The following is a 118452-nucleotide window of genomic DNA, read 5'->3' as shown; positions in this document are numbered from 1 at the left end:
AGGAACACCATCCCCACAGTCAACCACACAGGTGGAAACATTAAACTTTGGGCTGTTTATCTGCTAAGGGTAGACACTTGTTATTAATCTCTGTCTTTCTTCCACAGCATGTCTTTTATCCTGTTTTCCTTCTCTCAGCCCAACCGGTCGCAGCAGATGGCCCCGCCCCTCCCTGAGCCTGGTTCTGCTGGAGGTTTCTTCCTGTTAAAAGGAAGTTTTTCCTTCCCACTGTCGCCAAAGTGCTTGCTCATAGGGGTCATATGATTGTTCGTTTTTTTTTCTCTGTGTGTATCCGGTTGTTCAGTCTGACGTCACTAGCCGTGTCTGGGTCTAAACTCCGCTGCAGGTCCATATATCAAACGATCACTATGGCATTACTGAGAGTTGAAAAACTGTCTAAATTATTTCGTCTGTAATAAAATGATCAGTGTGGCTGCTCTACCAGGTGTAACAATTAAGTTAAACATCCAGGCATCCATGAAAACGGAATTTATGACATTTAACGGAGTTAGAAGTTAGCAGGGAGTTAGCTCGCTAGCTTCTATCTAAATACAATATGCTGTGCTTGCCAACAAAGGTTTCTCAACCAAGTACTAAGTCGTGTTTTGCCTCGAGATCAAATACTCTGTCTCCCAAAACAATGAAAGTACCTTAAGAATAAGACTGTTCATTAAAACTTCAGCAGGGGATCAAAAAAGTGTTTCTTCCATTCTAAATGGGATGCATTGCAAAAGGCAAATTATCCTACTGCTTATTAAAAGTGTGATCTGAGTAAACAATTTTGTGATGTGTTTATGCGCTCAGTCCCTAGTTTCATACAGTTTGATACAGTTCGTAAGTAATGGTCCTATCCAGAGTAATAATAAAATAAATCATGGGTGTTATGTTGGATTTGGGGGTTTTATTTGCCATCCGGTCTTTAAGTCTGATGTCGTTAGCAATGTCTGGGCCCAAACTCTGCTGCAGGTCCCTAAGTCACACGATCACCGCGGGATCACTGAGAGTTGAAAAACTGTCTAAATTATTTCGTCTGTAATAAAATGATCAGTGTGGCTGCTCTACCAGGTGTAACAATTAAGTTAAACATCCAGGCATCCATGAAAACGGAATTTATTAAATTTAACGGAGTCAGAAGTTAGCAGGAAGTTAGCTCGCTAGTTTCCATCTAAATATAATATACCATGTTCTGACTGAGAGATTTCTGAAACAAATTCAAACATACAGCTCTGCTATCACTTCCAACATAAATGAAGACAAAGTAAACAGCAGTGACGTTTGTAGGGTTACTGAAGTTTGGCTAGCTGGTATATAACGATGTGCTACGTGATCGCTAGCAACACAGCTATGTTAGCATAATATAAACAGTGAAGCTGGAGGATGAACGCTAATTTTTTCCACTTGATAAAAGTTAACACGAGGGCTCCCAATGGTCAGGGACAAATGCAGTCGCATGGCAGGGTGGCAGGCTGTAAACGGACCAAACTTCAGCCAGGAGAACAACTGAGATAATCCATCCAGAATACGAGGTTAGTCATTCATATACTGCTGCATGGGCTGGGCTATAGTTACATCTAAGGTCTTAAAAACTGAGCTTTAAAATGATTAGCGGTAATAAAAACCGAGTGAAAAACAGTCACTGACTGTTTTTAGGGGCTTTTTGAGATTAAATAGAATAAGATACAAAGCATTAAAACATGTTAAAAACACAACAGTCTTATTAAACGCAGGGTAGTTTGGGCCCGGAAGCAGGATTCATCACGTCATCACTTAAAGACCGGATTGACAATTTGCTACTGTATGCTGAGTCAGCACTACCTTGCATGTCACTTCAATTTAAAACAAACCAACCAACAAACCAACAAACAAAAAGCAAAATTAGGACCTTTAATTCAGAAGACCTAAATAAAATGGTTGAAGTCCCCCCCTTGGCTGTGTGTGTTTTATATACACCCGTAGTCAAGCCCAAATGTGAATTAAAGAGCTAAAACATCTGTGATATTTGATTCTTGACATGCCACCCCCTCATTGTTGTGAGGCACCTCGGATGAAAAGCTCCAAATGGCTAAAAATGACCCTGCATCATTTTCCCTTTCATCTACAAAGAGTTACGTCTCTATTGCTGTCCTGTCTACAGCTCCCTTTAAACAAGTCATCCTCATCCTCCCCGTCTCTTCTATTATTCTCAAGGAAGCACACATGTCCACTTATTGATAACTAACACTTTTTTCATATCCACAAACAACAAATAGTAAATCTGTTATTTGTCTGTGATATGCAGAAACCTCAGTACAACTCCAGTGCTGTTTTCCACATGCTGGGCTATGCATTTGTGTATTCCTGTACCCTTTATGTGGGTGCCAGGGGAGGTGGGTGGGAAGGCACATGAGTCTGACCTTTGCTGGCATTAAAAGAAACAGATTAAGCCCAACTTTCATCTGCCTCTTTGTTATCCACACCAACGCTCCCATCCGTGTTCCCCCATGAAATCAATAAAAAATGCTTTGAAGGCCTTTTTTTAAACTGCTGTTGGAGGGGAAACCCCAGAATATTCTTTGGGAACCACTCTGTAAGGTGATCTTACTGTACATCATACAAGTAGCCTTCCACAGAAATGCTAAAGTTCTTCTTCACGTATAGTTAGCTGTAGTTGTAGTCCATATGGAGTACAGAGCGTGACCCTAATATATAACATAGAGCAGTTATCTAAGTGCTTAGATATCCATGTCCCCCTCTCTCTATAGATAACTGATAACTGATATTTATCAGGAGAGAGAGGGAAAACTTGAGAATAGCCCTCTTTCTACATGCAGCATTTAAAATAAGCAAAGTTATTCAAAAATACTACAGTATACACTGTAACCTATAGCCTTCATGTGGTGTGCCTGGGGGATTCCCAAGTGAGTTTTTGAGAGAGCACCCAGAGCCTTAGCACACATTAAAAACTCAGTATTCAGATAAACTACTTGGTCAGTCCCAAATTTCAGTATTTTGCCGTCTGGATAACTTTGCTCCCAGCAGAACATAGTGGTCAAACCTGGGCCAGCCTGGCACCAGTTACATCAACACGTAGAGGTAGCCTAAGAAAAATAGCGGTCTGGTGGTTTGCATGAACAGGGTGGCCTGGTATGGACTCAAAATTCCCAGCCTTAATTATTGTTTTTGTCTGCCCCTGTGTTTAAACCTGAAGCTTTCATTGTACATGCGCGGAAGCAGGGTATGGTTAGTGAAGGAAAAGTTTTGAAATGAAAAATTAGCATGACATTATTATTTATTTATTCTTTTTTTTTTTTTTGCATCTTCAAGCGCACCTTAAGGAGAAATCATTTATTTAGTTTTTCAACCTCAGTCAAAACAAATGTGAAATAAAGCAATTGTTCAAAATAAAACAACATTATAAAGCCAGAAAACCACATTAAAGGTTAAGTCACTGTCATTATCAGCAGCTATCATGACTTAACTATTTCAGAACACCAGCACAGCTGATGGGAAGCCTAACAGCCAAAGGTGGCATCACAAAACTTTTCCAGAGGACAGCTGATTTCTCCTTTTAGTAATAAGCTCGCCAGCTTTGCTTTGCAGTTTCTATTTTTAACTTTTAACTGATCCTTCAACTCTTTGTTTTGGCTGGCAGCGAACACTGAAACATGAAACATGAGAGGGGGAGAAAAAGGGCAGGTGAGGTGGGGGTGCTGCGATGACCTATGAGTAAAACTGAGCACATCAAGAACCACTGATTTATCCTACCAAACATCAAGGTCTTAAAAGCACATTGTCCTCCCCTCTTCAACACCGACACCCCATGTTCCTCTCTGATGACTGACACACACGTGACTGATGTTTGTTGGCTGGTCAGTGCTACTCCTGTTGAAGGTATAAAGTGTGTTTTTATGGATTCACCTCAGGTATCAACCATCTTGCTTCTTTGACCCTCTCTCTGTTTTGGCCTTCCTGTAGCAGACTTCAGTGACCTGTTTTAAAGCTGTTGCATGATTTAACAAATGCCTTACGGTTGGGTCAATGATTTGTTGGGCACATTGTTTAGAGGTTTGCCTTTTGGACACCACCACAGTAGATTTTAAACAATCTACTGTGCAGTCTTTCAGCATTAATTCAATTTTAATTAAAAGGAAATTCAACACCTTGAATCTACTTCAGATGTCTGCATCATTTTTATAACATAACAAGGAAATGCTTTATCTCATGGCATCAGTCCAGTTACTTTTGAGTTTCTAAAAGTTGGGGACTGTCTATCAAAATGTCTTTGATTCCTAAACGGTTATTCCAAAAACCGTTTAGGAATACATTTGGGCATTTATTTTCATTCATATTGTTCATCTTCTCTCCTTTTTCTTCTTCATCTTCCTCTCTTATAATTGCTACTTCATACGGAGCAACAAATTCAGGTAATGTATAGAGATACAGTGTTTTGTTTTGTTTTTTGGCTTGGGAAATCTTTTTGTAGCCTAAGCCTGCTTTAAATTTCTCAATAACTTTATCCCTGACCTGTCTGGTGTGTTCTTTGGACTTCATGGTGTTGTTGCTCCCAATATTCTCTTAGACAACCTCTGAGGCCGTCACAGAGCAGCTGTATTTGTACTGACATTAGATTACACACAGGTGCACTCTATTTAGTCATTAGCACTCATCAGGCAATGTCTATGGGCAACTGACTGCACTCAGACCAAAGGGGGCTGAATAATTACGCACACCCCACTTTGCAGTTATTTATTTGAAAAAAAAAATGTTTGGAATCATGTATGATTTTCGTTCCACTTCTCACTTTGTGTTGGTCTCTCACGTGGAAATCCAATAAAATTGATTCATGTTTGTGGCTGTAATGTGACAAAATGTGGAAAAGTTCAAGGGGGCCGAGTACTTTTGCAAACCACTGTACCTTTGTTCGACACCTAAGTGCTTTCTAACCAACATTCACACTATGATGGATGCATCAGACCTCCTGAGCTACAGCAACCCAAGATACAGTCAGGTATACATATGTGTGCATAGGTGTTTGTGTGGACCAAGCATCCCCATAGAGAACTTGGCTGTCAGGTGAGATGCAGATGAAGTGTGTATGTGTTTTATATGCCTTTACCTGCCCGCTATATTCATAACTTACAACCCCCTTAAATAACCCTTCTTGTTTACTGCACCCAGGACTTTTCACAGACTGTAAAATGTCCAAAATATGAATGTGTTTCAGGCTACTTCCCAAGAAGTGACTCAGAGCTGGCTTTAAGGTGACATAAAACACCTTCTGAACCCCTTTTGGAGGTCTCCAGCTCTATTGAAAGAGTATTTTTGTACAGGTAATTGAGTTTGAGAACCTCTAACATCACCCACAGTCATATCTGTTGAGTTCTGACCAAAAGAATAAGTTTACAGATATAAAGGTGAGGCTCTTTGTACTGCAAAATACTGTAGAAACAACCAGGATAAGTACTTACATCCCAACTATACGGAAAGGGGAACAAATGTTCAAGTTAGTAGAGCTGAAAAACATAATTTATAATGGTAGACGGCATATATGTAGGGATAGTAAGATGGATATTTAAGGCGAATATTCAGAAACTGTCTCTGTGCACAAAATCAAAGCAACTAAAAGCGACCAGTTTGAGCCTAGTAAACATCATTCTTTGCACAACAAGTAATTCCAACATGAATTTGGAGACTTTAATGTCTTGTTTCAACATGACATCACTCCTGTGTATAAAGCCAGATCCTCAAATAAAAGTTTTCCCAGTTCTGTGTGGATGAACCTGACTGGTTGGCCCTCAGCTTTAGGCAGAACTCAAACCTCATCACTCAACGTCTGTGTTAGACCTCACCAACTCTTTCTGAAATAAATGATGGCTGATGAACAAGTTCAGCACCTGGGGGAATGCTGCTTGGACGTCACCATATGTGATCACATTTTTCCAGGTTGTAAAATTGGTAATTTCCAAATCTAAAGAAGCCGAGCATAGAATTTCTCAAATAAGTTCAATGTGAGCTCTTATTTCCGGATTCACCCTGGTGTCTAGATGATGACTTCACTGTTTCTTCTCCTTCTCTGCATCCAAAAACATTTCCAATTTTATAAAAGATAACAGAAGAAAGTGCACACACAGCTGAAAAAAATCAAATGAAAAAACTGAAACCCGTACTGTCCATATCAGGGCATGCTGTGACTCCTTCATGCTACATTTTGCTGGCATGGTTTGGATCTACTTGAGGCAGTGGGTCACTCCAAATCAGCACTAATTCTGAGATTTTTGTTTGTTTTTATTCTAGGACGTGTTATACAGTGACTCGCGTTTTTTAATCAGGGCCAAAGCCCCAGCCAACACTTATCTCCAGTCTTAAATTTGACCTTTACCCTGCACCCAGTAGGAGTATCCTTTGTGAACTTTGCTTCACTTTTCATTATTCCTCCCATGAGTATCACATCCAGGAAAGTTCGTCATATTCTTGCCTGTTTTTCGCAATCAGGAAAAAATCAGGGATGCTGTCGCTGCCTAAATGTTGCTTCTGGTAGAGTGTAAATGCCTAAGCTGTGTAACACACTAAACGGGTTCAGTTCAGGCTCACATTACATTCATAACTGAAAAGAAAGCACAGTACACACCCCCACCCCAGTCAAAATAACCAGCATTTGTAGTAACCAGTATAGATGACATCATGGTTGCATAACAGTAGTCAGCACAAAGGGGAAGTTGGTTGTGTAACCATAAATGTTTGTCAGTCCTGCAGCGAATGCAAATATGCTGGTTTATTTCAATGGGATTTGCCCAACACCTAAAAGCTGCTGCGCCTGTTCAAATATCACCGTCACTCCTGTTTGTGGCCAATATGCTGAAAGAATGATTTTCTCTGCGCTTGGTCAATAGCAAATTGGTCTCAATCCCAAGTCGTTGCTCAATAATAATCGGGACCCTGGGTGTTGTAGAAACTGCTCTTTTAATGTGTGCTTATCACTGTAAAGCAGGGCTGTCTAATTTTCTGTCGTGGGCCACATACAGGCCGGACCAGTTTAATTCACTTTGTCGCAACCCACTAAACAGCAAAAAAATCTTATCTGGCACATCACACACAAAAACAATTAACCACCAGATAGTTAGTGTCAGTAGAAAACAAGTATTTATTTTACAGTTAAGGCAAACCAACCAATTACAGGACAAAAATAAACAACCACAGGGAAGCTTTAAGCTTCAGGGTCTCAAAATGTTTTTCAAAAGTGGTTTCATGAAAATCTGTATAACGGTTTTAACTGTGGACAAAACCTCCTGCATCCTCAAACACACTTTATAAGATGAGTCCCAAAGTGATGGAGCGCGAGAACAACTCTAACTACGTTTTATCATAGTGGGTATAAAAGAGAACTATTCCACACATCCTTTGTTTTAAGGTCACATTCATGAAGTAAAGAACTCAGGAAATTATCAACAGTGGACCGAACCACTGCAAGGCCTACAAGGGGGGAGTCCATTTACAAACCTTTGCTCTTTTAACCAGTATGAAAAGCAGTGCATGTTATTATTGTATTAGCATCCTCTCTCTTATCCAAATAACTTTGTTACCTTTCCACATAACTGAATGATTTAACCTAATCAAATGGAGACAGAAAAGTTAACTAAAGCACATTTTAAAAAACAAACAAACTTAAACTGACACTGAAAAAATGGTAAAAATCAAAATCTCCTTCCCAGTGTGTCAGAGGGGAGAGGGAATACCGATGTCTGATTTGTTTTTGTAGTTCTTCAGTATTTTTAATGGCAAAACAAAGGACTACAATTTAGTTTATTGCAATAACACGCTTATCTTACTGTCTAAACTGTCTAAACTTCTACCGTTTACATCATATAATGTGACAGTAATAGTTTTATTTATCAAAATGTCAGTCCATATCAGTATATTGATTTATTGCTTTCTTACAGCTCTCCCACATTAGACATCCATTCATACTGTATCTCAACAACAGTTACAGGACATCTTTAGCAGATGCCACAATAAGATGAACAGTTTTGAGTTTTCAGCAGCTCGTTAAATCCCTCAGAGGGATTTCGTTTTACAATATACAAAAAATAAAAACCATTCCAATCTGATTAATATCATCATCATTAAGTAAAAGGCTTTGGTCCAATTTGGTTTATATGACAAACTGAACAATAAGAGGAGGAAAACTAATATTCAGGCACATATCCATCACTGATGGGAGTATAATCTACCATGCTGACCCACTTTCTGGTTTTTGCTTTTCTATTGGCTCACAGCCCAGCAGTTGTCGGGGGAGACAGAGTTCACCAGCTATCATTCACCGGCCTGTTTGCTGGGACACAGTTCAGATTATCCGGTTTATCCCTCGCAATACTTATTTTGAAAGGACGTAAATCTGTCCTCGCAAAGTTTTAGTGTGAAGACTTTGTTTGAGGTTAGCTCCAGGTTAAGGCTGGGATAAAAGGTTAAGACAATTAATTTAAATAATGTAATGTCTACTTAATTTATGAATGCTGTGTGTGTGTGTCTAAAAGAGAGATTTCAAAGGCAGAGGTCCTGTAGGTCTACCACATTAACCCTGCGCTCCGTTTGGCTGTGCACATTCTTTTCCAAATATGTATTTTGAGACCAAAAAAGAATCTTGTTACAAAGTTATATTTAATTATATAATTGTAAAGTTTTGTAAATTTAAAGTCTTAATGCAATTTGCAGTTGATAACAGCAATGACAGCTACACAAACCTGAAGGTTTATCACTAAAGCACACAAAAAGAGTCACCATTCACCCCCTTTGACAGGTTTCTTTTGACATGGCTGCTTTTTCACTTGTTTTTAATCTAATCATAGTACCTATGAATGACTCAAGCAGAAAAAAGGTGCCAAACTCAAAGCATGAACCAGTGAGTTGCTAAAGCACATCATGTGTTTCCATTTCTTTTGCTGAAATGAAAAATGCCAAAGATAACACAATTTGACATAAAAGAGTATTTCTGCAACAACAAGATCATTCCCAAGGTGCTATTAGCTAAAAACCTGGCATGTCTCAGTATGCTTTTCATGTGTGTCCTTAAAAATTGTGAGGAAAGTGGACATGTGCAGGATAAAAGAAGAAGCAGACCTTAAATAATATCTACAGTAGATTAAGAGTGACTGAAAGTCATGTCCTTAAGAAATAGGGAACAGTCCAGTAAAGACCTGATGCAAGAACTGAGAAATGCATCTGGTGCTTCAGTTGATCCATCTACTGTTCGCCAAAGCCTCATCAGTCTCAGTCTCAGTGGATGGGTGGCTTTCAGAAAGCCATAGTTCAGAAAGAGAAAAGGGGAGAAAAGGCTGGGGTATGTTAAATTGCACAAGAACTGGACTGAAACTCAGTGGCAACAGGTCTGATGCAGTGGATGAAACAAAATTAGGAGTTTTTCATTCAAAACATTGTCAATATGGGATGACCACAGTTCAGGGGGATGGGAAGCTCATCTTGTAACCGGAAGGTTGCCGGTTCGATCCCCAGCCATGTCTGTCTTGGTCGTTGTGTTCTTGGGCAAGACACTTCACCTTCCGCCTACTGGTGATGGCCAGAGGGGGCGATGCCACGATATGGCAGCCTCGCTTCTGTCAATCTGCCCCAGGGCAGCTGTGGCTAGAACTGTAGCTTGCCTCCACTAGTGTGTGAATGTGAGAGTGAATGAATAATGGCGTTGTAAAGTGTTATATAAATGCAATCCATTATCATTATTATCAAACATATCATACATGAAGAAGGTCAGGGGAGAGGTACAACAATGAGTGTTTTCAGCCATCTGTAAAACACAGCAGAGGCTCTGTTAAATCAGTCTTGCCTGAGGCGTGTGCTTAAAAGACAATAGCAATGCAACATGAGCGTGCTGTTCTTCTCCTTCAAACATGCAGTGTGCAAGAATCTAAAAAGCAAACAGACAAACAGACAAGTGAGGGCACCTCTGCTATCTGTTGTAAGCCCCTCCCAACAAACCTCTCCTATGTACTACAACCATGCTGATTTCTCACAAAGACACATCTATCCCAGGTGAAAGTCCTCAGCAGACTGTGCAAAAGTCCTATGTGGACTGCTTTTTCTACCATTTTAGTCTCGTTGACCTGATCTGTGATTGCCCCCCCTGTGACTGGCTGATTTTCTAAAGCCTTAAAAAACAAGCTCACTGGAAAGCTTGAAGTACAAGTCTGCTGATGGTAAATGGTAAATGGCCTGTATTTATATAGCGCTTTACTAGTCCCTAAGGACCCCAAAGCGCTTTACATATCCAGTCATCCACCCATCCACACACACATTCACACACTGTGATATGTGACTGTGGGCTTTTTTCCTGAACTGGATAGGTGAACATGATGGATGAATGGATGGATGGATGGATGGATGGGTACAGCTGATGCCTTGAGGCAATTTGCACACAGTAATCAATATGAACAAATAAAAGGCAGAAGTAAAAAAAGAGACAGTTTAATTTGAGGCAAATTATCCCTTCAGATCTATTGATGTGTGTATTCTCTAATATCTTTTATTAGAATGTCAGTCATGTTAAAGTCTTATTTGACATGAGAATTACTTTTTCTCCCAAAATGAAACTTAAAGCAGTCAGTAGAGACAATGAAGATATGAATATTGTGCTTTGGCAGTGATGCTCTGTAGATTCATCGATTTTGAGGATTTGGACATAAGTGAAGATCGACTGATTGTAGATATTTTTGCGCTTAATGACAGGATTTAGTGGAGGCATCGCATGACAAGTTGTTTCCTAGTCTTGCAGCAGCCAGACACTTTGATAGGTCAGTGGCAAATATAAATATTTGATCCAGTTATGCAAATCATCTTGGCCCAGGACCAGAATGCAGCTCACATGACTTGTTTTATATCCAGCACACGGAAGGAGCCAAATGAGGCCCCATTCAACTGCAACCATCGCTGCTGAACATCTGCCATCTTGGATCTAATAGAAGCACAGGCCGTATGCATCACCTCCCACTTCGCTCTCTTGACAAAAAATTGGATGCCACGTTGTAAAAATGGAAAATAAGACAAAGCAGGTCAAGGCGAAAAAACAATTTCAGCGTTCTGTGAAATACATTCCTGATTAATCGGAGCACCTGTTGTGTTTGAGGAGAAGTCAGAATGGTAACTGAGGATAATTTCAAAGTAAGCAACACAAAATCAGAGCTAGAAGAGAAAGAGCAAGTGGAAAAGGGAAATCTGAGGTGTAAATGAAGACATAGAGCCAAAGAGCTGCCAAGATCAGAAAGTTCTACATTTACTTTGGTAAGAGCGTGATGAATTTGAGTCCTTTCATTGAGGTCTTAGGGTGAAATCACATCTTTGGAATGAAGTTAGAATTCTTTTTCCTTCTGGGGCAAAGTATCATCCTCCACTCTGAAAGTTATCCTCTCATAACACAACCACATTAAAATGAGAACATCATTATGGACTTCAGATGAAGATTCCTTTTCAAACTAGTGTTTTGATGTCAGCTCCTCAGCTGAAAGCGCTTCGTAATGAAGTGAAGGGGAAAGACAAAGGCAAACAGAGGGAACAGAGTAAACATGTAACAGGCTTAATCGTGATCCTGATTAGATTCTGTTTTAAGAACAGAGCCAGAGAGGGAATCAAACCATCTGAAAGCAAATGTTGTTTTTGGCAGACGGAACAATGGTTATAGGTTTCCAAAGAGCGGTGAGAGAGGGGACTGTTTATTTCACACAACTTAAAGGAAAAAAGCTCAGATTTTTGTTGTATAGAACCTGAAAAACTTCAGCATTTGTGTTTGCATTTTTGTACAAAGTGTGGTTCTTACTCTTGTAATATTTTGCAGTTATGCTTCATATATTTGCCCACATCATATTTCTGTTTTATGTGTTTTCATTGTGTAATGTTGCATGACTCAAAAGTGAAATATAAAGCAGAAACAACAAAGAAGCATCTGCTCCACTACCCCTGCTTTAAAGCACATGTCATGGTCTCTGAGTCTTGAGCCACTTGTTTACAGTTTCTGTTAGTGTTTGTTTTTGTTTAGTATGTTTGTGAAGTGAATAATGTTCATGTTTTGTTCCTTTTTCCATCCTTCTTGAAACGTAGTATTATATTTAACTCCTCTGAGGTTTTGTTTTTGGTAGCGCTTGTGTCATTCTGTTTGCAAACACGATAGCTCGGAAAATTTTGAATTAATTCTGATAAAACTTTTTAGGGGGTTAGAGTGGCGTCATGTTGACAATCAATTCGAACTTGGTTCATGTCCACCAAGGTCAGCTTAGTGATTTATTGGTCAAAAACTGAAACTATGGTTCTTACAAGTGTGTTGTGACATTTATTATGTTAATTTAACCTTTATTTAACCAGGTTAGTTCCACTGAGATCAAAGATCTCTTTGAAACATATGGGAAGTAGCATATAAAGATTTAAAATATCATGTCACCTCTGTGACCTCTGACCTCACCTTCAAGGGCAATAGATTGATCTAAAGGTCAAATTGATAATAATGCTATATAGAACTATTTAAAACTATGTTTTTTACTACCATTGTTTGTACTGATGACATGATAGGGACTAATATATGGGGATTCAAAATATCACCTTACTTTGTGCTCCTGACCTCTTGTTCAAAGTCAAATGAGTTCAAACTCTCATAAAATGTCTTTTATCTTTAAAACTTTGCTTAAAATTGTGCTGCCTTTGTTTTTATCGGTAGCATTTAGTACATGATACTGGTATATGGGGACTATATAAGAGTCACAATATAGTTTGCATCCAAATATCACTTTTACGTTTCACAGCTGTTGTCCCCAAAGTTGACCCCAAAATGCATTATTTTTTACTGCACTAAAGACATCCTAAAGTAGGTTTAAATAGATCAAAGAAAAGAAAACGAATATATACAAAAATAACGCTTTGTTCCCTTAAAAGTAAATACTGCCCTGAGATTGAGCTGGCTTGGCCGAGGTTTGTGCTCATCATCTTTCCTGGTATTGTTCATTATTACCTTCCCAGTGGCCTGTTTGTATTTTGGCTTACTTAAAGTCCGTCATTTTAGCTTTTCCTTGGATTGAGTTTCCATATTTCTTGGTTAGCTGATGTTTAGTATTAAGTTTCTGTTGCTAATCCACTCTGTATTTACAAGTTCTATTTATATCATATTTTGCATTTGGTTCTCAATGGCTAAATTCCTAGTATTATTTGTCTTATTTTCTTTGTTTTGTTACTCTCAGATCATCCTTTAGTTGGTCCCTTTTGAGTTTCCATTCAGTTCCTCCATCTGTTCCATCTTTGTATTTCTGTGTGTCCCTGTCTTGTGCTCCTCTCTTTCCTATGTGTCACATTAATTCTGTTTCCCCTCATTCTGCTGTTTCGCGCTTCCTGTTTGATTTTGGTCAGGGTTGTGCTCTGTTTAATTTTTTGTGCCTAATATTTCCAGTCACGCGTCCCACCTGTTATCCCCTCATTATCTTATGAGTGCATTCATTGTCTCTGCGTTTGTTATTGCATCATCCTCCATAACTGCATGAACCCCAGCTCTTGATTCTGTATTTCCTGGCGATTTCTTATGTTTTGGTTTCCCTAGCTCCATTCCTGTATTTTGATCTAATCACCAAACCCTGTTTTGTGTTGGACTTCTGCCTCGTGTGCCCTGCATATGAGTCCGCAATAAACAGGTCACACAGCCCACTTATGACAGCAGAAGTGGAGTTATTCATGAGGAACTCATAAAAACTCCAACAGAACCAAAAAGCAACACACTCTGTCATCCAAGTCTCTGTTAGCAATGATTTGGCAACTGATTTAATCTGCCTCATCATCCATCCATCATCACTTTACGCTTTTAGACATTTTGATTCATATAATGCTTGGGTTATGACCTAAAATATATATTGTGAAGTCACAGAATGCTGGAACATTAAGATTTACCACCTAGATTTAATAAGGTCATTTCAGGTTCAAGTGAATGTCTTTTGAAGAAAAACCTCAAGGCGTTCCTAATATATCACAGTCACAAGATCATAACGCCTCTACTTGTTGCTGCTGCAAGCATGGAGGCATAAAAAAGCCCTCTGTAAAGCTGGATCCACATATTATTCATCAGAGTTAGTGGAAACTGGGAACAACCCCAGATTTCTTTTTAACATTGTAGCCAGGCTGACAATGACTCAGAGCTCTGCTCAGCTTTTTATTCCCTACTAGCGATGACTTAATAACCTTTTCTACAAATAAACTTTAAGAGAAGACAAGTTTTGAGATGAGAGGCTGGCAGCATGCGTTTACTTGATCAACATGTCTTTTAGACTGGAGTGCTCAGTGTTGTTTTAACCTGGATAACCACTTTCACATTAAATCTGATTGATCACTTTCATTAACAGTCCTCTGATTATCTTGATGCCAGTAAGAAAATCACTTCCAATTCTCCCACTGAAAATGCTACGTCCACATGAACAGAATCAACTTCATGAGAATCCTCTGATTAACCTCTGATTCAAAATCTGCAGCACGTCCTCGTGCTTCAGCCTGGTGCCTGACTCTATTTGTAAAATGCATGAAAATGCTGTTGCAAACCAGCTGAGTTTGCTTTGTGATTTGTTTGAAAGGTTTCAGAGCAGAACATAGGCCAGAATCAGCCCTGCTTTAAGTCACCAGAGGTCTTTTGAAGGCCTCGCACAATTTGTCTCTTTATTTGTTCTGCTAGATCTCAGTGTTTCATTTGACAACATTTTATTACAGCAACTGGAGGTTATAATCAGGCTGAAAGGAATGACACTACGCTGCTCGAAGACTAGAGTAGAAGCACAATCATATACACCTTCCTTAAATTAACCCAGCCCAAGCAAAGTTACTGGCTCACAGCAATAGTGAAAATATGGAGGTGAGTTAAGTGCCTAAACCTAACAGGCGCAGATAGATTCCCTCCTGGTTCTCTATCATGGCTTAAAATTGGATTGCATGGGTTTTTGTTTTTTGTTTTTTTGCTTAAATGGAAAAATGACACAAAGTCTTTTTAAGGTAAATTGAGTGTTCATGATCATCATGTGTTCTTCCACAGCATGTCTTTATCCTGTCTTCCTTCTCTCACCCCAACCGGTCGCAGCAGATGGCCCCGCCCCTCCCTGAGCCTGTTCTGCTGGAGGTTACTTCCTGTTAAAAGGAAGTTTTTCCTTCCCACTGTCGCCAAAGTGCTTGCTCATAGGGGGTCATATGATTGTTGGGTTTTTCCTCTGTATGTATTATTGTAGGGTCAACCTTAAAATATGAAGTGCCTTGAGGTGACTGTTGTTGTGATTTGGCACTATATAAATAAAATTGAATTGAATTGAATAGTTTAGATACTTCTGTTTAACCAAACAGCCAATCACAGGGCTCCAACTTAATGTATTAAGCCTTATAGATACAGTGAAGAAAAACCTGATGGGGTTCCAACTGAGCACAAAACATGGATGAAGAAAAGTGAATACAGTAACTTTGAATGGCACAGTTGAGAGAGTGATCTAAGTGTTTCAGAAGCTACTACCTGGATTTCCCAACACAACCGGGGTTTACTGTGAATTATCCCAAAATATCATCACTGAACAACCCAGCGAGCAATAGCTCTCTGGGGGAAAATGCCTTGTTGATGTCAAAGGTCAGAGGAAAGTGGCCAGACTACGTGACAGCGAGTTCACTGTGCTCAGATGTTCTCCACAGTCAGCAGATCTCAGTTCCAGAGAGCACCTTTGGAATGCGGTGGGACGTGAGGTTCACCTGAGGGATGTGCAGCTGACAAACTGGATGATGTTGTCATGATATTTATTAAAAATCTCTTAAAAAATAAAATATTTCCAGCATCTTGAATCCATGCCATGAAGGATTAAGCCAGCTCTGAAGATGAAAGGTCTACCAAGAAACTCCCATGGTCTAACTAATGACGAATTTATCCCTGATTAATCATGGAACCTGCTGGATTTGAGGGAGAAGACGAACAACAACTGAGGAAAATTTCAAACAAAGTAAGCACAACAAAATCTGAGGAGGACGAATGACCGAGAGGAAAAAGAGGAAAAGAAAAAGGCACATGATGAATGGATGAAAGGAAAACTTATGCTCAACTCTGGCTCCTATAATTACTGTGGCAGCGACTGATGGTTTTAAATCACTGGAATTAAAATCAGGTTCTCTTTTTTTAGATCTATTTTTTTTAGTAGCGAATAGCTTTGGAAAAATACAAACAATGGCATGAAATCTGACCAGACTTTAGCAATCTCCACTCACAAATGCTCCCACAAAAAAAAATGCTATTTTAAAGCAACTCTAAACAAAAATACTGCTGTTTACATCTGCAGTCACAATTCTGAGGAGGTTTACCGGCAGTCTGAGCTCACAATCAAAGTGTTAAAGCGTGTGTTTACAAGAGTGAAATATCATCTTTCAAGCTGTGTATGGCTGTTTACATCTTAATACTGTGAGCATGAATATCCCTGTTCACAAAAGTCAACAAACACAATAATCGAATCAAAACGGGGGCACAACAGAGCTAAAACACGCTCATCGCCACTGACAACAGCATCATATCTACTCAGTTAAAATTTCCCTAGACAGCCACTAGTAATTTAACACATGATGTTATATATTTAACTTTAATAATTCCACATAGATGTTAAGAAGGTGAAAATTTTGCATTTGTCAGTTAACACTGGGTAAGAGACTGTATTCTAGACACTTTACTGACCTACATCAGGGCAGTATGACGACATGTTTCTGCCTCTATCTAATATGCATATACACAAACCCATTCACACTCATGGTTCAAGCAAAGTGCTGACTTTACTGGGAAACACACACACAGCCCCAACTCGTCTGAAGATTCCCAGAAGAGAAGACGCTAACACTGCAATACCAAAATAGGTCAGAGATTCGGGGCAGCGGGGATGAGTAAAGTGTGAGAGCACGACAAGCTGTCAAAAATCAAAAATGGGGACGTGTTTCATCTGGACTTTTTTCTTAGTTACAGGTCATTCTGGGAAAATTATATTTTGACTGTGACTGGATTGTAAAACAAACTGAATTCACTGTCGGGTCTTCAGAGGGTAACTTCAGACAGCCTGGGTGCTATTAGTAATGCACTAATGTTACACTAACCACAGACTGTATATAAAAGATAGACGTAGCCAATTGGGGTGTCCGACACTGGTCAGTGAACTCTTGTATTGATACCTCGGGCAGAGAGTGAAGATTTTGGTGTTTGGAAGTGAGTGACTGAGCACTGCATACTGACAAAGCAGCAGCTAATCAGTTACAATGCATACTCTTCTTTGTTGTCTCGCTTTGACAGGATAACAAAGTAAATAATATGGACAAATATTATGATCATCTGAGGCCATGGACCCATTAGGAACGTGTTTCGTGGGATAGCAGATCAATGGAGATGAAGGACTGTTTTCTCGCAGTTCTTTTTGTAATTGGAGGGGTCGCCCCCTAGTGTCCATTGGAAGAAATGTTTAGGGTACTTCCAGAACGTTACAACCTAGGAGGCCATGCATCTTTTGTATATGTTTCAGGATACCTACTGAGTGCATTCCTTAGGCCTGCAATTGTTACACTCTTACCAAGATAAACAGCAAAGCAGAAACTTCCAGGTTAGCCAAATTAAAATGAAGAGAAAACTGAGGCCACATGCAACAATAAAATATTGCCTGTAACTGTTTTCCTTTTTTTAAATTTTTTGTTACAGCGATCAAAGTTTGCTTGGTGATACATATGGGTATTACTGTTATCTACTGAAAGACAGGGTTTCCTCTCAACTTCTTCCTTAGTAGGGAAACTCTGAGTTACACCTCTCAAAAAGAGTCGTGTTGAATTGTTTCTCCTCTTCTTTACTTGCTTATCTCCGTGTCTATCTCACTCCGCTGCTATGTGTTTCTCTTCTCTCCTGCTTCTTGTCACTGTGAGTTTTTATTTTATCCTCACTTTATCTTCAGTCTCACAGCCCACTACTCAGCCCCCTCACTCCTCTTCCCAGTTTCTGGCATGCACTCTTTGATGTTCTCATTCCTCCATATAAAGCAATGGAAACACTGAGGGTCTCGGGCTGATGATGACACATGCCACTTGTCACTGTGACTGGCTGCATGGGAAAGTGCTCCTCCGGAGAAAACTGAGACACTAACGTTGCTATACCAATATGTTGGCTCCATAGTGTAACTCACAAAGTATACACTAGTAGTTTAAAACGTATGATGTTATCATTCTGCTGCAGAAACAGATCCACAATCCTGACAGCCTGCTGTAAAACAATGCCTTCATGGTTGGATTGCACTAATTTCATTCAGTTTGCAACATGCTGACTGCTGAGAAATACAGACCAAATATTTACTAAGTGAGTTTATGTCCTTATTGCACATTATAATCTGCATCTGTATGGGACAGTACTGAAGAGCAGCCACGTCAACGAGAACCAGCTCAGCACCTTTTGCTGCATTCAAAAAAAATAAAAGCTCTCATTAGCTTTCAGATATGGATCAGATCTCACAGTCCTGATTAAGAGAAGATGCTAAATTCACTCATTAGATACACTGGTTCAACTGCCTGTTAATGCAAATATCTAATCAGCCATTCACATATTAGCTACTCAATGGTCTGCTGGGATTTTCCTGCACAGCCGAGGGCAGCATTTCGCTGGATGTAAATGCCATCTTCACGCTTTTAACTGATAGGAAGGCAACAGAACTCAAACAACCCCCCAGCTACATGTAATGTTCAACATGTCGAACCTTGAAGCAGAAGCATCAGAAGCAGGAAAAACAGGAAAGATTAGACACTAGAACATCGGAAAAGTGTTGAGTCTGATGAGTCTGAATTTCTGCTTTAATAGTTGGGTCACAGGGCCAGAGTTAGTAAACATGAAATCATGCATCTATCCTGTCTTGTGTCAGTGCAGATGTAATGGTGTGGGGGGCATTTTCTTGGCACACTTTGGCCCCATTAGCACCAACTGAGCATTGTTTAAACCTAGTTTTGAGCCTAATCTTAAAAGTAGAGAGGGTGTCTTTCCAGACTGAGAGCTGGTACCACAGAAGAGCGTCCTGAAAGCTGAAGGCGCTGTCTCCTATTCTACTAAAGATTGATCGATCTAATAATCAATAGTATTAAAGGTGTAACATTTGTTCAGTTTAGCCTATTTTTCAGTGAAACTATAACATCTATTTTACAACTTTTCACAACGTTTAATGCAGGTTAAGAAGCTGAAAGAAGGTATGTGAGACATCTGTGTAGCAAATTTTTAAAAACCACTCTGTCTACAGGAAGGGCAGGGTCTACTTTAATACACTTCATTTCAGCCTTATTTACCTATTTATAATAATTTCTTATATTATTGCTCATTTTTCTGTTTATAGTATAAATAGGTGCTGGTGGAAACTATGCTACTGTTGGGCACAGGAGAGGAAAAAGGTGTGTTCACAGGCAGAAAGGGAGAAAGAAAGTAGCAAAGCGTATGCAAGATTGAAGAAAAGAGGAAGACCACATGTAAAGAAGATGAAGAACATGCAGAGGGTTGGTGTGACAGAAGATGATGCAAGGGATAAGATGAGATGGAGGCAGGTGGTCGACCTCATGGTCTTATTATCTTTTGCTGTCAGTGTTCCAACAGTGGGTTTGTTTCCCTGAAGAGACACAACTGTCTCCCTCTCTTTTGCCTTTCTCTTTGAGTTTTACTATGTTGCCAATTAAGGCAGTTAACCCACACTGACTGCTCTGTCATTTTTCGTAGTCCCGGTGTTTCAACTCAATGGTAAATTTGCTGTTACTAGGCAATTCAGTTTAGAAAACTACAGTAATTATTCTTATTGCAGTTAAGCCCACAATTTGATTAATCCACCACTTTTCCAGCCAGAATCCCATTATTCCACCTGCATAATATTGCTTTTGGCATTCATCTTTACACTGCTGAAAACACTGAGTCACCTTGCTGGCAAAGTCAAACTCTGTGTTTAGTATCCAAGTCTATGTCGCCCGAGCTCGACACCCCAGCTAACTTGAAGGTTGTGTATACCTGATGAGAGTGGAGGAAAAGTAAGAAAATACATTTATTTTCGTGGCCAGAACTTGAGTTATGTTTGAATCACAAATCGGGCTTCTTCTCGCAAATGCAAATTGGTCCTGTTGTGTTACTTAAATAAATCTAGTTAAATTGGTCAATTTTGTAAGACTAACATATTCTAATTCTTTGTCATAACTTCTTGAAGGCATGAATACTTCAGTGCAATTTTTGGCGGTAGAGCAGTGCTCCAACATGGTATCTCACCAGATGAGGAAATAAAAAACATTGGGTTTGGGAGGGGTTTCAGTGGCTAACTACCAGAACTCTTAGCTAGAGGTTTGCTTTTGTTGTAGGGCGTTTATTTACTTTCTCTTTTTGAAATTCTATTTTTTACTTTGTGATTGCTTAGATTTAAGATAAGAGGAGTGTAGGTTAAAATTCACCCTTTGACGACATTAAGCACATGTTGCAAAGTTATCTTGTTCCAATATTTAACAAACTTTTTCACTAGTGGTTTGTTATGGACACAATACCAAGTAAATACAGGGCCAGTGCTGATGCTGATACTTTTAACCTATAAAGGCAGCTGTAGGGAAGAGCAATGTGTCATGCTTTATGAGATGAATCATCATCAATTTGCAGATTTTTATGACCACTAATTGACTTTTTACTTTCCACAATACTGAGTTAGCATAATAAAAAGACACCTTTCAGTTTTTTTATGTATTTTGAAACCAGGAATTTAAACCTCCCTGTCTGTAAAGCACATAACACAAATGTGTTATCGAGTATAAATAAAACAGATGTGACGGTGAACACAAAAGGCTCAGACCTTTTTCATGTTGTGCGTTTGAGGTGTATTTTGTCATTTTCAAAAAAAATTATTATTGCACACAGTTCAGTGGGCTACAAACTGAACTTAGAGGAACAAAATACTGATGCTATGGCACTATATAGATCCAATATCAATTCCAGTGTTCATATTGATATTATTGATATTTAGATCGATCCGCACACATTTTCATTTTTTTCCCACAGTCTACTTTAAAGGATCAGTTGACAAAGAGCGAGCGAGTGAATTCGACAAAGTCGAAAGATGACGGCAGCTCGCGGCCCTTGCTGTCGAGGTGCGGCAATTGTGGCTCAAGAGTTGGGAGTTCGTCTTGTAATCGGAAGGTTGCCGGTTCGGTCCCGGCTCGGACAGTCTCGGTCGTTGTGTCCTTGGGCAAGACACTTCACCCGTTGCCTACTGGTGGTGGTCAGAGGGCCCGGTGGCGCCAGTGTCCGGCAGCCTCGCCTCTGTCAGTGCGCCCCAGGGTGGCTGTGGCTACAATGTAGCTGCCATCACCAGTGGGTGGATGACAGGTTGTGTAAAGCGCTTTGGGGTCCTTAGGGACTAGAAAAGCGCTATACAGACCATTTACCATTTTACTTTTTGGCCACTAAGATAAGTCCTGCAAAAGTGATGACAACAGCTGAGTGCATTTGTTTAGGGTCCTGATGCTGCCGAACTCAGATACTGCTACTGTCCATCGGACAACTCTTAAAGTCAAACAACAAAACAAGCATGACACCCAGCTCGTTCACTGGGACACTATGGCCCTGAACGAGTTGTGCTATTTGGAGAGTCCTGGCAAAGTAGCCACATGTTTCAAGGCAACAGTGTTCAAACATGAGTGCATTTTAAATTATTGTATTTTGTTTTGTGTATTTATTCAGTTTTCACTTTCTATCTTCAACATTTCTTCACTCATAATTGGTTACTTCTGCACACAAATTTAAATTAAATTCATATACAAGAGATAAATTCCAATTTGTTCAGGTAAAAAAATCACTCTTTCATGTACATACTGTAAAAACATTAATAATGGAGTTCCACAGGGTTCTGCACTAGTACCTATATACTTTTTACTTTAAACATGCATTCCCTGGGAGATATTATTAGGAAAAGAGCATAAATAATAAAAGATTCAAAAATACTTTGATTTTAGGTGGTAAACTGTAAGAAATGAGAAACATAAATGCCTGTATGATTAGAAATGTTCTACTCCTCAGTCCCCAGTAAAGAGAAAAATGGAAAATTAACATGAATTAGCCCTATAAACACTTTAGAAACACATTATATAATTTATTCACGGTGTTTTCGGTTTCTGTAAACTTTACCTGCTGCATAAATGCCAGAAAAATAAATCATGGTGAGAGCGCATTCAGTCCCATCAACTTACGAGGGCAAACCACCTCCATGTGTAAACACACTGGTTTGTTATACTGTACTCTTAGGTAACATAATGAGGACATGATGGAACTGTATGCTGTGTTGACTCTCATATCAAACAAGTCAAACCTGTGTTTGCTTTAAACTTCAAGGAATCAATAGTAAAGGAATGCCAAACGCAAACATAAAAAGTAAACTGCTCAGCACCATTTGTTTGATATTTCATAGGGCAAAAAGAGCCACACTAATACTGTATGTGACATCAGATGGTGATATGCTGCTCCCAAGTGGTCATGGGAAAATTCACTGGGCAGATTTCAAACCAGTGTTTCCTTCTGAAATGGCTGAAAGAAGAATGTTTTAATGCAAAAGCGCCTTATAGTGCTGTGAAAAAATATTCCTTATTTCTTGCTTTTTTACATCTATCATGCCATATGTGACAAATCTGAACTTGTTTAATGATCTAAAACTTTGCCTTTACTCAGGTATCTTTGCCTAATGTTAAAATTTGTTTGATGACCTGAAACAAATATGCAAAAGACTAAGAAATCAAGAAAGGACAAAGACTTTTTCACAGCACTGTGTGTAGTCCACTTTTACCGAGGTAATACATTTAATTTTCCAGCAAAATTAATATCCCAATAACTCTGGCCTGTGTTTAGTTCAAGAGTTTAAAATTAGGTCTCATTTGATAAGTCAGCTGTTGGAGACATTTGCCCTGACATTATTTTTTGTAATTTCTTTCATTTAGTATGTCAAACTCTATGAATATGCAAATTATCCACCTTCTCTCTTCTGATAATTGCTTTTGATTGCCAACCCCACAAAAGTTACCGTGCTTCATTAAGGGTCAATGTCAATCCACAGCCTTGAAGGAAACAACGGCAGGAGAGGAAGGGTTCATAGTTTGAAAACCACAAAATACAGAACATAGAGTGAAAATAGAGTTTGAAGAGAGGAGGCTCCAGCCTGCAAAATGCACAGTCACACAGTTGTGGTGCCAACAAAGCTTGCCCTTTAGTGAACATTTCACATAGACTGTATCGCTCAGAGGGACATTGGGAATGACACCAGCTAACTAATCTTCCAACAGATCAGTCAATGTGGGGATTTATGTTGTTAAAAAAGGGGTGCCCAAAAGCTGGAATGAGTGAGATGCAAATCAAGAAACTCCTAACTTGTATGAGTTACAGCAGGTAGGTATTTGAAGCAATTCAACACATGTGCTAGCTGGATAATTTGGATTAATGATGAGAATACTCATCTCCACTATGTCTCCAGTACTAACGAGGACGAGAGTTGATTATCAAATCAAGAGGATGCATGCATGCTAAGCTTGAGCTGCCTAAAGATAAAAGGGGTTAATCAACTAGCACTCCCTGCACTGCTCATAAGCTGTGTCTTTTGGCTGAATGGGACATAACTAAATTCCTATGTTCACCACAATGTATGCACCTACTAGCACTCGTTCCTAGCAGAGTTTTGGTGGGGAAAAGTGCATTGAGCACACCGGAAATTTGCACCAGTTCTTTCAGGAGTTAGAGAATGGTGAATGGACTGGTTCTTATATAAGGCCTTTCTGCTCTACCTGAGCACTCAAAGCACACGCCCATTCATACAAGCACTTTGTGATACAGTTAAGTGCTTTCTATTTAACATTCATGCTAATGGTGGTGTCAGAGACCATGGCATGCAGACTGGACTGAACCACCAACCTTTTGATCAGCTGATAACCTGCTCTACCTCCTGAGCCGCAACTGTTCCTGTACAGAAGAACTGCAAGAAATGGGCAAAGCATATAGGTAAGGACAGTGGCCGAAGTTTGTTTTAAGTCGACACTCTTCAGTAGTTTTTAAATGGGTTAGCTGTGAGAGGCTCCAATAGTTTAGGCTCATGTTCTTTCCTTACAAAGTCAGCAGTAAAGGTTCTGACCATGATGGAATATTCCAATACAGAAGGCTTTGCCTAAAGAAATGAGCTGCTTAGCTTGCTTTGAGTGGGATGGTCAGACACTTTCACACCTAGAAAAGCAGTAAAAGATGATAAGTGTCCTCGGCTGTTGCCCAGGAAAAAGTTTTGCTCCAACAAGAATTAAGGTAAAATGTTTTGGCTTGGTCTGAAGCATTATAGTCACTGATCAAGCAGTAGGGAATGCTGAGTGGTAAGTTTCTGGATCATAGGAATTGCATGTGGAGATAGCAGAGGAGCAGGCACTGACTGAGTGAGGAAACATGCTTAGTTTGGGTACGGACCCTCTGCGCTGTGACTCTCTGAATCCTTGCAATTAGAGTCTTTTCAAAACACAATAATACTTGGGGCAAAAAATTTAAATATTTGAAAGACACAGCTGATATTTTCTCCCTCATTGGGGTATTAAATGAACCAACAAAGACTGCTGGTGAGTGTGTAATCAGTGAAAGGCCTGTTCTAAAGTACACTGTACTTCAAACTTTGAAGCACATTTAACTTGTCTCTGAAGTGCTGATATGAATGATTGTGTTCTGTACGCGCAATCTTGTCTGTGTGATTGCATTTGAGTAAGACTGTAAGATCCTGCTATATTCTATAGTCTTCCAGCCTTGTTAATCAGTCATGCTTTAAAAAGCCTTTCATAATCTCAGCGAGAGTTAAATATTTGAGCAGAAGTTTTACTTTGTTCTTTTAGATTAACCTTATTGAGCAGAGAGGCTCATGAATGGATCAGCACCTATGGATCTTACTGGGGTTTTTTTTTCCCTGCAGGTAAATTTCCTGCACATCCTGCAGTAATCCTCACAAAGGAAAATTAGGCCCTTGAGTGAACCTCGTCTTGTAGGCTCAGTAATAAAAGTAAGAGGTTAATGCAGAAATGTAACACCACAGTTTTAACTCAGGATTTAAACGGGGTTACTAAGGAGGGAATTTATTAATTCATTTGATATTTTTGGGATTTTTTAGAGTTCGAGAGCGAAGAACACTTGGGTACATGAGGACAGCATTTTTGAAATTCCTGTCATTATATATTATTCTGTGTTTGCAAACACCTAAACATTTGTATTAATAAGAATGTAGTAAGTTCTTCACTGCAAATAATATAATGTATACTAACCAAGGTCTGCTTTCCATGTGTGAATTCAATGCACATTTTTCATTTATTACTAATTATTTTTTCTTGTCTTTGTTTTTCCACAAGTGAGGCCAGTGTCCTTTTCTCCACTACCCCCCACCCCACACACAAACACACACAAACACACACATGAATCTACAACTGACCTCTGAACTTCATGGTTAAGGTCATGGTTAAGGAAAGTGCCCACCTACACCCTCTAGTGGTTGCATCTTTACAGACTTTTTGCAAAAAATATGGGAAATTGTAGAACCTATAGGTTTACTCAAATTATTTAATTAATTTATTTATTTTTTTTCTCTTGGTCTACTGATGCAACTAGATTGTGGCTCTCCAGCTGAGCTTTATAAACAATCTTTATTTCTCTTCCACCTTTAATTGGAGATCCAGATTATATACATATAAACAAAGGTTTATGCTATATTAGCCTTCATCTGTTACCAAACACAGCAACAGGAGCACCCTTTAAAACAGATGTTTCCCTGGAGACTAACAACTTGTGCTCATAAACGTACGCAACCATCGGGTGTCAGTGTTGTACAATAAAAAAAATCTCAGTAGTCCCTTAAACTCTTGTCTCTTTAACAATTAAAACAAGAAAAGAACACTTAAATAACAATTGCACAATCAATGTGTTACATAAATGACATTTTAAATAATCAGTCAGGTAAATTATGTTTCCTGAAGTTGTGCGATTTATGTTAAATGCAGGCTGGGTGCTATATATGCATTAAATTTAAAACAAAACAAAAAAAGCAAAAAAGTAAAGGATTTCAAATTCTGAGTTAAAAACTGAACCATTCAGCCAACAAACTTTTAAACATGGCTAACAAAGAGATGAATCATAGACTGATTTTGAATAGAATAGAGCTGCATATTGCAGTTTTGGATCGAAAGGTTTGATTATCTGTGTTCCAGACTCATTAGTTCAGTTTGCAGAAGACCTTAATTCACATGTTACTGGAAGAGAATCACACTGTGTCATGGAGCGCACTCATGAGATTACTGTAATCCCATTTAATGTACTACATTACTTCCTAAAACTGCCGAGTGAACAAAACAAAACCGTGGTGAGTGAAAGCGAGAGGACACGGCCTTGAAGAGGTGAGAACAAAAAAGAGGAGCCATATGTGGGAGGAATGTGAGCGCCATCACAATGTTAAAAGTATTGAACCTCTAATGCAGAAGAACCAAAGACCATTTGTTCTTCTGTTCTCCCTTTATGACCACCCGTTTTTGACAGAGATGCTGAAATAGGCCAAAGATGCAAACTGATGAATCAGCCCCCCTAGAGATATGTAATTATAATCTGGCCTCCATATTCAAGCAGATTCTTTCACTTTCTCCTTGAGGCTGACATCTGACACGGCCGTGATAGCACACATACCTTTCAGTTGCCCTGCATGCTGTATGCTGATATTTGACACCTGGACAAACTTACACATACTTAATGGGTGGATTATTCCCAAACGTTGCGCGAGTAAAATGTTTGGAAGATAAATTATAAACTTAATGAGCAAATCCGTCAGATCAGAGGCTCCTAATAGCAAAAATGTACACCAGTTCCAGAAAGCCATTAGTCAGGCTCTAATTGGATGTAAACAGCAATTGATATCTGCTGATATTATCCTTGTGTGGGTTTTTTTTTTTCCTTTTCCTTATTACAACTTCAAGTTTAGGCAACTGAGAATGCCAGTGACTCACAGCTCAAAGATGACACATCTCTCCTCTTCATAACCACATGGACTGTTTCACAACACGGCTATTTTCATAAAGCTTTCATTTCCAGGCGGGGATGGATGAATGGTGAGCTTTTTCAGGAGATGCAGATGGGCGCTACCGCCTGCTGAGGTGGAAGGAAAACTCGACAGACAAGTGTCGACGATATTGTTCTACTTTCACTGAAGGCACGTATCTGTGAGGTCAAATGTTTCACGTATGTCTGTGATACCACTGCAGCTCTGGAGTGAATCTGCTACTTCATATGGGTAATATAGGGACTAAACAACTAAGGAGGCATATGTGTTGTAAAGCAGTCCCACCGCCTGCCTTGTGCCTTCAGTCTTACTCCAACACATTCAGCATGAATCCAGCACTTATTTTTGACACTAAGGTCCGCCAGCAGTGTCCTGTTTCGTGTTTGATGTAAATTAATGCGTGCCCCTTGGTCATCCTCAACAGACTCCTTTCATGACCACACCTTAAAAATACCGCCTTAAAAACCAACCTATTAGACTGATTTATGTAGAAGAATTACATGAAAATGTAAAATTGCTGATCATTGGCCAACTGATGTGCCTTAAAGTGAGTTTTTCATCACTTTAGCTCACCAGCAAGGGTCAGCAGGGCACGCTGCAAAAATAAATAAATAAATAAAAACACAGGTGATGTAAAGAACCAGAACCACTATGTGCTGAATGCATGATACACTAGCCATTTCACTTTGCCATTACTCTGCCACTGTCTCAATGTGAAGCTGATTTCTAACGGATCTGGAGCACTGTGAAGGAGTTAGAGCTGCATGCTCTTCTTCTTTTCATGTTTCTAATTTAATGGCCATGCCTGCAAGATTTACACAAACACTGAGGGTTCCCAGTGCAAACTGTTAGCACATTTAAAAAAATAAATAAATAAAAAACGAGTCTACATTCGTTAAAGCTTTGACTGCTTTGGTGCTTTTAGCTAAATGTCTATACAAACACTTTTACAGTCACACACTTGCCACATTACATAGCAGCAGGGGGGCACTTCTCAAAATAAAATGTGACCCAACACATTTACCAGAAGGGTCTGTGAGGTAATAAAACGTCTCCTTTTTTGGAGGGTGGGGTGATAAGCTCCTGAACCCCAGTCCTACACCCCACAGCTGGGCTGCTCTGCAGAGTTTCAGTCGCACGGTGTGAGGAGGAGGGGTGGGTGAATCTGCAGGACTCTGCTCACCACGCCTCGGTACGGTGAGTTTGTCAGCCATATTGACTACCTCTTCTCCGGTCGTGGGAGACTAGCGGAGGAGTCTCCCTCCAATGAAGCCTGTATCACTATAGCTACACTCTCAGTACGCACCGTGTCCGGGAACGTGAAACGGTCTATTTTTAATCGCTGTGGATATATAAAGTACTGCTGCCTGCTGGAGGGGGTGACAGTTGGGACACATCCTCGAGCGCAGCTAGGCGTTAGAGGTGAGTTTGACCGTCTTCATCTCTGCCTGTCGTCCTTCTTTTCCTTTAAGCCGTCCATTATGAGAAGGGATTTATTTTCTTCTCTGGGCTGCAGAGCGGCAGCTGTGTCTTTATTTGAACACTCTGGGCCGCTGACGAGCGGCACAACTTATTTTCTAGCGCACTTTGACTGGCAGGTTAAAGGCGGCGTGCCCCCGGTTTGGCTTCACCTCAGTTTCTAACCGGCTTCGTGCACGTTTTAGGACGGGAGGACGGGTGAGTAAGCCCGTGTCGCTTTCCTCTGAAGGGCTCAGTGTCAGTCGGTGTTAGGCAACAGAAGAGGGTAGTCATGGCAATTAGTTGTCATGTCTACTTCGAGATTCAAGCGGAATATATATGTGAGCTTTCACGAGCTCCTCTGAGCGCTTCGATAATGATTTCAACAGCTACCCGGGAGAGCTTGAACGTGCCCGCCTTTGCTGTTGAAATTCAGGCGAGGTCCTGTTCATGTGCTGGAAGGGACTGATGCTCTGGTGGGGAAGAGAAAAAAAAAGCTCGCAGCGGAAAGAATGTTTCTTGCGCCGTTTGCAACTTTTGTGGTGCTGACAACGCGCCTTTCTTTCTGTAACAATGTCGAAAACAGCCGCTGCTGAAACACGATTAGCACATCGTTCACACTGAACTGTTAGCAGGTGCAGATACGGCATTCGGGGACTCGTGTGTTGCGGTCACCGCACTTTGAGATACTTGCGGTCGATTTAAATTCCGCTTTTTTTTTAGCGCTGCCTCCAAGATTATACAGGCGATACTGTAACGTAAAAACAAATAACAACTTCGATTTAAGTCTGACTTTTTTTGTTTATCAGCAAGATGAGGATATGTTAACGTTGGCAACCTTGGCCTTAGTTTATCATTTTCAAGTTTAGGCGCTAAGCTTGAAGCACGCGGACCAGTATGGCTTTTGCACATAAATAACGGTTTTCAATTCAGTCACAGTAGCGCGCGCACACACATGCAGGACGCTAGCGGTCCATCTGGCACAAACAGATGCTCTGTCGGCGTCAGGCAAATTACGAGCTGCTGATAGGCACAGCGAGTGAATTTATTGGCCATTATTCCCATCGCTCAAATTCTCCTGTTGCTCTCGAGCCCGCCCACTCGTGGGACCGAATTACAACTCATTTGAGAAGGAGGCTCTCCGCACCATGACATCAGATACCCTTGACTGCTGGTTTTAGATTTCTCTCGGCTGCGCTATTTTTTTTTTGGTAACCTGTTGAATAATCCCACGGCACAAGGCCACAAAAAGAGAATGCTAATGCTTGTCCTGACCACACGTCCATATAGCTGTTAATTCCTGAGAAATGTTGCTGTAAGACCACTTAAATGCAGAAGAAGAAAGCTTTACAGCAGAAGTTATTAATGAAGGCTTGAAAGTACATGCTTACTCATTGGCTAATTAAAGAGACTTGTCATTACGATTAAACTTCGTATTTGTAAATAAACCCTCACTGTATCAAAAATGGTAACCGTGAGATAAATGTAAAGACACTAAAATGGCAATAACAGCAGTATCCCTCCGCTATTTTAAGAAAGAGAATAGGCCCTGGTTTTCTTTATTCTTAAAAAATTTAAACCAACTTGCACCAACCCTAAGAATGTTCATAATAAGACAATTTGCCAGCTGGAAGAATTTAGACAGAGTATTCACACACCAGCTGTCAATGTGAAACTCCTCTACTATGTTATGGCTATGGCTGTGTTCGTACTGAGTGCAGTTTTCCCTTATCAGCCTTGTTAATGAAAATTTAGACTTTTATGGTGTTTTGTTGCTATTTCCATTCTATCGTAGTCTATGTAAGCACTTTAAAAGTTTAGAGACAGTATTTACATTGTCTGTTTACATTTCTTCTGTTAATTATAGATGCCTGTCAAGTCTAGTTACATCTAAAACAAAGGAGAAATGTGCCAGAAACATCTATTATTGTCATTCGGTGCATTGTGAAGGTGCATTCATGCATGGGTAACAAGTTTAAATGGTCAGAGTTGAACCAGGAACATGCTTTGCATTGCAGCTGGAATTTAAGTTTAACACTAAGCAACAAAAGTAATGGTGAATCTTTAACTGTTCAAGTGGAAAAAGAGATCAAAAATATAAAACGCAGTGAGTTATTACTGTTGTTCTACTTTTTTCACAAACATAAGGCTGACAGCTTGCAACATCTTAAGTAATATGCCAGAAATATGCCTTTCTGTCTCATGTATGTTGGTGTAATTTATCACATCAGTTGTTACGTTGGAGCATATGTAGTAGTATCAGCTGGGAACAGGGAGCCAATACTTTAGCTCCAGAGGCCTGTCGCAGACTGATGCTATCTAGTTTCTCTCATTTCTCCCTTATTTATTGTGCCTCAATCTCATGTCCTCTCTTTCACTTTCTTTGCCTTTATCTGCTCTGTTTCCTGCACACTTTAAAGCTGGTTTAAGTAACTCAGTGCGTGAAGAATTCTGACACAGAGGTTACGGTTTTGGAGGGATAACAAATGCAAACGTCCTTCATGCACGTCTGTAAATAAAACGGGCTGGTTTCAAATTCAGCCATAGTCATTACACATGCATCTGGAGCTAGTCTTTGTTTTTGGCTGATTAGCGTGGTCTTCTGCGGTTGGCTGTTGAGATTCAGCGTTATACTCCATCCCGTCCCCCAATCCTACCCATTCTCTGCCTCCCATTTCCTCCAACTGAGAGGGGGAAAAAAGTCAGCATGTAAGCTTGGAGCGCTTGGAGGTGATTCCAAAAAAGCTGCTGTTTGTGCCATAAATTTTATTATATTTGAGAAACTCATGAAAATTCACACCTTTTCAGTGGCTTGAAAGGAGTTTGTGTTAGCTCAGTTAGTTTCAGAGGTCACACCTGGGACAAGCCATTTGCGTTTTATCACAAAGTCTCCCCTCCTGACATTCACAGAGGGGTCAATTGGCTCTTTGGTGGTTTAAGTAAAGCTTTGTTTTCTAAGCAGTTGGTGCCGATTCCTGCTGTTGTAACAGCTGCTCAAAGTTATGAGTGTGTCAGCCCTGGCACTTAACAGCAGGACATTTTGTGGCTTCTGCAAACACACATGTAATGACAGAGATTTACCGTTGCAAGTATTTCACAGCAACAGTCGCCCTTTGTTTTTTATGTTTAAGCTATCACTATGTAAATTAACAGAATAAAGGAAACCGGTGATGTTGTCAAGAACTGTTGAAAATGAACGAGATCCAGCTCCACATTTCTGAATGGGGTTTCATTACCTTCCCCCTCCCCCCACCACCACTTATTTTATTTTATTGCCATTTTTAAATGGCAAAGAAAGTCAGAACAGTATTTCCCAATATGAATCACAGCCCAACTTAACATGATTAAATGGCAAAGGAGGGACAAGTAACAGAGGTCTGTAAAGGCGACTGGAAAATCTATAAAAGTCTGTAAATTTTTTTGATATTAAGTTAGGGCTGTGCGATCTGACCAAAATCTCATATCCCAATATAAGAATTCTATCGTCCGATAACGATATAAATCACAAAAATGTAACATTTTCTGTAAATTATGTGAATCTCAGGCAGCTCGACTTGCGTGAAGTGTTTCCAGCTGGAGTCGTGTTTTAACCTATGCATGAAACTATACATTTTTAGACATAGTAACGGCCGCCGTTTTCTTTATTACACGGCGTGCTGCAGGGAAAAGCCTGTTCTAACGTTTGAGTCTAAGGTTTATTTTTTAGCACCTGGCGGCTCTTTTTTGCTTCTCATCCGTAAATAATCTGCTCTTTCACGTGATTCATGTGAAAAATCTCAACAGGATCTTGAGCTTTATTGTGAAAGGTTTATGTGGAACATAAACAAGCGGACACGCGATGCTGTTACCGTCGTTGTTGCTAACGACAACGCATAAAAACAGGCGCTTGTCCGTCCCTAGTGTGGTTATATTAAATATAAGAGAAAGAGAGAACTTTAAGAAATTAATAAAAACTACAGTGACCATCAAAACCATGAAAAAATAAATATTGCCGTAAACAGTTTATTTTGCGACACCACGAAACAAACGATAGCGTAATATGAAATGATAGACGTTTTATATCGTCATCCGATATATATCTTTATATCAAACAGCCCTATTAACAGTGTTGATATCAACTGGGAAAACGAGAGAGATGAAAGAAAGCAATGTTCACATTGAGAGAGGTTTCTTTTTGCATGAATGGGGACCTGAAAGCTATATCTTTTTTTAAGTGACCCTGTGGTTTCACTAAATATATTACATCACTTTTTTCTAAGCCTGTCTACACAGTGCAGACCTGTGTGTGCTGTGGGTTTTTTCTTTTTTGAACGACTGGCTTTATACTGTTTCACAGAACACAGACGTAAAACCACTTCAACTCTCTTAGCATTCAGTGTCTTCACCTATCTGCTGGCTGCAGGTATATGGGTCAAGTGAAGCTTTGAATTCTTACCGACTTTCTCTCTCTCTCTCTCTTTTTTTTTTTTTTTTTTTTTCTTCTTCCATCAATTCACTGTTGTAGTCCTTCCTCACTGTCTCTCACCCTCGATGTGAAATAGAAAGACACAGAGCAAGCAGAAGGTGTTACAGGGTTGGAAGAAAATTGCACAAGGTGACTCAGCTGATAAACTCATCCCAGGCTTTAGATTTTGCAGTCTACCTGCTTTAAATTTAAGTTTTCCAGCCAAGGGACTTATGCTGATAATGGTTCAGTTTCTTCTGGTTCAGTCTAGCTGTTATTAAATTGTGGATGAAGTTATTTTAGATCTATGAGACACTTTCTCATCTTTCCTACCTACAGCTGAAAATGGTTTCAACAATGAATTTGTTGCATTGATTGTAATAGGGCTTCCAGTGAAAAAGCTGTTAAGGCCAGCAGGAGCGATGGAACTGTCTGAGTTATTTATGCATTTGTGGTGCTGATACTGATATCTGTTTTTAGGGTGCTTAAAAAAATCCAACATCAATACAAATTGGTCAGTATTTATATATCAGTGCTTCCCACCACAAGTAGAGCTCTGTTGGATCTGGTTTGCACTGTATGTTAACAGCTGTCAGAGTTTGTTTGGTAGATAATTAATCTCACTGTTATTTAGAAAGTTCAGTTGCTGCTAGCCTGCTATCACCTGTACTTTCTATCTTGTGATTTCCATAGCTCTCTAGTTAAGTGGCTGTTCTGGTGTTAGTTTGTGCATATACACTACTTGCATATAGATAATTCATAGGTCCAATAAATATATAATTTCAGCATATCTGGTATGCTTAAGAACCAATATTGGAAGTAAGTAACATTTATTAAGAGCTTTACACAAAAAAAAGTAAAATTAAAAACATTAAGTGCCATAATAGCCAATAAAAAGATAAAATAAGACACAATTAAGAAAAAGATTTCTAAAAGACAAACAAATGAAGAATAATAATAATAATAATAATAATAATAATAATAATCCAATAAAATCAACACAAAGCCTGTTTTATTAAAAGTTTTTACTGCTTTTTAAAAGCACCCACAGAGTCAACTAGACGTAGTTGTGGCGGTAGACTCTTCCATTGCCTCGGTCCCACAGACTTAAAGGCTCATTCTCCCCAGTCTTTAGTTGTGTACAGCAAACAACTAACAGATTCTGAACCCGTGAAGATGGTGAGGAGCAGTGTATATAATCTGGACCTTGGCCGTGACTTATTTCGTATGTTATTACAAGGATTTTAAAATGAATTGTAAACCTGTTGGGAGCCAGTGTAAAGAGTATGAATGCTAGTGATGTGGACTTGCTTTCTAGAAGATGTTACTAGCCTGGCCGCAGCATTTTGTATTGCTTGGAAGTGTGAAAGTAAAACTTTGTCCAAGCTGGTAAGCAGGCCATTACAGTAATCTAAATGAAAAAACAAAAACGATAAACATTATTTTCCATTTCAACTAAGGAGAACATAAGTCACAGTTTAGAAATGTTCTTTAAATGAAAGAAACAGGAATCGAGACAAAGATTTTATATGCAAGTCGAACCCCAAAGAAGAATCAAATATTACACTAAGATTCTGAATGCTGGACTTAGCCGTTGAACAAAAAACGTACGAGTCTGACTCATTTTAGGTTATAGTTCACAAGGAGCTATAATTATGGTCTCAGCATTGTTGGTGTTCAAAGCAAGGTAATTGCTAGCAAGCTTATACTAATCTGGGTTAAATAAGATGGACTAGGGTGGATAAAGCTGAATGTCATTGGCATCGAAATGATACGAAACGTAATTAAAAGATTTTAGATTTCCACATAATGACTGCGAGCTACACTAGAGTTTCCTCTGACTCCACCCTGCCTAACCATAGTTCACCATCTTTCAGTTCCTATCCCAAAAGTGGTAGAGATATATCCCGGACAGGCAAGTGTACTCAGTTACATGTCCTATAGATAGTGCAGTATTGTAGATAATGGAGATCAACATTCTCTTCTGGAGAAATTATGAAATGACACAATTTCTTAATTACAAAAGATTTTTATCGGCACAAACTGGAAACCCTGATGTATCTTTGATGGGCAAATATCAGCTGATATTAAGAAACCAATGTACACTACCAGTCAAAAGTTTGGACACACCTTCTTATATAATGATTTTCCTTTATTTTATTTACATTGTAGATTCTCACTGAAGGCATCAAAACTATGAATGAACACGTACGGAATAATGCAGTAAACAAAAAAAGAGTGAAACAACTCAAAACATGTTTTATAATTTAGATTATTCAAAATAGCCACCCTTTGCTTTGATCACTGCTTTGCACATTTTTGGCATTCTCTTGATGACCTTCATGAGGTCGTCACCTGAAATAGTTTTCAACACTCTTGAAGGAGTTCGCAGGGATGCTGAGCACTGGTTGGACTTTTTGCCTTCACTCTGCGGTCCATCTCATCCCAAACCATCTTGACTGGGTTTAGGTCAGGTGACTGTGGAGGTCAGGATATCTGGTGCAGAAATCCATCACTCTCCTTCTTGATCAAATAACCCTTGCACAGCCTGGAGGTGTGTTTGACATCTTTGTCCTGTTGAAAAATAAATGTTGGTCCAACTAAATGCAAACTGGATGGGATTGCATGTCGCTGCTGGATGCTGGGGTAGCCATGCTGGTTCCATGTGATATCAATTGTGAATAAATCCCCAACAGTGTCACCAGTAATGCACCCTCACCATTACACCTCCTCCTCTATGCTTCACGGTGACTATCTAAAAGACACGGTGGGTCGAACCAAAACTCTCAAATTTGGACTCATCAGACCAAAGATTTTCATCAGATGTCCATTCCTTGGGTCTTTTGGTCCAAACAAACTCTTCTGATTGTTGCTTTTCCTTAGTAGTGGTTTCTTAGCAGCTATCTGACCATACAGTAAAGGTCTGATTCACACCAGTCTCCTCTGAACAGTTGATGTAGAGATGCTACTGGAACTCTGTGTGACATTTATCTGGGCTCTACTCTGAGGTGCTGGAAACTTGTGTTTTCTGAGTCTGGTGACTCGGATGGATTTATCCTCAGCAGCAGAGGTGACTCTTGGTCGTCCTTTCTTGGGGCAATCCTCATGTGAGCCAGTTTCGCCATAGTATTTGATGGTTTTTGCGACTGCACTTGGGGACACATTCAACGTTTTAGCAATTGTCTGGACTGACTGACCTTCAGTTCTTAAAGTCATGATGGACTGTTGTGTCTCTTTACTTATGAAATCTAAAATTTGTCAAACAGGGTTGTCAGCTGTGTACAAACCCGACTTCTGCACAATGCAATTGATGATCCCAACCCCATTAAGAAGGCAAGAAATTACGCAAATAAACTCTGACATGGCACACCTGTGAAGTGAAACCATTTCAGGCGACTACATCATGAAGCTCACTGAGAGCACATTCAGAGTTTACAGTGCTGTCATCATGGCAAAGGGTGGCTACTTTCAGGAATCTAAAATATAAGACAGAGTGATTTATCAGTTTTTTTCTTTGCTGCATAATTCCATATATCTTTCTTCATATATTTGATGTCTTCGGTATGTATCTACAATGTAGAAAGTAGTAAAAATAAAGAAAAACCATTAAATGGGAAGGTGTGTCCAAACGTTTGAGTGGCAATTTATCTGTGAGCCTCAGTTAGCCACACAGTCTTAGTGACTGACCAGCAAACCCACACATTGACCTCCTGTGACTAAAGATAAAATGTATATTTCCTGACCAGCTGGCGATTGATTGAATTTTATTTTATTTTAATGTTTTCAATGTTGAAATCTGTTGCAAAGATGGTGTCACTAGCAGACTTGTGCGGTCACTCCGTTTGTATCGATGACACCAACTTACAACTTACATGCAGACCATATCATCATCATTTGCTCTCTGACCTTTAATGAAACTTGAAAATGTGCAACGCAAACTGGAAATGGAACATTTGCCTTCAAAGTAAAAGTTGCAGTGGTAAGGTGCAACTTTTACTTTAAAGCTGGTAAGCAGATACAATTACCAGCTAGTTTCCATTTGGGATTTTGTGATACCGGGGGTCACCGACCTGTCTCTAGGCCTGCGTAATTGGGGTTTTAGGAGTCAATGTCAATGCTATCAATCACTTGCCAAACGTGGAATACTGAATTTTTCCTCAGGACTGAAAATGCCAGATTTTCACTTGGTGGCTTCTAGCATTGTGACTGAGCCTTTGTACTGGATGCTCTTTCAGTCTATTTACCTGCTAGAAGATGACCTCACTCAGCAGTATTGTGTGATAGAAACCTGAAACTGGTCCTGTCGGAATAGAGCTTTTTTGTGATATGAAACTTTGGCTTGGGGGTGCGTTCAGTTGCTGTCACAACTGTCAGTAATAGTATTGTCCTAGTTGTCAAAGGAGCTTGCAAAGAAAAGCGTCTGGACTTCTTTAAGTTGCTTGAAGAGTTTCACCTCTCATCCGAGAAGCTTCTTCAGTTCTAAGGTCAAATGGTGGAGAGTCCCAGATATAAACCTAGTGGGAGTGACCCCCCACAGAGGGACAAAAGGACCCCCTGATGATCCTCTAATCGCCTGAGCCAAGGTGGGAAACTGGGCGTGGGTCCCAATCAGCCAGAGTTTCGGGTGTGTTCATTGTGAAACCTGGCCCCACCTTATCATGCGAATTCCTGAGGTCAGATGGCCCAGGATGTGAGTGGGCGTTAAGGCGTCTGGGAAGGGATCTCAAAACTGGATTATAGATGGCAGAGAGTTGGTGTCGTAAACCCCCGCCTCTGTTCAAAGATGGTCGCTCACAGTGGACATAGATGGCTTCTTTCACTCCTCTTTCAAACCATCTGTCCTCTCTGTCCGCACGTTTTGAGTGCTTCCTTTACATGTGTGTCACACATGTAAAGGAAGCACTCAAAACGTGCGGCTATCCTAAATGGGCGTTCTTAAAGTCAGCAAAGAGGCACAGAAAAGAAGATCAGACACCAGCGAGGGAGGACAGACGCAACAACATTGTCATCCCCTATGTAGCCGGTGTATCAGAGAAACTCAGGAGAGTTTTCTCCAAGCATGACATCCCAGTGTATTTCAGACCCAGCAACACGCTCAGACAGAAACTGGTTCACCCGAAAGACAAAACGCCAAAACACAGACTTAACAATGTGGTGTATGCTGTACAGTGCAGCGAGGAATGCTCAGACCTCTACATCGGAGAGACCAAACAGCCACTTCACAAGCGCATGGCACAACACAGAAGAGCCACCTCCACAGGACAAGACTCAGCAGTCCATCTGCATCTTAAGGATAAAGGACACTCTTTCGAGGATGCCAATGTTCACATTTTGGACAGAGAGGACAGATGGTTTGAAAGAGGAGTGAAAGAAGCATCTATGTCCACTGTGAGCGACCATCTTTGAACAGAGGCGGGGGTTTACGACACCAACTCTCTGCCATCTATAATCCAGTTTTGAGATCCCTTCCCAGACGCCTTAACGCCCACTCACATCCTGGGCCATCTGACCTCAGGAATTCGCATGATAAGGTGGGGCCAGGTTTCACAATGAACACACCCGAAACTCTGGCTGATTGGGACCCACGCCCAGTTTCCCACCTTGGCTCAGGCGATTAGAGGATCATCAGGGGGTCCTTTTGTCCCTCTGTGGGGGGAAACTCCCACTAGGTTTATATCTGGGACTCTCCACCATTTGACCTTAGAACTGAAGAAGCTTCTCGGATGAGAGGTGAAACGTCTTCAAGCAACTTAAAGAAGTCCAGACGCTTTTCTTTGCAAGCTCCTTTGACTACGATGACCTGGATGACTGAGAACCTTCACAGACATATTGTCCTAGTTGATGTGGTCAAACTACAGCTGCTGCTACTGCTGACAGTACAATCAATCTTTAGTAGTCTTAAATATGTTCCTGCCCTCTGAAGGTGCCAGTGTTTCAAACAGTAATATTAGTTTTGCTCACTCTTCTTCTAGAATAATGATTTAAAACATGATTCTGTCCTACATCTTCCTATTTTAACAAGTACTATTTCAAGCGGTAGTCTAGAGGTCACTCGTATTACAATCTTGGCTTAGTTGAGATGCTTCTGCACCTGAAGAAAGAAGCTCATCTGGCTTCCAAAGCTCTCTTTGAACGAAAATGTATTCTGAGCCAGGTAGACCTTTAGGATTTGGGCCTCATAAGACGCTGATGTGATTATGGAAGGCTTGACTGAGACTGAGCAGTGCATTGATTTGCAGGTCATGTTGTACAGTTTTCTGACACATCAAAGGGACTTTTTAAAAGTGAGAATTTGTAAATTTACAATGCTCTCAGATGTGACTATAAAATTTCAGTTTGCCTCAAGACTATTCAAATATGTAGAAATCCTTCTGCCAGCCTTCTAATAGGATGGAAATATGTAGGGCAGTTATTGACCACATTAAATGGATCTGCAGTGACTTCTGTAAAGTATTTAACTGAGGTTAGTTAGCAGTTCAATGTAGTTGTCCAAGTTAATTATTCTTTAAATAATTTTTACTGTTTTTTCTGTTCAATAGCCTAATCCTTTAAATGTGATTATTGTAAAGAATGTTTTATGCAGAGACATGTAAATTCTTGGCTGAAGTCCTCAAAATAATTTTCTTTTAGTCTTGGAGGCGTAGGTTTGTTTAAATTCACTCACTAATAGTTAGACAAACAAAGCATAGCAGAGGCTGACTGCACTGATAAGTCAATTTGAGAACACACACTTTGAAACCAATTTCTTTTAGATCTAAACACCATCTTTATGACATACTGAATGTTTTATTTGTCCCAGTTTACAAACCAAACCTAGTTTCCATCATTATTTCGAAAATAAAAACAAAATGAAGAACTCTTCCATAATTCTTCTTGGATGGCTTCTTGTGGTCATATTAATTAGTGTAAACCTTTCCAGTAACTCTGAGATATTTAGAGAACCAAAATCTTTCACTTTGTTTTTCTTGTCAGACCGAGCCTAAGCCTGTGTCTGAGCCTGGTTTAATGCTATGTGCTGACACTTGTGGAAGGTCTATTTCTAGCCCCACACATCACAAAGATCTGGCACCTACGGGACACCTACTAACTGCTCTCCTTACATTCTAATCATTTTAGGTAACAAGATGTACTAGATAAACCCACACTGTCCAGAGAACATAACATTTCTCAGTAAGCAAGTTATGATTTGTCATAGAGATCATGCAAAGGGCTTTGTAAACCCCCACCACCCCCACCCGTTTTGTCCCCACTTACTGGTTTGTTTCGGTTTCTTCTTTCTTTCCCTGATTTTCTCTATAACTAACCACTGTCCTCTACCTACTCTATGGTTCTCATATGTTTTTTATGCTGAGTTTAGGACTGCTCCTCTGTTACAGCTTCATCTGAACACTGAGGAATTCTGCTGTAGTCAAAGGATCTCAGTAACATCTGTGTGTGTACAGTATGGTTGTTTGCTAAGTGTTGCTAGTTTAGTTTGTCCCTTTTTCATAACGTACTTGCAGTAAAACATGAAGTTAATAGTGGTTCAGTGATTTTTGTGACGTAATCTTATATCAAATGGCCAGTTTGTCCTGTTTTGACAGTGTGACCATGTCAGCAGTGTTCTGTTTGGAAAGGTTTGCATTTCCCCTTATTCCTTATTAACCTGCAGCAACTGATAAATCTGTTTTGTCAGGGCTATTTTCAGTCAGCGCACACATGGTTTAGAAAGAGATGTACGTAAAGGATTATTGAAGAGGCCTAATCCCACCTTTACAGGTAATATAACAGTTCAGTCACACAGTTATATTGTGTGACTGACTGCGGTGTAATGAAACATCACATAGTCAGACACACAAAGTAAATATGTTACAATAAAGAATTGTAACATCAGATTAAACAGTAACAGATTGTTTGATAAATGGTAAATGGCCTGCATTTGTATAGCGCTTTTCTAGTCCATAGGACCCCAAAGCGCTTTACACTACATTCAGTCATTCACCCATTCACACACACATTCACACACTGGCGATGGCAAGCTACGTTGTAGCCACAGCTGCCCTGGGGCGCACTGACAGAGGCGATAGATAGACTGTTAGACAACTATGTGCTATATAGTTGTCCAGATAACAGTTCAAATCAATATATAGGTCGTTAGGAAACTCCAGTGAAGACTGATCTGTACACAAGGTCTAAGTTTTAAAGTGGGGAAAAATAAATATGTGCAGTAGTGCATGCAGCACCGTAGCAGCAGAGATGGTAGTGAACTGACTACAGCTTGTTCGTCTGCAACGAAGTTTCCTAACCAGTAGGAATTCAGAGGAACACGGTGGTGTGGAAAGTAGCACTGATGCCTTACAGCAAGAAGGTTCTGGGTTTGAATCCAGAATTCAGTCTGGGCCTTTCTGTTGATACAGCCGTGCAGCACGTTACACTTAACTGATGACAGGATTTCTCATTCGGCAGCTTCCTCATAGCTCTCACACATCCTTGCTAAGAGGAGTTTACATGCCTGAGCATAATGAAAAGCACCTTGCGTACATCCAGGAAACTCACTTTTAGAGAGCAAAAAAATTCTTGAGTTGGAGAAAACCCCGTAGGAACAAGGAGCACATGCACACCCCACACAGAAAGGCCACCCTCAGAAGCCTGGGTATCTGAACCCAGAACTCTGTTGCTGCAAGGTGGCAGTACTAGACCCGTGTATTGGTCGGGCTCTAGCATTGAGTGTGTGTCAGCAGTGTTTTTGTAGCCGCAGTATTAAAAATGACTAGGTATGTACATTTATAGTGAGGAGATGTGAATTCAGTTAGTTTATGTATGCACAGTGTGACTAAAATGTGGGAGGTTTATCTGTTACAGCAGATGCTGTGAAATCATCCATCCATCCGTTTATCCATCGTCTTCCACCTATCTAATTCAGGGTCGTGGGGGAGCTGGAGTCTATCCCAGCTGTCACAGGGCTGTGAAGTGTATATTAGAAAAATTACCACGTAAGGAAGTGGTTGGTATAGTGAAAGGAAACGCAGTGCAAACTGTTGTCAGCATGAACCCAATCAGCAGATCCTTTGTTTTTATCTTTCTGTTTTCTAATCATAGCACTGTTCTGTCTTCAGCACAAATGTATAATTGTACTATAAGAGAACCAAGAAATATAGAAGAAACACACTACAGCAGAGCCCTGGGGCTACGTCTACCTTATGTTGTTTTTTTCTCTTATTTGTTGACATTTGCTTTCATTGTTGCTTTGTGTCTCAGGCGCTGGTGCCCCGGAGTGAGGCAGGAAGACGGAGGACGACTTCTTTCTGTTTCATCAGCAGCAGGGGACAGAGCGGAGAAAGATGCCCAAACCGGTTAGTACCTACATCAGGAATGAATGGTTCACTTACTAGAGTCATGTCATAGTTACTCCCTGTATTGCTATTCTTAAGTCCTGCAAGGTTTTCCCAATCATCAGATTGCAGGGTTTTGGGGGAGTTGTTGCATCGATTTAGGTTTGTATCTTTTTTTTTTTTTTTTTTAATTCTGTGCTATGGGCAAAGCAAGGATCTAATTGCTCATGTCAGCAGCATGTAAGGTTCCTGAAGGTTTGGATTTGCATTTTGCAAATGATTATAAAAGAAATGAATGACTTGAGGATGTTAGAAGATGGCAGCCCATTCAATTAGCTCTAAATTTGCCCAGCTAATGCATTTGCTGGACAGTGGGTTTGTCTGGGTTGTTTCACACTTATGCACACTTCTGATTTCTGGGGCTAGAATAAAGACAATGCAAAATTTAGGTTTCCTGTATATGTGAACAACCTTGAAGTTTCAGGGGCTTTCACACATAAACACCAATTAGTTTGTTTGTTTTTATCACAGTGAGTCAATTTGTCTCTTACAAATATAACATTCAAGAAGATATTAACCACACAACCTGAGGATCATCATTTTATGTACAGTATCTGCTGAGCTCTTGGTTTTTCCTCCATTGAATACTCAGGCTAAAGCTTCTGTCAGAGAAAAATGGTTGGCTGTAAGCTCAGGATGGGTTTTGGGTTCTGGTTGGAAAACCGAAACCATTGTTCTTTTCCTTTTCCTCAAGTGTAGCTGGAGGCAGTAGTACTGGTGACATGAATTACATGAGTCTAGACTTTCTTTTCAGCTCTACTAGTCAGAAGTAATGCTTTGTAGGACAACACAGAGTTTTGGGATAACGCATGCACAGAGGCACAACAGTCGTCCACTTTGTGGGATTGTCCTGTCTGTTGAGGGGGAAAAAACCCACAAAGAGGGCTTTCTCTGCTCTATTTTTAAACTGAAGGACACTGGGAGCTTTCATTTTGCTGTGACACAAACGTGTAGAGGCTGAGATTGCACTGCCGCTTAAATAACAGGATTATATTTTGATGGCTGTGATGTATTTTCTGTCTATTACTTTAATATTACTTTAGAAACGCAATGTAAACTCCTCAGCATGATATAAACAAAATTAAAGGCGGTGGTTATGAAGAAATATAGAATTTTATTCCAGATTTAAATACTAACCAAGATCTAACAGAACCAGATGTTTAGTAAAAGTCAATTGTGGTTTTCCAGCCTTAGTTTGGTGAACCAGCTCAATGCATCGCTATAAACCTCAAGCAAATAATAATAATGGGTTCAAAGCAGATTACAGATGGAGCAGATAGTGATCATTAAAAACTAAAGCAAGGGCAGGAAGCTGGACGTTACGGGGCTTTTATGATCCTGCTGCACGTACACGCTGGCTGCTTACACGGTTTTCTTGAGCCAGAGAGCGACAGGACTGAACCCTTGGCCCATCAATCTCGGTAATGGGGAATTAGGCCAGACACAATTCCTGGAAAGAGGAGATTGTGGGGGAGAAGCAGCAAGAGGATGGGAGGTGAAGCATGAGACACAAGGTAATAGAATAGAAAGATGAAGAGATGCAAAATGATGAAACGGCTCATAAGAAAAAGGATAAAAATGACAGAAGAGCAGAAGACGATAAAATGTTCCTGTCCATAAAGATGCCTTCGGAGGGTTTGTGATATGAAATAATTTGGGGTAGTGTTACAGGCTTTTACAACAAATTTGAATACTTACGTAAAGAGGTTAGCTCTGCGAAACAATCAGAGATGGTGCTGAGCCAGATCAGATGGGAATTGCTGGAGAAATTGTGTGGTGGGAGGATGGAGACAGCGCTATGGACAGATAGATGGGGGGTTGGGGTGCAGGAGTGAAGGAGAAATTTGTAATGAAAGTGCAGATTATTGAAATTGACCATCGGGAGTGAAAACAAAGGGATAAAAGAGGATTTGGGAGAGGACTGAGTGATGGGCACTTTGTTCACCTCCAGTCTAGAAAAACGACACCCAAGCTACCCTTGAGGGGAACTCCCACTCTGGTTACATTACAATGCACTTTGACATTAAGCCTAGCGGTTGAATAGTAAACACATCAGCCCTTTCACTGCTTCATTTATGCATTCTGGTTTCCTGAAAATGCTTAAATGTCACTTTGGATTACAAGCTAAAGCTGAGTTCCCCCTGAAGGCATACCTATAACCATTGAGCACATAAGCTAGCCTGACTCCTTCAGCTCCAAGCTAATAAGCAACAAAAGAAGAAACTGTAGACAGGAAAAACGCATCAACAATTGAGGTGACCCGAAAGGTCTGCAAAGCATTTGTCTTGTTGGGGCACAAAGAAAGACCCTCAAAAGGCAAGACAGGCTATAAGCTAGCTAGCCCCAGGAAAGCCATTAAAAAGTGAGTTTGCACTAGATCGTAATCCTCCCTTAAGCAGTGTTTTAATGGCAAGTACACACCCCTAACCCAACATGGACGACCCCTGCTACTGACTGCTTCCTTCCTTCTTCTTTCATGTAGGTCAGAGGGGGTTGTACAAAACGAGTCTGTGTTAGGAAGCAGCCCAGAAATTGATTGCTGTAAAAACAGAGGGTGAATTCTTCAAAAACAGTGAAATGAAATTGAAATGAAATTTTCTTTTTTCTTTCCTCACATTTTCACATGTTGTACTGTGACTGAGAATTTTATATTCCCTCATCAGATAACCTTGATAATGAAACACAATACCACACCCTACCTTCACAATAACCTTGAGCTTGGATTTGGTTGGATCTTGACTATAAGGACACTTGAACTAAAGTAGGGCTGCCACAAATGATTATTTTGATAGTCGACTAGTTACCGATTATTTTTGCAATTGGTCGACTAATCAGATCATGCATCCATTGAACGTCAAACGTATAGCTTATTGCACCAGCACGCATCTGCTCTTATATAACTATCATTATCTTACAGCTTTAAGTGTTTAAGGTATGTGCTAACTAAAAATAAAGACAAGATGATAGTTTATTAAATTTTAATGAAATTTGCAGATTGTTTCTGTGAAGTTTAATAAACTCCTTGCTATCTAAAATATAACAGGACACCGGAGTATATTCTCGAGCATCTCACACTTCTGATAATCAGCTGTCTGCTTGACGTTTGTTCAGCTGTGTAAAAACTATAACTTTAATCTCAGCCAAACCGATTTACTCAGGAACAAATAAAATACTGAAAAAAGCCAAACAATAACATTTTTAAGTTATCAAGTGACTTATATATGTTTAACCTGAGTAGCGAAAGACGGCGGTGGGTTTAAAAATGATTTGCCGGGAGTCCGGTGTTCTCACGGGTTCTGGTGAGCCTTTCCCCCGCTAGCTATCGAGCTAGTGGGTAACAGACGTCTCTGAAAACGTCGGAGCGCTTTTGAAAATATGTGATGTCTTGATAAACTGAGCAGATATTTGAGGTTTATACAGCTACATTCTCGCCTGAAAATATGTTAAATGTTTATTTTGTGACCCAGAAAGAATAATAAGAGTAATATTAAAACTAACTAGCTGCCGCCATTGTTGGAAACTGAGCTGGGCTGCGCTGTGAATTCTGGATAGGTTGGGCCATGAAGTATACACCCGACCCATCCTTCAAATCTGGGGAAATGAAGGACGCATTTGTCGGAGTCACAGGAGGATGCGGTTCCTGAATTTGGACACCGCTACGATACCAGACACTGCTTCTTCTTCTTCGGGGTTTAACGGCAGCTGGCATCCTTGTACATGCAGTGCTGCCATCTTCTGTTTCAGTCCGTTATTACACTCTTAAATCCTGCTACTTATTCCTGGGTCTTTTGTGATCTTACAAAGCTTCAAACGATGCGTCGACTACCAAATAAGCTGCCCACGATTTTGATAGTCGACGTAATTGTGACTAGTCGACTAATCGTGGCAGCCCTAGACTAAAGCAACATCTGAGATCAAGCTGAATGTGACCTTGCATAATGTAAGTTATTACTGTTCAAATCCCAAGAACTTTTATGCAGCTTTTAACAGAAATTGACAAACTTCTTATGTTCTGCAAAATCACTTTTCTGGTGATTTCTTAATGCTAAAACTGTTCTACATTTAGAGACATTAATCTTTGGCCGCCAATGCCAACTTCTATTTCTTGCAGTACATATATCCATCAGGAGTCTAGACAATGATGTAAGCTTGATTTGTTTGTGGTAGGGCTGTTCGATATAACGATATATATCAGATGACGATATAAAAACGTCTATCGTTTCATATTACGCTATCGTTTGTTTCGTGGTGTCGCAAAATAAACTGTTTACGGCAATATTTTTTTCATGGTTTTGATGGTCACTGTAGTTTTATTAATTTCTTAAAGTTCTCTCTTTCTCTTATATTTAATATAACCACACTAGGGACGGACAAGCGCCTGTTTTTATGCGTTGTCGTTAGCAACAACGACGGTAACAGCATCGCGTGTCCGCTTGTTTATGTTCCACATAAACCTTTCACAATAAAGCTCAAGATCCTGTTGAGATTTTTCACATGAATCACGTGAAAGAGCAGATTATTTAAAAAAAAAAAAAAAGCCGCCAGGTGCTAAAAAATAAACCTTAGACTCAAACGTTAGAACAGGCTTTTCCCCGCAGCACGGCGTGTAATAAATACTCACAAAGAAAACGGCGGCCGTTACAACTTATGTCTAAAAATGTATAGTTTCATGCATCTGTTAAAACATTCGACTCCAGCTACATGACGCGCGGCTGGAAACACTTCACACAAGTCGAGCTGCCCGAGATTCACAGAATTTACAGAGATTGGAGATTGTTACATTTTTGTGATTTATATCGTTATCGGACGATAGAATTCCTTTATCGGGATATGAGATTTTGGTCATATCGCACAGCCCTAGTTGGTGGAGGCTTGCAGTCCCATGGCAGTAAATCGGTTAAAAAAATGTCTACCCTTAATATACTGTGTGCATGTGTCATTATTTATGACACATGTTTGATTGTGTGCTGCCCACTTAAAATTAAAAAATGAATTAAAGGGAAAAGACTCCCTTTCGAGGTTGCCGGGTTTAGGTCTTGATCAGTTAGACTTTGACACTTCAGATGTTCGGAGCCTGGCTTGACTGTGATGTGCGTATCGTGTATCATTACAGTCGACATGTTTGTTTTACCCATCCTCATCTGCCGGGTCGAAGCCAAAAGTTTAGCTGCTCACAGAGGCCACACGCAAAGCCAGCGTTTGTAGAGAGACCCACTTCTCTCTACTCATTTCACTTGATGATCATTTTAATGAAAATATTTGAAGTTTCAGCGACATGTCTGCCTGGGTGAATGCAGAATGTGTTGTTTACTTGTTTGCTGTGTGTGTGTGTTTGTAGGAATGAGCAGGCATCAGGCCTTTTAATCTAGGGTGTGAGATGCAGCGGGGGATCATACATTATTGATTTATTGCGGCGTTTTGCACATGTTGCCCCTCCTGGCGTTGGTGTCCCTGAGGGCCAGGGGCTTGTAGAGAGGGGGCAGTGAGCCCTCGCTGGAGGCTATAAATATTTTACACAGCCATTTTCATTTATATAATGGGAATTATCAAGTCACTAAATCTAATTAGAGGGAGGGTGTGAAGATCAGCACTACTTCCACCTCCTCTCCCCACCCTACATTCAGTCACTGCTTCAGCTATATTTTCAAAATTTGTAGATAAAACATTAACATTTTAATTGTAAACTTTTATTCATTGTGATCTACAACTTAGTGATTTGGAGAAATAATCGTATGATGTGATTTTAACCATCCAAACGATTCAGTTGTATTTCAATGGAAGCTTGGTGTGGTGTAAAAACGGCAAGGTTCCATTCAGCAGTTTTATGTATGGACCTCTCTAATGTTGCTGGGACTGAATGGGAGGAAATCTCTGCAACCAGTTTCCAGAATCTGGAAAATCATTCGACAAAGCTGGATGCCATCATACTGATGGTCATCATTAGTGATGCACTGATATACAGTATCTGTATCGGCCAATACTGACGATGTTGACTGACACCAGTGGCAGGTAGTTTGTGTCACATTTATTGTGAGCTGGCAAAAAGTAAAAAAAAATTCTCAAAATTGATGCATATAATGGTTTCAAATAACTTTCAGCTCATCCACAGACTGATGAGCTAACACTGTGGCGAGATGTATATCTATTTGCAATTCACAAGAATTACTACTACAATAGTAATACAATAATACTACTATAGTATTGATCAGAAATCCATCAAACTTACTTTACAGTAAATTCTCACTGCCTCTCCACTGATTAGTACTCAGATCTAACACTTTCGAAAACACATTCTCAATATTGATACATTTATTTATACATAAAATAATAAAGAACTTCATGATATAAGTGAAATACATTAGCTGGGGCCTTCCAATCCCCATTATGTTACCATTAGTAATATAGTTAACGCTCACTTTCACATGGTTTTGAACAATGTTAATTTGTCCCAGCTGTGACTGTTAGTGAGCCTCCTTCTCAGGGGTTAGTTTGTGCCGCACAGCCAACCAAATGAAGCTTACTGTAGGGCCAACCAATCAGGTTTTACAAAGAAACCAGTAAGAGGCGGGCAGTATAGCCTCAACATTTGACAGACTACATTTTAAGAAAATTTGCAGTTATATTTCTGACAGTGTAGGGAAAAAAAAATACTGAATGCTTTTATTGGCACTCAGCTTTCAGGCAGCAGCATTTATAAGTAAATGAAGGATTACTTTTCCATCCTTGTTACTGATGGCATACTGCCTCATATAAAGTGTAAATCTAATGAAACAAGGTGCCTGCAGCTTTATTTTATTATAGTGATATAATGCTCTGTCAGTAGTATTGCAAATGACACGGCACAAGTCAAATATAAGCACAAACTGTTAACTGGAAGGTTTTAAGTAGAAGCACAAAATAGCTGCAGAACACTGTTATATACTGCCTAAATTCATACTGGTTATCACAGAAGGTATGATATGGGATGACCCTATAAAGGATATATGTGATGGAAAAAATTGTATGTTGTGGCTCCACCACAAATTTTGTTTGTATTGGTAACCAATGGTAACCAAAGTATAATAATAATTTGAGGGAGAAGGAAGAAAAATCCACCTTTTATTTTCTCGCTGTTTCCTGAGCTGGAGGAAAGTATTAGATTTGTGCTGCCCTTCACTTTTTATTCTTGCTTGGATGTATTGTTTTTTTTCTCTGCATAACTGCAGGCAAAGCGAGATCTTCCATGCTATCCTCTCCCACTTAAGACCGCATCAGCCCTCATTACTGTGTAATTTCCCAGCGCTGATGTATGGATTTTTACTGTGAATCCATAATACCTGACTTTGAGAGCGAAAATACAAACAGCCATTTGAACAAACCCGAAGCAAAACACACTAGTCATTAATGTGCTGAATAAAAAGAGGTGTGGAAGAACAATGGGTCTAGGAAAGCAAAACGATGAATGGAAAACGGGTGAGGCAGAGGTGAGGAGATGAAGCTTGACAGAGGGCAGGTGTTAGATGAGATAAATGGAAAGATCATGCATGATGATGAAGCGCTGAAGGTGGCAGCATAGCCCCCGGTTGCCTTTAAAGCCTCTGTTAACCAGCTTAGCTACCAACAGCTTGTAATTATGGCTGTCTGAGAGTGTTCCTCCCTCACACACACTAACAGTCAACAGGTGGGCTGTATTGCGTGGGCAGCCTGAGCCTGTACACACTAGCCTACTATTTAGCTGTCACTACTTGTTATGAATAACATGCAGGGACTGGAGGATGCTGGTAAACACTGGAGCTACAGGCACACGGGATCCATTTCTCCAGAGTCTCCTTAGATGGAATCTTATTACAAAAACTGATATAGTATATAGTGTTTCAGCTCATCTGCAGTGCAAATAAATATTTCTGCTCTCTGTAGCTCCACTCAACTTTATGGATCTTTCTCTTCATGGCTGTTTTCACACATGCCCTGCAGACCTTTACTTTTCTATATACCTGACAGAGATGCCCCTGAGAAGACAGATGCCCCGTGTATCCAGATTGGACAATAAACTGTCTTTAACCTTCTTTAAAAAGCCACATGAACCCCATAGTTTTCTGTTCTTGCTCAACTCCTAAAGCTAGGAGATATAAATTTTTTCGATAATATGATTTTTTTTTCAAGTGTTGTAACAGATTGCCGCTGTTACCTTACGCAGTTTTCTGTGTTCTTCTTTTTTTTTGTTTTGTTTGATGTTGTCTTTACTAAAGTATGTCCAAATAACAGGCACACAATTTTTATTTGGTACAAGCTAGTAGAGCTCAGTATTTGACTTTTCCTCCATGATGTTTGCATGTTAAAGCCTGGAGCCGTGTGACGACACACATGCTAGTGTGCTTTGAAGCAGACAGTACATAGTGAGGAAGTATTAACAGAAGTTAAAACAAACAAACAAACAAACAAAAAAGCAGAAATAACAAACATGGGAACAATTAGTTCGATTAGAGGATCTGAGTGTTGGTTTTGATTCAAGCCCTAGTGCAGGTAATTCTAAATTCGCAGCTGAATACCAAACAGACTATTTCTAGTAGTGTCATGTGGACTCTATACTGGTCTGTGCTACATTAGAGAATTTCCATGTTTGGTCAATGTCACAACCTGATTCTCCAGGCAAAGTCCAGTGTTCATTTGTGGTAATGGTGTCTGGTCCCATATTAATGGCTGTCAGTCAAGATATCATAAGAAGCTGTCCTCAGAGACATGCTGATCATGTGGATTGACGTCATAAGGTTAATATTGTTAACAGTCTACATCAACATAAACAAATCCATGAGGTGTCATGTTGCAGTCAGGCATGATTTTCTACAAACAGCTACTTTTGTTGTCGACCAAGTGAAAGCAAAGGGATCTTCCTGTGCCATCACTCAAAGCGGTGCTTGTGAAATTTACTCATGAATTTTGTAAAGTTTACATTAATAATGTATTTATTTATCATAGCTATTTAACTTTAAACATGTTTGTGTCGTAACAAGTTCAAGCTGTGTTTCAACATGTTGTCTGACTACAACAAGCTATGTGACTGTTAGCGCGCACACTTGTGTGTACTTAACGGGAGTCCTGTTTAGAATAGACTATAATGAGTTTATGACATAGACAGTAGAAAAACTGACACGCTGATTGCATAAATCTAATTTTGATGCCATGACCTGAGCGTTGTTGTTGCTGCGTGTATGTGGAACAAAAAGATGTTATGTGTTTCTCTAAGTTTTATCAGCTGGAGTGAGTCAACAGTAACAGAATAGACTGTGGTCAGTAAACTGCTGAGACCGCCTGCTTTATCTGTTAACAGCTATCAGCAAGAAGACATGGCATGGTTCTTCATCAGTTTGTCCCACTCTCTCTCTGTCACACACAGACACACACAAATACAAATGTTAAAACAGCTCTTGCTCACATGCGTACACACAAATCTACAGCTGGAGTCTCATGTACAATATAGTGAACACTTTATATAAAGAGTTGTTTCAGGTTTTTTTTTTTTCTTTGCAACTAAAAATGGCAAAACATACATCGTAGCGATTTCTCTACAAGTCAGCCTGTTAGAATGTGGTGGTGTTGGGCTGTTTGTTGTTGTTTTGTTTTTTACTGTAACTTCATGTCTTTGGGCTACTGGTCAGACACAACTTAAAAAAAAAAAACCATATTAGTCAGTGATAACTTGAAGTCGATATCTGCACAATGCATTTTCTGAACTAAAACATGTGGGAGAAATAACACAAACAATCATTTTAGCCTCGCTTGTTTAACGTCTGTTTAGCGTTTTCTTCTTTTACTGTTGCCTGTCTGTTGAACCGATGAGCTTTTCTTTCATCTCAAGAGAGGACGATCCTTTCTAGGCCACCCTGTCAAGTGTTAAAATCCCTCATTAGGACGCCCACATGGCTTTTTAGAAAATTACATTAAAATGTGCCACTGGGATGTTGCTGTGAGGTATTATCATGTGGAATACATGGTGTACAGTGTGTGCACGTCATATGCCCCATATGGCTGCACTCTCATACATACGCACAAATGTCAGTCTTGTTGTTAAATGCATGCACACACACACATATACACACCACCATATGGTAGTGTTCCCATGCTTTCCCCGCATCTACTGCACAAACACTGTTCCCTCTTCAGACTTCAAACACACTTCATTTTTCACAAGCACATTATCAATACATTAACATGAGTAATTATATTTAAAGTAACAGCTACACAGTAACAGTGTGAAAAGCTATTTGGGTCTGAATTCCTGTTTATCCAGTTTAATGACAGAAACTTGATCAAAAATGATTGTGGTGATCAATAATAGTTGAGTAAGGGTTTGGTGTTAAAACTGAGGCCCAGTCAGTGTAGCAAACATCCACAATCTTGTGCTGCGGTCAGCCCGACAAAAATGAGGTAGCTGGTTATGTGTTGCAGCTGTGTGCGTAGGAACAGCCCCCTAGGAGCTGTTGGGTAACGAGTCTCGTAAGATCAACCTTGGATGCAATGTCAGACCAAGAACATTAAATGATGCCCTCATTTTCAAAATTACTTGAATTGGGACCTTTTTTTTTTTTTTTTTTTTTTAAATTTCTTTCTGCATGTGATAGGAAATTCATTGACATTAAGAGTCAGTAACCCACGCCAAGTCTTTGTGTGTACTGCTTTCAAACTGGCACTTTCACAGTTTCTGATCCATCAGCAGTGTGGTTGGGACATAGTTCTGGCATGTGGACAAGGCTTACGGGAGTGTTAGCTGCTGTGACTGTGCAACATGCTGATGCAAAGGATTCTCCTGGTTTTGGTGGGAGTGTTGCCATCGACAAGAAAAGTAATTCAGTTGTTCAGATGCCAGAAGTGCACAGAGGCTATTGGGTTATTTATCATGCTTGTAGCTGAGACATTGTAGAGTCAGAAATGGAGTGTGTAAATAGTGAGTAATTAAATAAAAAAATAAAATAAAATAAATCCATACAGTGAAGCAGCTGCTCATTCTGTCCTACCTCCGTATGTTATGAGTATAGTCCGTACTGTCTTAGAGGAGTCGCCTAAAAAGTGTGGACTGCGGCTGGTGGTATATAGTTTAGCACAGTGTGGGGTTTTTTGTTTTTTACAAGAGAGGACCTCACTTTGGTGTGGAACTTATTGGGAATTTATTAGTATCTTTGCAGACAAAAAGATGCAACACATTACAGGACGAGAGGGAAAATATAGAGTATAATATACACACTTTAGTGTGTGTGTGTGTGTGTGTGTGTGTGTGTGTGTGTGTGTGTGTGTGTGTACCCACTGTCTGTCGTATATTTTTCAGGTCAGTAGAGCTGTCTGTGATTTCTTATGATTGATGCGTAGGCATCATCTCTTTGTCTTTGTGTGTCTCTAAATATTACACGCACACACACACACACACACACACACACACACACACACACACACACACACACACACACACCTTACTAGTTCCTTATGCAGCAATTTTGTACTTGAAGTGCATTTTATTGCTTTCGTTGTATGCATTTATACTTCAGAGCTGATGCAGGATTGACAGAACTATGACAATAAGAAAAACTCCATATGTCCACACTGGCAGATTACAGTAGTTATTGGATAGCATAGTGAGCAAGCTAGATACAGTTACATTCTATTACATGTAGTTTCACAGGGGTTACTGCAAAGCAGACAGTTGTTAAGGTGGCTGCAGTGTTTGCATTTCTGGGAAGGTATAAGTTAAGCGATTGCATAGATTTCTTATAGTAGTATAAAACGGCATAAGACTGGTAGTTTTTACTGTATCATTGTTATTTCTCATCTCCTCTGTGCCTCTCTCACTCCCCTCTCACTTTCTGCCAGGGTTACTTGAGGACAGTGCCAGTTGGTGGTTGGTTTCACTGCAGAGAGGGTTTCATACTGCGGCACAGGGCATTATAATGTATTGCACCTCGAGTGGGAAGAGAGGAATAGATGCACACCAAGAGAAATGTGCGATTGCATATTTATGTACTGCATATGAGTATGAGTTCATTACTATTAAAAGTGTCTGGAAAGGATTACTGTAGGGCAGTGGTGTGGTTTTGAAGGCTGATCTGATCTCTGGATTTCTTAGTCTTTTAAAACATGTTACTGTGTTAAAATTTAAAATGAGGTGAAATTTCCTGAATTCACGCAGAGACGGTGTGTTTTCCTGAGATATCTGTCTGGGCTTTTCTTATGAATAGCACTACATCATAACTCATTGAGGAAGTGACGCATTCTCCAAATTATTATGGTTGTTTCTTGTGCAAACTTCCACTCTTCTATGCGGAAGCACAGATGTCCAGTGAACCCCAAAGATCCAGGAGAAATGGTTCTTATTTTAGTTTGAGTTAGGGCTGCTCAATTAATCGAATTTTAATCACGATTACGATCTGGGCTTTCAACGATCATTAAAAATGACTGAGCCGATTATTAGCCCCTCCCTCATTTATCCGCGACACCTTAAAGGCCGGTCCGTGAAAATATTGTCGGGCATAAACCGTCCGTGGCGCAAAAAAGATTGGAGACCGCTGATTAAGAGGACCCGAGGGAAGCTCGGAAAGCTAAGCAGAAGTTATTTGGAGAGTGACTGCCGTTGGTTGAAAAGAGAGTTTAAAAAAAAAAAAAACTTCAGTGGTGTTGCACACTATTTTATATTATTTTTTTAAAGTCATTGTTAACCCTTTAAAGCCGGTCAGAGCAGCACGCTCCGTTTTGCGTAACTATTGTTAAATCCCTGTAGAACCTGAACCGTGTAAGCTAGCGCAATAATTTGTTTTGCATATGAAACCGGAGGAGTTGTACTTACATCTGATGCCATCAGCTTGTCCTCGGTCACGGTTGCGTTCCACATATAGCTTTGCAAAAATTGCATAAAAAGCGCTTGCAGGAACAAAAACATAATATTCCAGAAACACGCTTTGCCGTTCCTATCAGCTGTTCGTAACACTTCCCACAGTGAAATGATGCACATGCTGTTTTCTTTGCAAATTTGCATCATAGGATTGTTTTTTGTTTTTCCTGCAGTATATAAAAATTGCTGTATCTCCAAAATAAAACTATGAAGACACTCAAAATAAATTTCCTGTGGTGGGAAACTATTTTTTGCAACTTTATTGTATTTAAAGTTTTGAGGGATAAGCCTCTTAAATTTCTCCAAGTAGAAATATATGTAAACAAAACAAAAGCGATTTTCAATTTTTTTTGTAGTTTATTGCACTTTTTTGCAATTTATGTAGTTACTATGGACTTAATGCATACATATTATTAAAATATGGGCTATAACAGTTGTATTGATGTATAGCAACTTGAAATGCTCCCACAAATGGCACTACAGCATGTAAAAAAATAATATAAGCTCTGGTGGACTTGGTTCTATAGTAGGTCTTAAAGGGTTAAATAAATATCGTCAAATAATCGTGATCTCAATTTCAGTGAAAATAATCGTGATTATCATTTTTGCCATAATCGAGCAGCCCTAGTTTGAGTCATTGTAGTTTTCACTGAGTACCCCCCTTTTTTATTTTTATTTACATTACAGTTAAATCGGAAACCTAGTGACAGGTCTTGGTAAAAGTGGAGTGAAAACTTCCTCTATTCAGTTTACGGGAAGAAGGATAAGCAGCGTAAACAGACTGCACCTAATATGGTGTGTGTGTGTGTGTGTGTGTGTGTGTGTGTGTGTGTGTGTGTGGTCACTATGTGTTGGGAATATTTATAGAAGTCTGACAGGGACTCGCACACAGCTGCACAGGCAGTCCCACCGGCAGACTGTGGAGCCTCAGATCAGTCCAGTTTACTTTTTTCCAAGCTGCTTATATTTGCTTTCTTTCAATACAGTCTTTAGATTTTCACACGTTGTTAGGAACTTTCACATCCTGTTTTTAGCAGTTCTGCTTCCTCCACACATTTATTTATATATATATTTAGTTATTTTTTTTAATATACACTTAGGGTTCCCTTTTTTTCTAAATGTAATATATTAATTCCTATTACATTTCATTTAACCTGTTAAATGTGTTGCAGCTTCCTGTACACGCTTCCTTCTCCTTCCCAGTTACAGTGGGGCAAAAAAGTATTTAGTCAGCCACCGATTGTGCAAGTTCCCCCACCTAAAATGATGACAGAGGTCAGTAATTTGCACCAGAGGTACACTTCAACTGTGAGAGACAGAATGTGAAAAAAAAAAATCCATGAATCCACATGGTAGGATTTGTAAAGAATTTATTGGTAAATCAGGGTGGAAAATAAGTATTTGGTCAATAACAAAAACACAACTCAATACTTTGTAACATAACCTTTGTTGGCAATAACAGAGGTCAAACGTTTACTATAGGTCTTTACCAGGTTTGCACACACAGTAGCTGGTATTTTGGCCCATTCCTCCATGCAGATCTTCTCGAGAGCAGTGATGTTTTGGGGCTGTCGCCGAGCAACACGGACTTTCAACTCCCGCCACAGATTTTCTATGGGGTTGAGGTCTGGAGACTGGCTAGGCCACTCCAGGACTTTCAAATGCTTCTTACGGAGCCACTCCTTTGTTGCCCGGGCGGTGTGTTTTGGATCATTGTCATGTTGGAAGACCCAGCCTCGTTTCATCTTCAAAGTTCTCACTGATGGAAGGAAGTTTTGGCTCAAAATCTCACGATACATGGCCCCATTCATTCTGTCCTTAACACGGATCAGTCGTCCTGTCCCCTTGGCAGAAAAACAGCCCCATAGCATGATGTTTCCACCCCCATGCTTCACAGTAGGTATGGTGTTCTTGGGATGCAACTCAGTATTCTTCTTCCTCCAAACATGACGAGTTGAGTTTATACCAAAAAGTTCTACTTTGGTTTCATCTGACCACATGACATTCTCCCAATCCTCTGCTGTATCATCCATGTGCTCTCTGGCAAACTTCAGACGGGCCTGGACATGCACTGGCTTCAGCAGCGGAACACGTCTGGCACTGCGGGATTTGATTCCCTGCCGTTGTAGTGTGTTACTGATGGTGACCTTTGTTACTTTGGTCCCAGCTCTCTGCAGGTCATTCACCAGGTCCCCCCGTGTGGTTCTGGGATCTTTGCTCACCGTTCTCATGATCATTTTGACCCCACGGGATGAGATCTTGCGTGGAGCCCCAGATCGAGGGAGATTATCAGTGGTCTTGTATGTCTTCCATTTTCTGATGATTGCTCCCACAGTTGATTTTTTCACACCAAGCTGCTTGCCTATTGTAGATTCACTCTTCCCAGTCTGGTGCAGGTCTACAATACTTTTCCTGGTGTCCTTCGAAAGCTCTTTGGTCTTGGCCATGGCGGAGTTTGGAGTCTGACTGTTTGAGGCTGTGGACAGGTGTCTTTTATACAGATGAGTTCAAACAGGTGCCATTCATACAGGTAACGAGTGGGGGACAGAAAAGCTTCTTACAGAAGACGTTACAGGTCTGTGAGAGCCAGAGATTTTCCTTGTTTGAGGTGACCAAATACTTATTTTCCACCCTAATTTACGAATAAATTCTTTACAAATCCTACCATGTGAATTCATGGATTTTTTTTTCACATTCTGTCTCTCACAGTTGAAGTGTACCTCTGGTGCAAATTACTGACCTCTGTCATCATTTTAAGTGGGGGAACTTGCACAATCGGTGGCTGACTAAATACTTTTTTGCCCCACTGTATATAGCACTTGTGTTGGTTATTTAAAATCACAGATTCTGTAGAGTGACCTCTCGACAGTTTCTAGATCTCCTTTGCCACCTCTTATTTCAACTCAGTGATCTCAAATTAGAATTTACTGAAGGGGTTTTCCAACACTCTGCATTGCTGTCAGTGTCACAATGGTTACAAGGTGTGGATCATCTTTGACCAAATACAGTGGCCATCACTGCCTTTATGCTGCATCATGGTCGTCTGTGGGAAACATTCAAACCACATAAATCAGGTTTTACATTTTCTACAGTATAAGTCTTCAGCTGACACTCGCAGAGCATGCTGGCAAGCTGCACAGCTATAGAAACCCAAATGAAGCTTCTGGTGCACGTTTTTTCTGCTGATGTTAATGCCAGAAGAGTTTTGGACCATTGCAGTTGTTAAGTGTGCTTTTCTGCAATACACACTTCAGCACTTGGCAATGTCACTATGCAACTTCACGTGGTCTACCGCGTCATATCTGAGTTATTGTGGTTCCTAAACACTTCCACTTTGTAGGGCTGAACGATTATGGAAAATAATCTAATTGCGATTTTTTTGCCCCAATATTGCGATTGCGATGCGATATGCGATTATTTTTTAAGGTCTTTGTCTTCTGTATTATTAAACAAAGACAAGCAATACATCATATAGTATGGCCAATACTATATTACATTAATTTTAAACTGTTCTTTCCTGGAAGACAGACCTCTGTTATGATGACATGAGGTGATGCATGAATTGATGACTGACATTTTTATTTAACTTCTTCAATCACAACAGTATATTTGAACATACACAATAGTTTATTTTTAGCTTACAAACATCTGAGCATAAAGTGCTGACAAGGAACCCTGGTGTAAACATTAAAATGAAAGTCAGTACAATGCAGATTGCAGAAATATACATAAACAAAATCAGTGGCTTTACCACACTCAGTTTTTCGACATCTGTGAACTACTAGACAGTCATTCAATTAAAAAATAATATTAAATAAATAAAACTAATAAATAAAAAATACACACATCTTACTGATCTCTGCAGTCAGTAACATTACACATAAAGTGCAAACATAATAGCAATTGTATAAACACACACACAAACACGCCTTTAAAATTTAAAGGCGTGAAATTGGACGGTCTAGTTCTGATTAGCGTCACCGCTGTCTCGGTGGAGTTTAATAAACTCGGCCGTCTGCTTCTTGCTATCTAAAATATAACCAGACACTGGTGTAAATTCTCGACTGTCTCATACTTCTGTTTAATAAGTTTTCTGTTTGACGTTTAGTCAGCTGTGTGAAAACCAAGGAGGAACCCACCCGGGGGATTAATAAAGTTTTATTTTATCTAATCTAATAACTTTAATCTCAGCCAAACCGATTTACTCACGAACAAACAAAACACTGAAAAAAGCCCAACAATAACATTTTTAGGTTGTCTAAGTGACTTATATATTACGTTTAACCCGAGCAGCGAAACTCCGCGGTGATCTGAAAATGATGTGCCGGGAGTTGTGCCGTTCTCGGCCGCATCAGTAACCCTCGAGCTCCCGGCTAGCTGTCGAGCTGGTGGGTAGCAGACGCCTCTGAAAACGTCGAAGCACTTTTGCAAATATGGGATATCTTGATAAACCGAGCAGATATTTGATGTTTACACAACTACTTTCTCGCCTGAAAATATGTTAAAAGTTTATTTTGTGACCCAGAAAGATTAGTATGAGTAATTTTAAAACTTAGTAGCGGCCGCCATTGCTGGAAACTGGAGTTTGGCTGGGCCGCGCTATGAATTCTGGGATATGGTAGTAATTTGGACAGCCTTCGGCGCGTCGCTGTGACGTAATCGGTCTACAAATGCGGCCTCAGGAGGATGCAGCCCATGAATTGTATAATATAATCGCAGTATAATCGCAGCCTTTGCGGTTAGAAAATTGCACTTGATCATGTCGCGATATTATCGCAAATGCGATATATCGTTCAGCCCTACCACTTTGCAATAACAGCACTTACAGTGGAATATCTGAAAGGGAGGAAATTTCACAAACTGACTTGTTGCAATGCTAGCGTCCTATTACAGTACCACACTCGAGCTCTGTGAGCTTCTGAAAATGACCCAATCTTTCAAAAATGTTCGTAAAGGCTGACTGCATGGCTAGATGCTCGAAAACTATATCCCTGAGGGTAACATCCCACTGAGTATGTCTGTCTTTTATACATCGTCCGTGTTCAACAAGTAGAATTAAGTAAACCATTTACTGATCCATTACTTGTGTTTCACAGATCAATGTGCGCGTCACCACCATGGACGCTGAGCTGGAGTTTGCCATCCAGCCCAACACAACAGGCAAACAGCTCTTCGATCAGGTAAGAGTCGCATACTGTAAACACAAAGATGTAAGTGTCTTATTTTTAATTTATTCCGTTTTGATCTCAGATTGTGAGGACCAAATCTTCTTCTGCAGCTAGAAGGGTTCAAAATGACTTCTACTGTTAGAATAGACACTACAGGTATTTTAGACTATGTGACCTACTGAAAGACTCATGGATTACTAATGAAATGCAACACTGAAACTAAGTGCTGGTGCGTGTACCAGGGCGTGCTTGGCTGGGTTCGGGTTGGTACTGGTTCTGTACAAAGAAAACATATAAAGCACTCTTTGTTCAAAAGAGGAGCTTTCAGGAGTCAGCAGATGGGTGGAAGTATTGTGTGGATGGTGTGCATAACTGTGTACGTGTGTACGCTGTCTGGGAAGTAAAAGGGCAGCTTTCAGTGTCGTTTCATGTCAGACTACAAAGGGTTGTTGGGGTTGTGGTGGAATACTGTGAAGACAAAATGCGAGAGAGACACATTTGTTTTCTGCTTTTGTTGTCGCTTTTGTTTTCATGTTCTGTACAGCATGAGGGGAGTAAGGCTGTGTGTTTGTAATAGATCTGTTTTAACAGCAGAAATCAGGACTTGTTGCAGTCTAAAGCTGCAGATCATATCTGTAGTATTTGTGCAATATACACACCCAGTGAAACTGTGGTTTTGTTTTTGTATTTGTGTGTTCTGCTTCCTGCTGTGGATAGCTGAGCAACCACGTTCTGTTTCAGAGCTGTCTATGAACGTGCCTTTGACCTTTGGGTACCAGGATCCATAGAGAAATCAGACTCACTTAATGACTTGCTTCTGTGACTCGTAAACAGATTTTCCTAACATTTGTTATACAGTTATTTTTTTCTCATTCATATTCTGACACTGATCAGCTCATCTGATTGTTTGAAAGGATGATGACAGTTGGTGGTTGTAGCTGACTCGTGGAAACCACTGAGAAAGATGCCAGCTTCTGTTGACACTAAACATTTTAATCTTGCAGGAAATGCAGGTGTAAAACTGCGTGACGCTGGAATATTAACACATTAGTTAATTTTGTAGTTAACATGAATTGGCTCTTTTTTTTTTTTTTTTTTTTTGGTGACTTCACAAAGTCTCTGCATCCATTACTCTCTAATATCGCTTTTCTTTCTATGAAACGCACAGACGCACCAAATCTGAACGTTTCAGCTGCCTGTGCCTATGCATCGCCATAGCAACAAACTGTCAAATGCCCAGTGATTTGTGTGTGTGCGTGCACTTGTGCTGCATAGTACCGAATCTGCCAAAGGATGCTTGTTTACAGTCAGCGTACAGTGATATGTGTGTTCAGTGTGTTTCTGTTATATTCACGCTCATAAAAAGAATACCAAATATTCATTTGTTTGAGATTATTTTGGTTTTAAAAGCGACCGAAAGTAAGCAATAGACGGGATGCCTTGCAGCTTATAAATGAACAAGCCAGTGGGGATAAAGTATTGAATGATGAGATCTTGTAGCATGTGAGTGGCTTATATAGCATTGGTGTGGGATATTTTGGCAGGTTTCAGACATGTGAATGAAGACACTGATTCTTTGTTCTACAGGACTCAACAGAGACCAAACAATGACAGGTCTCCACAGGGCTACATTCAGTAGCCATACAGATGAGCTCCTTGTTGTCTGTGTGCCTTTCAACTCTAAAAAAGGAGGTAGCACCACCTTGTGGTGATTTTGAGCATTTCACTAGAGCTACTTGAGAAGGCTTCGAACCAACATCGGCTAATTGTTATTAGTACACACTTAAAAAAGCTTTAAAAATCAGTTATTTACCTGAACAGAATTCTTAATATCAGTGAAAATTCTACCCTTCACACATTATAGCACTTATTCAGCTAGAAATAGATACGATGGTGGATATTTGGAGAAATTATTGTGATTATGTTACATGAATATACAAATCTTAATTGTTCCAAAATGAAGATAGCTCCTGTCTTTTCGCTTTGTTTTCCTCCCTTTATTATTTCAAGGCTTGTTATCGCTGTGTTGTCTGTTCTGGTAATTCCCATCATTAAGGGCAAAGCTGTTACGCAGGCAGCCAAGGTATTACAGGTGTATGGATTTAGCCAATGTGCAGTCAGAATTCCTAGAAAGAATTCTGCGAGTTTGATAAAATAGGTTTGTTCAGTCCAGAGATGCCCAATTCCTGCTGTAACTTTGCTATATGTAGGAAACTACCTTAATCTTTATTTGATGGATTTGTTTTGGTGATATTTCTAAACTTTTTTTTTTTTTTTTTTTGTTAATAAGAAGAAATATCCCAAAAGTTTGAAAATTACAGTGTTACAGTAACCAAAGTGTGGAAAAACAACTTTGCACAATAAAAAGAAAACCAAACCTCAACTGGTACTAAAAATGTATTTTATTTTATTTATTTTTTTTAAAAACTATTAAAAATGAGCCTTTTTGTGATCTTCAAAAAAAAAAAAACAGGTTTAAAGTGGAAAAGACTTTGTATCTGTTGCTGTGGCAGCGGAGCTGAAATGAATGTTAGACAAAGTGTTCAGCTGCTTGTTGTAAATGGTGCAGAGCGTGGTCTGGATCCACTAAATATCCAGAGCCACAGTCATTCCACAGAGGAATCCAAACAGTGTGATTCAGACTGGATTGGACCCATAATGACAGCAAATTCCCTCATGAGGATATGAATGCATTCCAACATCTAAAAGGACATTACTTCATGTTAGACCACCTCTCAATTATAGCTAGTACAGTCCCTCCACATTTCAAATTAACATCCACAAGAAGTCCTGAAGCCACACTGTGGTCTAGGAGTGTGGCAACATCTCACTACAGTGCTCCATGAAGCACACCAGTCTACACACTGTAGTACTGTGCAGTATTATAGTCCTCGCTGCAGGCAGCAGAACTGTCAGAGGCGATCAGCTGATAAAGATTGTCTGTACCAACCTCGGTCATGGAGATGCTGACATGGTTGTCTTTTTGTAGGACTCGGATGTAGTTCTTTTTAAACCATCCGTCATATAAAGTGCGATTGATATGCATAGCAACAACTGACGTGCTTCAGGAGCTATATTTCTTCTGCATCCTTTATAATCCTGTGATCCCTTAAATGCAGCCTGGCTATGTTACCTACAGTACAGGAAGTCACATGTCCAGAAGGCAAACGGAGGCAAAGGCAAATGACATGCAGCACAGGGAAAAACTGTGCTGCATGTCCTGATTCCTTCGCAGTGATCCAGATTCGCATGAATGAGGTGAGGGCTTCATTGATAAAGAGGCTGCAGAGCTCACTATAAATGGCTCACTCAAACACACACACACACACAGGATGATAAAAGGCCACATCATGATGGAAAAGCTTTTCAGACAAACTAACCCAAACATGTAAGCCTGTGATGGGTGATGATCACACTCGCTTGTAAAACTGCCCGTGTGAGCAAATGTTTTTATCTAGCCTGAAAGTATGAGAGTCCTGCTCAGAGGTCCAGGCAGCTTGATCGCCTTTCCCCGTCTCTGCTACACTCATCATTCCTCCCCTCTCATCCTGAAGTCTCTTATCCACATAGCTGTCTCCTCGTACCGCAGTCCCACTGGAGGCCCGCTCTGTGTAGGCGTATGTGTGTGTGTTTGCAAATGTAATTGATTGTACCGTTACCATCGCAACGGTGTGGTTTTTTTGGATGGGCGATTGTGGGGGCTTTCGCAGTTGTGCGTGCATGTGACATGGGTATTTAGCTTGTTTATGTCAGCATCTCTATTATTCTCTGTGCGTGAGAAAGAGTTAATTACATGGTAGAAGTGGCGTGGTATTGACTGTGTAAATCACCTTAACATCTGAGAGAGTGTCTACAATCCCCTCTGGGATCATCTGTGTCTCTTTCTCACGCTTCCTCTCTGTGTGTGTATGTGAGACAATAGTTTGTGAATGACAAACAGAGAATTGTGTTTGAGAACAGGGAGGAAAGACGAGGGGAAAATATTCAGTTTCACTTTTTAATGATGCATCGATTTGGTAAGATTGCTGTCAGTACATGATACCAGTGAGATGACAGAGCACTTTTACTTTATCTGACGCAGTGCGTACAATTTGTGGTCTCAAATCCTGAAAGAACTGAAACTGCAAGTACAGACAACAGTCATACTGACTACAGGTGTCGGGGAAATTTTGAGACTTTTTGAAGAGGAAGTGGAAAACATAAGATATATTTGTGGTTTCAGGTGGTGAAAACAGTCGGTCTGAGGGAGGTCTGGTTCTTCGGCCTGCAGTACACAGACAGCAAAGGCTACGTGACGTGGCTCAAGCTCAATAAGAAGGTGAGAGGCTGCTCAAAACACAGGAAGAAATCCATCCCTCAGCATAGCTTAAGCATGCTTATGTTTATATTCTTTGTAACAACTGAATTTATTCTCACATTAAGAAAAATTTTAATCTTATGACTCCTTGTAAATGGTAAACATTCATCATCCTGTTGTTAATACTTTATAAAACGACGTAGAGGATGGACCATGAACACTGAGATCTGTTTTTAATGTATTTTCAGTTTAGTTTTCTCAGGACTTTCATGTCCCATGCACTTTGTAAAGGGCAGATGATGAAGGCTTGTGTTCGGGTGTTCCTTCCAGGTGACCCAGCAGGATGTCAAGAAGGAGAATCCGCTGCAGTTCAAGTTCAGAGCAAAGTTCTTCCCTGAGGATGTTTCTGAGGAGCTCATCCAGGAGATCACACAGAAACTTTTCTTCCTGCAGGTACTGTGAACTGCTCAGGCTGCCAAGCTCATGTACGGGGTAAACCTGCATGAAAACTGAGCTGGATTTACAGCTGTAAAGAGCCTTTCTTATCTAAGACAATAATTACACCTTTTTTGAGCTGGTGTCATATAATGTGGCTATTGTGGTTAGTATAGATCATGCTTACCGGTATATTTGCTTTCTACATCAATTATTGGCAGTAGATGGATCAACATATCAGCAAATAAAAGAGTACGTATGGTTGCCGCTGGCTTACATTTATTAAATATAATATTGAAAGGTGGTTTGATGACGAGCTGAAATACTTTTCCTGGAGTTTTAAATCATTATTTATTTCCCTATCTGCATTGCCAATGTCTGTCAGCTAAATTGGGGGGTTTTGTTTTTGTTTTAATAACCATGTTTAATGTGCATCCCCCGCTGCAGAATAATATTGACAGAAACACTATTCTCTGAATCCTGCTGTTTAGTGAAAATCCCTGTAATTCCTCTACATTCATTTAACTATAGCCCACCCACTGACTGTTGTCACCTCCAGTTTTCTGATATATGAGTAAAAGGCCTCAATTATACTCTGTTGTGGGCGCGGACAGCTGGAGACACCACGGGTGAGCAGTGATTCCCGTTATGCTTCTTTGAAGCGTCCTTGTAGTCCGCCACCTGAGGTGCACTTGCCTGCCAGTTTTTCGAGACTACACTTTACAATGCACCAACTGTTCATGCAGCCTAGGCAGTGTGCTTCCATCCAGGTGAAACAGGAATGATTGCTCAGCTGTGATGTTTCCGTGTCCGCAACAGAGTCCTGTGTTCCATTTGCATCGTAAGTTGGAAGGCGGAACTGGGAAGTGACATTACCCCCAAGTTCAGCACATTCATTAGGAATGTCAGAAAAGGAAGAATAAACAAGGTTTGTTTCAGTGCTTAGCAAAGGTAAAGGTAGAGCCATTAATGAGGCACATGCATGGCCAGTGTTCTGCATATCGTTAGCTTCATAGCATAATTGCCTAAGTCATTTGACTAAGTCAATGACTTAGGCACTTATGCTATGAAGCTAACGATATGGCTTATTTAATTTATTTATTTATTTTGGCTTATGTCTCAAACACACATATGTAGTAGTGTAGGTTACAAGTCACAAATGTTTACATACACTGCCGCCATTTGGACTGTTAAGTTAGGGTTGGTGGGGGATCACCAACTTCTGAGTTGGAAGTCCGACTAACTCAGAAATTCCTTCTTTGGACTTAAGATGGAATGCTTTGCATTGGCTTACATCTGCCAAAGATGATTTGGCTTGTAGCGCCAAAACACAACAGCAGTCTGCTCAAGGCGCTTTATGTTGTAGGTTACAAACCCTACGAGACACCCTAACAATCAGATGACCCCATATGAACAAGCCCTTGGCAACAGCGGGAAGGAAAAACTCCCCTTTAACAGGACAAAACCTCCAGCAGAACCAGGCTCAGGGAGGCGTAGCCATCTGTTGGGGTTAAACAGAGAGGGACAAGACAGATGGGAGAAAGCCAGAGTGTGAAAGGAATTACTAATTAATGATATAAATGTATTTTAAAACATCTTTGGACTGCATTACTATTTTAGTTCAACTCAGTTCTGCTGGAAAAACAGAATTTTCTTTTTTACCCATGAATCATGGAGTCAGAAGATCTTGACGCTTGTGTGTTTTTGCTTATATGTGTCCTCTGAGCAGGTAAAGGAGGCCATTCTGAATGATGAGAACTACTGTCCTCCAGAGACAGCCGTGCTGCTGGCCTCGTATGCCGTTCAGGCCAAATACGGAGACTATAACAACGATATTCACAAGCCTGGCTACCTGGCATCTGACCGGCTACTGCCACAGAGGTAAAATCAGTAGACATAATATGCTACTCCACGTGGGTCTAATGAAATATCTGATTCCAGAGTCTCTCTTTGTTAAGAGTAAAAATGTGTACATTTTAGCATGATTAAAAGCCCAGGAGTGCTTGTTGTGTTATTGTTTTCACTGTTAACTCTTGTGTTGTGTCTCTTGTGTCCTTTTCTCCTCGGCGTGTCCTGTAGAGTTCTGGAGCAGCACAAGTTGACAAAGGAGCAGTGGGAGGACAGAATACAGACATGGCATGAGGAGCACAGAAGCATGCTCAGGTGAGTGTATTGTGAAAGTTTCATGGTTATGGTTTCATATTATTTTGCATGGAAAGTTTCATTCACTGGCTCCTGCATGTTTCTCTGCTAACTGTTTTCTCCTATTGTGTGTGCAGGGAGGACGCGATGATGGAGTATCTGAAGATCGCTCAGGACTTGGAGATGTATGGCGTCAACTACTTTGAAATTAAAAACAAGAAGGGCACAGAGCTGTGGCTCGGGGTCGACGCCCTGGGACTCAACATCTACGAGCATGAAGACAAGTAATAAATCTACACATTTGCATGGATGTGTACTTGTTGTGTTATTCGTGGATATCGTCATTGTTTCTTGTGATCAGGGACTCAGCTCAGTATTTGTTTGACGAAATCATTCATGTAGCGGATGAAAACCAATACGTCATTTTAACCAAAGAAGGAGCAAAATGGAACAAAAAGAGACGTTTTGTTAGACAGCTGCTCTGTTTCATTTGGGGAAAAAGTGGAACAGAGATTGATGGCTGGCATACATACACTAATGCGGTTTAGAACAGCGGTCCCCAACCCCCGGTCCGTGAGTCGTTTGGTATCGGGCCGCGAGAGTTGAGGCTCAGGTGTGAAATGTATGATTTTCAGGGTTTTTATCGGTTTTCAGCGTTATTTTGTTATCGTTAACTCAGTTTTCCTGGGTCTTTTCACGTGTGTTATGAATAAATCTTCTTTTTCGGTACCGGTACTAGTTTTATTTTGTTGCATTTATCCACGACACCTTAAAGGCCGGTCCGTGAAAATATTGTTGGGCATAAACCGGTCCGTGGCGCAAAAAAGGTTGGAGACCGCTGATTTAGAACTTAATTACACAAGAAAACGTAATTCAGTCGTTTGTTTAAATCGTTAAATCCACCTTCTAACACTTTTTTGATATTTAGTCCGAGTATGTAAATGAGGTCTGGGATGCACTGACATTATTTCCCTCTAATGGTTGTGAACAGTGGTACACAACTGATTGTTGAAACAAAACCAGGATTTTAATGGGCACCCATCGTCTGAAAGCCACTGTTGTTTTGAAGTTTTATGTTTACCAGCTCGTGCGTTTATTTAAGTGGAGTAAAATCTCTCTCTGCTGCCTCAGGTTGTCACCAAAGATCGGTTTCCCCTGGAGCGAGATCAGAAACATTTCCTTCAATGACAAGAAGTTTGTCATCAAGCCCATTGACAAGAAGGCTCCAGTAAGTGCTGATGAATTCATACACGGTTTAATGTTTTGTTTTTTTTCCCCCCCACAGAAGAATAAAATTTTTACTTACTAACCTTTCTTATGCCGGCTTCCTCCAGGACTTTGTGTTCTACGCCCCACGGTTGAGGATCAACAAGCGTATCCTGGCGTTGTGTATGGGAAACCACGAGCTGTACATGAGGAGGAGGAAGCCTGATACTATTGAGGTGCAGCAGATGAAGGCTCAGGCCAGGGAGGAGAAACACCACAAGCAGATGGAGAGGTACGGCGCAAAAAGACCTATTAATGGATTTATTGCATGAAGTTTATATCTAAATACATACCAGCAGTTTTAAATGGTAGTCATTTCCCACCAGTCTATCCTGTATTTCTCCTAGTACTGCACACTTTGTATGACAACTACATACAGTGGGGCAAAAAAGTATTTAGTCAGCCACCGATTGTGCAAGTTCCCCCACCTAAAATGATGACAGAGGTCAGTAATTTGCACCAGAGGTACACTTCAACTGTGAGAGACAGAATGTGAAAAAAAAAATCCATGAATCCACATGGTAGGATTTGTAAAGAATTTATTCGTAAATCAGGGTGGAAAATAAGTATTTGGTCAATAACAAAAATACAACTCAATACTTTGTAACATAACCTTTGTTGGCAATAACAGAGGTCAAACGTTTACTATAGGTCTTTACCAGGTTTGCACACACAGTAGCTGGTATTTTGGCCCATTCCTCCATGCAGATCTTCTCGAGAGCAGTGATGTTTTGGGGCTGTCGCCGAGCAACACGGACTTTCAACTCCCGCCACAGATTTTCTATGGGGTTGAGGTCTGGAGACTGGCTAGGCCACTCCAGGACTTTCAAATGCTTCTTACGGAGCCACTCCTTTGTTGCCCGGGCGGTGTGTTTTGGGTCATTGTCATGTTGGAAGACCCAGCCTCGTTTCATCTTCAAAGTTCTCACTGATGGAAGGAGGTTTTGGCTCAAAATCTCACGATACATGGCCCCATTCATTCTGTCCTTAACACGGATCAGTCGTCCTGTCCCCTTGGCAGAAAAACAGCCCCATAGCATGATGTTTCCACCCCCATGCTTCACAGTAGGTATGGTGTTCTTGGGATGCAACTCAGTATTCTTCTTCCTCCAAACACGACGAGTTGAGTTTATACCACAAAGTTCTACTTTGGTTTCATCTGACCACATGACATTCTCCCAATCCTCTGCTGTATCATCCATGTGCTCTCTGGCAAACTTCAGACGGGCCTGGACATGCACTGGCTTCAGCAGCGGAACACGTCTGGCACTGCGGGATTTGATTCCCTGCCGTTGTAGTGTGTTACTGATGGTGACCTTTGTTACTTTGGTCCCAGCTCTCTGCAGGTCATTCACCAGGTCCCCCCGTGTGGTTCTGGGATCTTTGCTCACCGTTCTCATGATCATTTTGACCCCACGGGATGAGATCTTGCGTGGAGCCCCAGATCGAGGGAGATTATCAGTGGTCTTGTATGTCTTCCATTTTCTGATGATTGCTCCCACAGTTGATTTTTTTTCACACCAAGCTGCTTGCCTATTGTAGATTCACTCTTCCCAGTCTGGTGCAGGTCTACAATACTTTTCCTGGTGTCCTTCGAAAGCTCTTTGGTCTTGGCCATGGCGGAGTTTGGAGTCTGACTGTTTGAGGCTGTGGACAGGTGTCTTTTATACAGATGATGAGTTCAAACAGGTGCCATTCAAACAGGTAACGAGTGGGGGACAGAAAAGCTTCTTACAGAAGACGTTACAGGTCTGTGAGAGCCAGAGATTTTCCTTGTTTGAGGTGACCAAATACTTATTTTCCACCCTGATTTACGAATAAATTCTTTACAAATCCTACCATGTGAATTCATGGATTTTTTTTTCACATTCTGTCTCTCACAGTTGAAGTGTACCTCTGGTGCAAATTACTGACCTCTGTCATCATTTTAAGTGGGGGAACTTGCACAATCGGTGGCTGACTAAATACTTTTTTGCCCCACTGTAAGTGACAGTACGCTAGTAACCCTTTCTGGCCACTAGGGGGCAGTGCTGCTTTGAAGAAAATCATAAGGCTGAACTTTACTTTTTTCTGTTAACTGTAAATTTCCACATATTTCTATTTGGTAGCAGGTGATGTGGCGATTTTTATAAATGCCATCAATGTGTCCAGCATTGGTTTCACTTTGTGCTGAATTTTTGTGTGTGTGGGTAGATTTAGTTTTACTTAACAAATTGGTAAAAGTGTCTTTTATTGACTACATAAGGGTTTGTTTGTTTTTTTTGTTTTTTTGTAAGTGATTCTAAAACCTATTGTTTTATCATCTTCAGTCTGTGTGTGCCAATATTATGTGGTTGTTATGGATAAACAGGTAAATTTGGCATAATATTGCAAGAATGATGTAAGCTGAGTAGTCAGTCGATCTGAGTGTGCACGCAGTGCCTGAAAAAACATGTTTTTTTGTGTGTGTCAGCGGGTTCACATGAACAAAGGAACCACAGCTTTCTGTGGGAAACTGGGTTAAATGGTTAATTGATATGAAGCTGGAGACACAGCAGCAGGGAGCCAGACTCAACACAAACCTTTAAAACCTTCCTCTTGAGTTTTGTCGGTACACAATCATGTGACGTTTGCTTTCTTTGTGGTCTGGACAGGGCACAGCTGGAGAATGAGAAGAAAAAGCGAGAGCTTGCAGAGAAAGAGAAGGAGCGAATAGAGCGAGAGAAGGAAGAGCTGATCGAGAGGCTGAGGCAGATCGAAGAGCAAACTCAGAGAGCTCAGAAAGGTACGTCTCCACCCACTTCACTAGTGTGTGCGTGCGCGTGTGTGACAGTGGGGTGTACTACAAACGAAGCTCAAGGAAGTATTACGGCTGGGCTTTGTTTGCTTTAGCTGGCTCAGCAAAACCTAAGCCTCACTCGGAGATAACTGCTGTCATGGTGATGGTTATCAGCTTTCTCTGTTTAGCTCTCTGTCTCAGGCTCTGTGCACGCTCGCATTAAAGGGGGGCCTTTCACCTCCTACACCAATCACAGATGAAGATGGTAAAATGGTGATTAAAAAACTTTAGAGAACAGAAAACACTAAAATTTCAGACTGCTGCAGATCAGGCAAAAGATCTGGTGATTTAGATCACAGAGAACTTAGATAACATAACGTAAAAAAGTGTATGCATTTAAACTATAAAGCTTGCTGACCCACAGTCAGAGGAGAGTTTGTTGGCACATCAAAGTGAAATTAATTTGATTGATTTAACAGGTACTCTTGGTGACAGTCTGATCAACTTTCTAAGCTGTGGTCTAGCAGCTGCAGTTCCAGCTGTGTAAAAGACACATAGTAGCAGATTAGAGTCGAGCATAATTATATTTGGACATTTCCTTAGTATTACGTCACAACAATGTGATTGGTCACTTGCAGTGTTGAACCTGGAACAATATTTATTATGATGATGTGGGAACAACACCAACTCGACGATATCAGATCATCTGATGTAGCCAGGTAAAAACAAACCGACCGGTCACTCTCACCTCGTTCTGCACGTCCTCTGTTCGTCAGCCTGTGAGACGTAGATATTTCCTTTAGTCCTGGGAGTCATTACATGTTTGTAGCCACAAGTCTTTTATAGTGACATAATTTATATTTATTTATGTCATTTCACACATAACTTTAATTGTGGTTTCAGTACTGAACTGATAAGAGACATTTGGTAATAATGTTTTAATCACTGAACAGGGAGCTGTTTTTCTTTCCCTGGAGGTCAAATGCAGTTTCCCATCCTGAAGTGAGGGTTATTGTGAAGTGTATCTAATCTGATAATCTGCACACCTACCCACAAGTTTGCGTTACTTGGCTGATGTTTAACATTTGGGAACTGCTATCTAAGACGGATCAGCATCTGTGGTTCATCATCTTATTACTAATTTTCTGAATTTGCATAACATAGAAGCTGCAGTGCAGACCGCAGGCAGCAGCAGGCTGTACTGGTGCCGATCCCAGAAGATTAAGAACAATTCACACCTGGAGTGTTTTTAATCTAAGAAATGCTTGAAGCGTTGGATTCACCACTCTGTATCTGGACTGTACAGGTACAAATGTGGAAGTTTAAAAAATGAAAAATAAACATATTTTAAAGAACTCGTGACGTGACGTTTGAAAATATTGGTCTGCTGCAGTTCTTTAACTTGGATTTTTTTTTTTTACCGGGTAAACATAAAATGTTTTCGGTTCATCATTAAAAATACATGTTATTTAAAAAACTTTATATTTGTTGACGACTTTACATCCAGGGTTGCAAGTAAAGCTTAAAAGTAGATGTGAGAAACATTTTAGTTAACTCATTTTGACTTCAGTTTTTTTTTTTTTTTTTAAATAAATGGATTTCTGTATTAAGACTTTAGATGCCTGCATAAGCTGAGAGGTGATCCAACAAATTTCCCACATGTGGGACTAATAAAGGTTATCTTATCTTATCTTATTCCATTTAAAACACTAAAACTAACCCTGGACCACATAAAAACGAAATAATCTGAGAGCAAAAAGGGGCTAAACTGACATGATCAAATCCACTCTGGAAACTGAACTGAATAGAAAACAAAAACTCTAAAAAACAAATCTGAAACTGTGGTCACTGCATGTTAGCGATGCATATTGAGACGCTGATATGCGTGTGCCTGCAGAGCTGGAGGAGCAGACCCGCAGAGCGCTAGAGTTGGAGCAGGAGAGGAAGCGGGCGAAGGAAGAAGCAGAGCGGCTGGAGAGGGAGAGGCAGGTGGCGGAGGAGGCCAAGACAGCGCTGGCTCAGCAGGCCGCTGACCAGATGAAGACCCAGGAACAACTGGTACCTGCACACGCACGTGGATATTCATTCATTTATACTGGTGCTGTGGTGCAGGTGTAGATGCCACCAGATCTGTGAAAAACCACATAACAGTTTTTTGTTATAGATTCATGTTTGACCAGTTCAGTGATTATTCATCATTTTCCTCTTTTATTCACATTTAGAATTTTTTTTTTTTATAAATAAATACATAATGTAAAAAAAAATTGTAACCATGTAGCAAAGGCTGTGTTTCTCCACCAGAACCATCCTTTCCCTAAAATATGAGAATTGCATCATTATTTCTGCTTCATATTATTTTGCATTGCAAATAGCATTGTGTGCTTGAAATGTCAGTTATGTTTGTGATAAGTTTTTGCTTGGATGTGTTATTATTTTCCACAGGCTGCTGAGTTAGCAGAATTCACTGCCAAAATTGCTCTGCTTGAGGACGCAAAGAGAAAAAAAGAAGAGGAAGCAACAGAATGGCAACACAAAGTAATGCCTGTGTTTGTGTGTCTGTGTGTTTGTGTGGTTGTCATTACTCTTTCTAAGTATGCATGTATCTTCTTTCCAGGCTCTGTCAGCACAAGAGGACCTGGAGAAGACCAGGGAAGAACTTAAGACGGCCATGACATCTCCACCGGCGCCAGAAAACGACGAGCAGGATGAAACGAACGCCGAGGCCAGTGCCGAGCTTCTCAGCGACGGCGTCACCAGCCACCGCAGCGAGGAGGAACGAATCACTGAGGCGCAGAAGAACGAACGTGTTAAGAAACAGCTACAGGTAGAAATGAGCCTGAGTTTCTGGGGGAGGGATTCTTCCAAAGGTACACACTCACTGGTTACTTTGTTAGGTCCCACTTGCTGGGCAACTGCTTTAATCCTGCACGGCAAAGATTAAACAAAGACCTCGAAAAATGCTCAGAGATTTCTGTCCATATCGACGAGACAGCATCACACAGTTGCTGCATGCATTAATGATGTGCGTCTCCTGTTCCACAACGTCCCAAAGGTGCCCAGTTGGATTGAGAGCAGCTGGTGACCATTTGATCTCAGATATCTTCTTGTCGTGGTCATTGTTAGTTTCCTGATCTTAGCTGACAGGAGTGTCACCCGGTGTGGTGTAGCCCATCTGCTTCAAGGTGTGAGTTGGCTGTGTTCAGAGATGCTCTTGTGCATACCTTGATTGTAACAAGAGGTTATTTGAGTTACTGTTGCCTTTCTAGCAGTTTCCAGCAGCAGGCCATTGTCTGCAGGCATCAACAAGCTGTTTTCACCCAGAGAAAATGCCGCTCACTTGATATTTTCTTTTTTGCTTTTAAGAAGAGAAAATATTTTCTGTAAACCCTAGAGATGGGTGTGTGGGGAAAATCCCAGTAGATCAGCAGTTTCTGAAAGGCAGACAGCCCACCAACAACTGTTTAATGTTCAAAGTCACTCAAAGTCCCTTTTCTCTCCCATTCTGATGCTCAGTTTAAATTTAGGCAGGTCATCTTGATCATGCCTAAATGCACTGAGTTGCTGAGATGTGGTTAGCTGATTAGCTATTTGCACGTAGTAGTTGAGTAGATGTACCTAATAAAGTGTCCAGTGAGCTGTTTTAGATGCACACAACAAAAACTGTATGTGTGTGTTTTCTCTGCATTAATGAGAACTCCTTTCATCAAACATCCAAGCTGGCAGACACGTACACACTTGCTGCCAGTTTGCTACAACAGAAACACCACCTGAGAAAACGGGTTTCTGCAAGACCGGCACAGTCGAGTTTGTCAGTGCAAATGCAAAGCCTCCAATCCCACTTTTCAACGCAATCTGTGTATCTGGCATCATTTGCAACTTCAGGACTGTCACAAAGCTGAAAGGACTAAATAAATAATGCTTCTTTCAGTTTATTAGACAAAAGCCAAGAATCGTACAATTTGATGGGGGTTTTTTTTGTTGTTGTTATTAATAAATTTCTGCAAAACTTTGAATGTACTTCTTTATTCAGTGTGGTGAACAAAGTGAGGAAGTACTGTGTATCAGTCGGTCGAGTTTTTGATGTTTCTCAACACATGCAATCATTGGAAAAACAAAGATTGCACTAATTTTCTGTCCTCATTGGCACTATCGTACAATCTGTACATCTTAAGGTGAAGCGTTGGTGGAAGGACTGCATCCTTTCTGAAACCACTGCTGCGTAGACACTGTGGCAAAGTTATTTTCCGGTAAAGCTGCTAAAAAGATCTGGGTCTGAATTTTGTAGTTTAATCCGCAGAAAGTAGCCTGTGCAGTGAAAAGCTCGTAAGTTTTCCTGCTGCACATTAGAATATACGACAGATTTGATTGCAGCTTCGGTTACAGCGGCGGTTTGTCTGAATCCAGAGCAGCTGTGAAAATACATTAACACTGCCTTTTATCTGCAAATCAGGTGGCGCATAAGCCAGCCTGGCAGGTTGTTTTCTTTTATCACTCAGATGTACCGATGTCCTGTTGAACGGCAGCTGTTAAAAGCTTTTCATCCTTATTATGATATGGGAGCAACCACAAGCTGCCGGCTGTCAGAATTCAGCATTTCTTGGCCGTTTGTTGATCTTTACAACAATGTGTCTTTGTGTTTCTGGTCTTTAAAACTTGACTGAATAAACAAAAGCCAAAATTCCCTGTATGTATCAACTCCCTGTAGGAGTTGATATAAATTTAAGCAAATATTTCATTCGAGCAACGATGGAGTCGATCTTAAGTGAATTGTGTCTCACCACCTCCCTCCCTTTGTCTTCCGTCCAGGCTTTGAGTTCGGAGTTGGCGGAGGCTCGGGACGACACCAAGAAAACGCAGAACGACATGCTACATGCCGAGAACGTCAAAGCGGGCAGAGACAAGTACAAAACCCTACGGCAGATCCGCCAGGGCAACACCAAGCAGCGTATAGATGAGTTTGAGTCCATGTGAGCCAGAAACGTGGATGGACACGACACTGAAAAGAGACCGTTTGGTCTCATTGCCATGTCAACGCCTCACTCTCCTTGTAAAGCCCAAAACCTGCTGCCACTGCAGGATAGCTTACCTTTTCTCTACCCCGGAGAAAGATGAGATAGAGGGCTTCGTAGCTTCAACCTCGCCAAAGCTCTGCCTAGCAGCGGCTGGCCAGCCACATACTCAGCTTTCTGCTTTTTAGAGCTCTGCCCTCGCCTCGATGAAGCACACGTCTTTTAATCAATCTGGACAAATAGCAAGCAACGTGTCGTCTCCCTGTACATTACTAGCAATTTAAATGCTTGCATGTTTGATAATTAAACAATATCGCAACCTTTAGACAAAACGTGACTGTTCCGAAATGGTTTCTTTTATTCAACAAAATAAAATGATCATTTGTAGCTATAGCTTATTGATGTTGGGAGTTCGCTTTAATCTGTACCTTTATTTTGTCTTCAGCAGAACAATTTAAATTTTTTTTTTTAAACTGCTTTACTCGTGTCATTTCTTTCCCTTTCACTGCTGTCATTTTGTTTTGGTACAGTTACGCTGTCGTCCACATTCAGCAGTTAACTTGTTCTTTAACAGGTTGTGTGCTCACAGAGAGCCGTTAGCAGGCAGATAAGCAAACTAGATTTGCTTGGCGTTCTCTTTCCATTGAGGCAGTTGTTTCAATATATATTTTGTCTCACAATAAAGAATGAATTTATATTTCCAATAATACACCTATGGTATGATCTTGGTCCTGACTCTTCCGTCAAACAGAATGAGTATCAGATTTGCAGGATGTGGCCTGAGCACCTCTATAGAAGCAGAAGTGTTGGGAGTTCGCTGCTGTGGTGCATTTAGCTGTGGTTTAACACAGTACCATAATCTTCCCATGAGTGGATGTCCCAGCAAAGTGAAAGCCAAATATAGTTCATATCATATCACCATAAACACCTCATGCCAGCTGTCAAGCACAGTGGTGGAGGTGTCATGATTTGGGTTTGCTAGCTACAGGAGCTGAACACCTCGCAGGCATAGAGTCAGTCATGAATCATGAAGTCAAACTAGGTCATCAAGACAATGATCCAAAGCACACCAGCAAATCTGTAACAGAATGGCAAAAATATGAGTAAACTAATGCCTGCAAACCTCAATGGACTGAAGCTGTAAAGAAATCCTCCACAATATGACAGAAATTATACAGAAAACAGATCAGTTATTGCTACTACAGGTGGTTTTACAGCTACTGAATCATGGAATTTACTTAATTTTTTCACGGGGTCGCAAAGTGGAAAGTTTCATTTTCATAACTTAATGGAAACATTTCACAGCACTTTTCATTGTTTCCTGCCACAGCTGATAGATCGTCAAAAAACAGGAAGAGTGATGCAAGTGTAAACAACTGCAGTAGAGCAGTGATGTCACTTCTCTTGCTGTGTCCAAAATACCCAAAAGAAAAACTCTTCTAAAATCGGTGTGATAAGGTCCATCCAAAAGCGATCATGCAGGTTTCTGTGGCATCTGTGGTTCAGTGTAGGCACATTACATTTAATACAAATAAAAATGTTCATGAAGGAAAATTAAAAGACTCTTATTTCAAATCACACTATACCAAAATCCAGCATGTACACAGACCAGGCAGGACGTGAAAGCTTTAAGTGAGGCTTTTATTGGTCACTTTTACATCACTCACAAGAACAGTCAACATGTCTCATTCAGCCACATTTTCCCTGATCCTGTAGGTATGTCACATTTGTTTTATGTGCTCTTGTTTTGGGTTTCAATCTCTAAAGCTTAATCGAGCACAACAAATGTTTGGTGAAACCGACTCTGGAATGGTGGTTTTATAGAATAAAAAGTTAAACTCATACAGGGGCGAAAAAGTGAAAGTACTGTACATTAAACCAAAAATCAAAAAAGTTGTTGTGAAGCACAATTTTAATCACCTTAATCAATATAGTGATGAGTGACAACATACAGCGCTGGTCCACCAAATACAAACAAAACGGCTTCAATGTCAATTTTCCACGTCTCTGACACTCATCTGGAAGGATAGTTTCATTCTTCTATCAGATATTCCTGCATTTAGTGTTTTGATGATGGTGGTGGGAAGCATTGTTTAACATGCAGGTGGGGTTGGAGTCAGGTGATCAACTCATCAATGCCATCTGAACTGAAATGTTTTGTCACAGGATAAATATGACGCCCCAGAACAACTGACGCTTCCCTCCAAGGGGACAAATGCAACCCAGAAATTCCCTCCTCCCCTCCTTTTAGGTTTTCCTTTTAATTTGTTAACTCTATGTATGAATCAATACTGTGATTTACCACCATAATCCTGGATCACATTATAGAAAGAACCACTTTATTCCCTAGCAGAATATACAGTGAAACAGCAGCAATGGTCTAACACTTTTTTTTCCTTTTTAATTTTGGTTTAATAAAAGCACCACTAGCCCGAGAGATGAGCAACAAACAGCCTTTTCCTTGGCTGTGGTCCCTGAAGAGATGGCACTTACTTATTTCTGTAGCAGAAATGAAGCTGTATTAAAGCACACTAAAAATAAACATGTGAATAAATGTGCTAAACAGGGACTGTCGGCATTTTACATTTTTTCTATTGATAAAACACCTAATAAAATACAAACACACATGATTTTAGTCAAATGAGCAACAAATGACAAGTTGCTCGTCATCGGTTAATACAAACCCCACATGCAAATTCAAAATGCAAATAAAGCGCATTCAGACTGAACAGGAGGCAAATCTGAGTTCACTACACACATACAAATCTCCTATTATTGCTTTGGTTGTCAGCAGATTGCTACCATCGTCTGTAGTTTGCAGGGAAAATGCTAACTACCACCTATGGCATAGAAAAACTGCAACCGAAGTTGGTGTGTTCCATGCTTACTGCTACCAACCTGCTAGCAACCAAAGCAGTCGCAAGGAGGTTTTTGCCAGCCGGTGGTGGAATATTTATTATGCCCTGGCTTTAGCAATCCATTTGCATCCTCCTTCAGAAGCTACTTGCCAACTGGTCAAAGACTACTCATTGCTCCCACACAACCAGAAGTTGCAGACCAGTTCCAAGGACTGTGTGACCATCCCTAGAGAGCCAAAATTGGGACTAATCATGGCTATAATTGATAGTAAAATTGTCTCCATGATTGTCATATATAGATGACCCTTTCAGAAATAACAGGGCAGCTTAAAGTACTTTATTACAGTAATGATAATCCAGGATATGCTAGTTGCCGAGTCCAGATTCAAAACACTAAGATGGTGCAAGAAAACGCTTGTGCTTTTCAATGGGGTTTTGCTACTCAATGCTTGACGTCACGGTGGCTAGGTCCATCTCTGATACTGTCTATCATTTCAGATCTTTTCCCCATGAACTGATATGAACCATCTTAGTTGTTGCAGAATTCTCCAACATATTTAAATCCAGGATTCTTGAGAGCCAGGTTCTTCTTTTTGATCACTGCTAGCTAAAGAGACAGAATATTAAATGGACATATGCATTAGACGGAAAAAAGAAGAGATTTAACTGTAGTCATTCCAAATGTGGCCTGTATGTTGCTAGCTAAAGAACATTTACATCTGTGTAGTCAGCACATTAGCTATACTTAAATTTAAGTATATAATTCAAGACAGAAATTTGCTTCATGTTCAGTCGGAATTCACTTTTTCAAGCAACAGCTATGAAGAAATCCATTCACAGCATGATGTCAGGACATGATTTAACACACACTTTCTAGGGATTTTTTTTTTTTTGAGAAAAAAAAATACACACATTTAGAAAAATACCTTTTTAAAACGTTTGTAATAATAGAAAAATATGTATTTGTACACTGAATAAAGTTGTTAATATTTATCAGAATGTAAACACAATAACTTTAGAAGTTTGTTAAATTATACTGTAGGGTGTCTTAACCCATTTAGCAAACACTAGCACATAGTGCCAGACTAGCAGGGTTACCACAGACTTAGCCTTTAGCATCATAGCGGATAACAATGTAGGCTAATGATAAGAGAAAAAATGTGTAAAAAAAAAAACCAAAAACCTGACAGACTGTTACTCACATTTGTTCATGCCTTGCATACAACTCTCCAGGGTTTGAGAATAAAGTTTTTTGATGTTAGAAAGCTCCACAGAAATAAAGAAATACATTTTCTGGAAAGTGTTTAAGAAACATTTGGAACATTCAAGCTAGCTACAGCGTTTGCTGCTCCCATGGAGTGTGATGCCAGGAAACTTTAATAACAGCCAATCACATCACAAAACAACTTTAACAAGCTCTTTCTGTTATAAAACTTTTAACCCTGATCACTTTTACTGTTTTATGAGCGTGTGCCCACTTAGCCTCTAGCTAACCAGTGTTAGAGGTTTCACCATTTCTGAGCTAGACTCCACCTTGCTTTCCGTTCACCGACAATACACACAACTATATCCAAAAAGTGCACTTGAGACTTTACTGCACCCGGAAACAGGGAACAAGAATCCCCCTTACATAAAAGCCGAACTATCACGGGCGACATATTTTGCCACATAAAAATATTCAACTGAAAACTTGTTCTCACATTTTCATATAAAACAATGTTTATTTTCACCATATAGGATACAATTTGTATCAACTAAGAGAGGTGTCATCGGGCTACTTGAAATTAAGCTAACCAGGCGAGAGAGTTAGCTTTCCAAACAGTTCCTCGGGTAATAAAAATAACCTCACTGGCAGAGATAGTAAAAATAAATTATCATAATTTCATTCAAAAAACACACAGCTCCAAGCAAGCTGCATTAAGAAGACACAACTTAAAAATAATTTTAAAACACTAAAAATATATTTTAAATCCCCCCCGCCCCTCGATTTTTGGGAGAAAACAGGCAATTCACAGAAGTCACCTTGGGCACTGCAAAATTATTATGAATATAAATATATAAATAAAAAAAATATGGTTAAAAAAGTAAGGATAACTGGAAACCTATACGAGCCCTGCTGGCATTTAAGGAGGTCTGTGATGGTCAGGATCAGTTGAAGTTATTAAAAACTATTTTTATTGTCTTTTTTTAACAGAACCACAGACTTTGAAACCAAACATGAATATCTCCTGAGAAAAAAACCCTGCAAAGTAAAAAACTACCATGGTCCAAAATGTAGTTCAGTGGTGATGTAGTGATTTTAAGGTTATGATTCTCACCCGGTGCCTGTTTTGTTTTTTTATTCAATGTCTCATAAACTAAAAAAAAACAAAAAAAAAAACTGTGGATCTGTGCAGTTAACACAACTGTATGCAAAGCATTAGAGGCAGATAAACCCTCCACCACTGATAAACGATACCCCGTGTCTCACATTCACAAACATTAAGTATAATAAATTAACACATAATTTAAATTAAAACAATACCAACAATCTGTTCCCCATAAACATTTCCAGTTGCCACACTTTGAACCTGATTTAGCACACTGATATTGTTTAGCGATGGAAAGGAACAGCGCGTGATGAACCGTGAAGTCAGCTGACAGGGCTATCCTAACAGAGGAAATAACTCTCATTCAAAAGTGAACAAGAGCTTGGGGTTTTCAAGTGGAGTTTTTGCTATCTTCTTTTGTGGGTGCTGGTTAAGTTTCACTTCCTTGTTGGGGGAAATCCACAAAATCTCGCAACAACTGATCTGCCACCTGTCAGCACAGAAAGAAAGCCGTTTGTTGGGCTTACTTGAGCGTCAACTATGGTCGGGCTGTATTTGCAATGTGGCAAATACGTGCGTGCCACGTTAATGCTGAAAATGTTAGAGCTACATACCCAATGTTGTCATCGCAGTGACTAAAAAAAATTAGAAACAGAGAAACAGCGCAAACGGCTATAATTATACCCTGATATGATTGCCAAAAGAAATGATCTGAAGAAAAAAAAAATAACAAAAAGTGCAATAAAACTAAAATAATTTTAAAATTATATAAATAACTTAAATGTAACAAATAAATAAGTTTAAAATCAACAATACTGCCACCCTTGAAACACCTTAAAAGCTTCCCTAAATACAGTGCTGTTTTGACTCATAACCAAAAAAGATGAAACATGCAGATGCACCCCTACCTTTTCCTATGTTACGTTCAGAAGTAGCAGGCATATTTCTAGAAAAAAAGTATGGCAATTTTGGTATTTCTCTGTATAATAATAGCATTAAAAAGGCAGCGTGTTAACAGCTGAAGGAGTCTCGTATCTTGTGATTTTGGTTTCTGTATGCCCAACTTGACTTTTTTTATTAAGCTTACAGAGGATATCCCCGCAAATACGAGTTTAGTTAAGATGAAAACTTCACTGTGTTTATTCAAGAGCTGTGCTGTGACTTCTCCATTAAAATGGCAGCTGCAAGCTCCTGAGCATCCGTCACATGTGGGTTCCTGGTCATTACCATCCTCACCAAATCTGGAGGGAAGATGCCGCACAAGTTAACAAACACCCTCTCCCTAAGGTCCTGGTATCGACCCAAGGCAGTTGGCTTTGCGTGCTGGGTTGCTGAGGGCATGTGGCTCTTGTGGGTAGGGACAGATGGAAGAGACTGCTGTGAAAGCGATGGAAGACCTGGTATTAAAAGGCCATGTGGTGATGAATGAACTTGCTGGCCCCAAGGAGAGTGTCCATGGACTTGTGGAAAACTCTTATAGGAAAACAGATCATAGTAAGGCTTAGGGGGTGGCTCATAATTAGGGTCCCAGTTCTGCTGGTGCTGAGGTTGTTGGGTTCGCACAGAGTAGTTTCTTCTAGAATGAACTGGTGAGCCTTCACACACTCTGTCCTGAAGCCCATGTTCCGGCCAAAGGGAGCCCACCATATTGTGGCCTCGAGGGAAGCTCTGAGACCGGGCATGAGTAGTGGGTGTTTGGGGTGGATGTTGTGGATGAGGTGGTTCCCCTGGAAAATTGGCGAGCAGCTGAAGCTGTTGCTGGGGTTGGATGTAGACAGAAGCGGTGTTGACGTGATGTGGCGAAATGCGAGAGGCGACAGATGCTGGAGTATCTTCTATGCCAAAATCACGTTGTCTCCAAAGTCCTTGAGGATGGACATAGCCACGAGGAGAATGCTGGCTCAGACTAGGAGAAACACGGCTTGCCTGGTGAGGGTACTGGCCAGAGTAGTGATGATGATGGTGGTGGTGGTGGGGATGATGGTGATGGCACTTGGGGCTATCATCTAACACGGGAGAGAAAGAATCTGAGCTGACACTGCTTTCACTGCTACAATCTGAAGCCAGTGAACTTGTGCCGAGCTCACCTGGAAAGAAGCATTCAGGAGTCTGTGGCACTACAAGACTGAGTCCCGAATAAGCCTTTACCACAGAGTTGTAGCCCACCACTGGAGAACTGCATCTGTAATAAGATTCAGCTTTGTTTGGTCCTGAAGCCCCGGCAATACCGGAGCTGCATCCAGTACTTCCAGCAGGGTGTTCCCATCTTTCCAGATGTCCCGATGAAGGCGGTCCCCCTGGAGCAGGATGTGCTACAATGTTATTGCTACAGCTGCCACTAAGACTGCTGTTTCTCCTCTGTTCCTCCACTTTGGAACTGACCTGAGTTTTGTCCTCTGAGAGCTCACTGAAGGAGCTCTGAAGGCTCCGATTTGGCTGTTTCTTTCCGGTATCCCGAATCAGCGGGGCCTCAGCCATTCCTTCTGATTGACCATTTTTTTGGCTCTTCGCCATCAGGGCATGTTCCAGCAGGCCTCTTGAAGCTACTGATGAAATTTTGGCACTGGCACGGAGTTCATCTGCCACAGCTCGCTGGGGCTGACTACCCCTTTCAGGGTGATAAAACTTGCACTTGTGGCCATATGTGCACTTTTTTCCTAATGGAAGAAAAAATGTGAAGTTTTTTTGTCATTGTACTGGAATAAAAAGCATTTATTCTCGTACAATTTTTTATCTAATTCCACTATGCAAGAGCAGACATCTTCTGCAGCATAGCTGATAAGCATGCATTTGATAAGAAACATAACTAAACATTTTTTTTATTACCATAAGGACATGGCTGCTTTCTATGTTCAGGAATAACAGGCCTCTTTCTCAAGAAATTCTCAAGACTAGGTCCATGGCGTCCCAGCGGGTCATCAGGTGGCATGAATCTAAATATACAGTTAACAGACTGAAATTAGATGCAAATATTGAGTTCTTTCAAACACAGACATAAGTTGAAATTCTCCCTTTTTTTTAACAACAAATTGGTTAGAGTAACACAAAGACAGCATGTTATTTAGTATGTTCAAAGGTGCAGGGAAACAATGACGTTAAAAGGAAATCCAACAGATTTGCTTCTTGTGCTGGTGCGATATGCTTACTTGTCATTTACAAACGAGTACATCAGCAGGCGCTCATCTATAAATTTCTTCCACTCTGGCTTCTCATTTGCTAAGTCACGGTAGTTGTCGTTTGAAACAATTATACCATCTGACTCGTAGGCCAGTTTGACGATGAATCTGTCATCGTAGCAAACCACACGACGTCCCTGAACGCGTCGTGATGGAGTGAAAACCAAGATCTTTTCTTTCTCCAGACGCCGCAGGATCTCTTGGTCTGAACAAGGAGAGGTGCAATAGTTAAATATAGAGAGAAAGACTAGAGTTAATGGATAATAGGAAATGCTTCCAAGAGCAGGATATTAAATCACATCCTTCACACTGTTGTTATTCTGGGACTTTCAACTGTGACAACGACTGTAATTTTTACCTGTGATAAGAGCATCAGGTCGCGACTGCTCCTTTCTCCAAGCAGGGACAAACACTGTGATGTCACGGTGGCCTCGCTCCAAGAACCAATCAACTGCTAGCTTGATACCTTGGCAGGAAAAAACTTCCTTGTTCCCATGACTACACAAACAGAAGGCAAGCATCAGCCACACAGCTAAGATTAAACTTTGCCTGTTTGCTTGTCATAGTCATACTGTCAGTATGGCAGGTTTTTCATGTTTTTTGAATTATAATCAAGTAACACAAAAAAAGCTTAGAAGTCAAACTCTTGAATTAGGCATCTGAATGTAGAGTATCCTCAGGTTGATATTGTTGATGAAGATGTGTTTTTGCATTTTACTAATGATTGTAACCATCTGAGGTTTAAGGTTGTAAATCCAACCCTCAGAGAAAGAACTGTTTTTTTAAATAGTTGTCTTCCCTGACTGCTGAGACTTTGAAAAACAATTTAGCAAAAACAAAAATTACATAATCGTATTACATCTTCCCACAATGAACAATTGTTTCACTTTGTGTCACTAATTACAAACCAGTGATACAAACTACAAAGGCATAGCATTAGTTCACACAGGCCACAATCTCAAGCTCAGCTAGAATTAGCTGATACCCTTCTATGCATCGAATTGGCAATATAAAGCACTGCAAGCCACTTTGCAACCCATCTGTATTCCAACTCGTTTCTTAGTAAATCTGATTAAATCAATCTTACACCTGTTTTCACTGATGTCTCCTCTATTGCATGCCGGAGTCTTGCTGCTTGTCTCAGCATGTATAGTATGTAACATGTAACTAACATTAATAGTTTTAAACTGATATCTTCTTAAATGGTTTTGGTAAAAACTGGATTTACAAAAATTCAGAAAACTAAACAATGCATGTTTTCAACAAATAAGCATTTCTCTAAATGTGTGTTATATGGCTTTCAGCTTAGCTATATATGTTAGGCTCTTAAGCCTAATATAAAGTAATAAAGCTACACTCTTTGTGAGGTAAAGAGGTAGATACATGAAAGCAGAACAAAACCCTAGTATATTCCAAAGCTTCTCCTCCTCACCTCATGGCTACATTGCTTCCATCCACAACAACAGGTCGCAGGTTTTCTTTGTCTTCTAGCAGGTGGGACCGGCACAGTAGCCGAGAAGAATCCAGAGAGGAGTTGGAGGTGGAGGACAAAGAGGACGAGGGAGACTGTGAGACAGCTTGACCTCCTTGCTGATCCATCTCTATTTTGGTTCCCAGTTTAACCAGCTCTCCCAGTATATCATTGATAAGTGCGTCAGGGCCTAGTTTCCTCAGGACCAGCAACACTAGCTCTTCGGGGTAGCCTAGTTTGAGAGCGAACTCCACCTTCGTACGGCAGTGTGTGATGGGGTCAGTCAGAGATGTTTCCGGGGGGTCTCCAGGAGATGTATTTGGTGCCAGGTCCAGCCTGACTGGCTGAAAGACTGAGGACTCCTCCCTTTGGTGTAGGTGAAGCTGATCGTGGTGCGGTGTTTTAGAGTCAGAACCAGACCCGGTCTGGAGCCTTTCATCTTCACTGTCAGAGATAGCACTCTCTTCAGAAAAGTTACTGCAACTGCTACTGCTGCTTGAATGAATGATAGAGCTAATGCCTCTGCTACCAGCAGTATTGCTGCTTTTAACAGTGACACCCGCTCCTAAATTCCCAGCCTGCCGTTCAGCACCTTCCACGTGTAGGTAGTCCAGATCCAGCCCTGGGCTGAGGATGTGGCCTGTCCCATCCTCCAGATGGTCCTTCAGGCCCATGAATCCTTCTCATACATCCAGCTCCACTACCTCCGTGACCTCCCAAACACCTGACTGACCCCACTGTTACTACTGATACTTAACTCACTTACTAACTAGTCCTGTGAGGGTACCTGGGAATTAAAACATAAAAAGGAACTGGTTAAATTCTCAGTATATACTCACTTGTCATGTGATACCATCACATGAGGACACAGGGCACTACACTGCATTTATGTTCAAATACAGAAACACTTGTGGTCAGTACTCCATTAACTTCTACATAAAAAAACAATTGAAATGTCATAAACATTAAAAACCAAAAAATCTGTTTATCTAAAGTATGGCCCAATGATAATAAAAATTCTCCCCAGCAGCTGTAAGGGTATTTTATTCTGCTTCTTCCTCCCATCTCAAGCACGCCTCTTCTTCATCAAAAGGAAAAAAAAAACGCAGGGCCCAAAGCAGCAACACCTCCTCTGCCCTGGGATGCGTCTTGACAGAGTCTGTCTGCTCCAATAGCTAATTTGCATATTAAGTTCTGACTGCAAGATTCAAATGAAAAGCTGCTGATGGTGCACGCTTTATGATGCTTAAAACATGCAGGCTGAAAACTATCTTTACCAACTTCTACTGATTTGCATTTTAACAGTGATGAGTTGTGTTGTCAAACAAATAACAGCTCTGGGACAAAACGCTAAACACCTTCCCCTCGAGCAAATGAGGGGAAGACAGCACAGACGTAATAACTGTGCAGCACGGGCAATTTTCATCTGCTAAAGAACAGCAGCACTGTCAGAAACACTGTTGAATCATATCCAGCCCTCTGCTTAAGGCATTTTTAATTCTTCAGTTTGATACTTTACGATTTAAAGCACCTCATTTTATATGTACAGAGTACAAAACTTGACTCTGTCATATGCAGGCATTCTTATTCTTATTGACATATGCATTTTATTTTGTGAAATACATTACTTTACATTTTGAAACAACAGCTCAGTGAGAAATAGGCCAACGATCTTGCCATATGAAACACTTCATTGCTGCTTCACACCAGTAATATAAATAAAATAAAATAAAATAAAAGCCTTTTTGGCCAACAGGCAGATTCTCCGCTTACCTAATCAATGCATGCACTAGCTGTAACTTCTAAAATGGGATTGACATTGTTTGTCTCCTCATATTGTGGTGACTTCATACTCAAACATAGAAAAGCGCTTCTTCTTGATACATCATTTCAAAACAAATATGAGCAAAATTCATTCATATGCGTTTAGTGATTGCATTCACTAATGGAAACCGAAATGAACGTGACGACGTGACGTTACAGTAATTACAAAGATCTGCAAAGTTTGTGGCAAGTCATCGGACACGTTTTGTGTGATAACTCAACAGAGTGCGTTAACTTTTCTGTCTCACTGAGTAAGTGAGAAAACCCACTGCAAACATGATTTTATTGTTAGCAGCCCTGTTTGGCACATCTGTGTCCTCAGAGTAAAGGTAAGAATAAGCTGTCATACAGAATCAAACGCATTTTTAACTGCTTGGCACATTTTGCACATTCAAAATCTAAACGTGCAGCAAGAAAAGGTACAGCCGAAATTTACAAACATGAGCAGCCAACAGGAGATTAACTATAATTAAGAATAATTTATGAAAAAAGCCATGGATATATGTATGATAAATTAAATCCATTTTGACTGGACAAAGCTAATGTTAAGAGGCAGGAGGTGCTGGCCGTGACATGAGTCAAAAAACACATTTTCCACTTATTTCAAATCTCCGGCCACTATAGAGGTGGGGCGTCCTATCAAAATCATAAAAAGAGGGCTCTTTCTGACACAAACAAGCGTTACTGTTACAGCTGTGTGAGCTACCATGACAAAGAAAAATTACAAACTGCCCATTAACACAAACACAGTACATGTTTTATGTTTTCCAGTTAGTTTACTGATCACCGAAAGCCCAGAAGAAATCCTCACAGTTGGACACAAACTACATTACATAAAGCTGTACTTCTATTTAAATCCACAACATAAAATCTTAAGTAATGTTTATGAAATTCAGTCAGTGATACACCAGCTAACACTGCAGTCAGTGTTTGTGTTTATGTGGCCTTCCTGAATGTTTCTCAGTTCCATCTGTGGTAGCAAATGAGAGAAACCCCTAATGTTGCTCAGAGCCTCTGAGTGTGGCCTGCTGGTTGTGTGGGGGTGCACAGACTGGCTGAAACAAAGAGTGATCTGTAAATTGTTCAGTGACCACTTTAAAAAAAGAAATTAAATGTCTTTGTTTACTTCCAGTGTATTCACACAAAACATCCACTAAATTACCGATGCTTTTGGTAGCTATAACCTCATTTTGAGTTGACTTTAAATGTTGCTCATTTCCTCAGAAATACTATGTCTTTTTTTTTTTGCCTGTCCCGTTTGGTTCCTTTGCCATCAGAATTATTGTCTAAAGGCAAAGAAAGATGCCCAACGGATTTACTTTACCAAATTGACCATCCCAGCCTTGCCGTAATGGTCCATTTGATTCACCTTTTATTGTTTATTTTATTTATTTTTTATTTTCACTTGCTAGATACGGGACAGACTTGAATGAGGAAAAGAAAGGGGAGAAAGGAAGAGGGGGAAAAACAACGGAGAAGAGGGACGGGGATAAAGGGCAAAAAAACAAAAACCAACTAAATAAGCAGACAAAAAAAATACATATATCAATCACCTGGATCACCTGTTGAGAAAGAAAAAAAGAAAACAAGCAGAAGAAAACGAGAGCAATACAATAAACAACATCACGATGATATATGGGAATATAACAGTAAATACTAAATATTAAACATTACTGTGCAGCACGTAAGATCGACAGCGCACAGTGTGCTTTGAGGTGGGAGCCAAAAAGGGTGTAGTTTGTGTGTGTGGACCTGTGAGCATGGACGCGCTTGTTTTTAAAAGGTTCCTTCATGTAATGATCTGCTAGAGGGTGTGGGGAGAAATACTATATATCTGGTTCCATATTTTTATTTAGCATACTAAATAAGCCTGGCATATTTTAAAGTTCAAAATAGTACCTTTATTTGATAGTGCTGGATATTTAATATTCTTAAATCACACTTACATCACCCTCACACAGCTAAACATGAACATTTGAAAAAAAAAAAAAAAAGAAATAAAGCTGTCCAGCGCTCAGAGCAAGCCACCAGCTAGCTGCTAGCAGCCTCGGTATGAGCAACGGAGGCAAGGTAAACATTATGGAGATGAGTGAAAAAGAGAAAAGTTATAAATATATAAAGATACTGAAAAATAGTGTAAGCACCTGACATTAGTTTTCTTAAGTAAATCTTCTGCACCAGCTTTTGTTTGGTAAGGTAAAATATGTTGGATAAAGGTGGTTTAAAGCAACTCTTTCATTTTTGCACATAGCATGTAGTTTTTAGATATTTAAGCAAGAAAAATATCCTTTAACTTACTCAAGTTTAGGGGGAAATAAGTTATATCCAGTGAAGTTTAATATTTTACATTAAAAAATGCTGTTTGTTTGTATCAGCAGATCACAAAAATTGTACAACTGAACCAGCCAAGAAAAATAAAATCAACTATTTACGCTCGGCCTAGTTCCTGCCCTTCATAAACAGCAGGTTTGTACACCAGGTGGGTGGGGCTTCTTCAGCCCAAGCTGATTGCCAGAGATGACTATTTCATATAATATCCACTCTCACTGACATACAGATCCAAGAGTAGATAAAAATTCTGTGAATCAGAGCGTGATGCCTCATGTTTGGTTCATATTGAACATGAACATCCACTGTTCTAGCACAATATATATGAAGGAAAGCAAGAAAAAGCATTGTATACAAATTACCCGTTAACCTAGTTTAGTCTTGTTGGCTTCATGCATAAAAAAACAGACAGAGCCAAGATCCTCCTTTGAGGGTACCTCAAAGGTACAAAAAAATTTATCTTCAAACAGAGGCATAGAAAAAGGAAGTGACAGTTGAAAACCAGTCATATGATGACTTGCCTCAACACCCCACCTGTAACTGGTATGATGTGGACAGAGTGGGCCTGCTTCAGTTTTTAGTGACAACGGTTCACATCACAAACAAATACCAACAACTGTGTGTTTGCATGTAAGGTTGTTTATCTGTGGAAATACCCACGGAGGGTACTTCCAGTGCATGAAACTGCCCTGAGATCTGTGAGAAGTGAACGGGAATGTTATTTACAAGTTTGGTGCATCTTCTTCAAATGTTGTTCTTCAAAGTACGATGTCAAAAAAAAAAAAAAAAAAAAGATTTCTGTGAAAGAAAAATACTCTGTTATGCTGCTCTGGACAAATAATGCTGATTTTTTTTATGTGCTGACACAAGGTGAACAAATACTGTCTGGTAGCATTGGAAGACTTCAGTTCACTTCATGAAGCTGCTCCTCATACAAGACTGAACATTTATTTCAAAAGATACATTTTTTCACCAGTTGTTTGCAAATCACTTCAAAAGAGCTACTTCTGCACTCTGTATGCGCTCCTATTTATGGTTATAGTTTAAAGAAGAATTTCTCAGATCGCACGCTAAAGCACCGGAAAGCAGGGGCCTCTTAATGTCCCGACCCCCGACGTCTAAGCTGCACCGCCGCTGTTTTTCATCCTGAATGCCACAAGAGAGCCGGAATAATTTAGTCCAGCAAAAAAAAAAAAAAAAAAAAACCAGAAAAAAACCAAAAGAGGCACAAAGGGGAAGAGAGCGAGAGTGAGTTTGTGTGTGTGTCGGGGGGGAAGAAGTGTGTCTGGCGTGCTGTCCTTCAACAATGCAGCTGCCACACAATCTGTCCTCCTGTGATGGGAGTATTGTTCTCTCGGCCCGAGCAGCATGCACAGACGGAGGCAGGGGCTTTTTTTTTTTTTTAAACCCATTCACCCCCCACACCAGCACATCAACATGCAAAGCATGCCTGCTTATGCATCAGCCGCGCGGACTTCAGTCGCAGGATGCCAGACGGAATCTGAGGAGTCAGCAGAAATGTGAGAGTGACACAGCAAGTGTGAAAACCCACTTATAAGGCAGTCCGGTGACATGTGGTGTGATCTCTGCACTATATACGTGTGCCATATAAAGGAGTGTGAATACACAAATGTATTTGCATGGAAGTTTTTGGGAAAACCAAGAGGAAAAAAAAAAAAAACTCCAATAACTCACGAGGAATGCCATTAGCTGTTCCTTGTAGTATTTCTTATAATATTTCAGTTCCATTTTAATGTTACTTAATACTACACAAAGACCTGGATGACAATTAAGCTATTATAGTTTGTGTTTCAAACATACTAAATACATAAATAAATAATATCGCTGGTGGATTTGTACAATATCTGAAAATGTCCAGTTAAACTTTGAAGCACTGAACAGCAGCATCTATTGCTTCATTTAGTTTTATAAGTGTTGATGCTGTGGGTGTGGATCATAAACCAAGAATGCAGTTCAAGAGTCCTGTACAGCAGCAAGAAGTGCTACAAAGGAGACTTTTGAGTACGTTGGAAGGTGTTTGTATATCTGTCAGTCTTTGGTAACATGACAGCGTCACCACAATGCAAGATGCAGTCGCGATAATTCACAGGTGTGCAGCCGACATGAAAATAAGAGTGGGTGTCTTCCAACAGCTTAGTGGTTTCAGAGCTGGCGTGATCCCTACACATGCTAAACTTTAGTTTTGAATGAACTTTCTGTTCACTGCTGTCTATCCGGAATAGCCCATCTTGAAGTACAGAAAACAAGCAATTGTCTCCTGGTTAAACGTGGACTTGGTTGTAGGGAGGAAACTCAGCCTATCAGATGACTGTATAGTGTTAATATACACGGAGAGAGTTTACATAGTTTTTATATTTAGTTACAGGGTGAGTTTTTTAGCTTCTGCCACCACACAGTGTCAAATCACCAACCTTTTTGTTCTTTTCAGTATGAAATATCAGAGATGGGTGAAAAAAAAATGCAATTGCTGGTGAATACTGTTTTTGTTGAGCAGCCATATATTACAAGATGAGCTGCAGTGACAGATTAGCTTAAACCATTTAGCTGAGCATGCATAGCCGTTGATTAGTCTCCTAAAAAACTTAATTACATGCATCAAAATCTTGAAGAACTGTAACGATCCTTTAAGTCCCTTTGGATAAAATAAAGAAAGAAAGAGTCTCACAAACTGCCAGCTACTGTGAGTTTTAATTTTGAGTGTGTATTTTATTGGAAAGAATAACTTGTCTACCAAACTTCGGTGAGTCAGTGTTTCATCGAGGGGAAGCTGAGAGTCTTTCCATACTGAGCAGATGCTGCAGTCTGCACTTCGTTGACCTACCCTGCCCATCCTGACAGTGGTCTGTGCGTATCATTATATGTGTTGTGATCCCGGGTTAGCCCCCTTGGGTGTGGGGTGGAAGGATGAGCTCCCCTGAGGAAAGACCCCGACCAGTCCCTCAGGGCCACCGCATGGCTGCCATTTGCCGGCTGAGTACAGCAGTGACCCAGTCTGCCACGCCAGCGACCGGCTGGGAGGGGGACAAAGAGGGTGCGGAGAGTGGGGGTGGGGGTGCATATAGGATTGGGGGAGTGGTGATGGGGACAACAGATGCCTGCTGAAGCCACAGGGGACCTCCCTGAAAGCATCCTGTTCCTACACCCTCCCTGACTGCAACTGGTGGTGTCCAGATTCATCCTCATTGATACATATCACCACTGTCTGTCATGTGGCTTTTTCTGGTAGCGGACAGCACTCGGTTTCACCTCTAAGCTGTGCAGAGTCTGATTCTGCCTCCCTCGCTGCTCAACTAAAGGCCATCATACGGAGACATTTAGTGGTCCAGACCCTGCTAACGTTCGTCAGCACATATGATAATCTATAATTTGTTTACATTAATTTAATTGAAGTGAAACCTAACCAATGACCCGTTGAGGGGGAAACCCAAGGAATCCCCCAAAGAGCCCTGATTTAAAACCACAAACGGCCTTGTCTTAATTTCACTTGTGAGCTCAGACTGCGATGCTTATGTATACGACAACCTTCCAGAGTGAACTGCGCTGTCCTAAAAATCACACTCAGTAACTAACAGGTATTATTAGTCTATAAATGTCCCCGTTTGAGCGTTACAGCAACAAAGACTGTGCAGCTTTAACTGTTGTAGTATTACAGCACGTCTGTTCACTGGTCACATATGTTTATCATTAGGTTATATGGTTACAGAGATTTCATGATAAAAAAAAGAGTGAAAAAAACCCATCAAAATACTGCAGATAATCCAGGATGAAGTATGACAGCAGTGTTATCAGCGTCTTTAACGGGCCAACGCGAATCCAAGCTAAACGCACAAAAGTAAATTAGTAAGACTTACCGAACAGTTCCACGAGAAACAGCAAGGCAGTAAAGCACAGAAGAACCAAGAACTCCTACAAAGTGTCTCCTGACATGCTACTCTGGATCATATCAGCAACAAAGCACAAAGTGGGAAAGATTTTAAAAAAGAAAATGACCCAGTAAAGTGGTGAGGACTAAGCCCAGGAGTATGGCCCGATTTTCTTTTAATGGAAAAAAAGGAAGTTAAATGTCTTGTATCCACTAGAGAACTGGAGAAAGCTGCCAGTCCAAGTGGGGCTGAGCAAAAAATGAGTTTCCTGGTCGAGTCTGGCAGCAGTCTTAAGTGATCAACCATGAAGTTCTCCTTTTTTTTTCTTTTTGTTGTTGCAAAGCAGAGTGATGTGTCCTGAAGCTGCAGGGCTAGCAGTGTTACTGACAGCAGATGGAGTTTAAGGCACCTACCGTCCCCTCCTCACTGTGAGTCTGCCCACCAATACGAGCACAGAAATCTCCTCGCACAGCTCACTTTCGTCTCTTCACCAAATCTCCTTCTGTACACATGCCAATCACCCCCCTCTCCACCAATAAAAAAGGGACTGTGAGATGTAGTAGGGTAACTCCACCCCTTCCCAACCCCTCACAGACACACGCACACATCACCAGACCATCCACCGACCATCAGCCATGAATGGACGAGAAGGCATGAGTTGACAATAGAGGGGAGGGGGATACAAAGGAGGGCCCTCAGCGGGCAGCTGCACACGGACACACCGTCCTTAGAGCTATTACACCCAGACACACACGCACATGCACTCACAAACACACACACACAAACAGATACACAACAAGAAAGAATGAGTAAAAAAAAAAGGAAAGAAAGAAAAAACAGCACCCAGAATGGAGCCCTGCGTAACACCTGGCTCGGTGGAGACGGCTGTTGCCTTCTACATCTTTGTTTCATGGTGGGAGGACTGGCTTGACTCAGACAATGACACAATTATGTTAAAAGTAGTGTGTGCTTCCCAAAATGGGTGTCAGGAGTGTGATCGCCTACGAGTGCGTATGCATCTCTCTTATGGAAAGTTAGCAGGTGGGGAAGGAAGCTGCAGTGAGCAAAAGACACCAAACTAACGCAGTAAAAAAAACAAAAACAAAAACCCCCAGCCATTACAATCAGGAGGAATTTTTCAGTCTCAAAGGAGGTCGGGCTGGACTTGAACAGCTCAAGTTAACCAGTCATTTCAAATTTAGATAGAAAAATATTTATGATTTTATTTTTCCAGAGAATAATAAAAACACATTTTAAAACATCCCGTGAACAAATGTAATCTTTAACAATTTCTGTGTGAGGTTTGCAAACACCTAAGGGGAAGATTGTGCTCCACGTTCCTGAGCAGATTAAATTCCTTTAATCTAAATGTAGATGTCAGCGAGGGAATGTTGATTGGTATACAGTCTGTTATTTATATGTCAGAGTCAAAAACTGAAAAGTTAAGCCAACCGGAGGTATCCTTAATGACCAGCAGGGGGCGACTGCTTTAGTTGCAAAAAGACTTCCAATTGCGTAGAAGTCTAGGTTAGAAAAAAGACCCCTCAGCTCCTTTCATCAGCGACCATGGTTCAAACATTCCTGATCATTTTATGGGCTCAAGTGCTATTTTCACATCACACTTTTTACACGTGCACGTCATCTATACACATCTGGCTAGCAAAAAGCAAAAGATCTCAGTTAGGTCCTGGGAGTAGACAGGATTTCATCCGATATAAAAAACTCTGCCAAATCAAACATGGTGGAGCTACCTGCTGTGGCAAGCCCTTGTAAATAAGGGAGCAGCTGAAAGTAGCTTTGTTGTTGAGATTTGAGACATTTCATAATCGAATTTCTGAAATTCTTTGATAAAAAAATCTCAATACCAAATCTCAGGTCTTTAAATTCAAATTGAACCTCACGTAGTGGAGCTTTGACCTTTAATGGCTCTTTGATCAAATCTGTCTTGTCTCGTGTAGAGTCATATGTGGCATGTTTCCATTTGAAATGCAGTCAATATTGCCAGCGGACGACAGTCAGGAAGATGTTCCAGCTAAGCCCACACAGTCTCAGTGGAAAGTCATTTATGTGGCATGCCACTCATAAAGCTACACTAACAAGACACTCGGTTAGGTGCATACTACTAGTCCCAGGTTTGATCGTATTTTGCTTTGAGAACTTCATAAATTTTTCATGACTCTGCAAATTGAATTCTTGTCAAATGTGTGTGGGAATGTGGGAAATATAGAAGTGCGCTACTGAATTGCAATCTGATGTGTACGTCTGTGTTCTTAGTTGTTGTTTTTGTCTGATCGGGGACTAAAAATGAAAAGTAGCCCTTTGGCTAATTTTGTGGATGCACAGCAGCCACCTGCTGTTCAAACCGTCTGTTTTTGTGGGGCAGCCAATTAGAAGAAAGCTGGCTCAAAGGGTGGGGCGTTAATACTGAAGGGCTTCAACCTCTACACCGGGAATGTCAAATTTCATATTAGGGGTCAAATACAGTCCACCTTGATCTTCAAGGCGCTGGACCACTGAACTTCCCACTTCTATCAGTGTGAAGAAGTTTAACCACATATTAAATCTTTGACACAGCTTAATATAAGAAAAGGAAGTGCAACTCCAACAGTATGTCCTAGATTTTCCACATAATATAAGAAATTTTCAATGACGTTTTTAAGAGATGTGAAAAATTACAGAAAAAATTACAGTAGCTCATTGTGCAGATTGTCCCGTAACTATAAAACAGAAAGTTTCCATTAATTCACAGAAAATGTTGTTATTTGGAGACCCATTGTGAAAAAATTGTCTATAGTCAACAGTGAAAAAACTGGAACTTTTCTGTTATTTAATTTTTTGTCTTGCTTAATTACTGTGGTGCAATATGAATGATCATGTCTCTGTAAGCAGAAAATGCTGAAAAATGTAACTAAAATATGTTAAAAAAGTCCAAAACTTTATGCCCTCCTTCACATTTTCCAAAGTGTCCAATGCAACAGATTCAAGTCTTTGCCTGGCCAACACCAATTCTGGACCCCGGACCTTATGTTCGACACCCACGCTCCACCAATACAAGATAAATAAAGATTACATTGAACTTTACTTTATTAGAGCCCAAAAGTAAAAATGAATAGGTCTCCTTTCATTTTCTTAATTCTCTTAATAAATAAAATAACGACAATTATTACAAAGACGATGCTTTCCCGTAGCTGTTTCTAGTTCGTCTGTCTTCCCCCATCTCGCATACTTCTTCCCAACACCATCCACAACATGCGTCCCCCTCATTCTTTGTCTCAACTTCTCTAAGTGACCCTTATTTTTTGTTTTACTTTTCGGTTGGCCAGTTAATCTTCTGTCTTTTGTCTTCCAAAAACAAAAAGAGAAAAAATATATAAGGCCCCCTTTGCTTGCTTAGGAAAAACCCATGGTAAACAACTTTACATGTGGTAAACATGGTTCTTAATCCAGGAAAATTACTTTAAATTACTTAACATGAAAAGCGGCCAAACCTGGCTCACCTGGAAAGTCCAGGCCATGCAAAACTGTTGGCCTGCTCCCATTGTTGTCTAAAGCCTCAGAATTTATCCCTCAGGGTTGAGCACTCGCTATGTTTTTACAGTAGGCATCACTGGTTCTTTAAATGCAAATCTGACCACATCAAGCAGTAATACCTGTTCTGTGTACGCCCATGATAAACACAGGCAGCATAATGGTGTCACTCCCTCTACAGGGAAGACTTTAAAAAGATGTAGGTGCAGAGTTTGTCAAAGTTTCAAACAAAGAACCCTCTGAGTCATCACAGGCGTTAACTCTGAATCTGTCCCTTAAATAATTTTTTTTAATTTTATTTTTTAAATGTGTGTCAGTTAGACTGAGTTTTTTTTCTTTGACTGATTTGAGTTGGAGTCATCACCGATGATGACTGAAACCTCAGATGGATAAAGGTGTGTTATGTGCTGGCATCTACATATCTGGTAGTTATAGTGTGAAATGTGGACTTCTTCTGCTAAAGAAATGCTTCATTGTATTATCCATTGTCTAAGCCGTTGGTTCCCTTATGGTGTGAATTGTTACTGTACTGTCTACTGTGTACACGCTTTGAACACACTCATTTCCTCAAAAAACAAAAAAACTCTGTCAAACAGAGCCCCAGTCCCTTTGCATGGTTCCTGGATGATGGGAAATTCAAAGGCCCTGAATGACAGCAAGGATCGTATGCGGCGTTAGCCATCATGATTCACCAGCACAGATGATTGGCGATGACCTTTAGAAGAGAGAAAAAGTATCACAAAGGCAACTTGTCTTAAAGTACAGCTAGTCTGGGGATGTCAACAGCCCCTACGCCGTGAAATCTCTGCGTTATTGTAACTTTAAGCGCCTTGGAGTCAACTAAATTGAAATCTGAGATTTATCCTCCCACATCTTTAAGGGAAAATAATAATTCAACCAATCCAGAGGCTACTGATATGTTCCGCCCTCCAAAAGAACATTCCCTGACAGGATTAACTTTATGCCTAAACTGGATCGTAGCTTAGGCCCTTGCAAACATCCTAGATGTTTGCAAGGGGGAAAAGAGGCCAAGCATACGTAAAGAAAGAAACCTCCACAGATGACAATGGTTTAATTGCTTTAAACAAGGTTTAATTGTTTTAAACAAGGTTTCACTTCAGCAAAGTTTTTTGTCTGTTATTGCTTCTGTGTTCCCTGCAACAAGTGCCAAGCTTAAAAACCAAGAGCAGAGGAGACCGGCTGTTCCACCCATTTCTGAAACAAGTGACAGTTCACACAGCTACAGCATGTAGGTGTGGCTCTGCAAAGCTCTGTTTAGACACTTGGGGACAGTTGGCGAACTCTAACCTTCACAGAAAACTAAAGAAGCATTTTTAAAAAAACACAACAAACATCCCTTCAGATAAAAAGATGCTGCATCTGAACAAAAGGCAACACAACTTTGACCTGGATTATGTGAAACTGTTTGAGAAGGGAATTTAAGTCTGATATGCGCCAGCAAAAACAACCGACTCAAACGGGCTAAGAGAAAAGCAATCAAAAGCAGAACTTTGTGTGACTATTTACTGCAGATATGAATACACTGTGACTACACATTTTGGTTTTTCCCTTTTAAACCTCTGCACACAAAATGTTTGAAAGTGACTGCACAGATTTACTTAAAAGGATGCATCTTTCCAATATGGCACACTTTTCTCACATAAGTCTTTCCAATTCACCATAAAGAAAAACGTCCAATTAAATTATCTGAAACTTTTTTTACTTGGAAAAACAAACTGCTTAGTTTCAAGTGACAAAAGCATAGCTAAGTATATCATATATCTGTGTATGCTGATTAGATGACTCACATGTCGGGGGGTTAGTAATTAGTAAAGTAAAGAAGGGCTCCTAACTTAACCAGCAGTATCATGTCTTTTAATTCCACAGTCTGATTTGTTCAATTATCACGTCACAGTTATTTGATTATCAGACAGATTTTCCTCTCTCTCTCTCTATCATCCACCCCCACTCCCCGCTCCCCTATGACTTGCAGTGACTCCTTAATTGGGGCTCAGCTGACAGTTTTTCCCCTCGGGGGAGCAGGCGCCATGTGGACCATCTGCTTCAAGTCGCAGGATGAACAGGTGTCCTGCTCCCGGCCGCCTGCCTGCACCTTACCAACCCTATCGAAGTGTAGCACGGCACAGTGTTGCGCGGTGTAGTAGCCGCCGCCGCCGCTGTGTACACAAGATAAATCCGAGTAGTTTTGTTTGACCTGAGCAGCATTTCTGCCTCAGACAAAGGAGGAAGCATATGGAAGCGCTACCTAATCTGACATAAAGATCACAGCCATGACAGTAAAGCCTGTTACTGCACGTCTGAGTCAGAGTTGTTTGGTTGATGCATCTGTTCTTAAAAGCATTTTGAAAATTGGGGTTTTGTGTTTTAATAAGCGATTTCTATATTGTGTCCATAATCCAGAAAATCCATATTTATGTTGTTCGTCTATATTCTACCCAGCTTTGGAACAGGATCTCACTCATGTGTGATAGTGGGTCACTACAAAGTGGTTCCTCTACAAAGGATTTCTATGGTTAGTTTGCGCTGAGTCTTGTTGAGTTTAAAATTCAGATAAGGAAATACAGACAAGAAGAGAACATATCAACTCTACACTGAAAACCACCATGTAAAACAGCGCAACTGGATGATATAACTATGGGTTAATACATGTCCCAACCTATATCTGGATGAATAACAACAACCGGTGATTGAATCAATATCAAAAGTGGCCTGCATTTCACAGGTACACATTTCCGATCTAATTCACCTAATTCTGCACCATCATATCCCACACCTTTACTATTTAAAACTACTTTTTTGCAAGACTAGGACTGTATTAAAACACATTTTACTCCTTTTTTTTTTAAGCATTCTGCAGTATCGAATGAGTTCCAACAGGAAAATTAAAACTTCAACCTGGGTAAATTTAAACTTGAAACTTTTAGAGATGTCTGTTATAATCTTTGATGCTGCACCAAACATGCTGGTCTGCGTCGTGTGCGTTTCACTTCAGAGTTCTGGAGCTCTGATTGCAGATTACTTTAAATAACCTTTAACCTGTCTACACCACCCTGAGTACCTCCATTAAAAGATTATTTTAATGTCCTTGAACAGTGAATATCCAGTTGAGTCCTTTTTACTCTAAAATCAATGATCTAAGTAATCAAAACAAATAAGGACAGAGCAAAAAGGATAGAAATAAGTGTGGGTGTAAAGGTAATCCACGCTGAGGGCTGAGTAAGTGCCAGGAGCAGGGTCTGCAGCAGATCTTCAAACAGTACACTGGATAAACACTGATCCAGGCTGCAAGGATTACTCCAGCCCTTTAACAAGGCCTGAGGGGTGGAAACAGGCAGGGGAAGAGGTAGTCCAGCTGGTATCAATGACACACACGCGCACACACACACTATACTATGCTAACAGGCTCTACACATGCTGCTACCTATGAAGAGGGAAGTCAAACAAACCAGTGTGTGTCGGGTGTGTGTGTGGGGTTTGTGTGTGTGTGTGTGTGTGTGTGTGGGGGGGGAATGGGATGGGGTCACTCAGGACTTTGAAAGAACAATAGGTTGGCCTTCAGGCCAGTGCCCTCTGGGTCACTTAAGGAGGCAGCATGAAAACATGTTAGTGCGCACACACACCACCTGCTGTTTCCTGCAGGCTTGTATTTGGTGTAATGGAGATGGAGTGATTCTGCAGCCACACATTACTGAGATTTACCACATAGCTGAGGCCAATAAAACCTCCATGGCAACTTGGCTAGCATCTTTGGAATTGTAGTTTTAAAAAGCACATTAGGGCCGTAACTGAGGATAATTTTCACTGTTGGTTTGTCAGAAAGCGGTTAAAGACTGAAACATACACTGGCAATATATTACTGCATCAGATTGAACTGTTTGCTGGGAAATTACAAACCAAATTATAATGGCACACAACACACGACTTGGCTACCAGCAAAGCTCGCCAGGACTCGACAGAGAAATATCAGCAACTGACACTGATACAGGTCCTTTTTGCCTGCAGGCTAATATCAGTCAAACAGTCGACAGCGGTGACCTGTCAGTACACCCCTGTTTCTAAAGAACTGAAAAGCGATAAGAGTGCTACATCCATACATCCATATTTCTGTATTGCCAATTACCTGTGGCAATTTTCAAGCTGCTACCTGCAGACCTACTTCAGTGTTCCAAGTCTTTTGATGTTTATGGTAATGCTAGCGGGATTTTGAGGAGTTCTTTTTCACTTTTTTCGAGCACTCTGTGAGAATTAGAAGAAAAAATATGGGAATGATCTGAAGCAAAACAAATTTCTTAATGCTACATAAAGTGAATCAGGCACATGTACACAGTGTTTCACACATAAATTCACAGCTCTGTGATTAAGTCATGATGGATCGTCCCCACAGGGCCTGGCCTATTGAGCACCGTTGTGTGTGTATGTGTCTACAGGGCGCTTTAGCAAATAATCAAATTTACATATATGCCTGCACATCCTTGCATGTGTGTGTGTGTATGCGGGGTCATGTGTCTGACTATGTGCAGGTGTGCGAAAGTGTGTGTGTGTGTTTGACATCAGGGCGAGTGCCGGGTCAGAAGGGTCACAGAGAAACAAAAGCATGGAGCAGCTCCAGCAGCTGCCGGGCCAAACGTCATCCACAGAGACCTCTGGCCTTACCATCACCCTTTCTTTTCAATGGGAGCGTGCCGTGGTCCTACTTCTGCTAACACATGCATATTTACACACACACAGACACACACATGCTCTGCCTGGCGGGCCACAGTCATGTCTGGAGCTCAGTGCAGCAGGCGAAGGAGGTAAAAGGTCATTTGGGGACATATGCAGAGGATGTATGGGTGCAAATCAAGTGTAAACCTCTGTGGCTGAAAAAGTGAAGACATCACTGAAGTGCAAAAAAAAAGAAGTTTCTCTAAAAGTCACACGAGTCTGCCTCCAAAAATGAGCCAGTCTTCATAATTCAGCATCAGCTATGCTTAACGGTTTGATGTAAAACTCTCTATAGTCTATTCCCCCTTCATAAAATCATCTCATGCACAGTAATTATATTTTTTTAAAAACTACAACACAAGCAGCTTATTCAAATCACTGAGCTACATCTCTTTACTTGTGGTGTTGGTGCCTTCTGGAGCATTTTTAACTGCAATACTTGAAAAGGTTATGGTCTGCTGTGTGGTACATCCCACTCATGAAGTTTGTGCTTCAGTTGCTTTTTAAATTCTAATATTTTACACATATGTTGCACCCATGCAGTTTATGGCTGACATTATTAGCTGATAATGTCTAAAGATGGCCATTTGTCGCAAAACACAGCACTCACCAGAACCTAATAATTCAGGCTTCCTTCCTTCCTTCCTTCCTTCATTCGTTTATTAACGTTTGCTGTGCCCATCTGCAGTGTATGGTGCAAATGCCCAACATGATTATACCTCAAATCAACAACTACAAGACTCTTAAAATTATCAATCAATCAATCAATCAATCATGTCACAAATTGTGTAGAAAATCCATGACCTCTTCACAACCATTTGCCTTTGTGCCACTGTGTCACAGATCAGTTTTTCCTGTTCCTGCTCAATTCATCAAGCTCCCAGCTTAGATGACATGTTTGAGCACAAAGGGCTTAGTGAGAAAGTGAGTGGCAGTGTGTTTGTATGTGTTCACGAACAAGGAAACTGAATATACTTAATGAGGAATTATTTTAGTAAGTAAATTTTATCCCAACATTAGCTAATTATATTGTATACTGCACTTATGTCTGCAGACTATAAGCTGCACTGACCATGAGTTCATTCAGCACTATCACTTTACAGAAATATTTGTTTTTTAAAAAAACCCCAACATAGAATAACTATACACCTGTCCCATATCTATTAACGATCTTTGGACATGTCTGTGATGCTACACCGACTTCATATTGATTTTACTAAAGTTAAAATATTTCCTGTGCATACTGTATTCTTGGTTCCAGTTTTTTTAATGTTTTACTTTACTGATATCTTCTCTTTTCCCTAAATGTAAACTGCCAAGAATCAGTAAGGAATCTTTTGGTGCATTTTTGTTCAGGCAGTGTGAAAAGATTCATATATGATCCCTATTATATGTAGTATTTCATGATATAGTATTTCATTTCTTATGCATGTCGTTAATGATGACTATTCATTACTGTATATCTTGTTGAAAACAAAATAATGTCCACTTACTTTATCGTAGCATCCTCCCGTGTTGAATTCATTCTCCATCACATGTTACGACAAGTGTCCTTGTAAAAACTCTCATGGTAGTGCAAAGTTTGCATGCTGACGCTGCTGCTCTCGGGATCTCGTGGTTGTCAGAGAGGAAATCTACAGAACAGCCGAGCAGTGAGCGTTTCCTTGTGACTGCCTGAGAGTCTCCACCTAGCGGCCATGATCTGCATCTGCATGAAATCTGTTTCTTGCACTTTGCTCCAGAGACGATATTGCTACGCCTCACAGTCTATTGTGAAAGCATATTCACAAAATATGTCCCTTTATGCTCCAGTTTGTGCATTGAATGATTTCACACTATTTGCACATCAAAGCCTACTTAAGTCTATTCTTAGTGACAATGTGTTGTACTTTTCAGTGATGATTTCAATATTAAGTGCTTAAAATTTTGAACTACTTTGTTATTACATGTAAAGTGTGTTCTTGAAAAAAATGGGCAAAATGTTTGAATTTCTTCTTTAATTTACCACAGACAAAAAGAAAAACACTCCTTACAGGGATAGTCTATGAAGGAGTTTCAGACAGACTTGACACTTCAACCATTATTTGGAAAACCTTTCAATACCTAAATTCTGGAAACATGACTACGTTTCCCCCCTAATACTATAGGTACTAAAGGCAGCACATATATTGCATACAAGCAATTTTTGAAATGGAAAGCTAAAGAAATTTAATTGAACTGTCTAATATTGTAAGATAAAGACACGACAATATTAAACAAAGCACAAAAACAAAAGAAAAAAACAATCCACAAAAAATATAAAACTGAAAAAGGAAAAAAAAAAAGAAAGAAAAAAAAAAAAAGCAAAACCCAAAGATCGAATGTGACCAAGCACTTGGCAACAGTGGGAAGAAAAAACTGGTTTAAAAGGAAACTTCCAGCAGAACCATGCTCAGGTTGGGGCAGCCATCTGCCAGGACTGGTTGAGGTTTTGCGTAACTGTAATTTAATTAAATGCCAATTTAAGCAAATTTTTTAGATTAGGGGTAAAATAGAGCACCTGGTGTAAAGCAAATGCAACATACTAAAGCCAGACTTCACACAGTACACTGACGTGCTAACCTTCTTTCACGAAGTTTAGGTTCGTTACCATGTTGCCCAGATTCAAAATCAGAGATCTATGTGATTTCTTTGAGTAGTTGCTCATAAAAGGTGCTTTCTGAGTCTGAGATTACCCACCCTGTGCTTACTGAGTCTGTGAAATTGCTGAGTTCTGTTTTTAGAGCATGTCATTGTCTGCATACATTCTCGCATTGCTCTTGCAGAGCCTCTCATTTTCGTTTTTGGTTTATTCACTTCTTTTTGCAGGATGTTGTTGTGCTGTGTAATGTTCTTTTTTTTTTTTTTTTTTTCAGCTTGGGGAGCAGAAGTTAAAATCCTGAGGCTGTCGATCTCTGCTCTAAGTTCACTATTCTGCTGATGCAAAGTCTGTTCCTTAACAAGCTTTGACCGCAGCCCCTCAAGCTGTGAAAGCACAGAAAAAGTCTCCTACCAGCCAAGATACCGATACAGAGTATTATAATTTGCCTTAACAGCCTTTAGATCGTATAATCCATCCATTTTCATGAACAGTATCAATTTCTTTAGACACATTGTTATTTTCTTCTTTCTTTCTTTCTTTCTTTCTTTCTTTCAGTTTATTATGGTTTATTATGGTTTATTATGGTTTATTATGTTTGCCTCCAATCTTCATCAAGAACAACCTGTTTGGAGACATCAGCATGCCTTTTATAAAGCCTTCTGCTGCATGCCTGCAGGACTTTTTCTTCATTTTCCAGTGCGCTTAAAGCTTTTCTAATTTCTATACGATTATTTCGCTCACGTATTTGAGCTTTCAATTTCTCATTTTCTGTTTTCAGTTTTCTCATACATGTTATGAAAGCTTTGTTTTGAGAGGTTAAAATTGCGATGTTTAGGGGTTTTTATGAGAGAGAAGACAAATATGCACCAATTATAAGTTTTCAAAATTTATTATCAAAACTGTTAGAATTTCAAATTATTTTTACATGGCGCCATTAACCTCCTCTCTCTGGCTCAGAGACAAAAGGAAGTGGAAACGTATTCCTTTGAACAGATTCTGTGATGTTTAAATGCTCAAAGCAAAATACAGGAACAATAAGATGAAGAATTCCACAACAGTCACTGGTACTAAGTAAGGAGATGCGTCCTAATGCAGAGTATCTGTGTTTAGAAGAATAAAACACAAGGTATCTAAAGTTTGAGGTTAGTTTAATTTAATTTCTTCATTTAAAACAGAAGACTTCATTATTGAATCCACCATTTAGACAATCAAGTCCATATAACTGAAGTGAATACAATGTTTATTTTGAACAAGTTAAAAAAGTATAACAACAAAAACTGAGAAAAAGAGACAAACAAAAAAGGAAAACAAAAGGAAAACAAATCAATAATAATTAATTATAAATGTCTTACATGTTCAAAAAGGAGTAGGAAGAAGCATAAGGTTATTTAATCCCACCCTCTTTCCACTACTTAGCAACTATCAGCCTACACTTTTTCTTCCTGTTTATGTGCTGTTTATCATAAATTGTTCATTGCAATTTGTTACATGTATTATTTATTTATTTAATAACCTCAGTAACACATCAAAAGATATACAAAACTTGAAACTTTGTTATGTGTATGACTTATATGAGACTTCTAGCTTATTTTATCATCTATTATCACACTAAGAAACTCTTTCAATTTCCACACCATTGCTACAAATCTGCACTTGTGAGTTCCCTTGGGAATTTGTAAATAAGACGATCTCTCTCTCTCTCTCTCTCTCTCTCTCTCTATATATATATATATATATATATATATATATATATATATATATATATATATATATATATATATATATATATATATATATATATATATATATATATATATATATATATATATATATATAAAATGCTAATAACTTAAAACAAGTAATCGGATGTTTTCAGTCTCCCCTTTCCTTTTAAGGAACCTTACTTTGTGACAAATATTCTGTCAAGAGGGCAGATGAACACACAGTAACAGTAATATTTGTCTCCCTCTACAGGACAAAAACATGTATAATTTTCTACATGTTAATAACATGGACAAGGACAAAGCAGAAGAAATAATTTACAATCTTTGTAATATTTGTATTATATTAGCATTTGCATTAAATAAGAAAATACAAAACAGAATTAAAGCTGCAAGCAGCGTTATGAGGGCCCTCGCACCCCGGCATGTCGAGCCACACCCAACACCTACAACCAGCACGTCCGATCTGATTGATGGAATTCATGCATTTAACCACCAGCTAACAATTCATCTCATTCAATCATGATTATAGTCGTCCCACTAGGTGGCGCTCTAAACATTACTGACAAATGGCATAACAAACATTTCCGAGCTCGAGTCTCATCATGCCTGCGACCAGAGAGATTGGACATTGTGTTTTTGAGTGACAGCAGATTACTGCTTTTTGGCGAGTGATTGAAACTCCACGTGCCGCCATGACCACCCCGTTTCCCTGAACGTAAAAAGCTTCGCAATTTAACATCACAAAGGTCTTTAGATTCCACACAGACGATATCGCATTAATCTGATGAAATCCCTTGGAGGAGTTCGTCAAAGAACGGTGCCTGAAAAGAGGGGAAAATGTCGCTAAAATTACACATTAATTTTAAAATGGCTGACTTCCTGTTGGATTTGGGATATTGCTCCAAGAGACTTTTTTCTACATCTTGATATCTTACATTAAGCTTGCCAGGTTTCAGACTCATAGATAAAACACAGAGGAGGGGCTGATGTTTTGAAATATTGTAGGGGGCGCTGTGGAGCCATTTTGCGCTATAGGGCTTTGGAGTTGACGTCACGCCGCAATGCATTGTGGGAGCGCAGCTCCATTTTCGGGGTCTACGAATCAAAACAAACACACTGTGTTGGAACAACGACGACAAGAAACATGCTTAAAAGCAGCTCAAAAGAAAACGGACGGTATAGAGACCGATTGCGTCCAGAGGCGAAGCAGCGGTACTTGGAAAAAAAAAAAATAGAGTGCATCGCAAATCTGGACCCATATGAAATACGGCAGTGGAGTAAAGACCCAGACGACTTACCGCCACTGTCCTACCCCGATATCTTCACGTATCTTGTTTGTGGAGTAAGCGCTTACACAGCGAACCAGTTTCGTAATTACAAGTCACTGGAGGCGCACATCCAATTTACAAATAGCTGGGTGCAAGATTTGGCTATTTTCAAGCCGCCAAACTCTGAGTACGTCGTCAAAGTAAGTCAGCTGGAGTGCATCGAGTGAAATAGCCATTTTCCACCCCCCACCATAATTAATGTTACACATTTATCATTGAACTGCTAAAATATCGTTATCATATTATATGCCCATAATTGTAAAGTACATGCAAATTAACACATTGATAATCGGGTAAATTATTAACGCCAATTTGTGTCCTTCCTGTCTCATTTCATTTATTGTCTTTACATCAACCAATCAAGTCACTCCATTCTATGTTTGATCGCAATTTCTATAACTTCCGAGACCACCAACGATGATATTATTCAGCTATAAAGTGTGATGTGAACATATTTAGAACTTACCGGAATGAAAATGTCTTGAGCACACCAGCTGATATATCTGGAGACGTAACAGAACTGGATATCAGCTCGTCTCACGGCTTCTATCCAGGCTAGACGCCTTCGTTTGGTAATATCCGATACATGAGCTCCTTCATGTTGCTTCCAGGTTGGGAAAGCATAAAAAGACAATCGAAACTTATTCCCGTGCTGGTCGTAAGATCGAACATTGCAGCCGACCACACAGCAAGTACGAACCATGGCTATGCTTTCGCTCCTTACTTAGACCCCCAAAATGGCGGATCGGGCCAAAATCCTTTCCACGCCCACCCCCGTGACATCACGCTCCAAAGCCCTATTCAAGGAAAGTGATCACATAACAACAAAGCCTTCATCACATTGAATCTGTGGGCCAAATTTCAAGACTTTTTAAACTTTCCAAGCCCCTCAAAAGCCACTTCATTTTTCATGGTGGTCTGTATCCCTGAAGACGTCTGTGTCTGTCATGCTTAATAAAATTAGATTTATTCATTATATTAAACCAAACAACAGAAAGTTTAATGCTCCTAAAAGTTTGGAACTGAAACTGATATGTAAAACCAACTAGTGTCTCCACCTAACAGCCACAGAATTAAAAAGGATTGTAGATTACTGGTAAATTATTTTTGACAGAATGAATTAAGGCTATAGTGGGAATATCAAACACTAGGTTTAAAAAAAAAAAACCTCCTATTTGGCATAACTTGTTCTGGCTTATCTCACATGGTGATGAAATCCTTTAAAAGTTGGACTCAAAAGTTGTTGTTTTTTTTCCACAGAATAATCAGAGAACAGATCAAACTAATGGTTGTTTCTGTTCCTCTCCATCAGAAACATTAAACTGGTGCAGTTGGTTGCTTTTCATATGGAATGACCCATCTATTGCCTGGATATTCTACTGTAAAATGTGACAGATTTGAACTCTGATGAACCCAACTGCTATCTGTCATTCAGTTTATTAATAAAACCCACGTAGCCGGTTTTTGGACTGAAAGTTTATTGAACACTAAAATTACCATGCTTTACAATGCAGGAAGAGAAATATCAACGTAAAATATGCTGTACAGATTTTTACAGTCATTCACCAAGAGAAATTGAATGGCCTCACCGCTTAGAGCCTCACTCCTTTAAGGTATTATGTGTGTTCTGTCTTAAATCTTATATCACTGAGTAATATTATACTGTACGTCTCTGACTAAAGTTAAATGCCATTAAAAACCATCTCTCAAGATTTTCAGTACAAGAATAAAAAGAAAAAGGTCTATTTGTTCCAGGTGTTATCCAAGTATTTAAACCCACCATTCATTCTCTAAATAAATAATTCTGTTAGCTCAGGTTGGAATTAAGAGATACAGATTAGAGCCGCTAGATGAATGCTTACTGGCTAGTGGGTAGTTTGCTTGGTACATTGGATCCACAACTGTCCAAATGTACGTGTTTGGTTAAAAACGGTATCAGTCCAGTATTTCTATGCCGTTTCCAACAACATAGAAATAATTCCCTGCAAATTAGATTGGGGGAAAAAAATATCTTATGAGTTATAAAACATGTTTGTTCAACTGAGAAATCCCTGAAAGTTAGCAAAATTTAAAATAATAAAATAGTAATAATTTAGCCTAGAGAAATTTTAATTTGTGTCTGCACCTACAGACTTAAGACAGGAAGGTTCATACTCGTGTTTTATCATCTGGTTTACTTCATTAAAGAAGCAAAAATGCGAGGGAAGGCGATAACTGGATAAGATGTCATCCTCTTTCTCCTCAGCTAAATCTACTGAACTGAAGTCAGAGCTCTAACACATGAAATGTGTAAAACATGTTCATTTTTTCCTGATTTCATCACAATTACTTATTGTTAGTAGATTAAACATGCGACCCTACTACCTACAGACAGCTGACACTGAGCTGGCTAAAACACAGCAGCAATAAGCTAATGCTATATTACCTAATGTTAGACTCAAGTGTCCTAAAAATCACATTTTCCCTCCAATAAACAATTTGATTACACTCTCACATTGTATGAGAGTTTATTCGCTAAGAGTCTGAATTTAACAAAGTTAGCTCCACTTCAAAGTGTCACTAACAAGGGCAGCACTTATTGACAGAGAAGTTCAGGATATCTTGAACAACACTGCAGTATCATTTTCAGACAGAAATGAGCTTCAGTGACTCATCGACTCATATTGGACTCAACCACAAAGTTTTGCGTTTTCCTCCATAGATGTCGATACATATTGCTACTGCTGAGCTAAACAGCGGACTGACAGCACACACTCACTACAGATAAATGGAAGCCACCTTAGTTGGGATTGTGTATTTGGACTGGGAGGGGTACGAAAACAGAAATGGGTTGAATGCAGTCTGCTATGTACTGACATCTAGTGTTGAGATTTTGCACACTGTTACTTTAATCTTGATTAATATTCACAATAAAAATATTAATCAAACATTTTGAAGTCTGTATGTGTTTCATAGTGTCTAACTGTTCTGGTACATTTAAACCTAACAATTACTACATGATGGAAACACGTCATGTTATCTCTTTTAATAAAGTTTGTCTATGTATACACAGGTCATGCTGATATTGAACAAAAAACACAAAGATCAGATGTTAATCAGATTTATTTGCTCTCTTTCCTTCTTAAACATGTTTTTAATGTTAGTTATGATTCAGAATTGGTGACTGACCCTTTCTCACTGTCCCTCTTCCCTTCTGTTTTTCTTTTTCTTCATCTTTCTTTCTCCCTTTCCTATCCCTCAGTCATGTCTGTCCCGTCTGTAACAACTGAAAATAAAATAAAATAAACAATAACAACAAAGGTTGATCAAATGGACCAATACGGCAAGGCTGTGATGATCCATTTAGCAAAGTAAATCCATTGGGTATCCTTCTTGGTCTTCAGACAATTCTGACAGCTAAAGAACTAAATGGGACAGGCAAACAAGTATGACACATACGGACATCAGGAAATAAAGACACAATAGATATAACCTCGGTAAATGAAATTGGTGTACACCAGGCCAAAGCAATGGTTTTGACTGGAACAGTGTTAACCCCCTGGGTTTAATGTCATTAGTCAAATAAAATTTAAAATAAGTAATTGTCGTGATCCTGGGTCGTTGACCCAGCGTTTTGTGTTTCTTTTTGGGTTCATCTTGTGTTTGGTGTTTATTCTGATTCTGTATTAATTATTTGGGTTGGTTGTCGTGTTTATTATCCCTACCTGTGTCTCCCCTCTGTGCTCCGTTCAGGTCCCTGTGTTTTTGTTGCAAAACAGTCTGGGTGTTTCCGGTTTTACTTTGTAGGTCTGCCTCTCATCATGTCCATTAGTGTCAGCTGTGTCCACCCCTGCATGTCATCTCCTCATTACCTAGTGTGTATTTATAGTGTGTGTTGGCTTCTGTTCATCGTCGGATCGTCTGTGTTTCTCGGTGTAACTATGTCTCTCTGCATTCTCCGCTCCCCGTTTCATGCTTAGGTTTGTTATTTAGTTTTCCCAGTCTAGGTTTTTTCAGTCATTTGTCTTGTCTCACTACCTGTTCAGTCGCTCCACTTCTGCAAATAAAACTTCATTCTCATCACCAGTCAACTGCCTGCATTTTGGGTCCTTTTCCTCCTACACCACACGGCTCACGCCGGCAGCCGTGACAGTAATTTATTAAATGTTTGAACAGAAATATTTAAATCTTCATTTAGTTCACTAATTCCAATTTTAAATAACTGACACATTTAATTATTTAATGGTGTATTTAATTTATTTATGTATTTAATTTTGTCACTCCTTGCCCCCTAATATTAATATTAGTTGTAAATAAGAAAACACACGAAGACAAAAAAGTACCCCAAATTGGATTAAAGTCATATTTCACCAATATCTTTTCCTTGGGACCCAGTTTTTAAACACCTGAAACCTTTGACTCAGATATAATGTGTTGTGAGACACGTGTGGCTCCTGAGCCACTGTCTGTGAATCACAGCATTCGGTAATGTCCATGACCCACACATTGGATTCCAACTCACTGTTCATCTAAGACCTGAAGTCAGGATAGCTAATAATTTTTTGACAGCTCCATTACATGTGTGTGTCACAGGTCATCTCTAGAAACCCGACATAACCACAGTTAATGCCTTTTATACATTCATCATTTGCTAGAGGGCATTGAAAACTGAATAACCTGGCGCAAATTTGTCCACGTTTGCTACCTCACGGTCCGATTTTGAGTGCGCATGCATTGGCACCATCTCCTTCCAGGTAACAAATTAACAAAATCCAGGAAATTAAACCATTCACATGGGTTGCTGATTGGCAGAGCTAACTCGAAAAAAAATTACTCTAAATTTTGCGTTATGGATAGCTTTTTTTCTCTAAAGAGTGATACATGTGCCAGAAATGGCTGCCCCTGCTTCCTCCTCTGGATGGAAGAGGGAAGTGGCAAATAACGTGAACTGTGACACTATGAACTATGTGGAATGTTGTTTGTCTGTGTTTTATTGTGTTATGGTGTGATGATATCTGTGCATTCCTGGATTATCCCTTTGTGTTACACATTTCACTGTTTTTTCCTTTGCTACCTAACCTGGCCTGTCTCTCCAATGTGATGTTTGTGTATTTTATGTATGGTCAGCAAGGTCTGTCGTCTCAGTTGTGGGCAATTCACCTCATCTCATCTCATCTCATCTCATCATTATCTGTCCTCCAGGGAGTCAATTATGGTTAATTAGGTTAATTATGATCAGTGTTGGGACTAACGCTTTATTGATGTAAAGCCAGAAAAGCAGAAAAAAGGTTCCAGCGGAATTCCGAACATTCGGGAACCTTGGCGCATTCCGGAATTCCGAACATTCCGGAACCTTGGCGCATTCCGGAATTCCGAACATTCCGGAACCTTGGCGCATTACGGAATTCCGAACATTCCGGAATTCCAAACATTCCGGAACCTTGGCACAGAATTCCGAACATTCCGGAACCTTGGCGCATTCCGGAATTCCGAACATTCCGGAACTATGGCGCATTCCGGAATTCCGAACATTCCGGAATTCCAAACATTCCGGAACCTTGGCGCAGAATTCTGAACATTCCGGAACCTTGGCGCATTCCGGAATTCCGAACATTCCGGAATGCCGAACGTTCTGAAACCTTGGCGCATTCCGGAATTCTGAACATTCCGGAATTCCGAACATTCTGGAACCTTGGCGCGCAATTCCGACCATTCCGGAACCTTGGCGCATTCTGGAATTCCGAACATTCCGGAATTCCGAACATTCTGGAACCTTGGCGCGGAATTCCGAACATTCCGGAACCTTGGCACAGAATTCCGAACATTCCGGAATTCCGAACATTCTGGAACCTTGGCGCGGAATTCCGAACATTCCGGAACCTTGACGCATTCCGGAATTCCGAACATTCCAGAACCTTGGCGCATTCCGGATTTCTGAACATTCCGGAATACTGAACATTCCGGAACCTTGGCGCGGAATTCCGACCATTCCGGAACCTTGGCGCATTCCGGAATTCCGAACATTCCGGAACTATGGCGCATTCCGGAATTCCGAACATTCCGGAATTCCAAACATTCCAGAACCTTGGCGCAGAATTCCGAACATTCCGGAACCTTGGCGCATTCCGGAATTCCGAACATTCTAGAACCTTGGCGCATTCCGGAATTCTGAACATTCCGGAATTCCGAACATTCCGGAACCTTAGCGCATTCCGGAATTCCGCCAAGGTTCCGGAATTCCGAACATTCCGGAATGTTCAGAATTCCGGAATGTTCAGAGTTCCGGAATGCACCAAGGTTCCGGAATATTCGGCATTCCGGAATGCGCCAAGGTTCCGGAATGTTCGGAATTCCGCGCCAAGGTTCCGGAATGTTCGGAATTCCGGAATGTTCGGAATTCCGGAATGCGCCATAGTTCCGGAATGTTCGGAATTCCGGAATGTTCAGAATTCCGGAATGTTCGGAATTCCGGAATGCGCCATAGTTCCGGAATGTTCGGAATTCCGGAATGTTCGGAATTCCGGAATGTTCGGAATTCCGGAATGCGCTAAGGTTCCGGAATATTCGGCATTCCGGAATGCGCTAAGGTTCCGGAATGTTCGGAATTCTGCGCCAAGGTTCTGGAATGTTTGGAATTCCGGAATGTTCGGAATTCCGGAATGTTCAGAATTCCGGAATGCGCTAAGGTTCCGGAATGTTCGGAATTCCGGAATGTTCAGAATTCCGGAATGCGCCAAGGTTCTAGAATGTTCGGAATTCCGGAATGCGCCAAGGTTCCGGAATGTTCGGAATTCCAGAATGTTCGGAATTTCGGAATGCGCCATAGTTCCGGAATGTTCGGAATTTCGGAATGCGCCAAGGTTCCGGAATGTTCGGAATTCCAGAATGCGCCAAGGTTCCGGAATATTCGGCATTCCGGAATGCGCCAAGGTTCCGGAATGTTCGGAATTCCGCGCCAAGGTTCCGGAATGTTCGGAATTCCGGAATGCGCCATAGTTCCGGAATGTTCGGAATTCCGGAATGTTCAGAATTCCGGAATGTTCGGAATTCCGGAATGCGCTAAGGTTCCGGAATGTTCGGAATTCCGGAATGTTCGGAATTTCGGAATGTGCCAAGGTTCTGGAATGTTCGGAATTCCGGAATGTTCGGAATTCCGGAATGTTCAGAGTTCCGGAATGTTCAGAGTTCCGGAATGTTCGGAATTCCGGAATGCACCAAGGTTCCGGAATGTTCGGAATTCCGGAATGCACCAAGGTTCCGGAATGTTCGGAATTCCGGAATGTTCAGAGTTCCGGAATGTTCAGCGTTCCGGAATGTTCGGAATTCCGGAATGCACCAAGGTTCCGGAATGTTCGGAATTCCGGAATGCACCAAGGTTCCGGAATGTTCGGAATTCCGGAATGCACCAAGGTTCCGGAATGTTCAGAATTCCGGAATGTTCAGAGTTCCGGAATGCACCAAGGTTCCGGAATGTTCGGAATTCCGGAATGCGCCAAGGTTCCGGAATGTTCGGAATTCCGGAATGTTCGGAATTCCGGAATGCGCTAAGGTTCCGGAATGTTCGGAATTCCGGAATGATCAGAATTCCGGAATGCGCCAAGGTTCTAGAATGTTCGGAATTCCGGAATGCGCCAAGGTTCCGGAATGTTCGGAATTCCAGAATGTCCGGAATATTCGGCATTCCGGAATGCGCCAAGGTTCCGGAATATTCGGCATTCCGGAATGCGCCAAGGTTCCGGAATGTTCGGAATTCCGCGCCAAGGTTCCGGAATGTTCGGAATTCCGGAATGTTCGGAATTCCGGAATGCGCCATAGTTCCGGAATGTTCGCAATTCCGGAATGTTCGGAATTCCGGAATGCGCCATAGTTCCGGAATGTTCGGAATTCCGGAATGTTCAGAATTCCGGAATGTTCGGAATTCCGGAATGCGCCATAGTTCCGGAATGTTCGGAATTCCGCGCCAAGGTTCCGGAATGTTCGGAATTCCGGAATGTTCGGAATTCCGGAATGCGCCATAGTTCCGGAATGTTCGCAATTCCGGAATGTTCGGAATTCCGGAATGCGCCATAGTTCCGGAATGTTCGGAATTCCGGAATGTTCAGAATTCCGGAATGTTCGGAATTCCGGAATGCGCTAAGGTTCCGGAATATTCGGCATTCCGGAATGCGCCAAGGTTCCTGAATGTTCGGAATTCCGGAATGCGCCATAGTTCCGGAATGTTCGGAATTCCGGAATGTTCAGAATTCCGGAATGTTCGGAATTCCGGAATGCGCTAAGGTTCCGGAATGTTCGGAATTCCGGAATGTTCAGAATTCCGGAATGTTCGGAATTCCGGAATGCGCCATAGTTCCGGAATGTTCGGAATTCCGGAATGTTCGGAATTCCGGAATGTTCGGAATTCCGGAATGCGCTAAGGTTCCGGAATATTCGGCATTCCGGAATGCGCCAAGGTTCCGGAATGTTCGGAATTCCGAACATTCTAGAACCTTGGCGCATTCCGGAATTCTGAACATTCCGGAATTCCGAACATTCCGGAACCTTAGCGCATTCCGGAATTCTGAACATTCCGGAACTCTGAACATTCCGGAATTCTGAACATTCCGGAACCTTGGTGCAGAATTCCGAACATTCCGGAACCTTGGCGCGGAATTCCGAACATTCCGGAACCTTGGCGCATTCCGGAATGCCGAATATTCCGGAACCTTGGCGCATTCTGGAATTCCGAACATTCCGGAACCTTGGCACATTCCGAAATTCCGAACATTCCGGAACTATGGCGCATTCCGGAATTCCGAACATTCAGGAACCTTGGCGCATTCCGGAATTCTTATGTCTGTGTCTAGTCTCCTCTAACTCTAACCCTCAAAGGTTCTCAGTCTTGTTCTTTAAAACCGGAAAAAATTATGGACTTGATCAACTGGCTCCGTAACGAAATTGAAATCCTCCTGGGCCTGGGAGAGTCCGATTGTCCTGCTGAGACGTTTACTGTCGGATACTCGATGGTTGGTTGCGTCCTGTGTCTGCCGACACTCTCAATTGAGGACATTGAATGACATCTACCAATTCAGAAACATGATAACAGAGTTCTGGATGATTGGAGCCGGCTTGGACCTGGCTTATCGAAGAACAAGAACCGGCTACAGCTGTTCAAAATCCCACAAGGATGGCCGACATGATAGACCAAGATAGGGTCTAACCCTAACCCTAACCCTGGTACTCCAGGCCTCAAGGGCCGGTGTCCTGCAGGTTTTAGATGTGTCCTTGATGCAACACAGCTGATTTAAGTCCCAAATTACCTCTTCAATATGTCTTGAAGTTCTCCAGAGGCTTGGTAATATGTAAACCCTGCAGGACACCGGCCCTTGAGGCCTGGAGTTCGACACCCCTGTAATAGACAATGGGCAGGACTGTGAATACTCAGACTGTGTTTATTAAACCCAATATGGATAACATCTTGGAGAAGCTCATAGCTTTGAAATGGGTAAGATCTTTGAGAAGAAGAATGGGAATTGAGAGAATTGGTGACCAGTGACGGACATTTGACCAACTGTAAAAGTTGGATGCAGCTGTTCACACTAAACATAAACATTCACCGTCTTCACTCATGCAGCTATCGCACTGGCACCAGCTGAAGGCCTGCCAAGGTCAAAGCTGACTGGAACAACAAAAATTCTTCCATGATAAACAGGACTGTTGTCAGCACTCTTTGTCCCTCCTTTAAGGCCCCATGGGTCCACTGGAGACTGTTGTCCTTCGCTTAACTGGGCGTGGTGACACTTTCTCTCAGCTGAACACGGGATACACACACGCACAGACACATGTACACTGATACTGATACACTCTCACCGTCACCCTCCCTTCCCCAAATCCCATGCCTCCTCCCATGCTTACCTCCCATCCGATGTGGACAGCGGATCAGCTGGAGGTGCGATCAAAGATTGCAGCGGTCCCAGATCCAGCTGTGCACACTGGAATGTTGTTTGTCTGTGTTTTATTGTGTTATGGTGTGATGATATCTGTGCATTCCTGGATTATCCCTTTGTGTTACACATTTCACTGTTTTTTCCTTTGCTACCTAACCTGGCCTGTCTCTCCAATATGATGTTTGTGTATTTTATGTATGGTCAGCAAGGTCTGTCGTCTCAGTTGTGGGCAATTCATCTCATCTCATCTCATCTCATCATTATCTGTCCTCCAGGGAGTTAATTATGGTTAATTAGGTTAATTATGATCAGTGTTGGGACTAACGCGTTATTAATGTAAAGCCAGAAAAGCAGAAAAAAAGCAAAGCTTAAGCTCATCCTGCACAAGCTTTACTTAGCGTTTATTTATTTTATGCTTATTTATTCTATCCTGTTATTCTATTATTAATTTAGACTTTACCTAATATTTATTGATTTTATTCTTATTCATTTTTTAATCT

At 40.4% G+C, this 118452-nt stretch overlaps 2 protein-coding genes across 5 annotated transcripts; one reads left to right on the top strand and one right to left on the bottom strand.

The window, feature by feature from the left end:
- The first annotated feature begins 28171 nt into the window (after nucleotides 1-28171).
- Nucleotides 28172-78758, top strand: LOC146615668 (radixin). Of its 4 annotated transcripts, none has more exons than XM_085375294.1 (15): nucleotides 28172-28266; nucleotides 42214-42308; nucleotides 60297-60380; nucleotides 64591-64686; nucleotides 64996-65118; nucleotides 66830-66981; nucleotides 67180-67263; nucleotides 67380-67526; nucleotides 68374-68470; nucleotides 68577-68740; nucleotides 71142-71272; nucleotides 73164-73324; nucleotides 73709-73801; nucleotides 73881-74090; nucleotides 76073-78758. In XM_085375294.1, exons 2-15 carry the CDS (start codon nucleotides 42297-42299, stop codon nucleotides 76235-76237), a joined length of 1719 nt encoding a protein of 572 aa, XP_085231420.1. In that variant the 5' UTR covers nucleotides 28172-28266; nucleotides 42214-42296; the 3' UTR covers nucleotides 76238-78758. The 4 variants fall into 4 exon arrangements, with proteins under 4 accessions (XP_085231420.1, XP_085231418.1, XP_085231417.1 ...); XM_085375292.1 differs by having other exon boundaries at nucleotides 28172-28271; XM_085375291.1 differs by lacking the exon at nucleotides 28172-28266 and adding an exon at nucleotides 28278-28496.
- A 3827-nt stretch (nucleotides 78759-82585) lies between these two features.
- LOC146615667 (putative ribonuclease ZC3H12C) lies at nucleotides 82586-86763 on the bottom strand. Its single transcript, XM_085374556.1, has 5 exons — nucleotides 86051-86763; nucleotides 84977-85116; nucleotides 84589-84823; nucleotides 84269-84375; nucleotides 82586-84099 (listed from the first exon to the last, which is right to left on the bottom strand). Exons 1-5 carry the CDS (start codon nucleotides 86761-86763, stop codon nucleotides 82586-82588), a joined length of 2709 nt encoding a protein of 902 aa, XP_085230682.1.
- Nucleotides 86764-118452: the final 31689 nt, after the last annotated feature.

The sequence above is a fragment of the Diplotaxodon limnothrissa genome, linkage group LG16 (genome assembly GCF_057381915.1).
Source record: "Diplotaxodon limnothrissa isolate DT_005_m linkage group LG16, D_limnothrissa_male_GT1.1, whole genome shotgun sequence".
Lineage (NCBI taxonomy): Eukaryota > Metazoa > Chordata > Actinopteri > Cichliformes > Cichlidae > Diplotaxodon > Diplotaxodon limnothrissa.
The sequence above is the reverse complement of the archived record's forward strand: the minus strand, read 5'-3'. Positions and strand labels throughout refer to the sequence as shown.

Bases quoted from the DNA above. Each gene is read 5' to 3' on its own strand.
- LOC146615668 (XM_085375294.1), top strand. The intron at 67,527-68,373 runs GTAATAAATCTA...CTGCTGCCTCAG, and splicing joins ATCTACGAGCATGAAGACAA to GTTGTCACCAAAGATCGGTT. The intron at 68,471-68,576 runs GTAAGTGCTGAT...GGCTTCCTCCAG, and splicing joins CCATTGACAAGAAGGCTCCA to GACTTTGTGTTCTACGCCCC.
- LOC146615667 (XM_085374556.1), bottom strand. From the start codon at position 86,763: ATGGGCCTGAAGGACCATCTGGAGGATGGGACAGGCCACATCCTCAGC. The intron at 84,376-84,588 runs GTAAGCATATCG...CTGTATATTTAG, and splicing joins TACTCGTTTGTAAATGACAA to ATTCATGCCACCTGATGACC. The intron at 84,100-84,268 runs GTAATAAAAAAA...TTCTTCCATTAG, and splicing joins AAAGCAGCCATGTCCTTATG to GAAAAAAGTGCACATATGGC.